Below are 134,466 nucleotides of genomic sequence, written 5' to 3'. Positions count from 1 at the left end.
TCGGGTTTGTCGAGGGTGCTCGCGTCGTGGGGGCACAAGTGATTGCAGTTCATCAGAGCATTCACCACTAAAATACTTGTAGAACAGGCAAAGGGATGCAACATTTCGTCGATGGGACAGAGGCTGAAGCTTAGATGCCAGTTCAGGGCCTATCAGATTTGCGACTCTCTTTTGAACCTTGTCAAGGAGCGAGAGACTAGTAGCAGATGCACCAGCCCAGATGTGGCAGCAATACTCCATACATGGGCGAATGGTGGCCTTATAGAGGTACAGGATACTTTCGGGTGTTAGTAGTTTTCTAGCACGGTAGAGAGAGCCTACCTTTCTTGCAGCGGCCCTGGCAATGCCTTCAATGTAATTGTTCCAACTTATGTTTCCTGTGAACGTTAGGCCAAGGAGTTTGAAAGATGGACTCTCAGATAAAGAGTCGTTGGCCATTGCTATGGGTGGTAGAGAGGGGTTCTTGTAATTATTGAATGAAACTAGTTTAGTCTTGGCAGCATTGAACGCGACCAACCACTTTTGTCCCCATTCCACTACAGATTGGAGGTCTTCCTCTAGTGTTTCTGCCATTTCTTTAGAAATGTGTTCATTCGTCTTCCTGTCGTGTCTGCCATAGAGTGTAGTGTCATCAGCATATATACCCATCTCAGAGGCAATGTTGTCGGGGAGGTCATTTATGAATATCAGGAACAATAGAGGTCCAAGGATAGAACCCTGGGGCACTCCCGCATTTATATCATATTGTTTAGATGTGCGACCGTCGAGGACTACCTGGATTTTTCTCTTATCTAAGAAGGATTTAATTATGTTAAGTATTCTACCAGTGATACCGTAAGATCTAATCTTCCTGAAGAGACCCTCATGCCATACCCTGTCAAAAGCCTTAGATATATCTAGAGCTACCGCTCTGCCTTCCCCCGCTTATTGTAGGGTTAATGATCTATCGATTTTTATATATTCTAAAGTTGCGATTTCAAAAATAGAAAAAAATATATCCATATGGCTTGGGTGCTTTAGCTTGAATCGAAATCGAAACCAAAACTTATGAAAAAATATATGCATATATTATATACAATGCTAGAGGGCCATCAGCTATAATCGAAACCGAAACCAAAACTTATGAAGAATTCTTGGTAAAATTATTTATAAAAAAAAATAAATGACTAGAGTGACATCAGCTTTAATCTAAAACCGAAACCAAAACTGATGAAGAATTCTTGGTAAAATTATTTATTACAAGAAATGGAAGTCCATAACAATTAAACGACAGTCACTCGGATGTAAGCGTGACACACAAAATAAATAACACATGTGCTATCCTGTTAATATACAGATCGTTGTTGTTGTTCTTCTTCTTCTTCTTCTCCTTTTTCTTCTTTTTCTTCTTCTTCTTATTATTATTACACCCTGTTTTATACAAATTTTTTCCTATATACTTTAATAACATAAAATGCATAATAAATTATGTCTTACTTCTGGGACTGAGTTATATTCAACAAGAAATACGTTTTAATTGCTTTAAGTAGCTGTAATTTGTAATTAAATGAACAAATACCCCTCTCTCTCTCTCTCTCTCTCTCTCTCTCTCTTTCTACCTCTCCCACACTCTCTCTCTTTTTTCTCTCTCTCACACACACACGCACACTCTCTCTTTTAGTTAAGCATGTCCCCCTCTCTTTATATGTCGATCCGTCTGCTAATATTTCTAAATGTCTCTGAGATAATTTATAGAAAGTGTGCCTCTTTTTTTTCTGTGTTGCCATGTAATTTAAATACTATTTGTGCACACCACAGATATGTATTCAAATTGGATAGCAAATCTCGGTAGATATCGCTTCTGACACCAGTTTAGACGAGACTCTATAGACAGCTAACCATGTCAGCATTCTGAAAATTCTGATTGTGTTTATTGACATCTCTAGTTCCTTTTTTGGTTCTTGTAAAAAATTTCAGATCGTCCATGTACATTAGGTAGTTTATTTTTATCTGTATTAGTGAACTTGTATTTGGCTTAGCACTTTCTTAGTATATTGTTAAGGGGCATCATGGCTATGATGAACAGCAGTGGTGACAGGGAATCTCCTTGGAAAATACCTCTTTGTATTTTAATCTTTGTTATGTAGTACCCATCAGCTGTCAGTTCAAGCTACTGGATATAGCATTCGTGTGTGGGATAGTTTCCAGAATCCCACCTTGACAGAATTCAAAATAGACTTCGTAGCCTTGTAGAGGATGCCCTTTTCTCTTTCCTGCAACTTCTTTCCCACAGAAGAAACGTCGCGAGCCTGTCTCTGCTCTATCGTTATTTTCATGGCAAATGCTCGTCTGAGCTCCAATCTATAGTTCCCCTTGCCAAACTTTCATTCGTGTGTGGGATTGTTTCCAGACATGATCAAAGTAAGTTGTATTTTACATAACCAATGCATTCCCTGGCAATTCATGCATCATCATCATCATCATCATCATCATCATCATCATCATCATCATCATCATGCAAGAATAACTTTAATCCTCTCATCATATAGTTAGCACATTATTGAATTATCAACCTATCAAAACGTAGATTCCATGAACAAAGCTTCTTTCTTAGAAGTGCACGCCTGTGGAATTCTCTTCCGTTTGCCTGTTTCCCACCTGACTGCAATTTGGATGTCTTCAAGTCCAACATAAAAAAATTCTTGATGAACCGCCCCCTTAAGTAAGACACTTTATCAAATCTCCAATACTAACGATTACTTCGATATTGTCTCATTGATTACTGTACACGCAATAAACCTTATCCCCGAGTGGCTTCCGGGCCTTGATAAGTGGTGACCTCCATGTAAAAAAAAAATCCATCTAATTAACATTAAACATCTCATTAATATAAATTCTCTGTCATCAGTAACGATCGTAAAACTACTCGATGGGTATTGAAATGGAACCTACGTTTCTTTTTTTTTTTTTTTTTTTTTTTTTTTTTTTCTTTCTTGTAAAGAGACTAAGCAGGTCTATTTATTCACTTCCGGAGGAAACAGCTTCACCCATTTCCTGTCCGGCTCTCGCCGGCATTGTTTGTTTCTTTTCTAAGTAACTCATCACAAACACATCTTTCTTGCGACCAACAATCTACGTAACACAATATGGCTTTTCGATTTTGTTTCGGCAAGCTTTTATATCAAAAACACAACTTCCATTCTTTGTTAAGTGGCGAATCTATAATCAATTGACAAGTTGATCAAGTATCGATTCCACTCGATGCAAAGTGGGTTTAATAGCAACTTTAAAGAAAGGCTGTGTGATGTTTTCTGGTTGCTTTAATTATTTATTTTTTACGAGTTCGTCTAGATCAGTGGTCCCCAAACTGGTGACTGTGACACCCTGGCAAGTTGGTTGATGGATGCTCAGCTGTTGAGGGATGTCCAATCAAAAACATTTTCTCTCCACCTTCTCCTTGACTTTCCTCTGCCTCTTTTACCTTCTAACATACCCTCAAAACATAACGTTGACAGGCCAGTGGTTAATCGTTTGACGTGGCCAAGAAGTTTAAGGGCTTTACTTTTAATTTTATCAAATTGATTGGGGAGGGAAGAAGTTTGACGGGGGGGGGGTATTTTTTGTTTTTTCCCGTAATGAAACGCATTACGTGACTGTAAAACACCCTAATGCGATTGGCTCGTTGTTTATTCCATGTGATATAATGAAGGTCATATAAAACTACTATGAAACTGAATTTTATAAATTAAATAAACTTTTACTTTCACAGTTATCAGCAACCCTTTGGATTTTAGAATGTTGATGTTTTTTTTTTTTTTTTTTTTTTTTTTGGAAAGCTGTCCAACCCAGCCGATTCTGTCTTTCAATGTCGCCTCGTGATCGCAGGAGAAAGCCAGTTTATGCCCTAAATAAATGAATTGGGTGACCCGTTTGGTAGGTTTACGGTGAATAGTCGTATACAGGTTAAAGTGTGATTTAGCTGTAGACATGTATTCTGTTTTCTTTAGTTCATATTTGGTAAAAAAGTTTTTTTTTTTTGTTGTTTTTTTTTAATTACATTTTCACCCCAAACAAGGCACGTTGCCACTTTGATGGGGGCTACTATCAGGGACATAAGCATCGGGGTACTATGTAGGGAGTTGAGCAGCAAGATGTTGGTTCACATTACACTTTAACTTCTCCATATCAGTACAGTTGGGGAAGCAGGGACCCGGAAGGGATTTCCAGAGTCTAGCAGTTCTGGGAAAGAAACTACTGGAGTAGAAGGCTCTCTTACATCTAGGGATCTCTTCTATGAAGGGGTGAGATTTAGCTGCTTGTCGGGTTTGTCCGGGGTATTTACGTCTAGGGGTACAAGTGCTTGCAGTTCGTCATAGCATTCACCGTTAAAGTACTTGTAGAAAAGGCAGAGGGATGCAACATTTCGTCGATGCGACAGAGGCTGAAGCTTAGATGACAGTTCAGGATCTATCAGAGCGACTCTCTTTTGAACCTTGTCTAGGAGCGACAGACTAGTAGCAGATGCACCAGTCCAAATATGGCAACAATACTCCTTACATGGGCGAACGGTGGCCTTATAGAGGTATAGGATACTTTCAGACGTTAGTAGCTTTCTAGTATGGTAGAGAGTTTTGCTCTCAGTTTCGATTCTAGCTGATGGCACGAAATGCTTTTTTTTACTTTTGAAATCACGATTCTATAATAATATATACGAAATCTGGACAAGTTAAAATATTATATTTAAGCGTATTTTACCGAACGCCCTGACTCTGCTAATATATATATATATACACACAACGGTGACCCAAAAAACGGGCCCAAAATCTAATTAGGTCCCGTTTCTTTGTGTTTTGTCCGAATAAAATGAAACTTTGGTCATAACTAGTTTATTATATTCAAAATGTCACATCAAAACACTAGGGTATTTGGCCTTTTTTTCTCCGTTCTACAGCATATGTTCTAGATGGCCTCCATTTAGCTCCGTGCATTTCTTGAGGCGCAGCACGAAGTTGTCCATGGCGTTCTGACAGATCGAATTAGTAATGGCTCTCATCTCCTCCCTGATGGCTTCCTTGAGTACCGTGATGGTTCTGGGTTTCTCTGCGTAGACTCTGTCCTTAAGATTGCCCCCCAAAAAAAAATCTGGGAGGGGTTAGATCCGTGCTATGAAGTGCCCACTCAAAATCAGTCTTGAGACTGATCACTCGGCCTCCAAAGTTCTCTTTCTGCCAATCTCGGGACAGGTTTGAGGTGTGAGAACTTGCTCCGTCCTGCTGGAACCAGAACTTACTCATGAGTGACGGGTAGATGGTCTGGAACTCACTCTTGAAGGTTTTGAGGACCTCCACATACCGCTCTTTGGTGACTGTCACTGCTGCGCCAGATTCTTCGATGAAGATTGGTCCGATGATGCCTCTGGTCGAGATTGCAGTCCATACCGTGCACGTAGGAGAATGCAGGGGCTTGGTGGCTACTTTATTGGGTCTGGAGGACCCCCAGAAGACATTTGTTTTGGAGTTCTCCTTTCCATCAAGATGGAAGTGGGCTTCATCTGAGGTCCAAAGGAGGTTAAGGAAACTTGGTCTCCGATCTTCTCAAGCATCTTGACTACCATAGCCCTCCTCTACTTATTGTCTAAGTCTGTAAGGCAGCGTCTGTATTCTGTATGGGTAAGCTCTGATATCGTTCACCAGCACTCTCCTGCAAGTCTCACAGGACATACGAAGGGACTGACTTCGCTTACGCACAGAGCGTTTTGGACTCTGCTGGAGAGACTCTCTCACTCTTTCGACCAGCTCGGCTGTTCGCTTCTTGGGACGTCCCGAGTGGCTTGGACGGTTCTCTCTGGCAGCGTTGAGGTCCTCCACGGTTCCATACTTCTCGAAGTGGTCCCCTCAGTTCTGAATTCTGCTTTTGGATGGAGCTTTTTCACATTCGAACTGACGCATGAAACTGTCCTGTGCTTTCTTAAACGAGCCTGTCTTATAGTAAAATTTAACACAGTGTATTCTTTGTCCCAGCTCCCACTGGGGTCTTGGTATACTCACGGTCGTTGATTCTACCATGTTCTGTAAAATAAGGGCAATCGGTGAATAAATAATGGGGATATCGCATAAAGTGTACACGGAGCCAGTTTTTTTTTGGGGGGGGGGGTCACCCTGTGTGTGTGTGTGTCTATATATATATATATATATATATATATATATATATATATATATATATATATACGTTCAGTTTTGACAGACTATGGATACCCACTGAGAAACAAATAAAGGTTATGTTCAAATTATAAATCTTCGTATATCTATTTTTCGAAAACCATACATATATTACAATAGAAAAATGCGAGCATGAAAAGTAATATGGTTAAGCTTAAACATGTAAAAAGTAAAGGACTAGTTGTTTAAACTGGAAAAAAGGACAAGATATTCTAGTAAAACATATAATAAATTTATAACTTAATATATTGCAGCATTAAGAATTTTTTTAAAAATTCAATTTATAAAATTATAATCAAATCTTAATGCTGCAATATTTTAAGTTATAAGAGGTGTTAGATAGCGGAGGAGGAAGGGTGCCCTAAAAGGTGGGCAGAGAGTCTCTCTCTCTCTCTCTCTCTCTCTCTATATATATATATATATATATATATATATATATATATATATATATATATATATATCTAACTAAGATCTGTCTGTCTGTCTGTCTCTCTCTCTCTCTCTCTCTATCTATCTATCTATCTGTCTGCCTTTCTGTCTGTCTGTCTATCTGTCTATCTATCTATCTATCTATCTATCTATCTTTTTCACACACGCACGCACGCACGCACGCGAAGTTTTGTTTCCTTGTTTTTAATAAACATTTTCAAACATACAATAAGTTTGTAGCAACGGAATAAAAGGAAGCCTGTCACAGAAATGGTGTTGATAAGGCTGATTTTTCAGAGACTGGCGCAGTTTGGATTTGAATGTTGGAGTAGTAAGTTTTGGCAGCAGAGTTGTGAGTTTTTGAGTTGTGAGTTTTGACAGCAGAGTGTCGGATTTGGAGTAGCAAAGTTTGGAAAGTGTAGAATAGTTAACTCTTAATAACTACAAATTGATAAAGAATATAAAAAAACGCCCTCATACATTAATATTAATGCAAATCACCCCAAGTCCACAATCAAACAAGTACCAATTACAATTAACACTAGAATCAATAATATCCCAGCTAACAAAGAAATATTCGATAATAAGTAAGATATATATGACTGATCGCTTGGATATTCTGAGAAACTGGAATACATTGAAAATATAATTAAAAAGAAATTTAGGAATAGAAGCCGTAAAATTATATGGTTGATTCCCCAGTTTTGCAGGCTGTTTAATATCAATATCGGTAGTTTTTCTTCCCCCTAAAGTTTTTAGATAAACATTTCAATGTAGAAACCCCGCTACACAATATTTTAACAGAAAATCAGTAAAAATAAGCTATTCCTGCACCAAAAACATGGACAGTATAAGAAATAGACGTAATCGGAAGATATTAGGTACACCAGCAAAAAATACTAGCGCAAAAATATGAAATGCAATTGTCAATTCATAAAGAATAAATGCCCACTGAAAGTTAACATCATATGGTTTAGCCCTCCGTTTTGCAGATTCTCTAATATCAATCTCGGTAGTTCTTTTTTTGTTTGTTTGTTTGTTTTAGAAAGGTAATAGACAAGATTTTATTACTTTATATTACAAACAGAGCCCTACATAAAAATCGAACATGTTGATTTAAATAAAATACATTTAATCCCAAACTTTGGCACTTATTAATAATAATTTTTTTTTCTTGTGATTTTCGAATCATTGTCGACACTACTGTGTCCTTCGAAACCGGTACGATTATTTAAGTAGAAACTTAATAGCGAACGGGATATTATAAAGGAAGAAGTACAAGTTTATAGGGGTTACAATAAAAAATAAACAGGCATTAGCGAGGAATTAGTTCGATAAAAAAAAGTTGTTAAGTGCTACAGAATATAGTCATCCATGGGAAAGTTTACACAGGATGTAAATACCTGTATTGGAAGATTTGTGGAGAGATGCAATTTGATAGATCGACGAACATCTGGGAACATGAACCACCACTGATAACATCAAACGGAAAATTCTATGACAAAAACAGACATAAAGAGATACATAAAAGACAAGGCCATCAAACCAGACATTGTAATATGAAAGAACTGCGCTCATTATCGATGTCGCAGTCTCAAATGATTTGGCCCTTAAGAAAGCTGAACGGGGAAAAGATAACAAAATATCAGGACCTAAAAAATGATCTAAAAACACGGTCTCTGAAAGAAATAAACATTATACCGGTTGTGATAGGAGCAACTGGCTTAATAAAAAAGAATGTTCAGAGATACTTAGAAGCAATCCCTGGAAGACCAAGCTGTAACGAGATACAAATAGCAGCCATAAAGGGAACAGCATCTATTCTTAAAAGAGCCCTTGGATATAAAGTAAATCATATCAGAATCAAGTGTTAGCTCCAGGAGGTAGCACCTTGATCTCTTAAAACCAACTGAATTAAAATAAATAAGAAAAAAGGGGTTACGGGTATTTTATAACAACAAAATGAAAAACAATTACTATTCTTTGAAATACCAAGTTCATTGTAAATCCATAAACGTATTAAAATACATTTTATAAATGGTTAAATATAAGGTTTTGAAAATACTCACAGTATCCCATGAAAGGATCAAGATGAGCGCTATCAGCATGATCTTGAGCCGAACAGGTTGGAATCTGGTAAAATAAATTGAATAAGTACGTAAGAACTTCCTAATATATATTTAATTTTTTGCTACAAAGGAGTCACTACTTATCAAGGTCCGGATACCACTTGAGGATGAGGGTTAATGAGTGTACAGTAGTCAATGGGACAATATCGTAGTAATTATTAGTAGTGGAAATTTGGTAAAGTGGATTACTTAAGGGGATCGCTCATCAAGAACTGGTTTATGTTGGACTTGAAGACAAGCATATTGTAAGCTGGAAAGCAGAGAAACGGAAGAGAGTTCTATAGGCGTGCAGTTCTAAGAAAGAAATTTTGTTCATGGAATCTACGTTTAGGTTTAAAATGGGGAAAATTATTAATAGCTGTTTAAGCTAGACGCGTATTTTTCGTGAAAGTTTGTTATCTCCATACATAATATTTTGATTGCAGAAATTCCCCTCTGAACCAAAGTACTGTAGTATGCAACAATAGATGCCGCATACAAATTTATTATGTCTAGACTATTAGTCACTATCTTATGTAAATTTAGAACGACATTATAGACATATTTAGCCGTTATAATTAAATCCTACATTTCATCCTAGGAGCAACACCATCGCAATCGCAGCATCTTTAGAGGAAGTAGTTCCTATTTTCCATCTAATATGAAGTCCTCCTACTGCCCCATCCAAGACCGAGAGGAAATATACACATTCTACAGATATTGTGCTTGCAACTTTCATAACTGGATCATAAACTCATAGACATGACATAATCTTTGCATTTCCCGATTCAAGAATAATAAATTCTTCCTTGTTAAATTCCGTCCATTCGCATTCGCTGAGAGCTGACAGTTTAATTATTCCGGAATCTACCTCTTAATACATAAACGAACGCTCTAGAACTTTTCAAATATGGCGGCACTCTCTACAAGAAGTAATCGTTTTTTATAAAATAAATCAAGTACAAACATAACAACCGCTCATAAACAGAAAATTAAATACTGTTAACCTTACACTTACTTATGCCCACATTAAAAACACGCCACTATCCCCCCCCAAAAAAGAAATAAACCCTGAAAAAATATGTACGAGTACCATTGTTTATTTTTAGGTTTTGGAGCGACATGCTAAACCTTACACTATGCTATTTTTTTTTAAATCTTTCTTATACTTTTTTTACATTTACTTTTAATGTCGGCGATTTAAATTACTTACATGTTACTGATCGTAGGTTTTCGACTATGAGAGAGAGATAGAGCGAGCGATCGGGAAAGATAAAGATAGAGAGAGAAACAGAATTGGGAAAAATATATACGGAAAGAGAGAGATAGAGAGGGAAGGAAATAAAAACTGGTGTAGATATTGTTCGCCGTGAAACGTTTTTTTTCTCCAGCATAAAAAGAAATGTAAAAAGCGAGCGAAGTAGAGAGAGAAACAGATGAGAGAGCTAGAGAGAAAGAGGGAGAAAGATAGAAAGAGATAGGGACATAAAAACTATTTTAGAACAAAAGATTTTATGAAACTGCGGGAACTTATGCACCGGCCTATATATATATATATATATATATATATATATATATATATATATATATATATATATATATATATATATATATATATATATATATATAAAATGGGTTAATAAATTCCAACGAAAGAAAGATATATATTTAAATAAGGGAGTAGTCACCAACAATGTGTATTTTTTAACATTATTTTATTATTCCGTGTCTTGGTTTTTCATTGAGAATTATGTTTGGATCATTGTACTAATGTTTTTAAGTCATTGAAATCGTTTACGCACGTTTCAGACGGTCTGATGCGTCCTCGTCAGAAATTATTTTCAAATGTGTAAAAATGGCGATTTTCGTAGTTAGTTTGAAGTTTTTCCAAGGGGTGGAGGCTTGTAAGTGTTTATTATGCATTGGTATGCTGAATTTTTATTGCTTTTTTATTTGGTTTGTCCAGGGAGATTTTGACCTCGCTGTAGTCAGTCACTATCTCTTTCTGCTAATGTGTTTTTCTTTTCCTTTAGGGTGGGGTAGGGTGTGTGTGTGTGTGTGTGTGTGTGTGTGTGTGTGTGTGTGTGTGTGTGTGTGTGTGTGTGTGTGCGTGTGTGTTTATGTGTGTGTGTGTGCGCGTGTGTATTTGAAAATAAAAGACACGGAATAATAAAATAATGTTAAAAAATACACATTGCTGGTGACTACTCCCTTATTTAAATATATATATATATAAAGAGAGAGAGAGAGAGAGAGAGAGAGAGAGAGAGAGAGAGAGAGAGAGAGAGAGCGTGACTTTGGCTTTTTTTCTCCGTTCTACAGCATATGTTCTAGATGACCCCCATTTAGCTTTTGTTTCTTTTGGTCACCCAGTATATATATATATATATATATATATATATATATATATATATATATATATATGTATGTATGTATATATATATATATATATATATATATATATATATATATATATATATATATATATATGTATATATATATATAATGCTAAATGTTGAGTTTGTCTTTTTGGAATTTAATTACCTAGTGAACAAATCTGATTTCGATAAATTTGATATAAATCGTCATAATTTCTTTATATATCTAAAAAAGTGAAATTGTCTCTGTGTCCCTACCAAATTACTCTGTCAATTTTCAGTCTACAGACTCGAGATTTGACATAAGGGGTATTGAGATTTGGGAAACTCGTTTTGATCAGTTTTCAGCCAGAAATTTGGCTGCCAAGGGGTCAAGTTCAACGATTTGTTTGAAAACTCTACCAAACTCCTTCTCCAAACACTTGAAATTTTAGATGATGGTTACTTGGACATGGATCAAACTTTTTAATTTGATTTGATCCCAAAACAATAAATGTTATAGAGTAAAAATGAGGTCAAAGTTTAAAAAAAATTGACCTCTCAGCCAATTTTTTATTTAAACATTTGAAATTTTACGTAAGGTGTATTCAGACATAGGGCAAGCTTGTTTATCGATTTTTGGGCGAAAATTTGGCTACCAAGGGGTCAAAGTTCAAAAGATTTAATCTTTGCGGTCTCTATTTTAATCAGCTTTTTAATCAGATTTTGGGCGAAATTTGGCTGCGAAGAGGCCAAAGTTGAATGAGTTGATCTTTGCAGACTCTACCAAACTCCTCCGGCAATTTTGGGTCTAAATACTGTAAATTTTAGATGTAGGTTACATGAACATGAGTCAAACGTTTTAATATATATATATATATATATATATATATATATATATATATATATATATATATATATATATATATATATATATATACTAGCATGAGAGCCCGGCGTTGCCCGGGTGTTTGGAGGTGTGCGTTAAGCAAAAAAAAAAAGTGGTAGTCGCAAGGCAGGCTCGAACTCATACCGCGAAGGAGGAAAAGAATGTGAAAAAACGTGACGGCTTTGCTGTTACGACCACTGCCAAACCGGAACTGACATATATTTAAATTAAGGCTAGACAATCGAAAAGGGGTATGTCTTTCGAAAATATCGGCGAAAAAACCGACCCGTCCGTGTAGAGAAGTGCCCTGTTGAGGGTGAAGAAAATGTTTTTAGCTAATTTTTCGGTATTTGTCGTCTGAAGGGTCGAGCTTCCAAACGATACTGATCTTGTGAAAATCCGTCGCCTCTGTCGAAAGTTTTAGGCACACATGCAAACATACATACATAGATTTATAGATTTGTAGCTCGAATTTTCGACCCAAACCGATTAAAAAGCTTGTCCTATCCCTGAATATCCTTTATGTAAAATTTCAAATGTTTAGACAAGAAATTTTCTGAGTAATTTAGTAGAGATCGCAGAGATCAATTTTTTTTTTTTTAAATCTGACCTCTATTATGACCCCTTAACATTTATTGTTTTGGGCTCAAATCAAGTTATACAGTTAGATCCATGTCCAAGAAACCTATATCTAAAATTTCAAGTGTTTCGACACAAAAATTGGTGGAGGATTTGGTAGAGTTCTCAAAGGTCAAATCCTTGAACTTTTAACGCTTAACAGCCAAATTTTTGGCCGAAAACTGATTACAAAGATTTTCCCTAATCTCAGTACCCTGTATATCAAATTTCGAGTCTATAGACTGAAAATTGACAGAGTTATTGTGTAGGGAAATGTACACAGACAGACACACAGACAGACACACAGACAGACAGACGGACGGACAGACATATATATATATATACGATGTATACATATATACATATACGGTGTATATATATATATATATATATATATATACACACACACACACACACATAAAGTTATGAACAGTACATAGGGCCCGGGCAAAGCTGGTATTAACTGTTAATATATATATATATATATATATATATATATATATATATATATATATATATATATATATATATAAAAGTGAACGTGTCTGTGTGTCTGTCTGTCTGTGTACATTTCCCTACGCAATAACTCTGTCAATTTTTAGTCTATAGACTCGAAATTTGAAATACCGGGTACTGAGATTTGGGAAAATCGATGTGACGGGTGTCAGCCAGAAATTTGGCTGTTAAGGGGTCAAATTTCAACGATTTGACCTTTAAGAACTCTACCAAACTCCTCCGACAATTTTGGGTCTAGACACTTGAAATTTTAGATATAGGTTCCTTGAACCTGGATCTAACTTAATAAAGTGATTTGAGCCCGAAACAATGCATTTGAAGGGGTCATAATAGGGGTCAAAGTTTTAAAAAATTAACCTTTTTTTTTTTGTTTTTTTGCTTTTTTTGCACAGCATACACCTCCAAACACCCGAGCCACGCCGGGCACCCCTGCTAGTATATATATATATATATATATATATATATATATATATATATATATATATATAAAAAATCTGTTTACATATTTGAAGAAAAGGTCCGACAGAAATATTATAAAGAAATTAAACGAAGCTATTGGATCAAAGGCTAATATTACTTTCCTCCAATCCTGTTTAATTAATCATGTCTCTCCGGGTTATATCTCCAGACGGGTTGTTAAGGTTAAAGCGAGAAATGCGGTGAATGTACAACGAGCTTTTCTAAAAGATGAAATTATACATTTATCTGCTTGTTTGGCTTCTAAAAGAAGCAACTATCATCGGCTGTGGAGTTTTGCTTGGTCGGTTTTGTCATTTTTTGACAGAATACGCCTCTCCAATTATGTTATTGCTGGTGATAATCTACGAAAAACCCGACTTACTTATAAATACGAAAAGTTTTTAAGCTTTCTTATTAACAGTAAGTTTGGTTCGCGTCAGACTAGAGAAACGAATGTTTTCAATTTTTCTAAATATTCTCCATCTGACACCGAGAGAGTTGTCCTTTCTCGTGGCCTTGATTTTGGCATACCTCCGTCTTTTATTAATAAAGAAGAGGTTTTTGCTGAATTTGAATTGCTATATTTACAGCTAAATAAACACGTGCCCTCTTCGTCTGAAAATGTAGCATTGTTAAAAGCACGTCTGGTTGACCTTGCTCACAGTTTCGTTGGTAGTTCGATTGATTCAAAATCTTTTGTGCTAAAGGTCAATCATTTTAAGGCCATTAAATCACTGAAGTCCAATAAGGAGATTTATATTACTAAACCGGACAAAGGGTCTGGAGTCGTCATCCTTGATAATAGCAATTATATCGAGAAGATGATGATGATACTGGGTGATGCCTCAAAATTTGAATATTTAGGTAACACCAAAATTAACGATAGGACACTCAAGACTGAAACAAAGTTAAAATCTCGCTTTCTACAATTTCGAAAAGCGGGTTGGTTGATAAAAGAAACTTATGATAAAATCCGACCTGTTGCCAAAAGTCCACAAACAAAGCGTTCCGGTGCGACCTATTCTTTCGATGGTAGGTTCCGCCCAACACGAATTAGCTAAATGGTTAGCTGATATTCTTACGCCTGTTCTGGGGATATACTCGGGACTTTGCATTTCCGACCCGTTTTGTTTTGCAGAATTTATTCGTAAATTTAAGGTTACGTTAAATACTGGATATTTATGTTCTTATGATATATCCAGTATGTTCACAAATGTGCCTCTCGATGAAACTATCGGGATTTGTGCCGATAGTCTTTACCACGGTTCCCTAGCTAAGCTCTCATTTCCTGAGCATATATTTTTAGAGCTCATGAACTTAACCACTAAATCTGTTGAATTTAGTTTTAATGGGAGCATGTATCGGCAAATTGATGGGGTAGCAATGGGAAGCCCCCTGGGTCCAATATTGGCTAATATATTTGTTGGATTTCAGGAGCAATTGTTGTTTGAACAGTGGCCAAAACCTATGTGCTATTTCCGTTATGTAGATGCCATTTTTGCTATTTGCTCATCCTCTACGGAAGCTGAAGGGTTGCTACGGCATTTAAATTCACTTCACACTTCTTTGAATTTCACCATTGAAAGTGAGGTTAATGATTCATTGCCGTTCTTAGACGTTCTGGTTGAAAGATCTGGCATGGGTTTTTTAACCAGCGTTTATAGAAAACCCACTTTTACTGGGCAATACCTCAGCTGGGATTCGTTCTCTCCTAGAATCAGAAAAATAAATCTGGTCAAAACTCTAGTGTATCGTGCTTTGAAAATATGTTCCACGATAAAATTAGATACGGAACTTCAAAGCCTAACCGAAATCTTATTGGCCAATGGTTATCCGCTATATATCATTCAAAAGTGTATAAAGGAGAACACTCTTGCATTTAAAGGTGGAACATTTTTGGGCCCTCAAAAATGTCCCGTATATGTGAAACTCCCATGGATTGGCACTAAAAGCCAAGAGTTTTCACATAGAATTAGTACATCCGTTTCTCGTTGCTATTTTGCAACGAAGGTTCGAGCAGTGTTTGGGACTAGAAGTGCTTTCCCTCCCTTTCGAAAAGATAGTATTCCCACCACAGAATATAATATGGTAGTATACAAATTTCATGGTCAGTGTGAGGCTGACTACGTGGGACATACTATTCAGCGATTGGAGGTGAGAATTTTCCAACATTCCCCCCCTTCGATACGTAGGCACAAACAATGGCCAACATCCCGGCGTTTACATACTCATAGTTCGGCCATTGGTGAACACTTATTAAAGTGTCAAGTCTGCACTGGAGGTTACACGGATGGAGCATTCTCCATTTTACACAGAGCCCGCTCGAGAATACATTTGAAAATTCTCGAAGCGGTCACGATTATTTTACGAAAACCAACTCTGTGCAAGCAAAAAGAACACACCCATAATCTAGAACTTATGGGTGTAGTTTGAGAATGCTTCTCCGTCTCTCCAAACTTCATTTATTAATTTCACTCCCTCATTCGTTAATTTTGGTCTTTAGACCTCGATATTATTTTTTTTTTTATCTCTTAAACCCGCCGATGTTACAGTTGAAAAGAATCGGCCGAAAGATATATTGGTTAATTTAATTCTTTTTATCCCCCTTTTTCATACGTTTTCCCCCCTTCATTCGGCTCAAATAATTTTGAACTACATACTGGTTTTGGAGATTAGATTTTCAAACTTTGTAGTATTTCTTATCGATTAAACGTCAAAAAAAAGTCCTCGATTTCAATAATGGCATTTCCTCAAGTGCTATTAAAATCCTTCATTTATATATATATATATATATATATATATATATATATATATATATATATATATATATATATATATATATATATGTATGTATGTGTGTTTGTGTGTGTGGATAGATAGATAGATAGATAGATAGATATAGATTTAAAATAGAAAGGAAGGAACAAAATGCTCGACTATTCGGCTATTTCGTGGGTTTTATTCAAGAGATTGTATGTTTGAATATAATTATGTTTTTTTTTTAGTTGTTTTCAAATGTGAAGTATTTTTTCGGCTTCCATTTAGTGCCGGATAATCAGGCTGGAAATATGAACCGTCTTTCAATCTTGTTTTTTTTAATAGTTCTTTTATTCATAGATTAGTTAGTAAACTATTTTTAATTTATTATTATATTATACTTCGGTTTCCAGATAATGTCGGGTCACCAGGAAAGAATACGTTATTCCTATTTACAATGCCTCCCCATGGAGACACCAGGGTCGTTTTTTAATATGGAGAAAAGGAACAAAAAATTAAAATTGTCTCAGTCGTGAAGGATTTCTCCTCCACTAACAGAGAACAAGAAATTGAAGTGTAGCATCAGAAGAACAGATGGTATTTATTTGCTCCCCCACCGAGCAAATTAGGCACAAGTCCGATTTTTAATGTGAGGAGTGAAGGGAGGGGGAAGGGGAAAAGGGGACCAGCTCCCGAGAGGTGGGAAATGGGAGCTGGTTAAAGGTCAGGCATGTGGGGTTGCCCCCAAATCTGGTCTTTGCTAGTCATAGCTAGTCATAGCTTGCAGTATCTGCCGGAACAGATGGTATTTATTTGCTCCCCCACCGAGCAAATTAGGCACAAGGCTGATTTTTAATGTGAGGAGTGAAGGGAGGGGGAAGGGAAAAAGGGGACCAGCTCCCGAGAGGTGGGAAATGGGAGCTGGTTAATGGTCAGGCATGTGGGGTTGCCCCCACATCTGGTCTTTGCTAGTCATAGCTTGCAGCATCTGCCGGAACAGATACTACACTTTGATCTTGGCCCGAAGGCCAAGAAAGGAGAAAATTAAAAACGATGTCGATTACCTCACAATTAAAAACAGCTTACAAGCTAATTTATGAATCAAGATGTGATGTCTTGCTTTTGGCATAAATCATTATAAAGTGATATAATAATAAAGCTTGAAACATATTTCTAATATATAAAGTAAAGTCAGACTCTTTATTGTTTCTGTGTCAACGATAACTTCATTCCTACAAAATAAATATTTCGTTCTAATTCGTCAGTTGTTTCGATGAAGTGTTACAGAATATTGTTGAGAAGAAAAAAATTAATTCGATGTTATTTCTTTCAGGAAATACTTTCTCTGTGTCGGAATTATTTTCGTACGATTTAATTTTTAACATCTCGATCGAACCATGTACACTAGTAATAGATTATATATGTGCAGTTTTAATATATAAAACCTTGGGAGAATTACTCCCTGGTTGTTAATTACATGCAATCAGTAGATTAAACGTGAAACAGGTGATTAAAAAAAAAACCAAAATAATATCTACTTACCAGGAAATTGATCACTGGCTAAATTGAAAAGCCTGTCGTCCATGGACAGATAAACGAATGTCTAGCTTCCGCGAGTCGATGACCACACCGTGGACACGACAATAATAGAAATGGTCGCCTTCTTATAAGAAATGGACAAAGCCGAGATCCGTCCGATAACGACGTCCTGCTATAACTGTGATAAGCCACGCCCTTGATCGAAGACCAATCGTACTGATTGGATTTGATTTCTATTATTAAGACGCACCTTTGTGTGCATGCGCTCAAACTAGAATCATCATCATCATCATCATCATCATCATCATCATCATCATCATCATCATCATCATCGGTTTAACATGCTGGCATGTGTCAGACGGCGTTTAAAAAATGATTTTTAAACTGACTTATCTCTGGTCAGGTCTTTAGTCTATCGTACTCATCATCATCATCATCATCATCATCATCATCATCATCATCATCATCATCATCGGTTTAACATGCTGGCATGTGTCAGACGGCGTTTAAAAATTGATTTTTAAACTGACTTATCTCTGGTCAGGTCTTTAGTCTATCGTACTCATCATCATCATGGTTGTCGTCTGGTCAGGTCTTTATTTCTCTCTCCCCTTCTCTCTTTCTCCCCCCTCTCTCTCTCTCTCTATCACTCGTTTTTATCACTTCCTCCCATGTTTTCTTGGCCTTCCTCTCCCCACTGGCTCTACAATAACGATGTTCAACGTCTATTAACCCAAGAACTTTCACCTATTCTTTCAACATGGCTATACTAACCAAGTTCTGCACAAACATCTCATCAGATTTTTAAGGCCATCTTTAAGATTCACATTACACATCCTCGTCACCATCAACATCATCATCGTAATCATCATCATTATCATCGTCATCATTGTGATCATCATCTTCGTCATCGTCGTCGTCATTTATTTATCTATTATTTATTTCTTTACTTCCCAACAATACTTAATATTCATCACAACCAGTGGCGGCTCGTGCCTGGAGCTGTGGAACTGCAACACCTCCAAGTCATTTCTACTCATTATTATCGATACACGTTAAAAAGAATACGTTTATTTTTTTCTTTCTATGTGATATATATATATATATATATATATATATATATATATATATATATAATCCTGAAACTTAATGTCGATAATTGTCCCCATACTCATATAAGCATAAAAGTAAAACTTTGCTTGGAGCTGCGAAATTCACAGTTACACATTCTTAGTGAAGTTTGCTTGTGCGCATGCCCGATCTAGACGGCAGATATGAGCCAATTTGGAACTGTAGTTTTCGCAGTTCCAAACGCTCGTGAACGCAGTGCTTGCGCGTTTTCGCTTATTTTTTTTTTTAAGAGGCTTATTTACAAATGTTTTCTTTTTATTATTATTAAAACGTGTAACGTGTTCTTGCAAATAAAATCTCCACCTTAAAAAACAATCCCACATTTTAAATGCGATTTTAAGCAGACAAAAACATACAATATGCCAAACTTTTGTTTTTAATTAAAAGTGTTCGGGCTTTTAGCCTTGAAGCTACCAACGCGACTAATGTTATTTTTTTTTTACCTATATGGCTTATTTTGTTTTTGTTTTTTGTTTTTTTAAGTAGTTTGAAATCTATTTATTTTGTAGTAGTTTAACTTTACAGAATAAAAAATATTTACATTTTTTTTCTATAGAAAAACGATCTAGACGGCCGATATGAGCCAATTTGGAACTGTAGTTTTCGCAGTTCCAAACGCTCGTAAAATGCGGTGTTTGCGCGTTTTCGCTTATTTTTTTTAAGAGGCTTGTTTACAAATGTTTTCTTTTTATTATTATTAAAAAGTGTAACGTGTTCTTGTAAATAAAATTTGCACCTTTAAAAAAATTTCCACACTATAAAATGCGATTTAAGCAGACAAAAATATACAATATGCCAAACTTTTCTTTTTATTAAAAGTGTTCGGGCTACCAATGCGACTAATGTTATTTTTGTTTTTTACCTATATGGCTTATTTTTTTTTTTGTGTTTTTGAGTAGTTTGAAATCTATTTATTTTGTAGTAGTTAAACTTTACAGAATAAAAATATTTACATTTTTTTTCTGTAGAAAAGCGAAGAAAATTTTATTTTTAAAATACATTTTAGTTAGAAATGTTTTTACCTTATATATATGTGTGTGTATATATAAATATATATCTACATATATATACACACATATATATGTACACACATATATATGTACACACATATATATACACACACATATATATATACACACATATGTATATACACACATATACACACATATATACACACACACATATATATACACATATATACACACATATACACATATATATATACACATATATACACGCATATATATACACACACGATATATATACACACATATATATACACATACATATATACACAAACATATATATATACACACACATATATATATATACACACACATATATATACACATTATATATATATATATACACACACACACATTATATATATACACACATTATATATATATATATATATATATATATATATATATATATATATATATATATATATATATATATATATATATATACACACATTAAGCTTTAGTATTTATTTACCTCCCACGAGGACAATGTAAGAAGTTTTACACTTTGAACAAAGTTTTTTAAATTAAAATGTGCAATAACAAGACGAGTATATAAACCCGTTTTTATAATAAGCAAATAGTAAATAGCAAAGTTTGTTTTTATTTTTATATAAAAAGCTGTAAAATGATTTGTAAATAAAATTATGTATCTTTAAATGTTTTTTTGTTTGCTCATAGTACAAACATGTGAACTTTTTTATTCTATATTTTATTTACAAAGTTTTGTTATAAACACACATTTTTAATTTTTAAATAAAACTGTTATCCAATAAAACCATTTTTAAATGGTAAACTCCTAACTTTACCATCGTTTGCAGGCAAGTAAATTTCAAAGACTTTGTTTTTATGAAAAAATAAATTATTAAAAAATTTTAAATAAAATGTATTTAAAAAATGTTTTTCGTTTGTTTGCCTGCAGAAAAAGCCCGTAAAATTTTATTTAATCTGTAAAGTTTAAAAGAAATATATTTGTATATATTTTTTGATTACTCTGTAAAGTGTACACAATTTAAAATGGTGTTTTATTAAAATGTTTTTGCGTATTACCCCTTTTTCGACGACTTATAATGGCAAAGTTAAAAATATTTGTATTAAAAAAAGCAATTTTAATGACAAGCTTATTTTGTTATACGCCTATTTTTTATTAACAACAAGCTTTTTATAAATAAAACCGTTGTTAAATAGTAAAACATTTTTCGTTAATAAAAAATCTGTGACCTAAAAGTTATAAAAGTATGATTCAACTCAGTTAGAACTTCCGGTTCAGTTGAATGGCAAAAGGATCACGTAAACATTGTATTCCTTCTACCCTAATTGATATTCTACTAATAGACTACCTAGTACTTACCTTTCCCAACACAATTGATATTCTACTAATAGACTACCTAGTACTTACCTTTCCCAACACAATTGATATTCTACTAATAGACTACCTAGTACTTACCTTTCCCAACACAATTGATATTGTACTAATAGACTACCTAGTACTTACCTTTCCCAACACAATTGATATTCTACTAATAGACTACCTAGTACTTACCTTTCCCAACACAATTGATATTCTACTAATAGACTACCTAGTACTTACCTTTCCCAACACAATTGATATTCTACTAATAGACTACCTAGTACTTACCTTTCCCAACACAATTGATATTCTACTAATAGACTACCTAGTACTTACCTTTCCCAACACAATTGATATTCTACTAATAGACTACCTAGTACTTACCTTTCCCAACACAATTGATATTCTACTAATAGACTACCTAGTACTTACCTTTCCCAACACAATTGATATTCTACTAATAGACTACCTAATACTTACCTTTCCCAACACAATTGATATTCTACTAATAAACTACCTAGTACTTACCTTTCCCAACACAATTGATATTCTACTAATAGACTACCTAATACTTACCTTTCCCAACACAATTGATATTCTACTAATAGACTACCTAATACTTACCTTTCCCAACACAATTGATATTCTACTAATAGACTACCTAATACTTACCTTTCCCAACACAATTGATATTCTACTAATAGACTACCTGGTACTTACCTTTCCCAACACAATTGATATTCTACTAATAGACTACCTAATACTTACCTTTCCCAACACAATTGATATTCTACTAATAGACTACCTGGTACTTACCTTTCCCAACACAATTGATATTCTACTAATAGACTACCTAATACTTACCTTTCCCAACACAATTGATATTCTACTAATAGACTACCTAGTACTTACCTTTCCCAACACAATTGATATTCTACTAATAGACTACCTAATACTTACCTTTCCCAACACAATTGATATTCTACTAATAGACTACCTAGTACTTACCTTTCCCAACACAATTGATATTCTACTAATAGACTACCTAATACTTACCTTTCCCAACACAATTGATATTCTACTAATAGACTACCTAATACTTACCTTTCCCAACACAATTGATATTCTACTAATAGACTACCTAATACTTACCTTTCCCAACACAATTGATATTCTACTAATAGACTACCTAGTACTTACCTTTCCCAACACAATTGATATTCTACTAATAGACTACCTAATACTTACCTTTCCCAACACAATTGATATTCTACTAATAGACTACCTAATACTTACCTTTCCCAACACAATTGATATTCTACTAATAGACTACCTGGTACTTACCTTTCCCAACACAATTGATATTCTACTAATAGACTACCTAATACTTACCTTTCCCAACACAATTGATATTCTACTAATAGACTACCTAGTACTTACCTTTCCCAACACAATTGATATTCTACTAATAGACTACCTAGTACTTACCTTTCCCAACACAATTGATATTGTACTAATAGACTACCTAGTACTTACCTTTCCCAACACAATTGATATTGTACTAATAGACTACCTAGTACTTACCTTTCCCAACACAATTGATATTCTACTAATAGACTACCTAGTACTTACCTTTCCCAACACAATTGATATTCTACTAATAGACTACCTAGTACTTACCTTTCCAAACACAATTGATATTCTACTAATAGACTACCTAATACTTACCTTTCCCAACACAATTGATATTCTACTAATAGACTACCTAGTACTTACCTTTCCCAACACAATTGATATTCTACTAATAGACTACCTAGTACTTACCTTTCCCAACACAATTGATATTCTACTAATAGACTACCTAGTACTTACCTTTCCCAACACAATAAATATTCTACTAATAGACTACCTAGTACTTACCTTTCCCAACACAATTGATATTCTACTAATAGACAACCTAGTACTTACCTTTCCCAACACAATTGATATTCTACTAATAGACTACCTAATACTTACCTTTCCCAACACAATTGATATTCTACTAATAGACTACCTAGTACTTACCTTTCCCAACACAATTGATATTCTACTAATAGACTACCTAGTACTTACCTTTCCCAACACAATAAATATTCTACTAATAGACTACCTAATACTTACCTTTCCCAACACAATTGATATTCTACTAATAGACTACCTAATACTTACCTTTCCCAACACAATTGATATTCTACTAATAGACTACCTAGTACTTACCTTTCCCAACACAATTGATATTCTACTAATAGACTACCTAGTACTTACCTTTCCCAACACAATTGATATTCTACTAATAGACTACCTAATACTTACCTTTCCCAACACAATTGATATTCTACTAATAGACTACCTAGTACTTACCTTTCCCAACACAATTGATATTCTACTAATAGACTACCTAATACTTACCTTTCCCAACACAATTGATATTCTACTAATAGACTACCTAGTACTTACCTTTCCCAACACAATTGATATTCTACTAATAGACTACCTAGTACTTACCTTTCCCAACACAATTGATATTCTACTAATAGACTACCTAGTACTTACCTTTCCCAACACAATTGATATTCTACTAATAGACTACCTAGTACTTACCTTTCCCAACACAATTGATATTCTACTAATAGACTACCTAGTACTTACCTTTCCCAACACAATTGATATTCTACTAATAGACAACCTAGTACTTACCTTTCCCAACACAATTGATATTCTACTAATAGACTACCTAATACTTACCTTTCCCAACACAATTGATATTCTACTAATAGACTTCCTAGTACTTACCTTTCCCAACACAATTGATATTCTACTAATAGACTACCTAGTACTTACCTTTCCCAACACAATAAATATTCTACTAATAGACTACCTAATACTTACCTTTCCCAACACAATTGATATTCTACTAATAGACTACCTAATACTTACCTTTCCCAACACAATTGATATTCTACTAATAGACTACCTAATACTTACCTTTCCCAACACAATTGATATTCTACTAATAGACTACCTAGTACTTACCTTTCCCAACACAATTGATATTCTACTAATAGACTACCTAGTACTTACCTTTCCCAACACAATTGATATTCTACTAATAGACTACCTAATACTTACCTTTCCCAACACAATTGATATTCTACTAATAGACTACATAATACTTACCTTTCCCAACACAATTGATATTCTACTAATAGACTACCTAGTACTTACCTTTCCCAACACAATTGATATTCTACTAATAGACTACCTAGTACTTACCTTTCCCAACACAATTGATATTCTACTAATAGACTACCTAGTACTTACCTTTCCCAACACAATTGATATTCTACTAATAGACAACCTAGTACTTACCTTTCCCAACACAATTGATATTGTACTAATAGACTACCTAGTACTTACCTTTCCCAACACAATTGATATTCTACTAATAGACTACCTAGTACTTACCTTTCCCAACACAATTGATATTCTACTAATAGACTACCTAGTACTTACCTTTCCCAACACAATTGATATTCTACTAATAGACTACCTAATACTTACCTTTCCCAACACAATTGATATTCTACTAATAGACTACCTAGTACTTACCTTTCCCAACACAATTGATATTCTACTAATAGACTACCTAATACTTACCTTTCCCAACACAATTGATATTCTACTAATAGACTACCTAGTACTTACCTTTCCCAACACAATAAATATTCTACTAATAGACTACCTAGTACTTACCTTTCCCAACACAATTGATATTCTACTAATAGACAACCTAGTACTTACCTTTCCCAACACAATTGATATTCTACTAATAGACTACCTAATACTTACCTTTCTCAACACAATTGATATTCTACTAATAGACTACCTAGTACTTACCTTTCCCAACACAATTGATATTGTACTAATAGACTACCTAGTACTTACCTTTCCCAACACAATTTATATTCTACTAATAGACTACCTAATACTTACCTTTCCCAACACAATTGATATTCTACTAATAGACTACCTAGTACTTACCTTTCCCAACACAATTGATATTCTACTAATAGACTACCTAGTACTTACCTTTCCCAACACAATTGATATTCTACTAATAGACTACCTAGTACTTACCTTTCCCAACACAATAAATATTCTACTAATAGACAACCTAGTACTTACCTTTCCCAACACAATTGATATTCTACTAATAGACTACCTAATACTTACCTTTCCCAACACAATTGATATTCTACTAATAGACAACCTAGTACTTACCTTTCCCAACACAATTGATATTGTACTAATAGACTACCTAGTACTTACCTTTCCCAACACAATTGATATTCTACTAATAGACTACCTAGTACTTACCTTTCCCAACACAATTGATATTCTACTAATAGACTACCTATTACTTACCTTTCCCAACACAATAAATATTCTACTAATAGACTACCTAATACTTACCTTTCCCAACACAATTGATATTCTACTAATAGACTACCTAGTACTTACCTTTCCCAACACAATTGATATTCTACTAATAGACTACCTAGTACTTACCTTTCCCAACACAATTGATATTCTACTAATAGACTACCTAGTACTTACCTTTCCCAACACAATTGATATTCTACTAATAGACTACCTAGTACTTACCTTTCCCAACACAATTGATATTCTACTAATAGACTACCTAGTACTTACCTTTCCCAACACAATTGATATTCTACTAATAGACAACCTAGTACATACCTTTCCCAACACAATTGATATTCTACTAATAGACTACCTAATACTTACCTTTCCCAACACAATTGATATTCTACTAATAGACTACCTAGTACTTACCTTTCCCAACACAATTGATATTCTTCTAATAGACTACCTAGTACTTACCTTTCCCAACACAATAAATATTCTACTAATAGACTACCTAATACTTACCTTTCCCAACACAATTGATATTCTACTAATAGACTACCTAATACTTACCTTTCCCAACACAATTGATATTCTACTAATAGACTACCTAATACTTACCTTTCCCAACACAATTGATATTCTACTAATAGACTACCTAGTACTTACCTTTCCCAACACAATTGATATTCTACTAATAGACTACCTAGTACTTACCTTTCCAAACACAATTGATATTCTACTAATAGACTACCTAATACTTACCTTTCCCAACACAATTGATATTCTACTAATAGACTACCTAATACTTACCTTTCCCAACACAATTGATATTCTACTAATAGACTACCTAGTACTTACCTTTCCCAACACAATTGATATTCTACTAATAGACTACCTAGTACTTACCTTTCCCAACACAATTGATATTCTACTAATAGACTACCTAGTACTTACCTTTCCCAACACAATTGATATTCTACTAATAGACAACCTAGTACTTACCTTTCCCAACACAATTGATATTGTACTAATAGACTACCTAGTACTTACCTTTCCCAACACAATTGATATTCTACTAATAGACTACCTAGTACTTACCTTTCCCAACACAATTGATATTCTACTAATAGACTACCTAGTACTTACCTTTCCCAACACAATTGATATTCTACTAATAGACTACCTAATACTTACCTTTCCCAACACAATTGATATTCTACTAATAGACTACCTAGTACTTACCTTTCCCAACACAATTGATATTCTACTAATAGACTACCTAGTACTTACCTTTCCCAACACAATTGATATTCTACTAATAGACTACCTAGTACTTACCTTTCCCAACACAATAAATATTCTACTAATAGACAACCTAGTACTTACCTTTCCCAACACAATTGATATTCTACTAATAGACAACCTAGTACTTACCTTTCCCAACACAATTGATATTCTACTAATAGACTACCTAATACTTACCTTTCCCAACACAATTGATATTCTACTAATAGACTACCTAGTACTTACCTTTCCCAACACAATTGATATTCTACTAATAGACTACCTAGTACTTACCTTTCCCAACACAATTGATATTCTACTAATAGACTACCTAATACTTACCTTTCCCAACACAATTGATATTCTACTAATAGACTACCTAATACTTACCTTTCCCAACACAATTGATATTCTACTAATAGACTACCTAGTACTTACCTTTCCCAACACAATTGATATTCTACTAATAGACTACCTAGTACTTACCTTTCCCAACACAATTGATATTCTACTAATAGACTACCTAATACTTACCTTTCCCAACACAATTGATATTCTACTAATAGACTACCTAGTACTTACCTTTCCCAACACAATTGATATTCTACTAATAGACTACCTAATACTTACCTTTCCCAACACAATTGATATTCTACTAATAGACTACCTAGTACTTACCTTTCCCAACACAATTGATATTCTACTAATAGACTACCTAGTACTTACCTTTCCCAACACAATTGATATTCTACTAATAGACTACCTAGTACTTACCTTTCCCAACACAATTGATATTCTACTAATAGACTACCTAGTACTTACCTTTCCCAACACAATTGATATTCTACTAATAGACTACCTAGTACTTACCTTTCCGAACACAATTGATATTCTACTAATAGACAACCTAGTACTTACCTTTCCCAACACAATTGATATTCTACTAATAGACTACCTAATACTTACCTTTCCCAACACAATTGATATTCTACTAATAGACTACCTAGTACTTACCTTTCCCAACACAATTGATATTCTACTAATAGACTACCTAGTACTTACCTTTCCCAACACAATAAATATTCTACTAATAGACTACCTAATACTTACCTTTCCCAACACAATTGATATTCTACTAATAGACTACCTACTACTTACCTTTCCCAACACAATTGATATTCTACTAATAGACTACCTAATACTTACCTTTCCCAACACAATTGATATTCTACTAATAGACTACCTAGTACTTACCTTTCCCAACACAATTGATATTCTACTAATAGACTACCTAGTACTTACCTTTCCCAACACAATTGATATTCTACTAATAGACTACCTAATACTTACCTTTCCCAACACAATTGATATTCTACTAATAGACTACCTAATACTTACCTTTCCCAACACAATTGATATTCTACTAATAGACTACCTAGTACTTACCTTTCCCAACACAATTGATATTCTACTAATAGACTACCTAGTACTTACCTTTCCCAACACAATTGATATTCTACTAATAGACTACCTAGTACTTACCTTTCCCAACACAATTGATATTCTACTAATAGACTACCTAATACTTACCTTTCCCAACACAATTGATATTCTACTAATAGACTACCTAGTACTTACCTTTCCCAACACAATTGATATTCTACTAATAGACTACCTAATACTTACCTTTCCCAACACAATTGATATTCTACTAATAGACTACCTAGTACTTACCTTTCCCAACACAATTGATATTCTACTAATAGACTACCTAATACTTACCTTTCCCAACACAATTGATATTCTACTAATAGATTACCTAGTACTTACCTTTCCCAACACAATTGATATTCTACTAATAGACTACCTAGTACTTACCTTTCCCAACACAATTGATATTCTACTAATAGACTACCTAGTACTTACCTTTCCCAACACAATAAATATTCTACTAATAGACTACCTAGTACTTACCTTTCCCAACACAATTGATATTCTACTAATAGACAACCTAGTACTTACCTTTCCCAACACAATTGATATTCTACTAATAGACTACCTAATACTTACCTTCCCAACACAATTGATATTCTACTAATAGACTACCTAGTACTTACCTTTCCCAACACAATTGATATTCTACTAATAGACTACCTAGTACTTACCTTTCCAAACACAATTGATATTCTACTAATAGACTACCTAATACTTACCTTTCCCAACACAATAAATATTCTACTAATAGACTACCTAATACTTACCTTTCCCAACACAATTGATATTCTACTAATAGACTACCTAATACTTACCTTTCCCAACACAATTGATATTCTACTAATAGACTACCTAGTACTTACCTTTCCCAACACAATTGATATTCTACTAATAGACTACCTAGTACTTACCTTTCCCAACACAATTGATATTCTACTAATAGACTACCTAATACTTACCTTTCCCAACACAATTGATATTCTACTAATAGACTACCTAGTACTTACCTTTCCCAACACAATTGATATTCTACTAATAGACTACCTAATACTTACCTTTCCCAACACAATTGATATTCTACTAATAGACTACCTAGTACTTACCTTTCCCAACACAATTGATATTCTACTAATAGACTACCTAGTACTTACCTTTCCCAACACAATTGATATTCTACTAATAGACTACCTAGTACTTACCTTTCCCAACACAATTGATATTCTACTAATAGACTACCTAGTACTTACCTTTCCCAACACAATTGATATTCTACTAATAGACTACCTAGTACTTACCTTTCCCAACACAATTGATATTCTACTAATAGACTACCTAGTACTTACCTTTCCCAACACAATTGATATTCTACTAATAGACTACCTAATACTTACCTTTCCCAACACAATTGATATTCTACTAATAGACTACCTAGTACTTACCTTTCCCAACACAATTGATATTCTACTAATAGACAACCTAGTACTTACCTTTCCCAACACAATTGATATTCTACTAATAGACTACCTAATACTTACCTTTCCCAACACAATTGATATTCTACTAATAGACTACCTAGTACTTACCTTTCCCAACACAATTGATATTCTACTAATAGACTACCTAGTACTTACCTTTCCCAACACAATAAATATTCTACTAATAGACTACCTAATACTTACCTTTCCCAACACAATTGATATTCTACTAATAGACTACCTAATACTTACCTTTCCCAACACAATTGATATTCTACTAATAGACTACCTAATACTTACCTTTCCCAACACAATTGATATTCTACTAATAGACTACCTAGTACTTACCTTTCCCAACACAATTGATATTCTACTAATAGACTACCTAATACTTACCTTTCCCAACACAATTGATATTCTACTAATAGACTACCTAGTACTTACCTTTCCCAACACAATTGATATTCTACTAATAGACTACCTAGTACTTACCTTTCCCAACACAATTGATATTCTACTAATAGACTACCTAGTACTTACCTTTCCCAACACAATTGATATTCTACTAATAGACTACCTAATACTTACCTTTCCCAACACAATTGATATTCTACTAATAGACTACCTAGTACTTACCTTTCCCAACACAATTGATATTCTACTAATAGACTACCTAATACTTACCTTTCCCAACACAATTGATATTCTACTAATAGACTACCTAATACTTACCTTTCCCAACACAATTGATATTCTACTAATAGACTACCTAGTACTTACCTTTCCCAACACAATTGATATTCTACTAATAGACTACCTAATACTTACCTTTCCCAACACAATTGATATTCTACTAATAGACTACCTAATACTTACCTTTCCCAACACAATTGATATTCTACTAATAGACTACCTAGTACTTACCTTTCCCAACACAATTGATATTCTACTAATAGACTACTTAGTACTTACCTTTCCCAACACAATTGATATTCTACTAATAGACTACCTAGTACTTACCTTTCCCAACACAATTGATATTCTACTAATAGACTACCTAATACTTACCTTTCCCAACACAATTGATATTCTACTAATAGACTACCTAGTACTTACCTTTCCCAACACAATTGATATTCTACTAATAGACTACTTAGTACTTACCTTTCCCAACACAATTGATATTCTACTAATAGACTACCTAGTACTTACCTTTCCCAACACAATTGATATTCTACTAATAGACTACCTAATACTTACCTTTCCCAACACAATTGATATTCTACTAATAGACTACCTAATACTTACCTTTCCCAACACAATTGATATTCTACTAATAGACTACCTAGTACTTACCTTTCCCAACACAATTGATATTCTACTAATAGACTACCTAGTACTTACCTTTCCCAGCACAATTGATATTCTACTAATAGACTACCTAATACTTACCTTTCCCAACACAATTGATATTCTACTAATAGACTACCTAATACTTACCTTTCCCGACACAATTGATATTCTACTAATAGCCTACCTAGTACTTACCTTTCCCAACACAATTGATATTCTACTAATAGACTACCTAGTACTTACCTTTCCCAACACAATTGATATTCTACTAATAGACTACCTAATACTTACCTTTCCCAACACAATTGATATTCTACTAATAGACTACCTAGTACTTACCTTTCCCAACACAATTGATATTCTACTAATAGACTACCTAGTACTTACCTTTCCCAGCACAATTGATATTCTACTAATAGACTACCTAATACTTACCTTTCCCAACACAATTGATATTCTACTAATAGACTACCTAATACTTACCTTTCCCAACACAATTGATATTCTACTAATAGACTACCTAGTACTTACCTTTCCCAACACAATTGATATTCTACTAATAGACTACCTAGTACTTACCTTTCCCAACACAATTGATATTCTACTAATAGACTACCTAATACTTACCTTTCCCAACACAATTGATATTCTACTAATAGACTACCTAATACTTACCTTTCCCAACACAATTGATATTCTACTAATAGACTACCTAATACTTACCTTTCCCAACACAATTGATATTCTACTAATAGACTACCTAATACTTACCTTTCCCAACACAATTGATATTCTACTAATAGACTACCTAATACTTACCTTTCCCAACACAATTGATATTCTACTAATAGACTACCTAATACTTACCTTTCCCAACACAATTGATATTCTACTAATAGACTACCTAATACTTACCTTTCCCAACACAATTGATATTCTACTAATAGACTACCTAATACTTACCTTTCCCAACACAATTGATATTCTACTAATAGACTACCTAATACTTACCTTTCCCAACACAATTGATATTCTACTAATAGACTACCTAATACTTACCTTTCCCAACACAATTGATATTCTACTAATAGACTACCTAATACTTACCTTTCCCAACACAATTGATATTCTACTAATAGACTACCTAATACTTACCTTTCCCAACACAATTGATATTCTACTAATAGACTACCTAATACTTACCTTTCCCAACACAATTGATATTCTACTAATAGACTACCTAGTACTTACCTTTCCCAACACAATTGATATTCTACTAATAGACTACCTAATACTTACCTTTCCCAACACAATTGATATTCTACTAATAGACTACCTAGTACTTACCTTTCCCAACACAATTGATATTCTACTAATAGACTACCTAATACTTACCTTTCCCAACACAATTGATATTCTACTAATAGACTACCTAATACTTACCTTTCCCAACACAATTGATATTCTACTAATAGACTACCTAATACTTACCTTTCCCAACACAATTGATATTCTACTAATAGACTACCTAGTACTTACCTTTCCCAACACAATTGATATTCTACTAATAGACTACCTAGTACTTACCTTTCCCAACACAATTGATATTCTACTAATAGACTACCTAATACTTACCTTTCCCAACACAATTGATATTCTACTAATAGACTACCTAATACTTACCTTTCCCAACACAATTGATATTCTACTAATAGACTACCTAATACTTACCTTTCCCAACACAATTGATATTCTACTAATAGACTACCTAATACTTACCTTTCCCAACACAATTGATATTCTACTAATAGACTACCTAATACTTACCTTTCCCAACACAATTGATATTCTACTAATAGACTACCTAATACTTACCTTTCCCAACACAATTGATATTCTACTAATAGACTACCTAGTACTTACCTTTCCCAACACAATTGATATTCTACTAATAGACTACCTAATACTTACCTTTCCCAACACAATTGATATTCTACTAATAGACTACCTAGTACTTACCTTTCCCAACACAATTGATATTCTACTAATAGACTACCTAATACTTACCTTTCCCAACACAATTGATATTCTACTAATAGACTACCTAATACTTACCTTTCCCAACACAATTGATATTCTACTAATAGACTACCTAATACTTACCTTTCCCAACACAATTGATATTCTACTAATAGACTACCTAATACTTACCTTTCCCAACACAATTGATATTCTACTAATAGACTACCTAATACTTACCTTTCCCAACACAATTGATATTCTACTAATAGACTACCTAATACTTACCTTTCCCAACACAATTGATATTCTACTAATAGACTACCTAGTACTTACCTTTCCCAACACAATTGATATTCTACTAATAGACTACCTAATACTTACCTTTCCCAACACAATTGATATTCTACTAATAGACTACCTAGTACTTACCTTTCCCAACACAATTGATATTCTACTAATAGACTACCTAATACTTACCTTTCCCAACACAATTGATATTCTACTAATAGACTACCTAATACTTACCTTTCCCAACACAATTGATATTCTACTAATAGACTACCTAATACTTACCTTTCCCAACACAATTGATATTCTACTAATAGACTACATTGTACTTACCTTTCCCAGCACAATTGATATTCTACTAATAGACTACCTAATACTTACCTTTCCCAACACAATTGATATTCTACTAATAGACTACCTAATACTTACCTTTCCCAACACAATTGATATTCTACTAATAGACTACCTAGTACTTACCTTTCCCAACACAATTGATATTCTACTAATAGACTACCTAATACTTACCTTTCCCAACACAATTGATATTCTACTAATAGACTACCTAATACTTACCTTTCCCAACACAATTGATATTCTACTAATAGACTACCTAATACTTACCTTTCCCAACACAATTGATATTCTACTAATAGACTACCTAATACTTACCTTTCCCAACACAATTGATATTCTACTAATAGACTACCTAATACTTACCTTTCCCAACACAATTGATATTCTACTAATAGACTACCTAGTACTTACCTTTCCCAACACAATTGATATTCTACTAATAGACTACCTAATACTTACCTTTCCCAACACAATTGATATTCTACTAATAGACTACCTAATACTTACCTTTCCCAACACAATTGATATTCTACTAATAGACTACCTAGTACTTACCTTTCCCAACACAATTGATATTCTACTAATAGACTACCTAATACTTACCTTTCCCAACACAATTGATATTCTACTAATAGACTACCTAATACTTACCTTTCCCAACACAATTGATATTCTACTAATAGACTACCTAATACTTACCTTTCCCAACACAATTGATATTCTACTAATAGACTACCTTGTACTTACCTTTCCCAACACAATTGATATTCTACTAATAGACTACCTAATACTTACCTTTCCCAACACAATTGATATTCTACTAATAGACTACATTGTACTTACCTTTCCCAGCACAATTGATATTCTACTAATAGACTACCTAATACTTACCTTTCCCAACACAATTGATATTCTACTAATAGACTACCTAATACTTACCTTTCCCAACACAATTGATATTCTACTAATAGACTACCTAGTACTTACCTTTCCCAACACAATTGATATTCTACTAATAGACTACCTAATACTTACCTTTCCCAACACAATTGATATTCTACTAATAGACTACCTAATACTTACCTTTCCCAACACAATTGATATTCTACTAATAGACTACCTAATACTTACCTTTCCCAACACAATTGATATTCTACTAATAGACTACCTAATACTTACCTTTCCCAACACAATTGATATTCTACTAATAGACTACCTAATACTTACCTTTCCCAACACAATTGATATTCTACTAATAGACTACCTAGTACTTACCTTTCCCAACACAATTGATATTCTACTAATAGACTACCTAATACTTACCTTTCCCAACACAATTGATATTCTACTAATAGACTACCTAATACTTACCTTTCCCAACACAATTGATATTCTACTAATAGACTACCTAGTACTTACCTTTCCCAACACAATTGATATTCTACTAATAGACTACCTAATACTTACCTTTCCCAACACAATTGATATTCTACTAATAGACTACCTAATACTTACCTTTCCCAACACAATTGATATTCTACTAATAGACTACCTAATACTTACCTTTCCCAACACAATTGATATTCTACTAATAGACTACCTTGTACTTACCTTTCCCAACACAATTGATATTCTACTAATAGACTACCTAATACTTACCTTTCCCAACACAATTGATATTCTACTAATAGACTACCTTGTACTTACCTTTCCCAGCACAATTGATATTCTACTAATAGACTACCTAATACTTACCTTTCCCAACACAATTGATATTCTACTAATAGACTACCTAATACTTACCTTTCCCAACACAATTGATATTCTACTAATAGACTACCTAGTACTTACCTTTCCCAACACAATTGATATTCTACTAATAGACTACCTAATACTTACCTTTCCCAACACAATTGATATTCTACTAATAGACTACCTAATACTTACCTTTCCCAACACAATTGATATTCTACTAATAGACTACCTAATACTTACCTTTCCCAACACAATTGATATTCTACTAATAGACTACCTTGTACTTACCTTTCCCAACACAATTGATATTCTACTAATAGACTACCTAATACTTACCTTTCCCAACACAATTGATATTCTACTAATAGACTACCTAATACTTACCTTTCCCAACACAATTGATATTCTACTAATAGACTACCTAGTACTTACCTTTCCCAACACAATTGATATTCTACTAATAGACTACTTTGTACTTACCTTTCCCAACACAATTGATATTCTACTAATAGACTACCTAATACTTACCTTTCCCAACACAATTGATATTCTACTAATAGACTACCTAATACTTACCTTTCCCAACACAATTGATATTCTACTAATAGACTACCTAATACTTACCTTTCCCAACACAATTGATATTCTACTAATAGACTACCTAATACTTACCTTTCCCAACACAATTGATATTCTACTAATAGACTACCTAGTACTTACCTTTCCCAACACAATTGATATTCTACTAATAGACTACCTAATACTTACCTTTCCCAACACAATTGATATTCTACTAATAGACTACCTAATACTTACCTTTCCCAACACAATTGATATTCTACTAATAGACTACCTAGTACTTACCTTTCCCAACACAATTGATATTCTACTAATAGACTACCTAATACTTACCTTTCCCAACACAATTGATATTCTACTAATAGACTACCTTGTACTTACCTTTCCCAACACAATTGATATTCTACTAATAGACTAACTAATACTTACCTTTCCCAACACAATTGATATTCTACTAATAGACTACCTAATACTTACCTTTCCCAACACAATTGATATTCTACTAATAGACAACCTAATACTTACCTTTCCCAACACAATTGATATTCTACTAATAGACTACCTAATACTTACCTTTCCCAACACAATTGATATTCTACTAATAGACTACCTAATACTTACCTTTCCCAACACAATTGATATTCTACTAATAGACTACCTAATACTTACCTTTCCCAACACAATTGATATTCTACTAATAGACTACCTAATACTTACCTTTCCCAACACAATTGATATTCTACTAATAGACTACCTAGTACTTACCTTTCCCAACACAATTGATATTCTACTAATAGACTACCTAATACTTACCTTTCCCAACACAATTGATATTCTACTAATAGACTACCTAGTACTTACCTTTCCCAACACAATTGATATTCTACTAATAGACTACCTAATACTTACCTTTCCCAACACAATTGATATTCTACTAATAGACTACCTTGTACTTACCTTTCCCAACACAATTGATATTCTACTAATAGACTACCTAATACTTACCTTTCCCAACACAATTGATATTCTACTAATAGACTACCTAATACTTACCTTTCCCAACACAATTGATATTCTACTAATAGACTACCTAATACTTACCTTTCCCAACACAATTGATATTCTACTAATAGACTACCTAGTACTTACCTTTCCCAACACAATTGATATTCTACTAATAGACTACCTAGTACTTACCTTTCCCAACACAATTGATATTCTACTAATAGACTACCTAATACTTACCTTTCCCAACACAATTGATATTCTACTAATAGACTACCTAGTACTTACCTTTCCCAACACAATTGATATTCTACTAATAGACTACCTAATACTTACCTTTCCCAACACAATTGATATTCTACTAATAGACTACCTAGTACTTACCTTTCCCAACACAATTGATATTCTACTAATAGACTACCTAATACTTACCTTTCCCAACACAATTGATATTCTACTAATAGACTACCTAATACTTACCTTTCCCAACACAATTGATATTCTACTAATAGACTACCTAATACTTACCTTTCCCAACACAATTGATATTCTACTAATAGACTACCTAGTACTTACCTTTCCCAACACAATTGATATTCTACTAATAGACTACCTAGTACTTACCTTTCCCAACACAATTGATATTCTACTAATAGACTACCTAGTACTTACCTTTCCCAACACAATTGATATTCTACTAATAGACTACCTAATACTTACCTTTCCCAACACAATTGATATTCTACTAATAGACTACCTAGTACTTACCTTTCCCAACACAATTGATATTCTACTAATAGACTACCTAATACTTACCTTTCCCAACACAATTGATATTCTACTAATAGACTACCTTGTACTTACCTTTCCCAACACAATTGATATTCTACTAATAGACTACCTAATACTTACCTTTCCCAACACAATTGATATTCTACTAATAGACTACCTAATACTTACCTTTCCCAACACAATTGATATTCTACTAATAGACTACCTAATACTTACCTTTCCCAACACAATTGATATTCTACTAATAGACTACCTAGTACTTACCTTTCCCAACACAATTGATATTCTACTAATAGACTACCTAATACTTACCTTTCCCAACACAATTGATATTCTACTAATAGACTACCTAATACTTACCTTTCCCAACACAATTGATATTCTACTAATAGATATCCTAGTACTTACCTTTCCCAACACAATTGATATTCTACTAATAGACTACCTAATACTTACCTTTCCCAACACAATTGATATTCTACTAATAGACTACCTAGTACTTACCTTTCCCAACACAATTGATATTCTACTAATAGACTACCTAATACTTACCTTTCCCAACACAATTGATATTCTACTAATAGACTACCTTGTACTTACCTTTCCCAACACAATTGATATTCTACTAATAGACTACCTAATACTTACCTTTCCCAACACAATTGATATTCTACTAATAGACTACCTAATACTTACCTTTCCCAACACAATTGATATTCTACTAATAGACTACCTAATACTTACCTTTCCCAACACAATTGATATTCTACTAATAGACTACCTAGTACTTACCTTTCCCAACACAATTGATATTCTACTAATAGACTTCCTAATACTTACCTTTCCCAACACAATTGATATTCTACTAATAGACTACCTAGTACTTACCTTTCCCAACACAATTGATATTCTACTAATAGACTACCTAGTACTTACCTTTCCCAACACAATTGATATTCTACTAATAGACTACCTAGTACTTACCTTTCCCAACACAATTGATATTCTACTAATAGACTACCTAGTACTTACCTTTCCCAACACAATTGATATTCTACTAACAGACTACCTAATACTTACCTTTCCCAACACAATTGATATTCTACTAATAGACTACCTAATACTTACCTTTCCCAACACAATTGATATTCTACTAATAGACTACCTAATACTTACCTTTCCCAACACAATTGATATTCTACTAATAGACTACCTAGTACTTACCTTTCCCAACACAATTGATATTCTACTAATAGACTACCTAATACTTACCTTTCCCAACACAATTGATATTCTACTAATAGACTACCTAATACTTACCTTTCCCAACACAATTGATATTCTACTAATAGACTACCTAGTACTTACCTTTCCCAACACAATTGATATTCTACTAATAGACTACCTAATACTTACCTTTCCCAACACAATTGATATTCTACTAATAGACTACCTAGTACTTACCTTTCCCAACACAATTGATATTCTACTAATAGACTACCTAATACTTACCTTTCCCAACACAATTGATATTCTACTAATAGACTACCTAATACTTACCTTTCCCAACACAATTGATATTCTACTAATAGACTACCTAGTACTTACCTTTCCCAACACAATTGATATTCTACTAATAGACTACCTAATACTTACCTTTCCCAACACAATTGATATTCTACTAATAGACTACCTAGTACTTACCTTTCCCAACACAATTGATATTCTACTAATAGACTACCTAGTACTTACCTTTCCCAACACAATTGATATTCTACTAATAGACTACCTAATACTTACCTTTCCCAACACAATTGATATTCTACTAATAGACTACCTAGTACTTACCTTTCCCAACACAATTGATATTCTACTAATAGACTACCTAATACTTACCTTTCCCAACACAATTGATATTCTACTAATAGACTACCTAGTACTTACCTTTCCCAACACAATTGATATTCTACTAATAGACTACCTAGTACTTACCTTTCCCAACACAATTGATATTCTACTAATAGACTACCTAATACTTACCTTTCCCAACACAATTGATATTCTACTAATAGACTACCTAATACTTACCTTTTCCAACACAATTGATATTCTACTAATAGACTACCTAGTACTTACCTTTCCCAACACAATTGATATTCTACTAATAGACTACCTAATACTTACCTTTCCCAACACAATTGATATTCTACTAATAGACTACCTAATACTTACCTTTCCCAACACAATTGATATTCTACTAATAGACTACCTAATACTTACCTTTCCCAACACAATTGATATTCTACTAATAGACTACCTAATACTTACCTTTCCCAACACAATTGATATTCTACTAATAGACTACCTAGTACTTACCTTTCCCAACACAATTGATATTCTACTAATAGACTACCTAGTACTTACCTTTCCCAACACAATTGATATTCTACTAATAGACTACCTAATACTTACCTTTCCCAACACAATTGATATTCTACTTATAGACTACCTAGTACTTACCTTTCCCAACACAATTGATATTCTACTAATAGACTACCTAGTACTTACCTTTCCCAACACAATTGATATTCTACTAATAGACTACCTAGTACTTACCTTTCCCAACACAATTGATATTCTACTAATAGACTACCTAATACTTACCTTTCCCAACACAATTGATATTCTACTAATAGACTACCTAATACTTACCTTTCCCAACACAATTGATATTCTACTAATAGACTACCTAGTACTTACCTTTCCCAACACAATTGATATTCTACTAATAGACTACCTAGTACTTACCTTTCCCAACACAATTGATATTCTACTAATAGACTACCTAGTACTTACCTTTCCCAACACAATTGATATTCTACTAATAGACTACCTAGTACTTACCTTTCCCAACACAATTGATATTCTACTAATAGACTACCTAATACTTACCTTTCCCAACACAATTGATATTCTACTAATAGACTACCTAGTACTTACCTTTCCCAACACAATTGATATTCTACTAATAGACTACCTAATACTTACCTTTCCCAACACAATTGATATTCTACTAATAGACTACCTAATACTTACCTTTCCCAACACAATTGATATTCTACTAATAGACTACCTAATACTTACCTTTCCCAACACAATTGATATTCTACTAATAGACTACCTAGTACTTACCTTTCCCAACACAATTGATATTCTACTAATAGACTACCTAGTACTTACCTTTCCCAACACAATTGATATTCTACTAATAGACTACCTAGTACTTACCTTTCCCAACACAATTGATATTCTACTAATAGACTACCTAATACTTACCTTTCCCAACACAATTGATATTCTACTAATAGACTACCTAATACTTACCTTTCCCAACACAATTGATATTCTACTAATAGACTACCTTATACTTACCTTTCCCAACACAATTGATATTCTACTAATAGACTACCTAATACTTACCTTTCCCAACACAATTGATATTCTACTAATAGACTACCTAGTACTTACCTTTCCCAACACAATTGATATTCTACTAATAGACTACCTAATACTTACCTTTCCCAACACAATTGATATTCTACTAATAGACTACCTAATACTTACCTTTCCCAACACAATTGATATTCTACTAATAGACTACCTAATACTTACCTTTCCCAACACAATTGATATTCTACTAATAGACTACCTAGTACTTACCTTTCCCAACACAATTGATATTCTACTAATAGACTACCTAGTACTTACCTTTCCCAACACAATTGATATTCTACTAATAGACTACCTAGTACTTACCTTTCCCAACACAATTGATATTCTACTAATAGACTACCTAGTACTTACCTTTCCCAACACAATTGATATTCTACTAATAGACTACCTAATACTTACCTTTCCCAACACAATTGATATTCTACTAATAGACTACCTAGTACTAACTATTCCCAACACAATTGATATTCTACTAATAGACTACCTAATACTTACCTTTCCCAACACAATTGATATTCTACTAATAGACTACCTAGTACTTACCTTTCCCAACACAATTGATATTCTACTAATAGACTACCTAGTACTTACCTTTCCCAACACAATTGATATTCTACTAATAGACTACCTAATACTTACCTTTCCCAACACAATTGATATTCTACTAATAGACTACCTAGTACTTACCTTTCCCAACACAATTGATATTCTACTAATAGACTACCTAATACTTACCTTTCCCAACACAATTGATATTCTACTAATAGACTACCTAATACTTACCTTTCCCAACACAATTGATATTCTACTAATAGACTACCTAGTACTTACCTTTCCCAACACAATTGATATTCTACTAATAGACTACCTAATACTTACCTTTCCCAACACAATTGATATTCTACTAATAGACTACCTAATACTTACCTTTCCCAACACAATTGATATTCTACTAATAGACTACCTAGTACTTACCTTTCCCAACACAATTGATATTCTACTAATAGACTACCTAGTACTTACCTTTCCCAACACAATTGATATTCTACTAATAGACTACCTAATACTTACCTTTCCCAACACAATTGATATTCTACTAATAGACTACCTAGTACTTACCTTTCCCAACACAATTGATATTCTACTAATAGACTACCTAATACTTACCTTTCCCAACACAATTGATATTCTACTAATAGACTACCTAATACTTACCTTTCCCAACACAATTGATATTCTACTAATAGACTACCTAGTACTTACCTTTCCCAACACAATTGATATTCTACTAATAGACTACCTAGTACTTACCTTTCCCAACACAATTGATATTCTACTAATAGACTACCTAATACTTACCTTTCCCAACACAATTGATATTCTACTAATAGACTACCTAGTACTTACCTTTCCCAACACAATTGATATTCTACTAATAGACTACCTAGTACTTACCTTTCCCAACACAATTGATATTCTACTAATAGACTACCTAATACTTACCTTTCCCAACACAATTGATATTCTACTAATAGACTACCTAGTACTTACCTTTCCCAACACAATTGATATTCTACTAATAGACTACCTAATACTTACCTTTCCCAACACAATTGATATTCTACTAATAGACTACCTAATACTTACCTTTCCCAACACAATTGATATTCTACTAATAGACTACCTAATACTTACCTTTCCCAACACAATTGATATTCTACTAATAGACTACCTAGTACTTACCTTTCCCAACACAATTGATATTCTACTAATAGACTACCTAGTACTTACCTTTCCCAACACAATTGATATTCTACTAATAGACTACCTAATACTTACCTTTCCCAACACAATTGATATTCTACTAATAGACTACCTAGTACTTACCTTTCCCAACACAATTGATATTCTACTAATAGACTACCTTGTACTTACCTTTCCCAACACAATTGATATTCTACTAATAGACTACCTAATACTTACCTTTCCCAACACAATTGATATTCTACTAATAGACTACCTAGTACTTACCTTTCCCAACACAATTGATATTCTACTAATAGACTACCTAATACTTACCTTTCCCAACACAATTGATATTCTACTAATAGACTACCTAGTACTTACCTTTCCCAACACAATTGATATTCTACTAATAGACTACCTAGTACTTACCTTTCCCAACACAATTGATATTCTACTAATAGACTACCTAATACTTACCTTTCCCAACACAATTGATATTCTACTTATAGACTACCTAATACTTACCTTTCCCAACACAATTGATATTCTACTAATAGACTACCTAGTACTTACCTTTCCCAACACAATTGATATTCTACTAATAGACTACCTAATACTTACCTTTCCCAACACAATTGATATTCTACTAATAGACTACCTAGTACTTACCTTTCCCAACACAATTGATATTCTACTAATAGACTACCTAATACTTACCTTTCCCAACACAATTGATATTCTACTAATAGACTACCTAGTACTTACCTTTCCCAACACAATTGATATTCTACTAATAGACTACCTAGTACTTACCTTTCCCAACACAATTGATATTCTACTAATAGACTACCTAATACTTACCTTTCCCAACACAATTGATATTCTACTAATAGACTACCTAATACTTACCTTTCCCAACACAATTGATATTCTACTAATAGACTACCTAGTACTTACCTTTCCCAACACAATTGATATTCTACTAATAGACTACCTAATACTTACCTTTCCCAACACAATTGATATTCTACTAATAGACTACCTAGTACTTACCTTTCCCAACACAATTGATATTCTACTAATAGACTACCTAGTACTTACCTTTCCCAACACAATTGATATTCTACTAATAGACTACCTAGTACTTACCTTTCCCAACACAATTGATATTCTACTAATAGACTACCTAGTACTTACCTTTCCCAACACAATTGATATTCTACTAATAGACTACCTAGTACTTACCTTTCCCAACACAATTGATATTCTACTAATAGACTACCTAATACTTACCTTTCCCAACACAATTGATATTCTACTAATAGACTACCTAGTACTTACCTTTCCCAACACAATTGATATTCTACTAATAGACTACCTAGTACTTACCTTTCCCAACACAATTGATATTCTACTAATAGACTACCTAATACTTACCTTTCCCAACACAATTGATATTCTACTAATAGACTACCTAGTACTTACCTTTCCCAACACAATTGATATTCTACTAATAGACTACCTAGTACTTACCTTTCCCAACACAATTGATATTCTACTAATAGACTACCTAATACTTACCTTTCCCAACACAATTGATATTCTACTAATAGACTACCTAGTACTTACCTTTCCCAACACAATTGATATTCTACTAATAGACTACCTAGTACTTACCTTTCCCAACACAATTGATATTCTACTAATAGACTACCTAATACTTACCTTTCCCAACACAATTGATATTCTACTAATAGACTACCTAATACTTACCTTTCCCAACACAATTGATATGCTACTAATAGACTACCTAGTACTTACCTTTCCCAACACAATTGATATTCTACTAATAGACTACCTAATACTTACCTTTCCCAACACAATTGATATTCTACTAATAGACTACCTAGTACTTACCTTTCCCAACACAATTGATATTCTACTAATAGACTACCTAATACTTACCTTTCCCAACACAATTGATATTCTACTAATAGACTACCTAGTACTTACCTTTCCCAACACAATTGATATTCTACTAATAGACTACCTAGTACTTACCTTTCCCAACACAATTGATATTCTACTAATAGACTACCTAATACTTACCTTTCCCAACACAATTGATATTCTACTAATAGACTACCTAATACTTACCTTTCCCAACACAATTGATATTCTACTAATAGACTACCTAGTACTTACCTTTCCCAACACAATTGATATTCTACTAATAGACTACCTAATACTTACCTTTCCCAACACAATTGATATTCTACTAATAGACTACCTAGTACTTACCTTTCCCAACACAATTGATATTCTACTAATAGACTACCTAGTACTTACCTTTCCCAACACAATTGATATTCTACTAATAGACTACCTAATACTTACCTTTCCCAACACAATTGATATTCTACTAATAGACTACCTAATACTTACCTTTCCCAACACAATTGATATTCTACTAATAGACTACCTAGTACTTACCTCTCCCAACACAATTGATATTCTACTAATAGACTACCTAATACTTACCTTTCCCAACACAATTGATATTCTACTAATAGACTACCTAATACTTACCTTTCCCAACACAATTGATATTCTACTAATAGACTACCTAGTACTTACCTTTCCCAACACAATTGATATTCTACTAATAGACTACCTAGTACTTACCTTTCCCAACACAATTGATATTCTACTAATAGACTACCTAATACTTACCTTTCCCAACACAATTGATATTCTACTAATAGACTACCTAATACTTACCTTTCCCAACACAATTGATATTCTACTAATAGACTACCTAGTACTTACCTTTCCCAACACAATTGATATTCTACTAATAGACTACCTAGTACTTACCTTTCCCAACACAATTGATATTCTACTAATAGACTACCTAGTACTTACCTTTCCCAACACAATTGATATTCTACTAATAGACTACCTAGTACTTACCTTTCCCAACACAATTGATATTCTACTAATAGACTACCTAATACTTACCTTTCCCAACACAATTGATATTCTACTAATAGACTACCTAATACTTACCTTTCCCAACACAATTGATATTCTACTAATAGACTACCTAGTACTTACCTTTCCCAACACAATTGATATTCTACTAATAGACTACCTAATACTTACCTTTCCCAACACAATTGATATTCTACTAATAGACTACCTAATACTTACCTCTCCCAACACAATTGATATTCTACTAATAGACTACCTAATACTTACCTTTCCCAACACAATTGATATTCTACTAATAGACTACCTAGTACTTACCTTTCCCAACACAATTGATATTCTACTAATAGACTACCTAATACTTACCTTTCCCAACACAATTGATATTCTACTAATAGACTACCTTATACTTACCTTTCCCAAAAAAATTGATATTCTACTAATAGACTACCTAGTACTTACCTTTCCCAACACAATTGATATTCTACTAATAGACTACCTTGTACTTACCTTTCCCAACACAATTGATATTCTACTAATAGACTACCTAGTACTTACCTTTCCCAGCACAATTGATATTCTACTAATAGACTACCTAGTACTTACCTTTCCCAACACAATTGATATTCTACTAATAGACTACCTAGTACTTACCTTTCCCAACACAATTGATATTCTACTAATAGACTACCTAATACTTACCTTTCCCAACACAATTGATATTCTACTAATAGACTACCTAGTACTTACCTTTCCCAACACAATTGATATTCTACTAATAGACTACCTTGTACTTACCTTTTTTTTTTTTTTTTTTTTTTTATTACATTTTCACCCCAAACAAGGCAAATTGCCACTTTGGTGTAGGGGGCTACTATCAGGGGCAACAACTACTGGGGTACTATGTAGGGATTTGGGCAGCAAGGTGTCGGTTCACGTTACACTTGAACTTCTGCACGTCAGTACTGTTGGGGAAGCAGAGACCTGGAATGGAATTCCAGAGTCTTGCGGTTCTGGGGAAGAAACTATTGGAGTAAAAAGATCTTTTACATCTAGGGACCTCTACAGTGTGGGGGTGGGATCTAGTAGCCTGTCGGGTTTGTCGAGGGTGCTCGCGTCGTGGGGGCACAAGTGATTGCAGTTCATCAGAGCATTCACCACTAAAATACTTGTAGAACAGGCAGAGGGATGCAACATTTCGTCGATGGGACAGAGGCTGAAGCTTAGATGCCAGTTCAGGGCCTATCAGATTTGCGACTCTCTTTTGAACCTTATCAAGGAGCGAGAGACTAGTAGCAGATGCACCAGCCCAGATGTGGCAGCAATACTCCATACATGGGCGAATGGTGGCCTTATAGAGGTACAGGATACTTTCGGGTGTTAGTAGTTTTCTAGCACGGTAGAGAGAGCCCACCTTTCTTGCAGCGGCCCTGGCAATGCCTTCAATGTAATTGTTCCCAACACAATTGATATTCTACTAATAGACTACCTAGTACTTACCTTTCCCAGCACAATTGATATTCTACTAATAGACTACCTAATACTTACCTTTCCCAACACAATTGATATTCTACTAATAGACTACCTAGTACTTACCTTTCCCAACACAATTGATATTCTACTAATAGACTACCTAGTACTTACCTTTCCCAACACAATTGATATTCTACTAATAGACTACCTAATACTTACCTTTCCCAACACAATTGATATTCTACTAATAGACTACCTAGTACTTACCTTTCCCAACACAATTGATATTCTACTAATAGACTACCTAGTACTTACCTTTCCCAACACAATTGATATTCTACTAATAGACTACCTAATACTTACCTTTCCCAACACAATTGATATTCTACTAATAGACTACCTAATACTTACCTTTCCCAACACAATTGATATTCTACTAATAGACTACCTAATACTTACCTTTCCCAACACAATTGATATTCTACTAATAGACTACCTAATACTTACCTTTCCCAACACAATTGATATTCTACTAATAGACTACCTAATACTTACCTTTCCCAACACAATTGATATTCTACTAATAGACTACCTAATACTTACCTTTCCCAACACAATTGATATTCTACTAATAGACTACCTAATACTTACCTTTCCCAACACAATTGATATTCTACTAATAGACTACCTAATACTTACCTTTCCCAACACAATTGATATTCTACTAATAGACTACCTAATACTTACCTTTCCCAACACAATTGATATTCTACTAATAGACTACCTAATACTTACCTTTCCCAACACAATTGATATTCTACTAATAGACTACCTAATACTTACCTTTCCCAACACAATTGATATTCTACTAATAGACTACCTAATACTTACCTTTCCCAACACAATTGATATTCTACTAATAGACTACCTAATACTTACCTTTCCCAACACAATTGATATTCTACTAATAGACTACCTAATACTTACCTTTCCCAACACAATTGATATTCTACTAATAGACTACCTAATACTTACCTTTCCCAACACAATTGATATTCTACTAATAGACTACCTAATACTTACCTTTCCCAACACAATTGATATTCTACTAATAGACTACCTAATACTTACCTTTCCCAACACAATTGATATTCTACTAATAGACTACCTAATACTTACCTTTCCCAACACAATTGATATTCTACTAATAGACTACCTAATACTTACCTTTCCCAACACAATTGATATTCTACTAATAGACTACCTAATACTTACCTTTCCCAACACAATTGATATTCTACTAATAGACTACCTAATACTTACCTTTCCCAACACAATTGATATTCTACTAATAGACTACCTAGTACTTACCTTTCCCAACACAATTGATATTCTACTAATAGACTACCTAATACTTACCTTTCCCAACACAATTGATATTCTACTAATAGACTACCTAATACTTACCTTTCCCAACACAATTGATATTCTACTAATAGACTACCTAATACTTACCTTTCCCAACACAATTGATATTCTACTAATAGACTACCTAATACTTACCTTTCCCAACACAATTGATATTCTACTAATAGACTACCTAATACTTACCTTTCCCAACACAATTGATATTCTACTAATAGACTACCTAGTACTTACCTTTCCCAACACAATTGATATTCTACTAATAGACTACCTAATACTTACCTTTCCCAACACAATTGATATTCTACTAATAGACTACCTAATACTTACCTTTCCCAACACAATTGATATTCTACTAATAGACTACCTAATACTTACCTTTCCCAACACAATTGATATTCTACTAATAGACTACCTAATACTTACCTTTCCCAACACAATTGATATTCTACTAATAGACTACCTAATACTTACCTTTCCCAACACAATTGATATTCTACTAATAGACTACCTAGTACTTACCTTTCCCAACACAATTGATATTCTACTAATAGACTACCTAATACTTACCTTTCCCAACACAATTGATATTCTACTAATAGACTACCTAATACTTACCTTTCCCAACACAATTGATATTCTACTAATAGACTACCTAGTACTTACCTTTCCCAACACAATTGATATTCTACTAATAGACTACCTAATACTTACCTTTCCCAACACAATTGATATTCTACTAATAGACTACCTAATACTTACCTTTCCCAACACAATTGATATTCTACTAATAGACTACCTAGTACTTACCTTTCCCAACACAATTGATATTCTACTAATAGACTACCTAATACTTACCTTTCCCAACACAATTGATATTCTACTAATAGACTACCTAATACTTACCTTTCCCAACACAATTGATATTCTACTAATAGACTACCTAGTACTTACCTTTCCCAACACAATTGATATTCTACTAATAGACTACCTAATACTTACCTTTCCCAACACAATTGATATTCTACTAATAGACTACCTAGTACTTACCTTTCCCAACACAATTGATATTCTACTAATAGACTACCTAATACTTACCTTTCCCAACACAATTGATATTCTACTAATAGACTACCTAATACTTACCTTTCCCAACACAATTTATATTCTACTAATAGACTACCTAATACTTACCTTTCCCAACACAATTGATATTCTACTAATAGACTACCTAGTACTTACCTTTCCCAACACAATTGATATTCTACTAATAGACTACCTAGTACTTACCTTTCCCAACACAATTGATATTCTACTAATAGACTACCTAATACTTACCTTTCCCAACACAATTGATATTCTACTAATAGACTACCTAATACTTACCTTTCCCAACACAATTGATATTCTACTAATAGACTACCTAATACTTACCTTTCCCAACACAATTGATATTCTACTAATAGACTACCTAATACTTACCTTTCCCAACACAATTGATATTCTACTAATAGACTACCTAATACTTACCTTTCCCAACACAATTGATATTCTACTAATAGACTACCTAGTACTTACCTTTCCCAACACAATTGATATTCTACTAATAGACTACCTAGTACTTACCTTTCCCAACACAATTGATATTCTACAAATAGACTACCTAGTACTTACCTTTCCCAACACAATTGATATTTTACTAATAGACTACCTAGTACTTACCTTTCCCAACACAATTGATATTCTACTAATAGACTACCTAATACTTACCTTTCCCAACACAATTGATATTCTACTAATAGACTACCTAATACTTACCTTTCCCAACACAATTGATATTCTACTAATAGACTACCTAGTACTTACCTTTCCCAACACAATTTATATTCTACTAATAGACTACCTAGTACTTACCTTTCCCAACACAATTGATATTCTACTAATAGACTACCTTGTACTTACCTTTCCCAACACAATTGATATTCTACTAATAGACTACCTAATACTTACCTTTCCCAACACAATTGATATTCTACTAATAGACTACCTAATACTTACCTTTCCCAACACAATTGATATTCTACTAATAGACTACCTAATACTTACCTTTCCCAACACAATTGATATTCTACTAATAGACTACCTAATACTTACCTTTCCCAACACAATTGATATTCTACTAATAGACTACCTAATACTTACCTTTCCCAACACAATTGATATTCTACTAATGGACTACCTAATACTTACCTTTCCCAACACAATTGATATTCTACTAATAGACTACCTAATACTTACCTTTCCCAACACAATTGATATTCTACTAATAGACTACCTAATACTTACCTTTCCCAACACAATTGATATTCTACTAATAGACTACCTAATACTTACCTTTCCCAACACAATTGATATTCTACTAATAGACTACCTAATACTTACCTTTCCCAACACAATTGATATTCTACTAATAGACTACCTAATACTTACCTTTCCCAACACAATTGATATTCTACTAATAGACTACCTAATACTTACCTTTCCCAACACAATTGATATTCTACTAATAGACTACCTAATACTTACCTTTCCCAACACAATTGATATTCTACTAATAGACTACCTAATACTTACCTTTCCCAACACAATTGATATTCTACTAATAGACTACCTAATACTTACCTTTCCCAACACAATTGATATTCTACTAATAGACTACCTAATACTTACCTTTCCCAACACAATTGATATTCTACTAATAGACTACCTAATACTTACCTTTCCCAACACAATTGATATTCTACTAATAGACTACCTAGTACTTACCTTTCCCAACACAATTGATATTCTACTAATAGACTACCTAGTACTTACCTTTCCCAACACAATTGATATTCTACTAATAGACTACCTAATACTTACCTTTCCCAACACAATTGATATTCTACTAATAGACTACCTAATACTTACCTTTCCCAACACAATTGATATTCTACTAATAGACTACCTAATACTTACCTTTCCCAACACAATTGATATTCTACTAATAGACTACCTAATACTTACCTTTCCCAACACAATTGATATTCTACTAATAGACTACCTAATACTTACCTTTCCCAACACAATTGATATTCTACTAATAGACTACCTAGTACTTACCTTTCCCAACACAATTGATATTCTACTAATAGACTACCTAATACTTACCTTTCCCAACACAATTGATATTCTACTAATAGACTACCTAATACTTACCTTTCCCAACACAATTGATATTCTACTAATAGACTACCTAGTAGTTACCTTTCCCAACACAATTGATATTCTACTAATAGACTACCTAATACTTACCTTTCCCAACACAATTGATATTCTACTAATAGACTACCTAATACTTACCTTTCCCAACACAATTGATATTCTACTAATAGACTACCTAGTACTTACCTTTCCCAACACAATTGATATTCTACTAATAGACTACCTAATACTTACCTTTCCCAACACAATTGATATTCTACTAATAGACTACCTAATACTTACCTTTCCCAACACAATTGATATTCTACTAATAGACTACCTAGTACTTACCTTTCCCAACACAATTGATATTCTACTAATAGACTACCTAATACTTACCTTTCCCAACACAATTGATATTCTACTAATAGACTACCTAGTACTTACCTTTCCCAACACAATTGATATTCTACTAATAGACTACCTAATACTTACCTTTCCCAACACAATTGATATTCTACTAATAGACTACCTAGTACTTACCTTTCCCAACACAATTGATATTCTACTAATAGACTACCTAGTACTTACCTTTCCCAACACAATTGATATTCTACTAATAGACTACCTAATACTTACCTTTCCCAACACAATTGATATTCTACTAATAGACTACCTAATACTTACCTTTCCCAACACAATTGATATTCTACTAATAGACTACCTAATACTTACCTTTCCCAACACAATTGATATTCTACTAATAGACTACCTAGTACTTACCTTTCCCAACACAATTGATATTCTACTAATAGACTACCTAGTACTTACCTTTCCCAACACAATTGATATTCTACTAATAGACTACCTAATACTTACCTTTCCCAACACAATTGATATTCTACTAATAGACTACCTAATACTTACCTTTCCCAACACAATTGATATTCTACTAATAGACTACCTAATACTTACCTTTCCCAACACAATTGATATTCTACTAATAGACTACCTAATACTTACCTTTCCCAACACAATTGATATTCTACTAATAGACTACCTTATACTTACCTTTCCCAACACAATTGATATTCTACTAATAGACTACCTAGTACTTACCTTTCCCAACACAATTGATATTCTACTAATAGACTACCTAGTACTTACCTTTCCCAACACAATTGATATTCTACTAATAGACTACCTAGTACTTACCTTTCCCAACACAATTGATATTCTACTAATAGACTACCTAGTACTTACCTTTCCCAACACAATTGATATTCTACTAATAGACTACCTAATACTTACCTTTCCCAACACAATTGATATTCTACTAATAGACTACCTAGTACTTACCTTTCCCAACACAATTGATATTCTACTAATAGACTACCTAGTACTTACCTTTCCCAACACAATTGATATTCTACTAATAGACTACCTTGTACTTACCTTTCCCAACACAATTGATATTCTACTAATAGACTACCTAATACTTACCTTTCCCAACACAATTGATATTCTACTAATAGACTACCTAGTACTTACCTTTCCCAACACAATTGATATTCTACTAATAGACTACCTAGTACTTACCTTTCCCAACACAATTGATATTCTACTAATAGACTACCTAGTACTTACCTTTCCCAACACAATTGATATTCTACTAATAGACTACCTAATACTTACCTTTCCCAACACAATTGATATTCTACTAATAGACTACCTAATACTTACCTTTCCCAACACAATTGATATTCTACTAATAGACTACCTAGTACTTACCTTTCCCAACACAATTGATATTCTACTAATAGACTACCTAATACTTACCTTTCCCAACACAATTGATATTCTACTAATAGACTACCTAATACTTACCTTTCCCAACACAATTGATATTCTACTAATAGACTACCTAGTACTTACCTTTCCCAACACAATTGATATTCTACTAATAGACTACCTTGTACTTACCTTTCCCAACACAATTGATATTCTACTAATAGACTACCTAATACTTACCTTTCCCAACACAATTGATATTCTACTAATAGACTACCTAATACTTACCTTTCCCAACACAATTGATATTCTACTAATAGACTACCTAATACTTACCTTTCCCAACACAATTGATATTCTACTAATAGACTACCTAATACTTACCTTTCCCAACACAATTGATATTCTACTAATAGACTACCTAATACTTACCTTTCCCAACACAATTGATATTCTACTAATAGACTACCTAATACTTACCTTTCCCAACACAATTGATATTCTACTAATAGACTACCTAATACTTACCTTTCCCAACACAATTGATATTCTACTAATAGACTACCTAATACTTACCTTTCCCAACACAATTGATATTCTACTAATAGACTACCTTGTACTTACCTTTCCCAACACAATTGATATTCTACTAATAGACTACCTAATACTTACCTTTCCCAACACAATTGATATTCTACTAATAGACTACCTAATACTTACCTTTCCCAACACAATTGATATTCTACTAATAGACTACCTAATACTTACCTTTCCCAACACAATTGATATTCTACTAATAGACTACCTAATACTTACCTTTCCCAACACAATTGATATTCTACTAATAGACTACCTAGTACTTACCTTTCCCAACACAATTGATATTCTACTAATAGACTACCTAGTACTTACCTTTCCCAACACAATTGATATTCTACTAATAGACTACCTAATACTTACCTTTCCCAACACAATTGATATTCTACTAATAGACTACCTAATACTTACCTTTCCCAACACAATTGATATTCTACTAATAGACTACCTAGTACTTACCTTTCCCAACACAATTGATATTCTACTAATAGACTACCTAATACTTACCTTTCCCAACACAATTGATATTCTACTAATAGACTACCTAATACTTACCTTTCCCAACACAATTGATATTCTACTAATAGACTACCTAGTACTTACCTTTCCCAACACAATTGATATTCTACTAATAGACTACCTAGTACTTACCTTTCCCAACACAATTGATATTCTACTAATAGACTACCTAATACTTACCTTTCCCAACACAATTGATATTCTACTAATAGACTACCTAATACTTACCTTTCCCAACACAATTGATATTCTACTAATAGACTACCTAATACTTACCTTTCCCAACACAATTGATATTCTACTAATAGACTACCTAATACTTACCTTTCCCAACACAATTGATATTCTACTAATAGACTACCTAATACTTACCTTTCCCAACACAATTGATATTCTACTAATAGACTACCTAATACTTACCTTTCCCAACACAATTGATATTCTACTAATAGACTACCTAATACTTACCTTTCCCAACACAATTGATATTCTACTAATAGACTACCTAATACTTACCTTTCCCAACACAATTGATATTCTACTAATAGACTACCTAATACTTACCTTTCCCAACACAATTGATATTCTACTAATAGACTACCTAGTACTTACCTTTCCCAACACAATTGATATTCTACTAATAGACTACCTAATACTTACCTTTCCCAACACAATTGATATTCTACTAATAGACTACCTAATACTTACCTTTCCCAACACAATTGATATTCTACTAATAGACTACCTAATACTTACCTTTCCCAACACAATTGATATTCTACTAATAGACTACCTAATACTTACCTTTCCCAACACAATTGATATTCTACTAATAGACTACCTAGTACTTACCTTTCCCAACACAATTGATATTCTACTAATAGACTACCTAGTACTTACCTTTCCCAACACAATTGATATTCTACTAATAGACTACCTAATACTTACCTTTCCCAACACAATTGATATTCTACTAATAGACTACCTAATACTTACCTTTCCCAACACAATTGATATTCTACTAATAGACTACCTAATACTTACCTTTCCCAACACAATTGATATTCTACTAATAGACTACCTAATACTTACCTTTCCCAACACAATTGATATTCTACTAATAGACTACCTAATACTTACCTTTCCCAACACAATTGATATTCTACTAATAGACTACCTAGTACTTACCTTTCCCAACACAATTGATATTCTACTAATAGACTACCTAATACTTACCTTTCCCAACACAATTGATATTCTACTAATAGACTACCTAATACTTACCTTTCCCAACACAATTGATATTCTACTAATAGACTACCTAGTACTTACCTTTCCCAACACAATTGATATTCTACTAATAGACTACCTAATACTTACCTTTCCCAACACAATTGATATTCTACTAATAGACTACCTAATACTTACCTTTCCCAACACAATTGATATTCTACTAATAGACTACCTAGTACTTACCTTTCCCAACACAATTGATATTCTACTAATAGACTACCTAATACTTACCTTTCCCAACACAATTGATATTCTACTAATAGACTACCTAATACTTACCTTTCCCAACACAATTGATATTCTACTAATAGACTACCTAGTACTTACCTTTCCCAACACAATTGATATTCTACTAATAGACTACCTAATACTTACCTTTCCCAACACAATTGATATTCTACTAATAGACTACCTAGTACTTACCTTTCCCAACACAATTGATATTCTACTAATAGACTACCTAATACTTACCTTTCCCAACACAATTGATATTCTACTAATAGACTACCTAGTACTTACCTTTCCCAACACAATTGATATTCTACTAATAGACTACCTAGTACTTACCTTTCCCAACACAATTGATATTCTACTAATAGACTACCTAATACTTACCTTTCCCAACACAATTGATATTCTACTAATAGACTACCTAATACTTACCTTTCCCAACACAATTGATATTCTACTAATAGACTACCTAATACTTACCTTTCCCAACACAATTGATATTCTACTAATAGACTACCTAGTACTTACCTTTCCCAACACAATTGATATTCTACTAATAGACTACCTAGTACTTACCTTTCCCAACACAATTGATATTCTACTAATAGACTACCTAATACTTACCTTTCCCAACACAATTGATATTCTACTAATAGACTACCTAATACTTACCTTTCCCAACACAATTGATATTCTACTAATAGACTACCTAATACTTACCTTTCCCAACACAATTGATATTCTACTAATAGACTACCTAATACTTACCTTTCCCAACACAATTGATATTCTACTAATAGACTACCTTATACTTACCTTTCCCAACACAATTGATATTCTACTAATAGACTACCTAGTACTTACCTTTCCCAACACAATTGATATTCTACTAATAGACTACCTAGTACTTACCTTTCCCAACACAATTGATATTCTACTAATAGACTACCTAGTACTTACCTTTCCCAACACAATTGATATTCTACTAATAGACTACCTAGTACTTACCTTTCCCAACACAATTGATATTCTACTAATAGACTACCTAATACTTACCTTTCCCAACACAATTGATATTCTACTAATAGACTACCTAGTACTTACCTTTCCCAACACAATTGATATTCTACTAATAGACTACCTAGTACTTACCTTTCCCAACACAATTGATATTCTACTAATAGACTACCTTGTACTTACCTTTCCCAACACAATTGATATTCTACTAATAGACTACCTAATACTTACCTTTCCCAACACAATTGATATTCTACTAATAGACTACCTAGTACTTACCTTTCCCAACACAATTGATATTCTACTAATAGACTACCTAGTACTTACCTTTCCCAACACAATTGATATTCTACTAATAGACTACCTAGTACTTACCTTTCCCAACACAATTGATATTCTACTAATAGACTACCTAATACTTACCTTTCCCAACACAATTGATATTCTACTAATAGACTACCTAGTACTTACCTTTCCCAACACAATTGATATTCTACTAATAGACTACCTAATACTTACCTTTCCCAACACAATTGATATTCTACTAATAGACTACCTAGTACTTACCTTTCCCAACACAATTGATATTCTACTAATAGACTACCTAATACTTACCTTTCCCAACACAATTGATATTCTACTAATAGACTACCTAGTACTTACCTTTCCCAACACAATTGATATTCTACTAATAGACTACCTTGTACTTACCTTTCCCAGCACAATTGATATTCTACTAATAGACTACCTAATACTTACCTTTCCCAACACAATTGATATTCTACTAATAGACTACCTAGTACTTACCTTTCCCAACACAATTGATATTCTACTAATAGACTACCTAGTACTTACCTTTCCCAACACAATTGATATTCTACTAATAGACTACCTTGTACTTACCTTTCCCAGCACAATTGATATTCTACTAATAGACTACCTAATACTTACCTTTCCCAACACAATTGATATTCTACTAATAGACTACCTAATACTTACCTTTCCCAACACAATTGATATTCTACTAATAGACTACCTAATACTTACCTTTCCCAACACAATTGATATTCTACTAATAGACTACCTAATACTTACCTTTCCCAACACAATTGATATTCTACTAATAGACTACCTAATACTTACCTTTCCCAACACAATTGATATTCTACTAATAGACTACCTAATACTTACCTTTCCCAACACAATTGATATTCTACTAATAGACTACCTAGTACTTACCTTTCCCAACACAATTTATATTCTACTAATAGACTACCTAGTACTTACCTTTCCCAGCACAATTGATATTCTACTAATAGACTACCTAATACTTACCTTTCCCAACACAATTGATATTCTACTAATAGACTACCTTGTACTTACCTTTCCCAACACAATTGATATTCTACTAATAGACTACCTAATACTTACCTTTCCCAACACAATTGATATTCTACTAATAGACTACCTAGTACTTACCTTTCCCAACACAATTGATATTCTACTAATAGACTACCTAATACTTACCTTTCCCAACACAATTGATATTCTACTAATAGACTAACTTGTACTTACCTTTCCCAACACAATTGATATTCTACTAATAGACTACCTAATACTTACCTTTCCCAACACAATTGATATTCTACTAATAGACTACCTAGTACTTACCTTTCCCAACACAATTGATATTCTACTAATAGACTACCTTGTACTTACCTTTCCCAGCACAATTGATATTCTACTAATAGACTACCTAATACTTACCTTTCCCAACACAATTGATATTCTACTAATAGACTACCTTGTACTTACCTTTCCCAACACAATTGATATTCTACTAATAGACTACCTAATACTTACCTTTCCCAACACAATTGATATTCTACTAATAGACTACCTAGTACTTACCTTTCCCAACACAATTGATATTCTACTAATAGACTACCTTGTACTTACCTTTCCCAACACAATTGATATTCTACTAATAGACTACCTAATACTTACCTTTCCCAACACAATTGATATTCTACTAATAGACTACCTAATACTTACCTTTCCCAACACAATTGATATTCTACTAATAGACTACCTAATACTTACCTTTCCCAACACAATTGATATTCTACTAATAGACTACCTAATACTTACCTTTCCCAACACAATTGATATTCTACTAATAGACTACCTAATACTTACCTTTCCCAACACAATTGATATTCTACTAATAGACTACCTAGTACTTACCTTTCCCAACACAATTGATATTCTACTAATAGACTACCTTGTACTTACCTTTCCCAGCACAATTGATATTCTACTAATAGACTACCTAATACTTACCTTTCCCAACACAATTGATATTCTACTAATAGACTACCTTGTACTTACCTTTCCCAACACAATTGATATTCTACTAATAGACTACCTAATACTTACCTTTCCCAACACAATTGATATTCTACTAATAGACTACCTAATACTTACCTTTCCCAACACAATTGATATTCTACTAATAGACTACCTAATACTTACCTTTCCCAACACAATTGATATTCTACTAATAGACTACCTAATACTTACCTTTCCCAACACAATTGATATTCTACTAATAGACTACCTAATACTTACCTTTCCCAACACAATTGATATTCTACTAATAGACTACCTAGTACTTACCTTTCCCAACACAATTGATATTCTACTAATAGACTACCTTGTACTTACCTTTCCCAGCACAATTGATATTCTACTAATAGACTACCTAATACTTACCTTTCCCAACACAATTGATATTCTACTAATAGACTACCTAGTACTTACCTTTCCCAACACAATTGATATTCTACTAATAGACTACCTAGTACTTACCTTTCCCAACACAATTGATATTCTACTAATAGACTACCTTGTACTTACCTTTCCCAGCACAATTGATATTCTACTAATAGACTACCTAATACTTACCTTTCCCAACACAATTGATATTCTACTAATAGACTACCTAATACTTACCTTTCCCAACACAATTGATATTCTACTAATAGACTACCTAATACTTACCTTTCCCAACACAATTGATATTCTACTAATAGACTACCTAATACTTACCTTTCCCAACACAATTGATATTCTACTAATAGACTACCTAATACTTACCTTTCCCAACACAATTGATATTCTACTAATAGACTACCTAATACTTACCTTTCCCAACACAATTGATATTCTACTAATAGACTACCTAGTACTTACCTTTCCCAACACAATTGATATTCTACTAATAGACTACCTTGTACTTACCTTTCCCAGCACAATTGATATTCTACTAATAGACTACCTAATACTTACCTTTCCCAACACAATTGATATTCTACTAATAGACTACCTTGTACTTACCTTTCCCAACACAATTGATATTCTACTAATAGACTACCTAATACTTACCTTTCCCAACACAATTGATATTCTACTAATAGACTACCTAGTACTTACCTTTCCCAACACAATTGATATTCTACTAATAGACTACCTAATACTTACCTTTCCCAACACAATTGATATTCTACTAATAGACTAACTTGTACTTACCTTTCCCAACACAATTGATATTCTACTAATAGACTACCTAATACTTACCTTTCCCAACACAATTGATATTCTACTAATAGACTACCTAGTACTTACCTTTCCCAACACAATTGATATTCTACTAATAGACTACCTTGTACTTACCTTTCCCAGCACAATTGATATTCTACTAATAGACTACCTAATACTTACCTTTCCCAACACAATTGATATTCTACTAATAGACTACCTTGTACTTACCTTTCCCAACACAATTGATATTCTACTAATAGACTACCTAATACTTACCTTTCCCAACACAATTGATATTCTACTAATAGACTACCTAGTACTTACCTTTCCCAACACAATTGATATTCTACTAATAGACTACCTTGTACTTACCTTTCCCAACACAATTGATATTCTACTAATAGACTACCTAATACTTACCTTTCCCAACACAATTGATATTCTACTAATAGACTACCTAATACTTACCTTTCCCAACACAATTGATATTCTACTAATAGACTACCTAATACTTACCTTTCCCAACACAATTGATATTCTACTAATAGACTACCTAATACTTACCTTTCCCAACACAATTGATATTCTACTAATAGACTACCTAATACTTACCTTTCCCAACACAATTGATATTCTACTAATAGACTACCTAGTACTTACCTTTCCCAACACAATTGATATTCTACTAATAGACTACCTTGTACTTACCTTTCCCAGCACAATTGATATTCTACTAATAGACTACCTAATACTTACCTTTCCCAACACAATTGATATTCTACTAATAGACTACCTTGTACTTACCTTTCCCAACACAATTGATATTCTACTAATAGACTACCTAATACTTACCTTTCCCAACACAATTGATATTCTACTAATAGACTACCTAATACTTACCTTTCCCAACACAATTGATATTCTACTAATAGACTACCTAATACTTACCTTTCCCAACACAATTGATATTCTACTAATAGACTACCTAATACTTACCTTTCCCAACACAATTGATATTCTACTAATAGACTACCTAGTACTTACCTTTCCCAACACAATTGATATAAAAAAAAAAATAACCATAGCCTCCTTGCAAGAAATAACTTCTGCGACAGTAAGTGAACTTCAACAGATTGAGTTTTCACAGCTGTCTCTCCATGATAAAGTTGAAATTAAGAAAAGAAGCTGTTCAACGCCTGATATTCAAATATCTCAGCCAGGCATTAGCGACAACAAAGTGTATATTCGTAGCTTTAATGGTACCGATGGAAAAGTTGGCTTTGCGGCTGTGAACTAAAAAAGGCATTGTTCTGTTTTCCTTGTTAATTGTTAGGGGGTGATGTAACGTGGGCAAAAGATAGTTTCAGAACTATTAGCGAAATGAAAGATAGAACTGAAAAGCATGAGAAGCACGTTGACACTGTAGTTTCCCTATCAATTTGTGGGACCATAAATATTAAAGAAAAACTTAGTAAGGCCTACAGACTTTCAATCAATCATCATAACATGAATGTTAAGAAAAACCGTGAAATTTTATCTAAAATGATAGATTGTATTTACTTTTGTGGGAACTTTGAAACTCCCTTACGAGGACATGATGAAAAAGTTGATTCAGTAAATCCAAGTGTATTTAGAGGATTTTTAAATTTTTCATCTTAATTAGATCCAGATTTAAAGAATCACTTAGAAACCAGTAATGTCTTCAAAGGTGTTTCCAAGACCATTCAGAATGACATACTTGACTGTCTTTTACAAATATACCGTGATGAAATAAGACAGAAATTAGCAAAGCTTCCTTTGTAGCTGTCATGGCTGATGATACAACACAATTGATATAAAAAAAAATTTAACCATGGCCTCCTTGCAAGAAATCAATCATCATACACAAATGATCATTGTTTTACGGTACGTCTTGGATGAAAAAATACTTGAACGCTTTTGGGGATTCTTTATTCCAGAAAACCAAACCGTTGATGGGATATCAAAACGTATTCTACAACAATTAGATATCATCGTACAAGGGAATCGCCAAAAACTGATAGCTCAGACATTTGATGATGCAAATGTCATGAAAGGCAAAAAAACTGGTGTTCAGGCGAAAATAAAAGCAGTTTATAGTAATGCGCATTTCACTCACTGTTATGCGCATCAACTTAATTTAATAATGAGGAATGCTGCAAGCATTACACGAAATGCTAGAATAACATTTTGGCTAGTAATTGTCTGTATTTTTGAGATGAGGTGTTTTCATTGATTGAGATTGTCGGACTGATTTCCTCATCTTGGTTGTTATTGTCACAACGACAGTTCGATACAAAACATCTGACGAAGGCCGGAGGGCAAAACAGCCGAAACGTTGTGACAATAACAACCAAGATGAGGAAGTCAGTCCGACAATCTCGATCAACATATTGGCTATTCCGACTTTCTTTTCTAGATCACCACATTCTCAAGAAGCATCTGGATGTAAGCATTCTACCTCCATTCGCCACAAGGTGGAACTTTATCATACGTAGAGTTCATGAAAATGTTCAAGCATTAAAAAAATGTCAGTGAAATTCAGTCAACATCATATGTAGATGAGACCGTTGCAGAAGCGACAGGAATTCTGAAATATTTGAACGATGAAAATTTCATATTTTGGTTTGAGCTATTTCATAAAATTATGTCTCATGTTTAAATTATTTCTCGGGAAATTAGCATATATAAAGTCAATGAATACATAACAAATTTCAAAACTGCTATTTTAGAAATAAGAAACACCAAATATTGTGAAAATCCTTCACAAACACTCAAGGGCGAAGCTAAAGAACTGTGTGACTATATATCTGTTGATATAACGGACGGATATTCTTCAACTAAACATTTAATACTTGCTAAATTGTTTTACAAGATAAGCTTTGCTAGTTTTAAGAAAAAAAACTACCTACAGAAGAGATATCCTTGACAACTGAAGCATATCCCATGATTGACAAAGAAAATTTTGAAACTGAGCTAGAAATATTTTATAGTAGGTCAGATATCCATGAATATTGCAAAGTAATTGATCTCCTGAAATTTATTTTGGAAAACAATTTAAACGATGTTCTTAGTGAAATCACAAAACTCATAAAAATTATCTTGACAATTCCGATGACTACATAAGAGATAGAACGTTGTTTTTCAACTCTGAAAAGAATAAAAACTTATCTAAGGAACACCATGGGTTGCGAAAGACTAAATGAACTTGCAGTGCTTTCAATTGATAAAAAAGTTCTTCAGTAGTCATTCAGAAGTTAAGGAGAAAATTATCAATTTTTTCTCACAAATTAAAACAAGAAAAATGGAGTTTACTTTCAAATGAATGTAATAAGTAAAATATTTACATCTATTTAGGATTCTTTTAAGTTATTGTATTTTTATACGTGTGCATACGTATAAATTATATTTTTTATGCTTGTTTTATTTTTACATAATATTAAAACAATAGGTATTTTCTTTAAAACAGCACCCCCACTGATCACAACTAATATCCTGGAGATTGATTTGACAGTCAGTCTGCGACACTGACTTCCGAACATAAATAAATAAAAAATAAATAACAGTTTGCAGGTTGTTACACAAAATAAATTCGCGACTTATTTATGTGAAATTTTAATGAAAATATCATGTTTTTATTTTGTTATTTGCATCTGTTTTTATAATGTGCTATCACACAAATAATCGGCGTATTTTTAGAAGAATATATAGATATATAAAAGAAGTACGAAATATATACATTGAGATTGATGACATAATTAAGTACGTATATATATAGAAACGTCATATATACTAGTAATTTTGGTTGTACACGTTTCTTTTTATCCCCCCCCCATGAAGAAGAGATACTATTCTCGAAGATTAGGGACATCAACACCTACCATCATTATGTCGATAAATAAACGTAATATAATTGAGAATTATTGAAAATTCCTTCTAATATTGTCATTATTCTTTTTATATGTTAACTCGTGTCCATGGTTTTTCCCATGAACCACATTGATATAGCCTTCAAACACAACTCTTTTTCACACTATGTACAATGCTTCAAGAAAACTACAACATTCTTCTCAGAAATTTATTTATTTTGATTTGAAGAAAGCGTTTTCTTTAACTCGAGAGTAAACTGGGCTAAAGAGCGACCCACTGCGAACGGCATCCAAAATTAAATTGATTATCTATTTCTCTTGTGATGGCGACAACCAGAGACAAAGAGAAAAAGAGAAAGAAAAAGTGTAAAAGTGGGAGAAAGAAAGTGAAAAAGGGGAAGTGAGAGAGAGAAAGAGAGAGAAAGAGAGAGCGAGAGAGAGAGAGAGAGAGAAATGCAGACATATTAAGAACTAGCAGATGTACGCGGCGTTGGCTAGTATTAAGCGTAATGTAAACATTTTCAAGGTTAAGGTGAAAGGTTAAGGTCATATTTCGTGTTGTTCTTCATAATCTCCTCTACCTAGGGATGGTGCACACCAAGTTGGAGGTCTCCACTATTCCTAGGCGGGGGAATTTATGGAAAGCTGCACCAAATATGACCTTAACCTTTGACCTTGATTCTTGCATCATCTCTAGAGATCATCACCACACCAGGTTTGGTCATGATCGGTACATGGGTGTGGACTGTAGGATAGTTATACGCACACAAAACACAAATACACGTTTTAAAATCTTTATTTCAATTTAAAGGAGCATTTGCATTTTAAAAATTCGAGACCTGTTCTTGACACACACACACACACATATATATATATATATATATATATATATATATATATATATATATATATATATATACACACTTGTGCCCGATATTATTCATACCCCCCCTTGAAAATTTAGTTTATTAGGTGTAACTTTGTAAGAATTTATTGTTTACGTCCATATTGATACATATTCTTAATAAACCTCTTCTGATCATTTTCGTCATTTTAAAATCTCGGGATACTTGTAATAAAAGAAATATACAGCTATTTATAAAATCTGCAATGTTCAAAAATAATCATACCCCCTTATTTTTTCAGTATAAATCGAGTTTCTGACTGTTTGTTTCCTGTTTGATTCTTATTTTGAATGCTTTTATACAATCTGTGATTAATTTCATTTCGTTTTTTGCATTTTTCAGAAATTAAAATGATATCAACTGAAAACAAATAAAAGAATAAAAATTATTAGAATGGGGAAGAAAAAGAGCTGAGTAATTATCTTAGGACTAAAATTGTGAATTCACATAAGGATGGTTTAGGTTACAAGTCAATTTCCAAGAAATTTGAGGTCCCTACAGCAACAGTACAGAGCATCATCAAAAAATTCCAGAGTCACCACACAACAAACAACTTGATTGGTAGAGGAAGGAAAAGGAAACTGTCTGCTAGAGCCACCAGGAATATTGTAAGAAGTGTAAATGCAAATCCAACCACCACTACTAAGGACATTTTAGAAAATCTGGAGTCTTTTGGCATAAAAATATGAAGGCAAACATTGCAAAGGACTCTGCATGAAAATGGTCTGAAAGGAAGAAGACCAAGAAGGACTCCGTTGCACACCGAAAAACACCTTGCAGCACGTCTAAAGTTTGCTAGGACCCATGTGAATTCTCTAGAGTCCGTTTTCTCAAGTATTTTGTGGACTGACGAAACAAAAATTGAATTGTTTGGCCATATGGATGCTTCTTACGTTTGGAGGAAGAAAGGAGAAGCTTACAACCCAAAGGACACCATACCCACGGTGAAACATGGTGGTGGTAGCCTAATGTTTTGGGGCTCCTTTTCGGCTAGTGGTCCAGGTAGTTTGGTCAAGATAGATTGAACCATGAAGAAGGAGCAATATTTGGAGATACTCCAGAAAAACATTAGACAGGATGCGGAGAAGCTCCATTTAGGACCAAACTGGGTCCTTCAACAGGATAATGATCCAAAACATACTGCAAAAATAGTCAAGAAATGGTTTGAGGATAATCAAATTAATGTTTTGGAATGGCCTAGCCAGAGTCCTGACCTGAACCCTATCGAAAACCTCTGGCACATAATGAAAACTGACGTTAAAAAGCGGAAACCTAGAAATTTGAGGGATTTGGAGAACTACTGCATTGAAGAATGGTCAAAAATCAGTGTTGATCCTTGTAAAAACCTTGTTGATAAATATCCAAAACGGTTACAGGCAGTTATTAAGAATAAAGGCATGCTATTGACTTTTAGTAAGAGAGGTATGAATAATTTTGAACTAGTGCCATTATTGTTTTTCTTTGTATAATGTTTCAAACTTGCATAATTTATTTATTTGTTGAGTTTAAATTAAATGCTTATGCTTGATTTATTGTTTGAAATCCCTTTAATATTGTCTACCTTCTGGTTTGAGCAATATTCTTATAGAAATCTCAAAGATCCGAGGGGTATGAATAATATCGGGCACAAGTGTATATATATATATATATATATATAAATGTAATTCTTGGTTCGTTCAACATCGATAAAACCCTATTTCTACATTACCAATTTAATTGAAATTTTCAGAAAATCTATCTGTAAAGTCAATGAATGTTTGCATATTATAAAAATAATTTAACATTGCGAATTATAAACATATTAATTAAAATATAAATATTTTTCGTACGTCGTTTCTGCGAGACTGCCCGGTTTTATTTCCGGTAACTTCCGTTTCAACTACTCTTGAATTGCAAGATAAGTAAAAAAAAAAAAAAAAAAAAAAAACCGCAAAGAGTGATCTGTGCTGAATTAATAACGTTATTATTTAAAAAGCCATTCTTAACATGGGGAAGGGAGGGTGTTTTGTACCTATTCTGTACTTTAACATTACAATTGAATAAAAAACATATAAAACTTTAATTAAACGTGGAAATACGATTTTAAAAAATAGCGCGGATCACTATCTGCATTAGCACAAAAAAATCCCATATTTCTTTTAAATTTAAATTCATTTATGTATTTTACCAATTTTTAAATTTAAAATATCTTAAGGCTTTTCACTCATGAAACATTACGTTTTAATTGTTTATTTTCTTTCACGGCATTGTTTATATAAAAAAGTTTGTTTTAACTTTTTCTAAACTGTTTCATTTTTACGACATGCCTCAGCGTATTATAAACACTCTACCCTCCCCATGTTAAAAACGGCTTTCAAATTAAACACGCCCTTCCACAAACCTCGAAAGCCGTTCTTAACATGGGGAGGTTGGGGTGTTCATTCCGAAAGCCATTTTAACATGGGGAGGTTAGGGTGTTTATAATATGCTGGGGCGAGTTGTAAAATTAACGAAGTTGCTATTTATTATTTATTGCAAAAATTGCTTGAAATTTATTTATTTGACAAAAAAATCTTGACAATTCAAAAGAATGTTTAAAATTATTTATTTGTACGAAAAAAAAAACTATTTTATAAAAGTCCAATGTTGCTTTTATTTCAAAATTGTTTTCTTAAAATTATATTTTTTTACGCAAACTTTTCAATCAATGTTTTTACAATTATATTTCGATTCCCAGTAAAAATAAAAATAAAAAACAACCCACTTCTCCGTTAAAAAAACAATCATTTAAATTAATTTGTTGTTGGCCTTTCAAGGTTGCTTTAATTAAAAAAAAATGTATAAAATTATTTATTTGTTCGAAAAAAAAAACACACACACACACAAACGAAAAATAAACAAAAAAAATCTAATAAATGTTTTTGTTTTGTTTTGGTTTTCAAATGGCGCTCGCCCAGTTTAAACTATTATGAACATGTCATTTCAATTTTCTGTTTTTAATAAAAAAAATGTTCCATGAAAAACTTTCCCGTTCTCATTAATTAAATTGAGACATTTCCAATTAAACAATTATGAATACATGTTCTTTTTCACTTTCTTTATTTACTTTTTTTCATAGTTCTTTCCGGAAGTTTTTTTTTTTTTTTTTTTTCGAACAAATAAATAATTTTAAACATTCTTTTGAATTGTCAAGATTCATTTTCCCCAGTAATATCGGTTTACCAAGTTTCTGGAAGTAATAAATGATAATTTTAGTTTAATTTAACGTTTCCAGAAGTAATAAATCTTAATAAATGTTAATTTTGGTAAATTTATTCTTTCCATTTTCGGAAGCAATCGTTCGGCCATATAATGATGTCTCCCTTAGATTTGGATTGCAAGTGCGTGAAAAAAATGGCGTCTCCAATTTCGGCAATAAAGGGTAGAAGCACCATTTTATTCATTGTTGATTTATTCAAACAGTCCTTTGGAAAATAAGTATTTAAAATAAAGTGGGGTTCTCCTTGGGTGTTGAGTTCAATGGCGACCAGCAGAATTATTTAATGGTCGCTCCCTTAACCCCCCCCCTCATAGTCAAGGCTAACGCATGCGCACGTAACACTTATCATTTATTTACTTACTTTGCCTTTCGCACTTTTACAAACATTTATTTATTTACGTTGGCTTAACTCTTTTCATGAATATTGGAAAAAAAGTTTTATTTGTTATGAATATTAAAAGAAAAAAAGTTACTTAACATTTATTAATAATTGCTCACTTTTACAAACATTTGTAATTCATGTATTTACTTACGTTGACTTAAATCTTTTCATGAATATTAAAAAAATATATAACTAAACCATGTATTGATAATTTCTCACTTTTACAGACATTTCTAATTTACATGTGTGGATAATTTTTTGGGTAAATATTTACATTTAGGTCCACCTCCACAAGAGGAGGTTGGGGGTGATTATAAAGTGGACTTAACTAAAAAAAAATACCAAGTTTTTTAAATGATTAAAATAATTTCTCACTTTTACAAACATGTTCACATGCGCACATAAGCAACTATTTTTATTAACTTTTTTTTATTTAAAAATTAGTAAATTTTAATGAATAGAATAATAAATCATTTATCATTATTATGTGTTTTTTGGTTTTGTGTTGAATGAAACTTTTTTTTCATTACAATAATAATGAACCAATTTAAATCTTCCGGCATGCGTTTAAGGGTTACGAAATTATCAATAAATAGTTTAGTTACAAAGCCAACGTCAGTAAATAAAAAATGTTACGTGCGCATACATTGGCCTTGACTAGGGGGGGATAAGGGATTGACCATTTAATAATTATGCTAGTCGCCATGGAACTCAACGCCCAAGGAGTACCTATAGTTGCACTTATGCACTTATGTTATCTTGCTATTTTTTAAAATAGTATTTTCACACTAAATTCAAATTTTACAATATCTTTTTCTTTTATTAATTTGTTAGGTGAAAGTACAGATTACCCGGTCGGTTTCTAATGTGTAGAAAATCTAGCTCTCCAAAAAAAGGGGTACTCTGAATAGTAATATAAAAATTGACATTCCATCAGTCTCGAAAGATTTCTTCTCTACTGAACGAGGAAAAAAAACGGTGAAGTGTAGTTCACCTTCTGTTTCTATCCCCCTCTCTCCCTCTTCCTCTCTTAATATCTCTCTCTATCCACCTCTCTCTTTCCCTCTCTCAATCTATCTTTCTCTAAAACATCCAATATGGGGGAAAATATTGCAGAAATGCCAACTTATTGTTTAGGATGAATGCACAATGGTACGCAAAAAATCACTTGAGCCTCTTGGTCGATCCTTGCAAGATTTGCGTGGCAATGTCATACCATTTGGGAATGCAGTAATATTGCTTGCAGGAGATTTCAGACAAATGTTACCTGTTATTCTTCAATCAACACCAGCAGATGAAATAAATGCTTGCCTCAAATACTCTATTTTTTTGTGCCATGTGAAGACATTACACTTAACTCAAAATATGCATGCCCAGTTGCAGACTGTTCGATCCGCACGTAAATTTTTGCATCACTTGTGGGAAATTGGGTACGGAAAAGTGCCAGCTGATCAGAGATAAGGGCAAAATTCTTTGACTTTTAACTTCTGTAATTTTATTACATCAAAAGAAGAGTTAGTTTACAAGGTTTTTGCAGATATTCAAATTATAAGAATTCCACTTGACTGAGTGAACGAGCTATTCTTGCAGGTCAATACAAAGACGTCCACGCTATTATTCAATGTAAAATTCCAAGTGAGCTAGTCAAATACAAATCCATCGACACTGTTGTGAAAGCAGATAAAGTGGTTAATTATCCAACAGCTATATTTGCCAGGGATGCCACCGCATGTATTGCAACTGAAATTTGGCGAACTAATTATCATGTTGTAAAATATAAACCAATTCAAGCTTTGCAATGGCACATGGCTTGCAGTAAAAAAAAATTAACAAACAACATCATAGAAACAACAATCATAACAGGACTTTTTACAGATGAATATATCTTCATTCCATGCATTCCTATGATTCCACCGGATACATCATTACACTTTAGGAAATTGCACTTTCCAATTTTATTGTCATTTGCAATAACCATCAACAAAGCAGAGGGAACAATCTTTACAATTGTGTGGCTCACAGTTACACACTGACTGTTTTTTCACATGGAGAATTTATGTTACGTATTCAAGAGTCACCAAACCAGAAAATCTCTACATCGGCTAAGAAAATGGAACAACAAAAACTGTGTAACCATACGAAATGGAAAATTATAACCTATAAGAAATATGCTTTTTCTCATTTTGTAACTTTTTCCATTGCGCCAATTTGAGCCACGGCAACGCGTGGCAGGGTACAGCTAGTATGTATATATATATATATATATATATATATATATATATATATATATATACATATATATATATATGTGTGTGTGTGTGTTTGTGTGTGTGTGTGTGTGTGTAAAGAGAGAAAGAAAGATAAAGAAGAGAGAGATAGAAAGAGAGAGAAAGGTAGAGAGAGAGAGAGAGAGATGCAGACATATTAAAGATAAATAAACATGCTGTGTCATTGTTTTAAAATCTTGGCGTCTTCCAAGTATAACTTTGTACAACTTTTTATATAACGGTGTCGTTATATTTTAACGGGACCAACACATTGTAAACTCCATCACAAGGAACATAAGAAAGGAAAAAAACTCGACACACTTTCTTTTCAACAAAAGCGTTTATACCTGGTATTTCCAGCAACGCACTTTTTCTTAATAATTAAACAGTTTATTTCTCCTTTTCCGGCCGCATGTGATTTTTCGTCTCGGCTCTGACGTCATCCACGCACCTCAAAAGCGTTTGAAAGCTCACTTCTCCGAACACTCGCATCTCGAACACATACTTTCCAGCTCTCTCATTTCTTGAACACTTCTCGAATACGTCTCGAATATATCTCGAATATATCCCGAATATGTTTTGAATACGTCTCGAATATGTCTCAAATATATATCGAATATATATCGAATAGGTATCGAATATGTATCGAATATATATTTAATATGTATCGAATAGGTATCGAATAGATATCGAATATGTATCGAATATATACCGAAGATGTATCAAATATGTATCAAATATGTCTTGAATATGTATCGAATACGTCCTTCTCTGAAACTGTGTGTCCTTTGTATCTCTGCTGTGACATCGATCATTTGCATATGGCTGCTGCTGCTGCTGCTGCTGTTGATGATGATGATGATGATGATGATGATGATGATGATGATGACGACGACAATGATGATGAAGATGATGACGACGACGACGACGATGATGATGATGACGACGACGACGACGACGACGATGACGACGACGGAGCATTAGCGGCTCTATTACACAAGTAAGTCTGACCTTTTGACATGTCTGGGATTTTACAAACATTTCAGCTAAGATCAAATTTGATTTACACGTTCTGAGGTCGCCATATTTATAATAGCACATGTTGAACTAAACTTCAATCTATTCATGTACAAGGAAAGTCAGGTATGAGGTCCCTAAACGTGGGGGGGGGGTCTGGGTCTCCCCGAAAGAGTGTTCTTTATCATTTTGGCACATTATTTTTTTTTTTATTATTATTTTTTTTTTTACTTCTGTTCACTCCAAACGTAAAGAGTGCGACTACTGTGAATTAGGGGCCAAATCTATAGAGACAGGGCATCCTAAGCGGGGAGTTGTGCATCAATATATCAATATATTTGTTCACATGACATTTAAATTTCCGTGTTGGTACAGTCAGGGAAGGAGAGAGCAAGATGGCAATCACAAAGGCAAACAGTTCGAACACAGAGTAGAAATCTTGTTCAGTTTTTGATTACCTCAAGAGTGAAGAGGAGCGAGTTTGTCATAGGCATTTATGTTTCGGGAGGGTAATACAAGTGCACTTAGTTTATCGGGGCACATTCCGTGGAAATACTTGTAAAACAAGCCCAGAGATACAACATTACGGTGATAGGACAAGAGATATGGCTTGGTGGTGACCTATTAGGTTGAAGATTCCCTGTTCAAGAGGAAGAGACAAGTGGTTGGCGCAGCAGCCTAGATGTGTCAAAAGTACTTCATGCATGGGGGAGTGGTGTGGAGATTTATTAATTTTGCCATTACAAGTAAGTACGTAATGATATTTTCACCCGAAATACGTTGGTTGCAAATGTCACCAATGTACACAAATACCTAACATTTCTTAACCCTTATGCTATGCTTCGTAAGCGGTGGAGTTAGGGTTAAAAAAAATAACATCAAAGAAGTGTTTTAGGAGGCAGGGGGGGGGAGACGCACTTTGTTTGAACAATGTTGGCCTTGGATTTAAATCGCTAAAATAAACCACGACTTTAACTGAACAATTACCTTTCTGTTGACGGCCTCGTCCTGACATGTGAAAATAACGAAAGAAGTAGAAATTTTTAAAAAAATAAAGAAATAAAAATTAAAACAAATAAAAAAATAAAAATTTAAAAGAAATAAGTGCCGAAAGAGATAAAAATAAAAAAATAAAAACGATCTAAAATAAATAAATTAATAAATAAACAAGCTTCCCCCTAAACGAAAAAAAAGCAAAAAAAAACAAAAAAAACAATGATTACTTTGCATTCATTGAGGAATTTGTCGGCCCTTGATCACACACACGCGGGTATTGGAAGACGGAGAAGACCTCGTAAGATTATGACAAACATGCTTCGCAAACAATGGCGTATTTGAGAAGACGATTCCACAACAAACACAAATAATAAAAATCCAGGGAAATAAATAGAAAAAGAGAAACGGTCCGTTAACAAACTAAGTTCACGTTCTTGGCGGAATTTCGGGGCTTAGGGAACTCCCGGGCCGAATTTTTCTTTCACCTGCACGCTTAAGAATAAAGTTTTTTTTGTAGCGATATATAGCCGGAATTGTGGCGTTTTTTCTTTAGACATTCGTGATTATGTTGGGTGGACGCCATCCTAGACGCTCATCAAATCGAAGTCAGTGGAAGGAAATGTGTCGATCATCGGCGGATTTCCTGGTGATTGTTTTCGGCATCTGTATTTCTGGTTTCATCCTGTCAGCATCTGGACAAAGCACATTAAACGTAGAATTAGACCGTAAGTAATTTTTTTTTTACTCCCCCATCTCCGTCTTCATATATATATATATATATATATATATATATATATATATATATATATATATATATATATATATATATATATATATATATATATATATTAAAACACTATATATACATATTTCAAGGTCGTACCAGTGGTTTCATTGTGCTGAATTGACCATAAGAAGTTGGAAAGAGTTAGCGCAAATTCATCAGCGACTTTGAAAAAGGGTTGATTCAGCGCAATAAAACCACTGGTACGACCTTGAAATATGTATATATAATGTAATAAATATTGTATCTTCAGCTCTCACTTCCACGATCGAGCACTTTATTGGATTTTTTCATCGCCTCTTTCCTGACACGCTATATATATATATATATATATATATATATATATATATATATATATATATATATATAATGTTAAAAGTCCACGTATGCTTCTAGGATAGTGATTTAAAGGTTATGAGGGTTTTTGAAGCATGAAAAACGATGTTACGGTATAATAAAAGACATTTGTAAGCTTATATACTTCATCCTCACACATAACAATTTTAAATTTAACAATCAAAATTATCTTCAAATAAAAGGAACCACCATGGGCACTAAAATGGCCCCATAGCTGTGCCAACATTTTTATGCATATGCTAGAAAGCAAACTCCTTGAAAACTTTCCCCTCGAACCGTCCCATTATTTCCGATACATTGATGATATCTTTTTCATATGGCCACATGAACTAATCAACCTAAAGAATTTCCACGAATACATCAATAATTCACATAACAATATAAAATTTACCATAGAACACTCATACAACTCCATCCCATTCTTAGACGTCACTATCATATCCCATAACAATAGACTATCTACGTCCCTCTATATTAAACCCACTGACAATCATACATTCATCAATTTCTATAGCAACCATCCATTACACCTAAAAAAATCTATCATTCACAGTTCATGCATACGAATAAAACGTATATGCTCGGACCCCCTAGACTACATACACCATATCACAAAGCTTACGCAAAAATTCATCAATAATCAATACCCCATTAAGTATATTAAACAAGCCATAAAAAACTAATAAAATTGACAGATCACGTCTCCTCTAGTACAAACAAAAAAAAAACATTAAAAAAGCGAATTCCCATGGTTTTCAACCATGGCCAACACAAGCATAAAATTACAACGCACCTAAAGAAAACTTACAACAACCTAAAAAAAAAGTAACCCTACTATTAAGTTTATATTTTACCTTCCACTAATTAATGCGATCAAACAACCACCCAATCTCTCAGCCATACTCACCCGCAAACACACACACGACACACAACAAAATGGTAATTATAGATCAATAAACCGCGAGGCCTTATATGCATACACCTAAATACCACACAACTATTCAGTATACCCGAAAGTAACACTCACATAAAACCGCCGAATCTAACATGTTCTAATGTCATATATATATATATATATATATATATATATATATATATATATATATATATATATATATATATATATATATATATATATATATATATATATATTGCTCCATATACAACAATGGAGGATATATTGGAGAAACTCTGACACCTTTTTGAATCCGCCTAAACAATCATAAAGCGACAATCAGACAAAAATCCCCCACCCCACTAGCAAACCACTTCAATTAACCTGGACACACTATAGATAATATTAGATGCCCCCTAATAGAGTCAAATTTCCCATTAACAAAAATACGAAAAAAAATACAATGGATCATCCGACTAAACATTCATAAGACAGGTCTTACCACAGACCTTGGCCAGCTTAAATTCTACAAATACTTCGAAAAATAATTAAGTAACACACTCACCTACACATACATATATACTTATACGTATGTATTGTTGTTCTTGTTCTATATTAATTTCAATATGTATATTACATCTTTTCGTTTAATAGCTAACACACGTATTATTTTCCTGTAATTTTTATTATTACATTATTTATCATCATCATCATCATCATTATTATTACTACTATTATTTCCGATATATATACCTAACCTTCTATCTGCACCATTTTCCTATATACACACAATTTTCTTATATATATATATATATATATATATATGTGTGTGTGTGTGTGTGTGTGTGTGTGTGTGTGTGTGTACGTGTGTGTGTGTGTGTGTGTGCATATATATATATGTGTGTGTATATATATATATGTGTATGTGTGTTTACATCGTTAACTTCATATCTCTACTCATTCACTCACTTTATTTTATATATGTCTTTAAATAGTAATTGATATTTGTGTTTGATAATATAAGTATGTGCACATGCGCATATGGATGTATATGTTTATATGGGGATATGTATGCATATATCTGTATATATATACATATATATATATATATATATATATTTCTATATTGTTTATATATGGATATGTATGTTATGCGGATATGTCGTAATGTATATATATGTATATGAATGTGTAAGTTCGTATATGTGTGTTTGTATATATATATATATATGTGTGTGTGTGTGTGTGTGTGTATGCATATATATATGTATGTATATGTATATATATGTGTGTACATGTGTGTATGTGGATATGTATATATGTACGTAATACCTACGAGGCTAGTTAACTGCTAGATTTGTTTCAACTATCATTTATATTTGCGTATGTATATGTATGTGTGCATATGTATGTATATGGTTGTATATGTGGGTATATGTTTGTTTATGTATGAATGTCTAAATATATATATGTGTGTGTGTGTGTGTATATGTATGTGTATATGTATGTATATTCGTGTGCATGTATGTATATGCTGGTATGAATACGCACACACAGTTTTAGGTGTAGACCTTAATATTAAGCATGTATAAATACTTATTAATATTCTTTTATTATTTATAATTTATATATATATATATATATATATATATATATCATAATTTATGTGCACATCTTTGTACTGCCTTACATGCTCTTTTTTTTTAATTTTTATATATGTATGTATATGTATATATGTGTATTTATGTGTATGTGTATTTATATATTTTATATGTATGTATATGTATACGTATATATATTCATATATATGCAATTGTATGCATATATTGTATGTGTGTACATGTGCGCATATGGGTATATATGCATGCATGTATGTATGCGTATGGATGTACATATGCATGCCTGGATCTGTACTTGCCTGTGTATTCATATGCATGTGTATGGGTATGTATGCGTGTATGAGTGTGCATGCGTGCATATCTGCTTATGTATATAATTATTTATATATAAGTTGTATGTATGGGGAATGCATATATTATATATATAATGTATGGTCGTTGCATGTGACTATGTATTGGTATGTATGCTTATATATGGGTGTTAATTGTGTATGCATATATATCTGTACCCTTATGCGCATACTTGTTTTTATGTAAAAGCTACTATTAACCTATGGTTTAAATATAAATATTATTATTTATACTATCATTATTATTATTATTATTATTATTATTATTATTATTATTATTATTATTATTATTATTATTATTATTGGCTCACATGGAGCTTTCACACACGTCAACAAACGATCTGATTGAAAACCTGTGGTATTCTCTGGAAGCTGAGTGACAACAAGTCTCCCCAGACGGCCAGACCTCTCCACCTCCTTCGATAGCATTTGCAAATGAATTTGCATCATCGCAACAGCCGCTTACTATTGATTTCTCGCTGGTAGTGGCCATTGGTTTATGCTGGAATTTGAGTGGCACTCAGCCTCCCCAAGGTCTCTTTGCACTTGTTCAGCCGAGGTCTGGTTGGCGCTCGCTCCTCGGTCTTTCAGTCCTTATTGACGCTTCTCGGCCCTTTGGTATCATTTTTTTTGGGGGGGGGGTGATGAAACAATGAGGGGAGTGCATGATGGGGGTGTAGAACTTGTAAATATGCAGTTTCGGTGTTATTCATTCCCTGTAACGCTTATTCGTTATATTGTCTTGTATTATTCTCCGCATTCAAGGGTTTTCCTTAATATTTCAGTCGTTTTCATTATCGTTAGTCGTTGTACTTTTGCAGTTATTCCTCTGATTCCAATTTCTGACATTCTGTTTTCGAAGTTTTTCGGGATTGTTCCTAGTGCTCCTACTATTATCGGTACTATTTGGACTTTCTTCATCATCCAAATCCCTTTTAACTCTCTGGCTAGCTCTGTGTATTTGCTTCGTCTCTCTTTTTCTTTCATACTCACCCTGTGATCAGCTGGGACTGCAAAGTCCACGATTAGACAGGATTTTTCTTTCTTGTTAATTATTACGACATCTGGTCTTCTTGCTTGGATGGGTCTGTCCGTCTGTATGTCCATGTCCCATAGGATTTTGTGGTTCTCGTTTTCGAGTGCTGTTGCAGGTTTATGCTTGCACCATTTGTCTGTACGCTCAAAATGCAGTCGTTTACACAATTCCCAGTGTACCACCCTCCCGACTTAGTCATGCCTGTTTTTGTATTCCTTTTGGGCAAGTTTGCTGCATTCGCTTACTATATGGTTTATCGTTTCGTTTCTTTGTCCACAGAGTCTGCATTTGCTGTTTTCTTGTGTTTTATCGATCCTTGCTTTAATATGATTGGTTCTTATCGAGTTATCTTGTGCTGCAGTTATTAGAGATTCAGTTTCTCGGTTTATATGTCCTTTTCGCATCCATGTCCAGGTGTTTTCGTTATTCTCATCTTTTGTCATTCTTATGAATCTTCCGTGGAGTTGTTTCTCTTCCCACTTCTCTTTTCTCGTTTTGTCGTTTGTCTCTCTGTTTTTTGTTTTGTTTTTTTCAGTGTCTCTCGCTGCCATAATTATTCTTTCAGTGTTTTGCATTATGTATTTTTCTAGTACTTTTGTCGTGTCCTTCACACAGTCTTCTATAGAGATCAGTTATTATTATTATTATTATTATTATTATTATTATTATTATTATTATTATTATTATTATTTTATAAATATTGTCATTATTATCAATACACACGGAGTGTCTTTCGAGCCAAGAGCACGTACATTTAAGTACTTGCCCTGATATTATCCTCGGTCTATGTATGAGAAATCCTTCGGGACTGAGACATTTTTCCTCAGGACCGTGCTTATTTTTTTTTTCATTTAATTACTTATATTATTATTATTATTATTATTATTATTATTATTATTATTATTATTATTATTATTTATTTATTTATTTATTTATTTATTTACTTATTCATTTATTTATTTTCGTCCTTATCATGCGTGCCATTTCTCTATAGAAAAACAAAAACAACCAAGGGGAGGACGGCATTTACTCCCCATTAAAAAGCCGACATTGTCTCTAACTCTGCCCTCTTCAGGAGTTTATTATTATTATTATTATTATTATTATTATTATTATTATTATTATTATTATTATTATTATTATTATTATTTAAAACTATCACCTTTGTTATTAATACTTTACTGTACTATTATTATCATAACTATTAATTACATTATTTTTAACGTTTAACAATTTCATTTCAATTCCAATATACATAGTGAAATAAATTGCGTCTCATTTTTTGCCGTTTGAATTAAACGCTATTACATTACAACATTTAAAAAAAATTTAAATAAAAAATAAATAAAAAATACAATCTTCTTCCACAAACGGCTAAAATAACCCACGTGAACTTTTTCGAACATGATAGCTAGGAATGAACGCTGTCCACACTACAAATTTCCAGTTTTTTCAACTGCTTTCTTTTTCTTTTTCATTTCGGTACGTTTTTGTGACCAAGAGCGGAGGCCCGCTTGAAATATAAAAAATAACAATAAAAATATTAAATACAAAAAATAACATCGTTTTTCATGCTTCAAAAAATCCTCATAATCTTTAAATCAATCAATGTATATATATATATATATATATATATATATATATATATATATATATATATATATATATACATATATATATATATATATAGTGAATAAATGACAAAAGACTATATTCCAAAGTTCATTATGTTGACCATCTTTTAATTTATTCCTTTAATTCAGTTGATATTTATAATTCTTGACAGAATCTGTTTCATAGCGCAAAATCAATCACTGAATTATCAGTAAATCTATTATGCCCAATAACTCATGAGAAGAAATAGCAACAATCAATTTATCAAAAGGAGATAAAGTGCGTTTTGACATGATTAAAAATCCGAAAATTTGAAGAGAAGCTGTAAATACCTTATAATATGTTTGCAGTATTGGGAATCCCAGATTAAATCCTTTTAGAAATAGAAAGATATAAGCATGTTTTAATTTCCCATCAGCGAGTTAGAAGGTTAGATTTGACAGCCATCAAACTCAAGTCACCCTTAAACAACCTAGATATAATGTACCGGAAATTGGGGGGGGGTGACACGGGATTGTGGTCGAAGCCTTCCGGTTGACAACCACAGGGGCGGAGAGTGGTTTTAGACATCAGATGAAGCGGACGGGAATTTGGGTCCTTCCTCGACAACCAGGGTCCGAAATGATAGGCTTGCCTTGAATAAAAGATTGAAGCTTCAAATCCCATCTTGTGTTCATGAATGAATCTATCTGCAGTACCACCCCCACAAGATGGCAGACCAGCAGCGACCAGAAGGCAAGCAGGTATGTTCACATTACATTGCACATCCACATCTCGGAGACTTTTAAGGCGAAAGAACTGTGTAGGATAAGAACAAACACACACACACACACACACACACACACACATATATATATATATATATATATATATATATAACAGTGAACTGTACATAAGAGCATATACACCCACACACGCATATGTAAGAACGGTGACAAACACACAGACTCTTAGTAGTAAAAAGTAACAAGAAATAGTAAAAATAAAACGAAGTAAAAGTTGGTTGGTTGGTTGTTTTTGTTTTACGGCATATCAACCCTTTTCGGGTTATTTAATGCTGAATCCAAAGATTTTGAAGAAAAGTTTGTTAATAGAATATATTTGTTGTTTTCAAGTCGGTTTCTATTTAACCCATAGTTGGAACCCTAACAGGTACTACCACTCTGGGTCAGAGTGGACCTGGGAGCAATGGTAATTAAAGGGTGGCTCCACACTCCCCAAAGCCCACAAGATAGGGCCTCACCACTGAATATAGTTTAAGGTCATATCCAGGACTCCCATTGAGGGACTTTTACCCTCTGCAGGGGGGCAGTCGGTGTATTCTAATGCCCCACCGACAGGGACACGAAGTAAAAGTAAACGATTAGTAAAGTAAACGATTTAATAATAATAGAGAATAATAAATTAACAAGCAAACTTCATCTTTAACATGTTTACATTACGCCATTTTGAATTTTAGAAATAAAATTACTAAACGCAACTATTCGTACTAACATGTTTTATTAATTTAGGAATATTCTGCCAAAATGTTCTATTTAATAATTATTAAGTTTATGAATTCTAATTAATGTACGCATACTTATTAAAATATCAATAAATTATAAACTATTATACATGTTTGCATATACGAAACGAAACTAAAAACAAAACAGTTTACCATTTACGGTTATATTAAATTATTTATTAATTGAAATTGAAACCATACATAATTAAGTTCACTTAACAGTTATAATCAAGTTTATTACTATTTTAATGATAATTCTTAGCATTAGTTAATTCTAAACCTATAATTACATTTGGTTGAGATTTATGAAAAGTTAAAATTAATTTCATTGAAAGTATGATAGAGTTACCGCCCTTTGAACAAATGTATATTAATTTACTTTTTTTATCATTCATTCTTTTAACATGCATAACCCATTTCCAATTATATCCCACTAATAAGTAATGTTTATACAGTTCTAATGTCTTTCACTTAATATTATTCAATGATTAATTCAGTGTATATTATAAATTAATTCACTAATACGTCCAATATAAAATGTTAGTATTAAAACTATTTTAAGCGAGTCATAAGTCATTGAGTTATAATTAATTTCTGCTTAATATCTAATTATGAATTAATTAGTTCTTACATTTACCTTAATTTTTATTTATTTGTTTTTTTTAATTATTTTCATTATTATTATTATTATTATTATTATTATTATTATTATTATTATTATTATTATTATTATTATTATTATAAGTTATTTTGAAAGTAATATTTTAAAGTTCACATTTCACATACTTTAATTAATTCAATATTTGTACAATCTAGTATTAATAAACATTTTTCTAGCTAGTTACTTAGTTAAGTATAATTTTAGTTTAACATTGAATAGATCCTAATTCCCTAATAATTAGGTTTCAGAGTTTCCAAATCTCATAATATGTTCTTTTCGTTTTAATTAGATAAATGTATATTTAAGTGAAATCTAATTCTATTTTTACTTTAAGTGAATTAAGAATTATAAATGTTATGTAGACATAATATTATAGATTATTTTTTACTTCCTACCCAATGCATTCCTTTTTTTTCACCTTACATTTAACTTATGATTCCGAAATGAATATATACACGTTTAGTTAATGAATATATATATATATATATATATATATATATATATATATATATATATATATATATGTGTGTGTATGTATATGTATATATATATATATTAAAAAGTATATAGTTTATTTTAATATATGTTCAATAGGTATACCTTATTATAAGTATAATATTGTTTTTACATCCATTCTAACAACACATTTGGCTCATATATTTGAGACCACGCATCACTCGAATAATAATCACTTGTTTCAGCATATACAGTTTACTTTTTAGATCAATATTTGGAATCTGATTACTATAAATACATTTGTAATATTATAATTGTTACACGTTTATCATTCCTATCCATAAACTAACTTACTTAGCAAACTAAAGTTTAACATTTCTAAACATTACGATCAGTCTAGAAGTTATAATATTACAATCAACTACTATTCCTTATTCTAATTTAATATTTAATTTTTCCTCCACATCTAATTATATAATATAGTTGTATGCTCTTTTTTATCACTCTACAATTGAATACTATATTATGTGAGATATATTATCATACTTACCTTCATGTTTCATTTTTAATATTATTTATTTATATATATATATATATATATATATATATATATATATATATATATATATTGCCATCCTATTTGTTATCATTATCGAAATTCATTTGGCCTATTTAATTAGTTTATAAAGTTTTTGTCATTTATTCTATATATTGCTCCTAATTACATTGAGCTTCTTAAATAAGGATTGGTATATATCATAAGGAAATAAAGTATATTTCCACAGAAATATATATATATATATATATATATACATACATACACACACACACACACACACACACATATATACATATATATATATATATATATATATATATATATATATATATATATATATATATATATATAGGGTGTCCGTAAAGTTACTACACAGGCTTGCGTGGCATGCTTGATTAAATAAACCTGTAAAAAAAAAAAATTAACTATTAATACAAATATAATACAATAAAACAATAAGACTGTATAGTAACTTTACGGACACCCTGTATATATATCTTCCTGAATTTTCCATATTACGTCGTTATGCATTTTCTCTTTAAAACGTTTTTTTCTTTTCTAGTACGCTCCTTGTTCTCCTTGAGTAAGGGATCAGGAGGAAGAAAGTAGTCTTTAAACCTGCTTAAGATTAATATTCGCAGAGTTTGTTTTCCTTAAAAACATCCGTTTCCCGTAACTCACACATTATATATATATATATATATATATATATATATATATATATATATATATATATATATATATATATACTAGCAAAAGTACCCGTTGTTGACTGGGTTCAAGAACACCCTAAAGAAAATGGACTTTAATTTATGAAAGTATGATAGGTTATGAAAAGGAAGGGGTGTAAAGAGAAAGCTTCGAATTCGGGGGTATCAAAACCAAAGCAAAATATGATGAAAGTAAAAATAAAAATAAAATAGATAAATCCCATAATTTATTATGCCATACCTGTTCACACTGAAACACTTATCACAATATTCTGTGGATCTGTGTTAAAAAACCTTGTTAAACTTTGTGACATATTTCTATTCTATGGAGGTCAGGCACGAACGAACACCCAATAATTTTATTATACCATATTTCTTCAAACTGAAACATAATTATCAAAGTATACTTAAGCAGATAGATATGAAAAGTCTTTATAAAAGTTTGTGCCTATTTCCATTCTATGGAGGCCAGGCGCGAAGGCCGACCCCACATTTTTATTATACCATCCCTATTTAAGTTAAAACATACTTATCAAAGTATTCTTATGTACATCTATATCAAAAACACTTGTAAACTTTTTTTTTTTAATTTTAAAATTTTTTATTTCCATACTTTGTGGACCAGATGCGAACGCAGACCCCACAATTTTAATGAAGCACTGTTCTGCCAGAACAAACATACCCATTCCTGTGTCTAGATACATCTTCTATCATTATATGTAATCAGTTTTTTAAAAAAGTCAACCACATAGGGGCCTATTCGTGACCACACACACACACACATTCAGCTTTATATATATACTAGCAGGGCTACCCGGCGTTGCTCGGGACCGTATAAACAATGAAAAAACAAAAGCAGATATTGAACATATGTTTTATTCTTAGGGGAGAGGAATCTTTCATCTCAAGTTTTAGCGTTACAAACAAACATTTGTCTTTTATATATATAGATAATGACAGGTTTTTTGGGGCCCCCCTCGAAGATAACTGATCAGTTGACCAACTTCAAGTGGTCCGTTTTACGTGAAATTTCGATATTTGTCATCCGGGTGATGGGGCTTCGATATGATACCAAATTTGTCAAGTTTGGTTCCGTCTTTCAAAAGTTTTAGCGTTACAAACAAACATACATACACACAGACGTTTGGCTTTTATATATATATATATATATATATATATATATATATATATATATATATATATATATATATGTATATGTATGACCGGAAGAAGATTTATCAAAATATGAGGAGACGTATCACACTGCTTGATACCGTTAATAACAGGATGAAAACATATTCAGATAAGTATTAACCTTGCATTTCTTTGATTAAGTCTGATGAGATGCCAACCTCGAAAATATTTGAGCAATATATAAAGTTTAAAATTATCTAGTGTATGTCGAAATAATTGTAACACTTGAAAAAAATACAAATATGATGTAATCTTTTTCCTTGTTGCCTTTGTTTTTGTTTTTTTGTTTTGTTTTTTTATATATACTACCCTGTGATTCTGGCCTGTGTCAGAATTTAAGAATTTAAGATTTTAGTGTTCGTATATAAATAATTTCAACTAGAGAAATGTACTTTCTGGGTGGAACTCAATCTAATTAAATTTTATAGTTCTTTGATAATAACATGCTCTAACAATTCACTAAAAGAACTGACGAACCATAATCGATTATTGATTTTATAGCAAGAAAGCTATCCATGACAAAAATCGAGAAAGAGACTGACATTGTTTTATTATATAGATATCCGAAAATGAATAATAAATATTAAAAATACAAAACACAATAATATAAGAATAATAGATATTACATAACCACATAAAATAATATATAAAAATCATAAATTTTCAACTTTCTTCTCATAAACTAAGTGCATTTTTATTATTTATTAATATTATATTGCTCGGAGTAATTGATTTTTACCCATAACAATTGATTTTATACTGTGTCTACATACAAGGTAAATCTTACTAAGAAAACTGAAACGACTAATATATATATATATATATATATATATATATATATATATATATATATATATATATATATATATATATGTATATATATATATATATATATATAGGGTGACCCCCCCCCCAAAAAAAAAAAAACAGAGGACATTCAATTGTTTTTCTGAGCATTTTACAGTCAACGGAGAAAAAAAGGCCAAAGACCCTAGTGTTTTGATGTGATGTTTTGAATATAATAAACTAGTTATGACCAAAATTTCATTTCATTCGGATAAAACACTAAGAAAAGGGGCCTAATTAGAGGTGGGGCCCGTGTTTTGGGTCACTCTGCATATATATATATATATATATATATATATATATATATAAAATGTAATTCTTGGTTCGTTCGTAATTAATAGTCTAAATAACTAAATAAACGATTGCTTCGACATTTTGGTATAATATGTTTACTGTATCCATGCGTGTTTCTATATATCTCTTTTTAATTATAACATTATACTTAATTTTTCTATAATAAATAGGTGGTTTTGTTTGTATCGATAGGCCATTTTTTTTTTTATTTATGGACAATTATTTATCACCGCTTTTGCGTCACGTGACCAGTGTTTGCAATTTAGCAGTTTTCCCGCTAGATCTGGAGATTTCGTTTGCAATCTAGCGGGGAATTCTAGAAAATCGGAGATATTTTGCACCCACACACCCGCAATTTTAGATTAAAAAATAAAGAAAAGCGCTTGAAAATACTTTAAAACATAAAATAAACTCATTCATGTAAGTAAAAAAAGTAGCATTTATTGCCTTTGGTAACAATTAGTTATTGATTATTTGTTTTGTTTTTTATCTTTTCTTAGGCTAACCATTCTTAAATCTCGCTATAAAATCGATTTTTCCAAGTACATTGTAGGGGAGAGGCATTCCAACCTCCGTAGTTTAGTTTAAAATACGATCTAAGCACCGCCCCCCTTAGTCAATAATTCTAAAAAGCAAGAAACAACAGCAAAAAAAAACTTATACCAAACACAGTAGAATTTAATTATCTACCAACCTAAATACTTTTAACATGCTAAAACAAAGTTTTTTGGGTTTTTTTATTTTTCTAATTTCCAAATATGTTGTTCAAAGTGGATTTTACACACCGAATAAAAAAAATAATAAATAAATAATAAACAACTGTCCGCTTATCGCTTAACGAGTAAGGAGGCTTAAATGACTAGGTGTATCAGAATTTTTGTATGAATTTTTGATACCCCTAACACGAAACTGCGAATAAAATATACAAAACTCGTAATTTCTCTTTTAAAAGTGGGTTGTTTATTTTCTTTATGGAGTATACTTCCAAAATAAACTATTAAAGTTGTATAAAAAGTAATAGAAATATTATTTTTTTTATTTTTTAAAAAACAGTAATGAAATTAATTGAATTTTATGAGCTCAGTATTTTCAATTTTTAAACTTTAAAAATCTATCAAAAATTTTCTATTCATTCAATTTTTACGATATTTTCAGGGTCAATGTGAAATTTTATGCTCTTTCCAATGAACTGAATATAATATTTCAGACAAACGTTTTTTTTTTAATTCAAGCCCCCCCCCATTTTCAAATGTCTATTAAAAAGTAAATAATTAATTTACTCACCAAAGTGTTATATATCACAAATTGAAGATAAAAGATCAATAAATAATATATTCAAATTTAAAACAAAAAAGTAGTGCTCTTTAGAAATTTACCTGTAAAGTCCGAAGTTTAAAACTTTTTTTTTAAACACATTGTTTGTTTTTTTTTTTTTTGTTTTTTTTAAATGAAACCTTGGTCCTTGCTCCTTTAATTGAAAAAAATTAGGGTTTGAATTATATTTTTCGAGTAGTTATAAGCTTGGAAAGACAGAGGGCCGAATTAATTCACTCCTCCCATTGTAAATGTCTATTAAAAAGTAAATAAGTAATTTACTCACCAAAGTGTTATGTATCAAAAATTGAAGATAAAAGATCAATAAATAATATATTCAAATTTAAAACAAAAAAGTATTGTTTGTTAGAAACTTACCTGTAAAGTCCGAAGTTTAAAACCTTTTTTTCTAAACCACGTTGTTTTTTTTGGGGGGTTTTTTTTTGTTTTTTTCTTTTCTTTTAAATGAAACCTTTGCCCTTCTTCCTTTAATTGAAAAAAATTTAGGGCTTGAATTACATTTTTCAAGGAGTTATAAGCTTGGAATACGGGGTGGAATTATTCAATATTTTTCACGAAATTTCTGACACACGTAACAAATGACTTATCTACCACTAACCCTAAGGTCGAGTTGCACTCCCAAATTTAGAGTTAGTGATAGTCATAGATTTTTTATACAATTTTCCAACAGCGAAGTCCCCAATGGTTAAACGACATGCAACCAGTTAATTGTTGGAAAGACAACTTTTAATAAAAGAAATGAAATAAAAATAACTTAAACACAGTTTCAGCACGTATAAAAGATACTTAAATTTTACTGCATTTGGTATCAGGTATTTTTGTTATTGTTTACAATTTCTTGAATATTAATTATTTTACACAAACGATTGTGTTGTTCCTACTTACTTGCCCCCCCCCAAGAGCCGTCATTCATGATTTTACTTATTTTTACTAATTTTTAGACGTTTATTTTATTTAATTGTCAGCATGAACCAACTTTTTAAGATACAGCATATGCTAACACTTCAGCGAAGTTTACTATATTTATTTTTTAGCAAACATTAACAACAGAAAGTTTTCCACTTTATTTATTTTTTGCATAATTAATGATGGAAGTATGTTTTCTGTTTTTCTTAACATCTGCTGAAAAAAAATAATTTGTACAGTCTCTTGAAAAAATTTTTTTCTCTACTTTCACTTAACAATTTACAATGTTCATATAAAGCATTCATCTGTTCTTTTTATAATAAAAATTCCGTTTTGAAAAAGAAACGTTTACTGCCAAATTTCTTTTAAAAAAAAACTTTTCCTGAAAACAAAAACAAAAAACTTTCACCTAACATTTTATGGTAAAAATTTTTTGGGGGGGAGGGGGAACAACAACTTTTATTGATAAAAACAATTGCAAAAAATAATAAAAGTAAATAAACGAACAACATGCAATTTTTCTTGAGGAATCTGTTCCATTTTAACAAACTGAGCCACAGCAACGCGTGGCCGGGTACAGCTAGTATATATATATATATATATATATATATATATATATATATATATATATATATATATATATTTCTGTAGAAATAAGTTTTCTTATAGTATATACCAATCCTTATTTAAGAAGCTCAATGTAATTACAGAGCTATATAGAGAATAACTGACAAAAACTATATTCCAAAATTTATAATGTTGACCATCTTATAATTTATTCCTTTAATATATATATATATATATATATATATATATATATATATATATATATATATATATATATATATATATAATCTGCCTGTCTGTCAATTATGCCTTCTCGCGGAAACTACTTTACTGATCTCGCTGGATTTTTTTATGGATCTTTGATATGATAAGGTGCAGCGAACTAAGTATTATGGTATCTGTTCGATGCACAGTTTGAGAATATTAGCGATTAATACAGATTAGCATTTAATGCAAAAATGGACTAAAAATTCAACCATCAATTTGGCATAAAGCACTCATTCCATGTCAACAGCTATAATCTGCCCCGTTTTTAACAGGCAAAAGTCTAGTACACACACACACACACACACATATATATATGTATATAAAACTTTATATATATATATATATATATAAGTGAAAGTGTTTGTCTGTCTGTGTGTGTATCTGTGTATCTGTGTGTCTGTGTGTGTACATTTCCCTACGCAATAACTCTGTCAATTTTAAGGCTACAGACTCGAAATTTGATATACAGGGTACTGAGATTTGGAAAAATCTTTGTGATCGGTTTTCGGCCAAAAATTTGGCGATTAGGGGGTCGAACTTCAACAATTTGACCTTTGAGAACTCTACCAAACTCCTCCAACAATTTTGGGTCTAAACACTTGAAATTTTAGATATGGACATGGATCTAACTTAATAACTTGATTTGAGCCCAAAAGAATAAATGTTAAGGGGTCATAATAAGGATCAAAGCTTAAAAAATTGACCTTTTTTTTTTTTTTTTTTTTTTTTTTTTTTTTGCTCAGCATACACCTCCAAACACTCTGGCAACGCCGGGCCAAAATGCTAGTATATATATATATATATATATATATATATATATATATATATATATATATATATATATATATATATATATATATATATAATGAAATAAGAATTACAATTAAGCTTACAACGATAATCTAAAATAGCAAACCTAAAATATATTATAAATATTAAAGACTTAATATTTTAATATATATGGCTTACTTGTTAGTTTCATTAAAAACTTTGCCAGCAAAATCCGATTCCGCATTTTGCTAATTCCTACCTCTGATGAGAAGGAAAGTATTTCTTTCGAAACTCCGCGGATTAAGGACAATCCACTTAATTTGTGTTTCCTTTTATAAAATTAAATGTTTTTAACTCTTCTAAAAGTGTTTTTAACATGTGTTATTAATTTTACAGACTACATGCGAGTGAAAAAAGGAAAAAATCCCAAAGTCCTTCCCATTCTGGGCCGAAACTATTAATTAATTATTCGCAATATATATATATATATATATATATATATATATATATATATATATATATATGTGTGTGTGTGTGTGTGTGTGTGTGTGTGTGTGTGTGTGCATTGATATTTCCTTTAATATTTTTATCTGTTCGAGTGATGATATATATATATATATATATATATATATATATATATATATATATATATATATATTGAAAAAAAGATCAATGTATTTATTTAATTATGATTGTTTTATTTTCTTTCAGAGTTTTGTGAGGCTTGCATTGTCGACACGGGCGCTGGATATTATCGACATCCGCTTCGTTGCGATGTATTTGTTCACTGCGCCCAGAGTGGTGATAATCGCACCGTCATGGCCACTTTAAAGGAGTGCCCGGTTGGTCTATATTGGTCGCAGAATGACCTCACTTGCAGACCCCATTATGAAGTCGACTGTCCCCAAGGTAAATACAAAAGCACACAGAAAACAAAGTGTCTATTCAATTCAACGTGTGTTTGTGTGTGCGCGCGCGTGTGTGCAAGATGGCGGCAAATGACTGATTCCACACGCATAGGTTTAATTAAATGGCTTTTACATAGGGTGGTGCCTATAAACACTGCAATAATTAAGTGTTGTTAGTTCAAATGTCTCCGTTTCTTTTCATCAACATTTTCTTCTTACTAAACTTTCCAACTATTTTCTAGGGGAATGTGTTTTTGTCTCTGATGAGTTGTTTAGTGGGTTTCCGCTATTAAGCGAAACACTTGTAAGACGTACTTCATGAAAAATATTAATAAAATGTTATGAGTGAGAATTAAATACATTCTTCTGAATTTGAAATATTGAATAACGATATATAGATATATATATATATATATATATATATATATATATATATATATATATATATATATATATACATGAAATAATAATAATTATATATATATGTGTGTGTGTGTATAAGGAATGAAAAAATACCAGCGGTGGTTGACGTTATGTTATGAGAAAAATAGAAAAAACCGAATGAAATTATTAAAAAATCAACGCTTCGTCCTTATTTCAGAGGACATCTTCAGGATAATTGATGTGTGTGTGTGTGTGTGTGTGTGTGTGTGTGTGTGTGTGTGTGTGTGTGTGTGTGTGTGTGTGTGTGTGTGTGTGTGTGTAACATGTTTCTTAAGGCTTTTTGACGATTACAATACTATTCTGTGGTTAAAATTCCATGACTGTTGGTAAAAAAAAGAACCTATATTTTCAAACCAATTAAATAAGCCCAAATTTTCCTGCATTTGTATATATAGTGTTCTGCAGGCCAGCTTTAGTTTTGTGCTCCGTTTTTGTCCCCTGTGGCCTTGCCAGCCCACTTTATATATATATATATACACACACACACACACATATATATATATATATATATATATATATAATCATTATTTCATGTATTCGCATGAAATTTTATGAGGAGATATATGTTTTCAGTAATTATTCAACATGTGAGTAGAGCTATGTAGTAAAATTATATACATATAAACTATATATATAAAAAAAAAACAAGAAATAAAATAAATAAATAAATAAATAAATAGAACTTAACAATAAAATAGATGGATAATGTAGTCGTCGCCAGAAAGAAAACAACAACCATAAACATCAAAGATAGGGAAGTTAACATCGATGAGGGTATAATATTCAGATCCAAGCGAAAACTTAAGCAAATAAGCTACCGCCAAGTTAAAATAATACCAATACCCCCGCTGCTACAGCTTGACCACATGAAATCGTACTTCCCCGCTCTTTCCTCAACCCCCATTCCTTCACCACACCTCACCCCAAAACACCTACTGTACACATTCACAAAGTATACACCCCATTTTCTTCCAAAGCATAAACCACACCCAAAAATCTTATAAAAAAACGAATTAATCTTGATTCTCTTTCCAACATCGCTCCTTGTGATGATTCAACTGGAATATGTATGCGCATTGGTAACCAATGATATTTTTATAATAAACTAACTAACTATATATACAGAGTATCCACAAAGCCTGGCTACATTATGTAGCCAGACTTTGTGGAAGAATCCTCTAGATTATGTAGCCAGACTTTGTGGGCACCCTATATATATATATATATATATATATATATATATATATATATATATATATATATATATATATATATTGAATTGACAAAAGACTATATTCCAAAGTTCATGATGTTACCACCTTATAATTTATTCCTTTAATTCACATCAGATTTACAATTTTTGACAGTGTCTGTTTCGTAGTGCAAAATCAATCACTTAATTATTATATCAATCAGTGAATCTATTATGCCCTTAACTCATCAGAAGAAATAGCAACAATCAATCCGTCAAAAGGAAATAAAGTGCGTTTTGACATGATTAAAATCCGAAAATTTGAAGAGAAGCTGTAGATAACTTATATGTTTTCATTACGCCATTTTGAATTTGCATAATGGAAACACATTGTAAGGTATTTACAGCTTCTCTTCAAATTTTCGGATTTTAATCATGTTAAAACTTATACTTCGAGATTATTTATGCTCAGATAAACATTATTTAAAATAGCTACGCGATTATGACAGCATGACAATGTTTCGGTCATCCAGTTATAAATAGCCAACGACCTCACCAGACAATCCAAAGTTCCTTCTTTTAAAAGTTTTAATTCTCAAATGGAAAAAAAAAATTACATTTGCAATTAAAAAAAAATTATGATATTTTTAAATTGTTTCTAATTCAGATCCTTGCAAACAGCCAGGCCGAATAGCCTACCGGGAAATTTTTTCTTGCGCTGCATATTATAAATGTTTGAACGGAAGTCGAGCAATGACAAGAAGCTGTTGCGACGATAAATTTCGGTTCGATGAGATCTCGCAAAAATGCGTGCCAGACGAGATTTGCCGTTCAAATTGCCATTCCAACTCGTCTCGCTTTTTCGATTCGGATTTCCAAGGTAAGAAACTCGTCAAAAGTCAAAACTTAAAATACCTCAGTTGGGATTACCTGTGTGACGGATTATATATATATATATATATATATATATATATATATATATATATATATATATATATATATATATATATATTGTGCATTAATTATAGAGTGGAGGATATATTAGAAAAGTGTGACCTGTTAAGTCACCCATTGATCTCGGGCTAGATTAGGAAAATAAGGAAGGTAAGTTTGCAAATCCAGTTTTTTTACACCCTCACCCCATATATATATATATATATATATACTAGCAAAAGTACCCGTCGTTGACTGGGTTCAAAAACAGCCTACAGAAAATGGACTGTGATTGATGAAAGTATGATAGGTTATGAAAAGGAGGGGGTTATAAAGAGATAGGTTTTAATACTCAAAAATTTTACCCTAAGCAAAATATGATGAAAGTAAAGATAATTTTCGCGAAAATATATATTTTTTATATCAACTTTGTTTCCATTCGTAGCTAAGAGTGGCCAACAAAATGATGTTTCCTTACAAAGAGAAAATATTATATATGTAATAATATAAATATACAAGAAATAAATGTTACCATAGTCAATAAAAGTTACTTTTATGGTAGAAAAGTTTATTAGTTTGTATTTTTAAGTAGTTTATAAAAAAAAATTATTTTTTAATTCACTAACCGGTTTTAAAAAAATCAAAATGGCAGCGACTTTGAAATGGAGAGCCCCGTTTTCAATCTGAAGGAGGGGCACCTGAGCATTCTGTGTTAACAATTTAAGAGAATTCCGTCAACGTAAGGAATATTTATAAACATATTTTAATGTTTTCCGTTATTTTGTGCTTGAGGAATATTCGATTATGGCATGTGTAGTTTATATAAAAATTCATTTAAGTAGTTATCGCCTCAAATTTCGTTTTAATTTCGGTTCACTGAAATTATTTCAAGTAAAGAGCATTAAAAACTATTTCGAAACAAAAAAGACATTAACTGAACTTTTATTGACTATGATCACATTTATTTCTTGTATATTTATATTTTCAGGTAGTCGTTTGTTGACTTTTTTGCTAAACACTCTTACCAAATAATATCGACGGAATATCGAAAAATAAAGAAACAAAAACAGTTTTGAAAAATAATGAAGCTTTACTTACTTTAGTAAAATAATCCGAAACAGCAAAATGGGATATTAAAAAAGTAAACACGTAATTACTTTAGTTTTTTAAAGCAAAGAATCGATATAAATATGAATAAGAAGAAAAGGCGTCCTTGTCAAGCAGAACAGCTTCGTTTCAGTTTTACAGTATTGAATGGTGTAATATTGCGCCGTCGGATTCAGGGTTGTACTATTGTAATGTAAAGAACACGCAGAAAGGGTTGTAATCAACTGAATTCCTTCTAGTACACTAACAAAAAAAAGCTTAAACAGATATATAAATAAACAAAAATAAAAAGGTTATGTAAATGTTTTTAAAAAGACACGTAATCACGTGAGCAGAATTTTTTCCTTCTTTTGACACAATAACAAGTAACGTTCTTATTTTTATTATTTATCTATTTATCTATTTTTGAAGAGTGCTTAGTGCAAGTGGAGAAGGAAAAGACAGAGGTATGCAAAATTTGTGTCAAGAATTGTCTAAAGTTCCGACTTGGGGGGGGGCTTTCACTTTAATAATAACATGAATTTATGAGGTGAATTTATTCGACACAATATGATTAAACTAAAAAAAATAAATAAAAGCTAACGTGAATTAAGATTAAAGTTAAGGTGTTATTGTTGACCCTCACACCTTTTAAAAAACCTTGTTAAACTTTGTGACATATTTACATTCTATGGAGGTCAGACGCGAAAGAACGCCCAATAATTTTATTATACCATATTTCTTCAAACTGAAACATAATTATCAAAGTATACTTACGCAAATAGATATGAAAAGCCTTTATTAAAGTTTGTGCCATATTTCCATGGAGTACAGGCGCGAACGCAGACCCCACAATTTTATTATGCCATCCCTATTTAAGTTGAAACATACTTATCAAAGTATTCTTATGTACTTCTATATCAAAAACCCTTGTAAATGTTTTTTTTTTTCATTTTTTATTTCCATACTTTGGGGGTCAGGCGTGAACGCAGACCCCACAATTTTTATGAACCACCGTTCTGCTAGATCAAACATACCCATTCCTGATCCTCGATACATCTTCTATCATTATATGTAATCAACTTTTTTTTAAATAGTCAACCATATAGGAGCCTATTCGTGACCAGACACACACAGACACACACACATGTTCAACTTATATATATATATATATATATATATATATATATATATATATATATAAGCGAAAATGTGTGTATGTATGTTTGTATGTATGTATGTGTGTTTGTATGTCCGCTAAAAACTTTCGACAGACACAACAAAAATTCACAAACTTGGTATCATATTGAAGCTCCATCCTTCGCTCGAAAAATTGGCCAAAAACGCAAATTTTTGCACCGCGAAATCGACAATTTTCGATAGGGGGGGTCAACAAAAACGGTCTTCTCTTGACGACGACCGGTTCTACGCATACGCCAGATAACGTCATGACCTGATTTACTTTAAATAGTTGAAGAACTGACTAAATTTCATGTACGTCGTGTTAGGTCAGTTGTTTAGTGCGTTGGTTCATTATCTAAGCGTTTTGGTTTCGAATCGTGGTGTGAGATGTCTTTTTTTTTTCGATTTTTTAAATTTAAATATTGAACCAGTGTTATTTAAGCCATTTTTCACGTAACGTTCGTTTTTCTGGGGGGGGGGTCACTTCGCTTATTCTTAGCGACACCCAAAAACACCCGGGTACCCACAGATTTTTTTAAATTTTAATATCGAAACAGGCTTATTTAAGCCATTTTTCACGTGTTTTTTTTTGTTTTTTTTTTTTTTTTGGTCTTAACGTTCGTTTTTCTGTTTTCTTTTTTGTTTTTGCGATTTTTACATTTAACACCGTTCGTTTGCCTTATCTTCATAGTTGAACGGAATCATATACATAGGTGGCTTGTTTTACGGGTCACCTCGTAATATCACAATCTTTTTACTTTTTCGAATTTCAAAAATGATTACTGATAATGGAGTCGTTTTCATTTTCTTTATTTAAGTTCCTCTCTGCACAATGAGGGCTGTCGAGAATGATGACAGCTTCTACCTCCAGGAAGTCCATGGATATTTCTACCGGATGCCTTGTCCAAGTGGCACGGTCTTTTCAACCAAGGCATGTTCCTGTATCCGTGGGAAACGCAAAAAGACGGGTAGGTCATTTTTGTTTACTACTGGAATTTATAAAATACATAAGATTTTCTTCCCCCCTTTCCAATAAAAAAAGAGTCCAAATGGGGAGTACATGCTATCTTTTGCTCTAGTTCTGCATGTTTCTTGGATAAATTTTCTTCTCTTGAAAAGTAGGTCCTTTTATTCATACAATATGCATTTTTTAAATATATTTATTACAAAATCTCCATTAATAATAGAAGTAATAGCATAGTTTTGGTTTCAGACAGACACATACAAAATCTCCATTAGTACAGGGTGGAACCATAGAATTGTCGCCCTATGAAAGATGACATGATTCCATTTCCGTTTGATGAAAACCGGATTTCATTTTATTGTTGCAAGCCATCTACTAGTTGGACAGTTGTGTACAAATCCCAAGAGCAATAGGAGCCTTCTATCATGTCTGAAAGTTCAACGATTGAGATTGGAGATTCTGTACAACTCATGCTCTATACCGATCCAAGTTATGACAACAGGACCATTGCCAGCACCCTCAAAATACATCCCGGGATTGTCACGGATATGCCCTTTTTTTTAATATATTTTTTAACCTTGTATTTTGTTCTTATTTGCACCATACATATAATGCAGAGGTGTAACAGATATACAGGAACTGAAACAAATTTAAGCATGTAATGGTGAAACGAACTGTAACATTAGAGTCGGGTTACGGCTACAAACAAAGAAGAGAAATAAATAAAATTTTCTTTTGTAACAATTTTTTTTATAACACCTTACCCTTCCGTCTCGACATCACTTAAAAAGTCTCTTGCTGCCACATGTCCATCTAGCCTGGTTGACGTTTCTTTTTCCTCCGACCACATGCCGGCCACAGCCGGCCCATTCTCATTCTCGACTTTATACGTCCATTTTCTTCAATGCGCATTTTGCTTCTTTCAACCACATGGTGCATTTTTTCTCCTTTTTTCTTTTTTCTTCTCATGCACTTTATAATTTGCATATGTGTCTTTTTTTACTACTGCTGCTGCTAATCTCGTCGCAAGCCAGCCATCCTTTGTTGTTGCTGATATTTTCCCACACGCTCATATGCACTGTTTACAGAACTATGCAGATTCACCTTTTATTAATACAATATATACGTGTACTTTTTAAAAAATAATTTTAACATTGCATTGCGTTCTTATGCACATTTGAACTAAAAATTTGAAATATGACAGTGGAATAAGATATGTGGATTCACCTTTTTATCAATTCAATGTTTTTGTATTATACTTTTAACATTGCATTTATTTGCATTGGTGTGGTCTGATGGAAGTTCCGTTATCATATGATATTTCGGGAAAAATAGTCTTCCTCAATTCCTTTAGTTTAAACGTGCATATGGGGCTGTTCGAAACGGGAGCAATTTTACAGTGATTGAAATGGACCTAGAATTAATTATTTATTTTGTTTTAAAATCTATTGCCATTCTTTAAGCCTAATAATATAAAGTAACACACTATACACACTAAGGTTCCAGCATCTTTACCAAACAACATACAATGTTAAAATATGTAAAAAAAAAAAAAAAAGTTTAATACGTATATATTGTTTTTCTTATTCACATCATAAAATTTTAATGAGTTTTAAAAGTATTTTAAACAACAAATCAAATGAGCGAATAAGGAATGGAAAAGCAAAATAACTAAAAACGGTGACAAGAGGTTAATGTATTTTGTTTGAAAAATTATTTAGTGTGTATATCTTCTTCTTCTTCTTCTTCTTCTTCTTCTTCTTCTTCTTCTTCCTGTTTTATCTTATTATAAATTTTCCTAATGTCTGTCTGTCTGTGTGTGTGCGTGTGTGTGTGTGTGCGTGTGTGTGTGCGTGCGTGCATGTGTGTGTGTGTGTGTGCGTGTGTAACGCGGTTTATCTCAGCCTACAGGCAATCCACCCAGGCAAGTAAGGTACCGAAATGAAGCCTATGACCCTGCGGATATTTTAGTGATATTTATATCTATGTTTGTGTATGGAAATGCAAAAAAAAAAAAAAAAAAAAAAAAAAACATGCAAAAAAAATAACGATTTACTAAACAACGTTTTATTTACTGGATATTTTTCCGGTACAAGGACTCAAGTTTGCCCAGCTGGGCAAACTTGGGTTCTTGTTAAAGGGAATTTACAGAAGGCAATACAATACAGAGGTGTAACGGAAAAACAAAAACAAAAGCAAATTATAAATAAGTTATGTAAATTTACCTTTTATTAATACAATATTTTTATATTTTACTTTTAACATTGCATTTACTTATCGTATGATATTTTGGGAAAATATGCCATCCTCAGATATGTTTTTTTATTTCTTCAGATTTAAGTAGACATTATCTTTCTTCCTTTTTCTTCCTTTTTTTTTCAGTTATGAAAGAAGTGTGCGAGCCTTTCATCTACCTCCCTTTCGACACTGACTGGAATGACCACTCAACCCACCCGAAAGGTGTCGGCGCCAAATCATTAGAAATCATATCAGTAGAAGGTGCGGTTGGCGGCTCTGCAGCATACTTTGACGGCACATCTTCTGCGACAGTTTGGGCACTAAACAATATGCACTTTGGTTCGAACTTTACAATTTCATTCCGTTTTCGGTCGGCTACAAGAGACAGCGGTCAGTTTGCCCTGGTTGACAACAGCGATTGCGAGAAAAGCGCCACTTTTGGGGTGGCCTTGGACCAAACGAAAAGAGCATCGTTTTTGTATGGAGGGTTTATTCTTGAAGACAATTCTGTCAGCAGACTCAACACAACTTTAGTAAGTAAAAAACAAAAACACTTACCAACAATTTTTTTAAGCTGCAAGCATAAATCTTCTCAAGCGTTTTGATACATCATCTTGTTATATAAAAGCACTGATGCATTAGCAGTGTCAGAAATTTCGTGAAAACTATTGAATAATTCCACCCGCTATCTTTCGAAGCTTATAACTCCTCGAAAAATGTAATTCAAGCCCTAATTTTTTTTTCAGTTAAAGGAGCAATGACCAAGGTTTCATTTAAAAAAAAAAAACAAAAAAAAAACGTGTTTTTTTTTTAAAAAACGTGTTTTTTTTTTAAAACGGTTTTAAACTTCGGACTTTACAGGTAAATTTCTAAAAAACACTACTTTTTTTGTTTTAAATTTGATTATATTATTTATTGATCCTTTATCTCCAATTTGTGATATATAACACTTTGGTACATAAATTATTTACTTTTTAATAGACATTTGAAAATGGGGGGGGGGCGTGAATTTTAAAAAAAATCGTTTGTCTAAAATATTATATTCGGTTTATTGAAAAGAGACTAAAATTTCACATTGACTCTGAAAATATCGTAAAAATAGAATCAATAGAAAAATTTTGATAGATTTTTTAAGTTTAAAAATTGAAAAATACTGAACTCGTAACATTCAATTAATTTCATTACTATTTTTTTTTAAATATTTCTATTACTTTTTATACAATTTTAATAGTTTATTTTGGAAGTATAATCCATAAAGAAAATAAACAACCCATTTTTAAAAGAGAAATTACGAGTTTTTTATATTTTATTTGCAGTTTCGTGTTAGGGGTGTCAAAAATTCCTACAACAATTCTGATACACCTACTGATGCATTAAATAATATATATATATATATATATATATATATATATATATATATATATATATATATATATATATATATATATATATATATATTAGGAGGTATATTTGGTAAATAAAAAACAAGGGAAAATTGCTCACTACGTTAATAAAGCTAAATGTGTTTTTATTATTTCAACTTTTTACTTAAATCATTGCAAGTTGTTTCAATATTAAGGACAATAAATTATCCTGCCGATCTCATCAGACGATCCAAGCCAAAATAAATTAGAAGGAAAAGATTCTTTTAAATTACGTATGGGTATCAAAACACCAAGATAGAGAGAGGAGAAGGAGGAGTGAGAGAAAAGAAAAAGAAAAGGGATGGAGGGAGAAATAAAGATTATATTTATAATTAGAATGGAAATCAAAAATTAAGAATAGAAGGAAAGAAATTAAATTAATTAAAATGAAGAGAGGAGATTGTTTGGTAAAAGGGATAAATATATATATATATATATATATATATATATATATATATATATATATATATATATATATATATATATATATATAAGATTAATAGCATATAATAAAACTCAAATGATCTTGTAACGGGTGTTGTAACCCAACATCCAGTTTACCACTTCCGGTTGCGCATGCGTACATAAACATAAACCCATAACAGCGTAAACAAATAAACACAAATCGCTGGACCGGTTTCGTTCGAACAAACGGACGTCCTTAGAAAAGCGAATATTATAAATTTATTGAATAAAAAATTCAAGACATGGGAAGCAAACGGAAAACGTGATTACAAATAATATGTATAATCATTGTCGGAATTTATCTTGCTTCCAAATAAATTCGACGCTAAAGTAACTAGGCTGAAAAAAAAAGCATGAAACAAGAGGGGGGGGGTAAGGAATAAAATATAAATGTCTTGTTTTAAAACGAAGAAGAAACTTTATTTACAATAAGTTGCAAATTTTTCCCTTTGCGGGCATTAAACTTAAAACGCCAAAATAACGAAGACAAAACACGCTCGCAATATTACAGTAACAAAACAAAAAATGCTGGTTCTTCTATATAAAACAATGTTTTAACGGAAGGGTCGTTTGTTAACCCGACTACCACAGAATATATTAAAAGTAAAAGTACTTCCGAAATAAAGCCTTGAATAAAGAAACGTACTCACAAAAATAATGTTCAAAGTTCTTTTAGAATTTTCCTTTCCTGCGTGAAAACCGTAGACACACAGGTATTACAGGAGCAAGACCTCGTCGCTTGTCCGGATAGGAAATTCCATAATACCTTGTCACGTAAAAGGTATTTTCTTTAAATTTCACTCCTTGTAAAATAATAATAAAATAAATACGTGCAAGACCGCAGCCACGTAGTTAATCTCCAGAAGCCTGTCTCATCACAGCCGGGTTTACTTCTTTCAAGGAGGGCTCTTCAAAATTCATCTTCAGCGCCGGGCAAAGAACGCGGTCTCTCTCCTCGACAGCAGAATTTCAAAAGAGGGCGAAATACGCGCTGAGCTCATGACGTCATCACAGAGCTAGCATTTCTCTTTTCTCCAAATTGAAGGGAGTTTCGTACAAAAAAGGGACACGGAACCCAAATCCAATAAAACAATATATAAATATAAATCATGAACCAGCATAAAAAATATAAGTATATACACAGGGGGGAGTATACAATTGTTGGTGTAAAAACAGAAAAAATTCCAACATTCTCCCCCAACAGGAAATGGCAGTCAACCTACAGTTGGATGACACCTGTAAAATTTACAATACAAAAAGTTTTTCTTTATATATACATACATATACTACACAATGCATGGTCAGGAGCTCTCCAGGAAACACATTCGAACAAAAAAGCAGAAAAATTCAAATAGGCTTATTCTACAAAAATTCACATGAAAACATTCATGCTTAAGGTTAGAACAGAGAATATTCTGCCAGGTAATCAACCATTAGCATATAAGAGTAAAGGCTTGAGAAGTTCACTTACCATCCACCCTCCTCATCCTTATATTATCTCTGGCGTACACCAAAATATCTCAGCTCCCTCGTAACCACGAGAGCCCAGTGAGATCAACACCGGTGCTACAAGAGGGACGAATCCAATCAACCCTACGCTTGGACGAGTTCTTCAACTCGGTGAAATAAAATAAAACTGCAACCCAAATTTTGCACAAATTATTCAAGGCAATTGCAGTTTTAAACGCTTTCATAGCTATATACATATAGCTAAACAAACAAAGTTGAGTATAGGTGTCAGAAACACATAGGTAGCTTGAGATGTAATATTTACGGAAGACTCCTATCAAGGAGAGATCCAATCTTGTGTTCAGCACTGAAACAAACATCTCAGCATTAGGAAAATCATTTCTAACTAAGTATAGGATGGTTCTGAGCGCCTCAGAAACACCCCTGGACAAATCAAGCTTGACTTCGATAGCTCTTGCAATACTGCAGTAAGCCACGTCAAGCCAGATCTCCACAAAATATTCAAAAACAAAAACACCTGCATGTGACTCCCAAGCAGGAACCGTCCTACTTAAAGGAGCAACTTCACAGAATGAAGGTTCTGCAAGTGATTTCTGCACAACATATCCTACACTCCCGTAGGAACTCGGAGAAGCTGAACTACACACCATGTAGTCAGCAAATTCAACAGGATCCCTCATGGGATTCTTTATCGAGTTACACTCAACCTGAATCTGGACGCCCCAGTCCAACTTGAGTTCACGTAACTCTTCAAAAACCATTCTCCTCTTGGTTTTTACACCTTCACAGGTGGATATAGTGCTTTCTGCCCTATACCCTTGATGGAGAATTTCTCTCCCAGTGATAACAGCACTTAAAGAAGTGCACAAAGCTTGCACTTCCACACAGGATAGACTCCTGTCCTTCAACCACTGACCATTGTCAGAACCACATGACCGGAGTAATATCCCACCGTCATGATTAAGTTCCTCGGTATTCTGACAAGGTTGTGGAAGATAACCACTTATGCGAGTTTTCGAACTCACATGGTTAGAGGGCAAAACAATTCCAACATCCCATGGAAATCCCTCCATAAATTTCATAATATTCATGCCCACACTTAACAAGTCGTGGACACGAGTGGTATCATTCATGATACCTGGGAATCTCACTCCCAATACCTTCTTTAAAATACTACAGGCAAACTGCCCGCCAGAAAAATCGAACTTCAGCGCCTGACTACGCAGATCCTCTGAAGTGGCACTTGCAACACTGCTCTCAGACTGTGATGCAACATCTTCCAAGCCAAACTTGCCAGAACTCAGCGAACAGTTTTCAGAGTCTGGACATTCGGGCTTTGTAGTCGGAAACTCGCCAAGCATCTCCCTAGGGGTTTCAAATATCTCAGGGTTGCACAAGGAATCACACTCTACACCATCTGCCAACCTCGAAAGAATGAATCGAACCTGGGACGAGAACACTACAACATTAACAGCATCCGCTTCTACTAGCGAACAGTCCACGTCCTCACGTAAGGAACGATCACCCAACAACTCTGTAATATCATCTACCGATGACAACCATTCATCGACATCGGCCTTCATCGTCATAAAATAAGGCTGGGGTAATTCCCTCTGCAACCGCAACAAATCCAAGACGGTGATAACTTTCCCCAAATAAAACTTTCGCTTCCTTACAAGGAATCCGGAAGAACGAGTGACCAACATCGTGCAGCGTTTTTTTTTTTTTTCTCAAAAATATGGAATAAATCCAAACAAATACAAAAAATAGGCGTTCGAGAATTATACACAAAAAAATGCACACACAAAGGTTACAAAGATATTTGCATAAAATTCCTTCCTCATAGCACAAACAAAACAAGACCAATACAGCATATTTAGCCGTGAAAATATCAAGGGATACAATCCCCAGTTACAAATTAAAAGAGTCACTATGACTTAAATTAAAATTAAGTGAATTTAAAATTCAAACTTCTATATGGAAGTTAATTCACTGGAAATGAATAATAGCGTTAACACGCTTACAGCAATATCCTCACTGAATACGACCTAGGATATACAACTACGTCGGGGGAGGGTACATGTCACTATGTCACATGTGTATCTTCAAAGGAATTCAAATAACCAAATGCAAATACGGGCTAAGAAAGAAAAAGGGGGCTTGTCTTTTCACAAACTCTTAGAATAACAGTCTGCAAAGCAAATGGGTATAAATTCGCTATAGAAAATAATAAATATCTTCAACGTATAAAATATTTCTAATACTGTTGTCCGGTTAATTCACAACCCGGAAACATTTAACACATGTGAGAGAACGCACGAGTTCATTAAATCAAATAGTGGGGTATATACTTATTCCTTTTTTTCTAATATATTGAGGAAAAATGCCTACATATAACTAACACCGGTTTGGGACACAGCGTCTCTATTTACTAGGCTCCCCACGAAGGTATAATTAGATAAAAGTCGTTTCTTAAAGTGGGGATTATCCAGCTTCCGAAAAATATCGAACACGCTGAATTAGGACGAAAAATAAAATTACCTCAGTCTAGTAGGATTTCTTATTCGCTGACTAGGGACAGAAAGTGCTATAGTTTCTCCCACCCTAACTCACAATACCCGTGGAAATTCAACTAAAGCGGGTAGGATATAAATTATATTCCGAAGGAGGTTTACGAAATTTACAACTTCAATTCTAAGGAATAGAGAAAAAGAAAGTGTATACTTATCGCTTACTCTTTTTATTAAGAAAAATATTATGAAAAGTGCGTAAAATATTACTCAGATATAAATAAAGACACTAGACGCACATAAAAATGCTAAATTCGGGAATTTTCATTAAGCGAAAGACGAATGTTGGAAACACTAAATTACATTACACGCTTTCTAAAATCCGGACATAGCAATCCTCATTTTAAGGAGAGCGTTAACAGACGCACTAAATTACAAGTGGGGAGGGAAGGCATCAATAAGCCGTGTTATGGACGAGGGAGTGACAGAAACGCGTCTCGAAATAGAAGGGGCATAGGCGTCGTATCATACAATGCGTATAGTAACTTAGTTCGCTAAATTATTTGAGATAACTGACCACTTAGTTTGAAAAGTATTCTGAAATAAAGGAATACGAGTTTGTAAAATGCCTTCAAATAACGGAAGCAATTTACAGTGGTCGAACGAATCTAAGTGACGCTGATAGCGTCAAGTAGCGAAGTTAACAGAAATGTCAATCCTAACTCGAAAGAAAGTGAATTAAAGTGTATCTCTATTAGAAAAGGGTACACGATAACGGACAAAAAAATGGCTAAATGTATTTAATATAAAGTTTGCAAAATGCATTTACCGAAAGAGACTAGCGTATCTCGATGAAAAAGGAAATACACTTAATTTTCAAAGGTTCCAAGAAAGGGAATAATAAATTTGCCTAATGCATTTAATATGGGACAAAATTGGCCCAATGCTTTCAAATAAAAGAAATTTCCCAACTACTCTTAAGAAAAATTTGCAAATTGTCGGGAAACAATTTGCAAAGTGCCCACAAATAAAGGCAGAAATTTTCTAAACTACCTTTAAATAAACGAAAAAAAATTTGCAAAATGTCGGAATTTATTTTGCTTCCAGATAAATTCGACGCTAAAGTAACTAGGCTGAAAAAAAAAGCATGAAACAAAAGGGGGGGGGGTAAGGAATAAAATATAAATGTCTTGCTTTAAAACGAAGAAGAAACTTTATTTACAATAAGTTGCAAATTTTTCCCTTTGCGGGCATTAAACTTAAAACGCCAATGTAACATATAATGAAAAGGTAACATGTAAAGAAAAAACAACGACACTGCTGGTTCTTATAAAGAAGTTGTGCGTATCCATTACGAATAAACAAGAATATACAAAATAGTACTATCTCCCATACACACTCGCATATGAAGTTAATTTCAGGAGCGTACTCACAATTGAAAGCCTGTCAGGCAAGTGGCCTTTTTCCCTTTTTTTTTGTTTAAAGTTCTTTGAGAATTTTCCTTTCCTGCGTGAAAACCGTAGACACACAGGTATTACAGGAGCAAGACCTCGTCGCTTGTCCGGATAGGAAATTCCATAATACCTTGTCACGTAAAAGGTATTTTCTTTAAATTTCACTCCTTGTAAAATAATAATAAAATAAATACGTGCAAGACCGCAGCCACGTAGTTAATCTCCAGAAGCCTGTCTCGTCACAGCCGGGTTTACTTCTTTCAAGGAGGGCTCTTCAAAATTCATCTTCAGCGCCGGGCAAAGAACGCGGTCTCTCTCCTCGACAGCAGAATTTCAAAAGAGGGCGAAATACGCGCTGAGCTCATGACGTCATCACAGAGCTAGCATTTCTCTTTTCTCCAAATTGAAGGGAGTTTCGTACAAAAAAGGGACACGGAACCCAAATCCAATAAAACAATATATAAATATAAATCATGAACCAGCATAAAAAATATAAGTATATACACAGGGGGGAGTATACAATTGTTGGTGTAAAAACAGAAAAGATTCCAACATCATCGACCTGGTTCATATATGCGATATATATTATACTAAATAATCAACGTGACAATAAAACGTATCGTTTTACTGTGTATGTTTTCAGTGTCCCAATTCTTTTTCGCGTTTAAATTATCCAAATAAACAAATGTTAATACATTCTGATTTTTTTTTTATCGTTCATTTCCGTATAACGTTTAAGTTATTTTAACGCAATTTTCTTACAAATGAATCTAGTTTAACCTGTTGACAACCATAAGAGCATTTTACAACGGCGATTTACCCGCCGCCTTCCTCTTTTTTTTTTATTTATTCTCCATATTTTAATGCACCTTTCTTAAAAACATTCATACATTTTCTTCTACATTACCAAAATCCCGAAAATATGTTTTTTTTATTTGCGTTACAAATAAATAATCAACGTGACAATAAAACGTATTGTTTTACTGTGTAAATTTTCAGTGTCCCAATTGTTTTTTTTGTTTGTTTTTTTCGCGTTTAAATTAAAAGATATATCAAAATTTGAATTTAACTTTAAGTATTATGGTATCTGCCCAGTGCACATTTACCTATAAGTATGGCAAACCACTTATAATTCAATAGCTGTAATTTTTTTTTCAAAAATAAACAATTATAAATAGAACGATGCATAGAAATCTATCTATATTCTTTTTTCATTTTAATATACTTTCATAGAAATATTTCTGTTATGCCACAAAAAACTATTTTCTTTACGTCTCAAGGGTTACGCTCATACATGAATTCCATAACTAATATAACATACTGACCCAATGGGTCACGGGTAGTCTAGTATACAATATTATCGTAAAAGTAAAAAAGAAAGGGAAACATGACGAGGTTAGAAAGAGAGACAGAAGGCGATAAATGGGCGAAGAAAAGTATGTCTAAAACGTGTCAAGAGAAGGCAACAGTAATTTGCGTGTCAACAAAGTCATAATTTGGTCATAGTTTCTGTAGTCTCCGGCTATGGTGGCGGTGATAGGGGCAGATAAAGCAAAGATACGCCCAGTTCAAAACGTAAATACATGCGTCCAATAAAAATTAATATAAGGTCTTTTTATATAAATGAAAGGGAAAATAATTATAGATTTATGATCATAAAAGTAAAGGTTGTCAAAGACGGGAAGCTGTAATATATTCATTGGTTAGTTATGGAATTTTAGTTAAGTTAAGGGAGGGGGAATGGATGCAAAGATTCGGAGTTTTTCTTATTTATTTTCGGAACAATAAAGGTTTTAATTAACATAGGTGGAGTAATTTTATTTAAGGAAACATGGGTAAGGTAAATATATATGAGAAATATTATTATTATTATTATTATTATTATTATTATTATTATTATTACTAATGGAATAAAAGATAAATAACTATCATTATTATTATTATTATGATTATTATTATTTTAATATTATTAATGGAGTAATAGATAAATAATTATTATTTTATAATTATTACTGATGGAATAAAAGATAAATAACTATTATTTTATGATTATTACTTATGGGATAACAGATAAATAACTATTATTATTATTATTATTATTTATTATTATTTATTATTATTATTATTATTATTATTATTATTATTATTATTTATGGGATAAAGTTAAGGTAATCTGCTTGAGTGAGATGGTGTTTAATGAAAGTGCTTCAGTATGGTGCGAAGTTGTTAAGGAGGTGGGATTTGTAATGCTTGCAAACACTTCACAATTCATTTCTAATATGTAATAATGTGGCTCTATCTTTAAAATTAGTAATAAATTTTATAGTGGGTGTAAAATTTTATAGTGGGTGTAAAATTAATTTGGATTAGGCTTAAGTAGTGGATAGTTAGTGAGGTTTTGTTCGGGTGTTTGAGATTAGTAAAGGAGCATTTGTGAACTCTAAAACGATCCTGTAAACGAGGTCCCAGCCCGATATAATATTTTTCATCATTTACATTTTCTATTGGTGCAATAGTGGCCTTGTAAACAACTTTAGATTGCAAGCATTGTTGTCCAAGTGGGCATTCTGCCTTATTTATGCATTTGCAGTTTTCAGTGCTACTAATATTATTGTAATTATTGTCGTTATTGTTTAATATTCTATTATAGTATTTTTCTTTCTAAATTGTCACTGCAACTGTAGCTGTGTTTTATAGTATTTTTATTAAATATTTTATGTAATACTTTGCTGTGGCTCAATTTGGTGTAATAGAAAAGTCTAATAAAAAGAAAAAATGCATGTTTCTTATATTCTTAGTACAGCAATCGACTCCCACACAAAAAAGAAAAAAATGCGGAAATGTAAGAAGTGGTACTCTTGCAGTACGTAATGGTTAGATATTTTAGCGTTTTTATTTAATGTAAAATGTTTAATCATCTCGAAGAACAAAGTGTTTCTGTATTTGGAGAAGACAAATGGTCGCGGACTCTGTTGAACATGTTAAGTTTGGACAAATAATTTAAAAACTATCTAAAACTGTCCGAGTTTTTAGTTTGAACTGACTTTCGCGAACGTAATCAACGGTGTCCGCCAGCAGTTGTATGTTTGAAAGATACAACTAAAGACTGTTTTTGGAGCCGACTAAACGGTACATTTAATAGAAAGGGTTTGACGGAAAAGTATGTAGCAAATGTAATTTCATTAATGAAGAAGAAGTATTCATAAATGTTAATGTAAACACGTACATAATTGTGAAGCAAAGAAGAAGCAATCATAATTTTGTTTATCTGGTTCATTATTTTGTTTTATTTTTCGATTTGATTGCAAGTAAGTAAACGATCTAAATATGTAAATCAAATAGTAAATGTTCATAGTTAGAATCGTCGGTTAGAGTCGTCCAAACCGGAAGTAAGAACCGAGTAGTCGCGCAGTTAATGGTAGTGCTTTTGTTTTTGATTTTACAGTGTAATGCAAGTAAGTTCACGATCTCGTTGCGTTGTAATAGTTTTTTTTTTGTTTGGTTTTTTTTTTATTTTCAAGGGTAATGCAAGTAATTTCAAGATATAGTTGCGTTGTAATAGTAATTTGTAAAAAAGTAAATGTTAGTTAAAAAAAATGTGTAGTTGGAAGCAGTAATAAATGAAGCTGATAGTTAAATTTCTCGGTTGGAGTCGTCAAAACCGGAAGTATAAACTGTGTAGTCCCGGAAGTAAAATCCGAGTAGTCACGCAGTTTGCGTTGTACGATTAAGAAAAAAAAAACCAGATAGGCAAAAAGATAATGTTAATCGGACCGTAATTCTTTTTTTATGGGAGAGAAGCGTAAACGATAGAGGAAGAAAAAAGGAAAAAATGGCTTTAATGACCCTTTACGATTCCAAACCGGTGTTTAATCCTACTGTTCCTTGTGGAGGCTTTCTCAGCGGTGTTAAGTGGTAGCAGGAGTAGTAGGAATCTAATAGGGAGAAAAGATTTTACAACTTCCATTGATTCGAACCGGTTTTGGCAGTGAACTCTCACCGGGAGAAATATAGGAATGTACGGTTATCGAGGAAGTGTAAGGGTAATAGGCCTATAGAACACCTCAGATCCTGTGCTGCAGTTTGTGCACATTACATTTGCATGTAATGTCTTGATTTTTAATCCTATTAAAGTCACACGTGAAAAAATGAGTTCATTTTATTTATATAGATAGAAGAAGAAGAAGAAGAAGAAGAAGAAGAAGAAGAAGAAGAAGAAGATAGAAAGATAGATAGATAGATAGAAGATAGGAGAAGAAGAAGAAGAAGAAGAAGAAGAAAAAGAAGAAGAGAGAAGAAAGATAAAAGAAGAATATAGATAGAATAGAATATAATAGATAGATAGAATAGATAGATAGATAGATAGATAGATAGATAGATAGATAGATAGATAGATAGAAGAATAGATAGAAATAGATAGAAGATATTGTTTAGGGGAAGTAAGTGTTAACTAAATTATAGAATTTTTTCCCCAGTTTATCCTTGATTATAATATTAAAGGGTGGATTCTTTAATTAATTAATGTCGTACTGCAGGTATACTTATCATTGAAAGGTTATAAAACAAATGTCATTTGATATTCGTAACCGGACTAGCTACTACTATGATACAAGGGGCGTCCAAAAAGTAATGCACCTGACCCACTTCTCATAGCAGTAGAGCAACGACACTTGTCACAGTTATTAGTTTTTCTCTATATAGGAACCACCCAGAGTTACGCATTTCTCTCCATCATTTAATGCAGCGCCGAAGATCTTTTTATAGAATGCCCCATGCTTGTCCTTCAACAATGACGTAACTTCAGAAATCAAGGCTGCTTCACCTTAGAGACGTTTTCCTTTCAAAACAGCTTCATGGCTGGGAGGAGGTGAAAGTCACAGGGTGTAATGTCAGGTGAGTAGGGAGGATGAGAGGAATTTTCTTAACCGCATGCTTGTGCTTCTGATCTGGTAATATGCACATTGGAGATACAGGCTGAAGCAATGGAAACTGCAACAGAAGCAAAACAATGAAAAATCAATGGCATGCGGATGTTGCGATAATGCAAAGACATTTGCAAAAGTCATGTAAAGGGGTGGAGAGTACAGGAAATCTGGTGAGATTTGTTGTCACTCAGACTTCGAGGGAACATCACCTGTTATAGTCAGTGAGTTATCACTAGGGCTATGACAACAGCATATTCTTTTCATTGTTTTAACTCTCGAGTATATATCCAACACAGTTAGATACAATTAATCAACCAAGAACCACACCACTCTGCATAAAAACATATAAGATATCGATGGATATATACCTGAGAATCAAAACAAAGAAAAGAATATGCTGTTTTCATAGCGCTAGTAATCACTGATGATGTCCTGTGTGAGTACTCCTAGTGAGTACAAATAATACTAATAATACATGCTTTTTTTTAAACTGCAGAAACACAACCAATGGCACGATGTAAAGTTGATAAAATCCGGAAGTCGTGTGGAATTGTGGGTAGATGGTCACGTGACAACGAAATTAGGACACGGTAAGTTTTTTATTCACATTTGCATGCTGTTGTGTAAAGTAAAATTTTAAGAGGTATCCAATAGTTGTATTAATTTTGTATTAAAAGGATTTCACGACGATATCGTGCAATCTGCATTCTTTTTATATCATGAAGAATCTCATGCAAGGGAGATCACTGGGCCTTGAAATAAGTCTGTCATTCTTGGTATATTATTTCCCTTTGATTTTTTTTCCGCCATTCTCCGATTTCAATCTATACAGTAGCGTCCCAAACTAAGGGATAGAATTTTAAAACCTAATATTTGTTAGAAATAACAACTGTGAAAAGCTGAAATTTTCACAACTGGTAGTCGTTATCATCTATAATCTATATATATATATATATATATATATATATAAAGTGACCGTGTGTGTGTGTGTGTGTGTGTGTGTGTGTGTACATTTTCCAACGCAATAACTCTGTCAATTTTCAGTCTACAGACGCGAAATTTGAGATACAGAGTACTGAGATTTGGGAAAATCTTTTTAATCCGTTTTCGGACAGAAATTTGGGTGGTAAGTGGTCAAAGTTCAACGATTTTACTTTTGAGAACTCTACCAAACTCCTCCGACAATTTTGGGTCTAAACACCTGAAATTCTAGATATAGGTTCCTTGGACATGGATCTAACTTAATAACTTAATTTGAGCCCAAACCAATAAATGTTAAGGGGTCATAATAGGGGTCAAAGCTAAAAAAAAAATTGACCAGTGCGATCTCTACCAAATTACTCAGACAATTTCTGGTCTAAACTTTTGAAAATTTACATAAAGGGTATTCAGAGATAGGGCAAGCTTTTTAATCAGTTTGGGTCGAAAAAATTTTAGTTACCAATATATAAATGTATGTATTTGTGTATGTTTGCATGTCTGCCTAAAACTTTCGACAGAGGCGACGGATTTTCACAAGATCAGTATCGTTTTGAAGTTCGCCAACGTTTTTGAAAGTCATCTTCTCCTTTCGATTGTCTAGCCTTAATTTAAACATAAGTCACTTCCGGTTTGGCAGTGGTCGTAACAGCAAAGACGTCAGCTTTTTCCCCTGTTCTTTTCCTCCTTCGCAGTACGGGTGCGAGCCTGCCTTCCTACTACCACTTTTTTTTTTTTTTTGCTCAACATACACTTCCAAGCACCCGGGCAACGCCGGGCTGAAATGCTAGTAACATACTAAAATTTAAATCATTTGCAAAGGATAGAAAAAGAATTTTAACAATTATTTATTTATTTCTCTGTGTGTGTGTGTGTGTGTGTGTGTGTGTGTGTGTGTGTGTGTGTGTGTGTGTACATTTCCCTCCCTACCAAATAACCCTGTCAATTTTCGGTCTACAGACTCAAGATTTGACATAAGGGGTATTGAGATTTGGGAAAATCTTTGTAATCGATTTTTGGCTAGAAATTTGGCTGTCAAGGGGTCCAAGTTCAAGGGTTTGACTATTGAGAACTCTATCAAACTCCTCCGCCAAAGATTTTTCCTTTATGGTCTCTAGCAAACTATTAAGCCATTTTTCGGTCTAAACATTTGAAATTTTACATAAAGGGTATTCAGACATGCAACAAGCTTTTTACTCAGTTTTTGGGCAAAAATTTGGCTGGCAAGAGGTCAAAGTTTACAGAGTTGATCGTTGGAGACTACCAAACTCCTCCGCCAATTTTGGGTCTAACACTTGAAATTTTAGATGTAGGTTACTTGGAAATGGGTCAAACTTTTGAATTCGATTTGAGCTCAAAACAATAAATGTTAAGGGGTCACAATTGGGCTCAAAGTTTAAAAAAAATTGACGTCTGCAGTCTCTACCAACTTTTTTCTATGGTAATTAAGGAAGCCTATTATATAGAAACGCATTACTGTACGTATGCACACTTTTAAATATATACATATGCACATAAAGTTAAGAACAGTACATAGGGCCCGGGAAAAGCTGGGCAGAACTGCTAGTCCATATATATAAAAGGGAAAATGTATGTATGTGTGTGTGTGTGTATGTTTGTGTGTCTGCTAAAAACTTTCGACAGACACGACAAAAATTCACAAACTCGGTATCATATTGAAGCCCCATTCTTTGCTCAAAAAATATCGAAAAATTGGCCAAAAACTTTCATTTTTTTCACCCGGAAATCGACAATTTTCGACAGGGGGGGGTCAACAAAAACGGTCTTCTCGTGACGACGAGCGGTTCTACGCCTGCGCCAGATGACGTCTGACCTGATTTACTTTAAGTAGTTGAAAAACTGAACAAATTTCATGTGCGTTGCATTAGGTCAGTCGATTAGCGTATTGGTTCATTATCTAAACGTTTTGGGTTCAAATTGTTGTGTGAGATGTCTTTTTTTTTTCGATTTTTTAAATTTAATTATTGAACCAGTGTTATTTAAGCCATTTTTCACGTAACGTTCGTTTTTCTGTTTTGTTTTTTTTTACTTCGCTTATCCACCCTCGACCACACACCCAAAAACACCCGGGTACCCACCGATTTTTTAAATTTTAATATCGAAACACAAGCTTATTTAAGCCATTTTTCACATGTTCGTTTTTTCTGTTTTCATCGTTCGTTTGCCTTACGTTAGTTTTTTTGTGTTTTTTAGATGTTTTGATCCCCCCCCCCACTTAATTAAAACGTTGTTTTCTTTTTTTACTTCGCTTATAACAAACAAACCTACGTCGTCGTCGTCGTCGTCGTCGTCGTCATTGTCGTCGTCGTCGTCATCATCGTCGTCGTCGTCACGCTCGATGATTTCCGGGCATGCACCTGTCAATTTAGTTCTTACTTAAATTCAAACATCTTTCAGTAACTCATTCTAGCTGGCCGATTTTATTTTCAAACTTCGCCTCAGGGCTTCGGGTTCGATCCTACCCCCCCCCCCTCCGGGTTTCTTTTTTATTCAACACCACACCCACCTACAAACACCCGGGCAACGCCAGGTACCCCCGCTAGTATATCTATAAAAGTGAAATTGTCTGTCTCTGCATCTGCCTGTGCCTGTGCCTGTGCCTGTGCCTGTGTGTGTGTGTGTGTGTGTGTGTGTGTGCCTGTGCCTGTGTACATTTCCCTATCAAACTACTCTGTCAATTTTCAGTCTACACACTCGAGATTTGACATAAGGGGTATTAAGATTTGGAAAAATCTTTTTAAATCGGTTTTCGGCCAGAAATTTGTCTGTCAAGGGGTCAAGGTTCATCGATTTGATTTTTAAGAACTCTACCAAACTTCATCAATCAAGGGGCCCATAGTGCAGTGGATAGAGATGTGGAATATCTACGATTCCAGGTGAGCATTTTCTAGAGATAGCGGTTTCGATCCCACCCAAAGCCGGTCAGAGGATTAATTGACCAAACCGTGGTGAGATGACAACAGCTATTGAAGGAAGCAATTGCTGTGGATGTAGTTGGAGGATTCGACATTCTTATCCTGTCACGGTTAACCTGACGAAGGCCAGAAGAATAATTGGCTGAAACGTCGTGAAAACAACAAGATGAGGATAATAGTCCCAAATAATTAAATTAAAAAATTATGAAAAATTACTCATCTCCAAACTAATTCAATAAAAAAGAAATTAACATCATTTTTTTTTTATTTATTATATTTTTTTACTTTTTATTTTTTTTTTTTTAAATTTTTATTTTTTTTTATTTATTTTTTTTATTTTAATTTCTTTCTGTTTTCTTTTTTTATTTTTATTATTTTAATTTCTTTCTGTTTTCTTTTTTTAAAACAGCGGACATCAAAAGACTGGATTGTTCCATGACGATTGGGAAAGGCACCAATCTGGATCCATTCGTTGGATTTATTGATGACGTAAGCAATTCTTTCTGATCTGTGTTTATTATCATTTGCAGGGTGGAAATAGAGTGACGGATTTCTTTCAAAATTCATTTCAGACCGGGGGGGGGGAAGTCTGACTTGCTATTTCCTTTGTACTTTTTCTCTAAACATTTGAAATGATTTCCTCCGGTATGTTTTTACCTTTTTTTTTTTTATTTTACTTTTGTTAGTTTGAAGAGATCAAGGGGCTCCTTCCTGAGGCTAACACTTGATTCTGTTACAGTTTAAATTCATATCCGAGGGCTCTTTTAAGAATAGACACTGTTCCCTTTATGGCTGCTCTCTGTATTTCCTTACAGCTTGATTTTCCAGGGATTGCTTCTAAGTATTTTTTAAGGTTCTTTTTTATTAGGCCAGTTGCTCCTGTCACAACTGGTATGATGTTTATTTCTTTCAGAGACCATGTTGTTTTTAGATCATTTTTTAGGTCCTGATATTTTGTTATCTTTTCTCGTTCTGCTCTCGTGTGGCAGGAGAGAAGTACATTTATTTATGAATATATTTATCATGGTGCCTTCAATAAGTTTCCAGATATTTTTTGTACAGGCATTTAAAATTGCTGAACACACTTGACAATTCAGTATGCTATTGTTATACATCTTATGATGTGACTGACTAATGTTCATGTTTTCAGGTTCAAATGAACAGCTACAGCAGGAACTGGAATACAACTTACTAACGCTTGATTGTCCCAACTGGTGAATTTTCAAAAATGCAATCTGGACGTACTGATACTCTAGAAGAACAATATGCAATAAAATTCTGTTTTAAACTTGGAAAAAATTCAATAGAAACGTATGGAATGCTTCAGTCTGCTTTTGGACCATCTTGCATAAATCGAGCATTAGTTTTTGAGTGCATAAGGGACTCAAGGAAAGCAGGGAGTCTGTGAGAGATCATGAGAGGTTTGGGAGGACTAAGGAAGTCAGAATCCAAGAGTTGGTTGACCAAATAAAGAATTTCATGGATAAGGATCGTCGTGTGTCTATAGAAACAATAAGTTCACAGATTGATGTCAGTGTGGGAACTATACACATAATTATTCGCGAGGAAATGAAGACATAGAAAATTTGGGCAAGGAAGGTGCTCAGAAGATCAGGAAGAAAGACGTTCTCACGGGTATCAAAAATGCAATCTGGATGTGCCGATACTCTAGAAGAACTGTTGACCAGACCTTGCTCCCTGTGACTTTTGGTTATTCCCTAAGCTCAAGGAAAATATTAGAGGCTGTCATTATGAGATAATTGAGGAGATGAAAGAGGCTGTGACAAGGGTTATTGACACGGTCACACAGGACTTCCATGAGGTCTTCTAGATGCTGTTGGAATGGTATGGCTAGTGCATTGCAGCCGGAGGAGATTACTTCGAAGGGGACTAGAGTTTCATGTGTGTACCATCAATAAAAGTGCCATACGAAAAATGTCTGGAAACTTATTGAAGGCACCTCGTATATACAAATAAGTATACATTATACAACATAATTACAGTGATACACCAGTTTGCATTAAATCACCAAAGTTAAGTAACGTGGAGCTTGGCCAGTACCAGATGGGTGACTATTTAGGAATAGGATAGAGTATTGCTGCCACATATGGAAAGGAGCTGCCAAAAACAGCCTACCCTGCCTTGACAAAGTACAAAATAGACTTTGTAACTTAGTGGGGGTTTCCCTTTTCTCTTCCCTGCAACCTCTCTCCCACAGAAGAGACGTTGCAAGCCTGTCTTTGTTTTATCGTTACTTCCATGGCAAGTGCTCGTCTGAGCTCCAATCTCTGGTCCCCCCCCTCGCCAATCTTTCACGAAAAACACTCGTCTAGCTGAAACCACTGTCAAAAATTTTCCCCACTCTTTATCTGTGCCAAAATCAGAACGTAGATTCTATGAACAAAGCTTCTTTCTTAGAAGTGCACGCCTGTGGAACTCTCTTCCGTTTGCCTGTTTCCCATCTGACTACAACTTGGATGTCTTCAAGTCCAACATAAACAAATTCCTGGTGAACCGCCCCCTTAAGTAAGACACTTTATCAAATCTCCAATACTAACGATTACTACGATACTATTCCATTGATTACTGTACACGCAATAACCCTTATCCCCGAGTTGCTTCTGGGCCTTGATAAGTGGTGACTACCATGTAAAAAAAAAAAAAAAAAAAATAGATACTTTATGTATTTAGATAGGCGGATGAACGCCCCTAACTTGGATAGTTCTAGGTCAATATTGGGCATAATGTAGTATCTGTTAGTATCCCTCAGAGATGGAGGAAGGTAGCTGGAATTCTTCAGCTGTGGTGAAGGAATGCATCTAGGAGAGAGGGAGCGCTGTTAAAAAAAAAACAGATAGAGGGAGCCCGTTAACCCTCCACGTCAATATTCAAGATGCTGGAAAGCATTCTAATCGTATGGTTTCTTCCCTTCGAACTGATAGACTTCGGAATTCCCTCCCCATTTCCTGTTTCCCTGATTGTATTTAATCTGCAGAAGTTTAAATATAATGTGAATAGAAATATCGCTACTCAACTCCCCACAGTTCTCTGTTATACACAATCTCAATTAGTAGCCCCTTATATCCAATTGGCAATATGCCTTGCTTGAGGTGAAAAAAGAGTTTAAAAAAATTTTTTTTTTTTTTTTTGTAAATAAAAAAACGATAGAAGGAGCTCGTTAACCCTGTACGGCAATCTTTTATTGATAGTGTCACACACAAAAAAAAAACCCCCAAAAACACCCGCTTCCAATTTGTAATGAATCAGCATGAGGAAGTAGTAGCAAATCAAACAGTGCCGATTCAGGAGAGGTGGGGTTGGGGATTGCACAACCCTTGCCTCACAATTATACACGTAGCTGCCTCTACAGAGGGGTAGAGGTATCCTTTGCCTTTCGAGACTGGACGGAAGCAGGGAATTGACAGACATGAGCATTCTAATGACAGTTTTCTGAGCCTTGCTACTTCCTCATGCTGATTCATTACAAATTGGAAGCGGGTGTTTTTTTTTTTTTCGTGTGTGTGTGTGACACTATCAATAAAAGATTGCCGTACAGGGCTAACGAGCTCCTTCTACCGTTTTTTATTTACAAAAAAAAAAAATCCTCTCCAAATCAGTAAGAGGTGAAAGTAAACTTTAATGGAATATTTGAATATCTATGTATCTCATATAGAGATCAAGTGGTAGTCCGCAAGAAGGGTCTCCTTGATCTTTGAGAACTTTCACTGAAGTGGCTTCCTTCACTCGTGACAGACTATTGATACCCACTGTAAGAGTGCCTGCGCATGAAACTTTTGTAGCAAGAGTTGCGCAATATCCAACCACACCTCTCCTGAGTCGACATTGTTGAGTACCAGTGGCAAGTGGAGGTTCAGGACGACTGAAAACAATGCCGAGATAAGCGGAAAGCACATACAGCGCCTTGAATTCTCAAATGGTCACCCATCTAGTACTAGCCAGGATCAATGTTGCTTAACTTCGGTGATTTGACGAGAACCGGTGTGTCAACGCGATTATGCCGTACACTGAAGTAAAATGAAACAAAATATCTGACCGTAAATAGCGAAACATAATAAATACACCTTGGTTTTTATTATAGAGTGGAGGATTACTCAAGCGTGTCTCAATCGGTCTCATTAAAAGTTGTTAAGGGACATGCTTCATTTGGTCTCCTTTTAACTTGCGAATTCAATATGTTTTCCTGCCAATTAACTTAGATTAAATATTGTGTGTTTTCATTGTATTTAACCTAATTAAAACATGATTATGGTTTATGCTGTATATATGGTGCCTTTATCGATTTGGGCTTCTACACACATATTTCTTTCTCATCTAATCCTTGGTGACTGTCTTTGATTATTGGTGTGAAAAGCGGGGACGAGCTGTGGGAAAACTGAAATTAATTTATCTTTCTAGCCAAGTAATACACACACAAAAAAAAAAAAAAAACTCCATTTGTAACAAAGATTGATATTGAGTATTAGTGATACCATAAAAAACATGATGATGATGATGATGATGACGATGAATGATGATTAATTCATTTATTGAAGACAATTACCCTCATCTTTCTTAGATATTGTTTCAGGACGTATCGGCCAACTATTCCTCTGGCCTTTGTCAGAAGGTAACCTGCAACAGGATAGAAACTCCGAATATCCTGCATTCTCAGCAATTACTGCCATCCATAGTTGTTGTCGTCTTACCACGTTCTGGCCAAGTAAGCCTCTGGCCAGTTTTGGGTAGGATTGAAACTGCTATCTTCGGACAATTCTCACCTGGAGCCATAAAGATTCAATGTCTCTGTCCACAGTGCCTTCGGGGCCCGTGGCGCAGTTGATAGAGATGTTAAATCGTTACAGTTTTGGAAAGAGCACAAACATGCAAAGCTGAAAATGGGCAACATTTAAAAGACATTATGTTTTATAAATAAAAATTGTTTGAATTTTGCATTTTTTTTTTTTAAAGTTCCCAATGTCTTAGTCAGATTTTGTTAAAATTTCTGAAAGCTATCATTAAAAATAAAGAATCTATTTTAGTTCAGAATCCTTCAGTGACTTTTTGGACACCGTGTATTAGTGCTAACGAAAAATTAGGGAAGATAGATCAGTAGATTTTTAATAAAAACTAAAATTAATTTACTTGTCAGAGTCCAAAAGCTACAAAAGTCAAGCTTGTGTGTCGCCCTTATTAAAAACTAGCTGGTAGCCCGGCATTGCTCAGTCATACAATACGCTTAAATATGATATTTCAATTTCTGCAGATTGCGTAGATATTATTACAGAATCAATCCTTTATTGATTGTTAAATATTACAAGGAATAATTTGCCTGGAGGATTAATTCGCAAACAAAAAAAGAAATTATAATGATAATGTCGGTCATCAAATTCTGTCTGTGTTTGTTTACAATATCACGTCAGCTGATATTTGGGTTTGACGACAAATGCCCTGGAAAAGTTACTTCTGATTAATGTTTAGTTTTAAAATATGCAAACGAAGAAATGATTTGCAGCGATTTTAAATGGTAGCTCTTCTTTTATCGTAAATTGAACTCATCAACAAAAAAAATAAAAATAAAATGGTGAAGTACACCCGAGCTTGAATCTTTTTTTTTTTTTAAAGAAGAAATGATTTGCTGAGATTTTATTATCTCCCTTTTGGCAGAGTAACGTAAAATATTCTCCTGTAAAAATTATTCTTTTTTTATCCATAAGAGAGAAATACTATTTTTAATAAGATCGAATTGTTTCAATATTTTTCAATACTTATATCGAATGAAGTTCTGCAGACAACATATCCAAGAACACTGCCAGACATATAAATTAACTTTGTGTGAAATTTGCAAAAGATATGAGGGAGGAACACACACACACACACACTCACACACACGCGCACACACACACACACACACACTCACATACACGCACACTCACTCACACACACACTCACACACACACACCCTCACTCACACACTCACACACACACACTCACATGCACACACACACAGACTTACACACACACTCACTTGCACACAGTCACATACACACTCACTCACACACACACACTCACATACACACATGCGCACACACATACACTTACACACACTCTCACACACACACTTACACACTCGCACACACACTTACTCACACACTCGCATGCACACACACACTCACACACACACACTCACACACACACACGCACACACTCACACACTCACACACACTCACACACACACTCACACACACACTCAGTCACAGACACACACACACTCACACACTCACTCACACACTCACACACACATGCACACACTCACGCACACATGCACACACTCACTCACATGCTCACACACACACATGCTCACACACACACTCATGCACACACACACTCACATGCACACGCTCACACACACACTCATACGCTCACACACACACTCACACACGCACTCACACTCACACACACACTCACTCGCACACACACTCACATGCACACACACATACACACACACTCACATAAACACACTCACACACAGACACACACACACAGTGACTTTTATATAATAGTAAAGATAGAGATACTACTACAAATGACAATATAACAAAAAAAAATTGATTTGATGCAAGGTAAAATGTTGAGTGTATAAAAATTCCACATTAATTTAAGCAAGATGATGGAATTTTCCACTGGTGGTGAAGTTAAAGTTAAGTTGACGTGTACAGGAAGTTACATCATGGGAGGAAGTAATTTTCCAAGACAGCGGACATCAAAAGACTAAATTGTTCCATGAAAAATTGAAAGAGGAACCAATCTTAATCCAGTAGTCGGTTTACTTTATAATGTAAGCAACTCTTTCCAAACTGTTTAATATCATCTACAGCGTGGAAATAAGATGAAGGATTTTTTTCCGAATTCATTTTAAGGTTTGTCTGACTTGCTATTTTCTTTCAACTTTTCCTCTAAATACTTGAAATACTTTTGTCCTACACGTTTTTACTCAAGTGGCAAGTGAGTAGCACATTTATTTATAGATATATTTATATGACCCAACCACATGTGGTGGTCGAAATTTACATCATCAGTAATGGTTAAAATAGAGCAGAGTTAGAGCTTTTATTATGTAAGCAATCCTGGGTGATTCCCGATTGCCTTGCTGATTCCATTTGTCTGGTTGGTGACTCAAACCTAAATAAGGAAAAATGACTTCAGCTAAACGGATTTGGAGATTGATAATAATATTTAATAATAATATTGCTTTGTTAAGGAACCCATCAAATTGAGTATAGTAGTATTCACGATTGATTTGTATATGTGAATAAATACGCATCATATATTATAATTACATTGACACACACGTTTTCATTAGATCATCGACGTTAAGTGACGTTGAACCTTGTCAGGACCAGATGGGTGACAATAATATGACAAAAAACAATTCCATTTGATGCAAGATTAAATGTTAAGTGTAAAAATAAGTTTAAAAGATGGAAGGTTCCACATATGGTTAGTTTAAGCAAGGTGATGGGATATTCCATTAGAAGTAAAGTTAGAAGTTAAGCTGACGTGTATTGGAAGTTACGTAATGGGAAGAAGTATATGGTTGACGAGTTAGACATAAAATGAAGTTTATTTGTACTAGATATTGTTGGATTGCAAAACGGATTGTATTAAGTTTCTGTAGTGCCTTCAGGTAATCTTTTATAATGTTAATGACCCATTGAGTTAATGTTGTTAAATCATACATTTTATCACTTTTTCCTCTTTTTTTATTATTTACGTTTTTGTTTTGCTCTCCTATTGTACTACTACTACTACTACTACTACTACTACTACTACTACTACTATTCCCATCCTCCTACCACTTTTCGTCTCATCCATGCTTCACCATGAGATATGCATTACTGTAACAGCTTTTCACCTTTTCTTCTTTATTTATGTTATTTACTTTTTATGTCATTCTCTTATGCTACCACTACTAATACTACTACGACTACTACTACTCTACTACATCTATTCCTCTTTTCCTCCCACTCCTTCGTCTCATTTTCACTTTATTGCCAAACGTGCGCTGCTCCTGCAAATCAAAATTTCTTCTCCTTCTTTCCGTCATTTAGTTATTTATATCATCTGCTTGCACTCCCATCTCTCATGTATATTTAACGTTCTTTGTTTTTGTTTTTGTTTTTTATTTTTTCAGCTGAGATTTTACAAGTGCACACCATTTAAACACTTGCATGGAAAAATGGCTTGAACAGCGATATCATATCCGAAGTTGCAAAAAAATATTTTTCTTATAATAATGATAAGAAGAAGAAGAAGAAGAAGAAGAAGAAGAAAAACAACGACAACGACAACAACAACAACAATAATAATAATAATAATAATAATAATAATAATAATAATAATAATAATAATAATAACTTTTGACATTCAAACGAAGTTAACCAATGAAAGAATAAATAAAATTTATTAACAATTATTTTTGTATCGTATTTTTTTTTTCTTTTTTTTTATTGGGAAGTCATCACTTATCAAGGCCTGAAGGCCACTCGAGGATAAGTGTTAATGAATGTAAGGTGGTAATGTAGCAATCATTAATGGTGTAAATTGGATATAATTTGATTATTTATGAGGACGGCTTAACAAGAACTTGTTTACATTGGATTTGAAGGCTACCATGTTGTGTTCAACCGGGAAGCAGGCCAGCAGAACAGTGTTCCACAGACGGGCTGCTCTGGGAAAGAAGCTTTGTTCATGGAATCTGTGATTATATTTAGGCACAGATAGAGAGTGGGGGAAATCGTACATAGTGGTTGTAGCTACTTATTATTAACTTAAGGAATTTGTCATGTGAACCATGCACGCATGCACATTCATGAAACAGTTGCCAAACAGATAAAAATCTGATGACTGCCATGTATCAATTTTTCAATTTTGACCCCTAAGCTTCCTTTTTTTTCCGGAATGAAAACTGATTAAACAGTTTTATACATATCTGAATACCCTATATACGAAATTTTAAGTCTGTAGATCAAAAATTTGTTGAGTATATAGGTTGAGAAGTGTCTTCACACACACACAAATTCTCACTTTTATAGGTATACTAGCAGGCTGCCCGGCGTTGCCCGGTAGTAAAATATGCATAAATATTATACTTTAATTACCACATATGCATGGGAGTATTATGTTTTTTTCTAAACGGTTCACTTCTTGTAAGTAAAAAAAAAAAAAAATACTCGAGCTGAGATCGAAACCAAAACCTAAAGACAGTGAATCAAGTACGATAACCATTAGACCAGCTTGACACGATCTTTACAAAATGTTTTCCAACCTACATATCCTTAACATAAAGAAGCTGTCATACGCATCTGTGGAACAGTTAACAAACAGATAAAAATTTGATCAACCCCCCCCCACCCACCCCATGTACCAATTTTTCAATTTTGACCCCTTAGCTGCTGCCCTGATTCCCAGATGAAAATGGATTAAAATGTTTTCTACATGTCTGAATACCCTATATACAAAATTTCAAGTCTATAGATCAAAAATATGCTGAAGTTGAGAAGTGTCTTCACACACACACATTCTTACATTTATATATATATATATATATATATATATATATATATATATATATATATATATATATATATAGCCAGTAGAGTTTAGTTTCCTAGAAGTACATCCAATGAAACAACATGTGTCTACCAAAGAGTGCTTAATGAGTGAACAGAGCAGGTATATTAAATTTATTAATACAAACATTAATGGCTACATATGTGCATACATGTTTTTGTAATCACCCGCGTTGGGGGATTACGTCTTCAGGCCAAGAATTACCGTCGAAAATTCGGGTTTTTGACGGTAATTCTTGGCCTGAAGACGTAATCCCCCAACGCGGGTGATCACAGAAACATGTATGCACATATGTAGCCATTAATGTTTTTATAAATAAATTTAATATATATATATATATATATATAAAATATAAATTACAATTGAAAGGAACTTTGTCTGTCTATCTATGAAGTCGTTCCCTATGGACACGAAAACGGCTGGGTCGATTTTTATGAATTTTTATACAAAGGTACTTTATGTGCCTGGCAGTGTTCTTAGATAGGATTTTTTTATAAGTGCCGATAATCGAAAAAATCCGATGAAACAAGGAACAGGCGATTTTGACTAAAGTTAACATCTTATACAGCCTAACATCACAAGTGCATTTGAGAAGTTTTATTACTACATAAGCAGAAAGTCCCGGCATATAAAATCAACATTAGGTTCTTTGATATGACAGGAGCACATTCAAAATGAATGTTTCTGTTTAGAGCACAATTGAAGCATGATACTTGACTTTTGCATTTTAAACTTTAACGCAAGCCATTATATATAAAAATGATTTTATAAAATTAACAGTAGGTTCTCTACAGTGCAATGTAGACTACAATGTATTGTGAACTTAGTCACTGTGAGAAACATGTGAAGCTTCCTCTTAATGCATCGTGATGGGTTTCCAACTAGAGCAGGCAATCTATAAATTGGATAAAAAAAAATGGGCGATTTCATCGATTTCGATGACAATAAAAATATGGGAGTGTGAAACATTCGTTGATCATTATTCAATCCCGGGCAACATCGGGTCATCATGCTAGTACATTATTTTATGATATGTTATGTATTTTTTTTTTTCAGTATTCACATAAACAGTCTTCAATACGTAAGTAGAGTTTAATTATAGTATGAAAATGTACTTTTTTTTTACACAGGCATCACCACATTATCAAGGCCAAGAGGCCACTCAAGGATAACGGTTAAAGAGTGTACAGTAGAAATCGGACAATATAGTAATCATTAGTAATGAAAATTCGGTAAATTTGATAACTTATATGGAACGGCTCATCAAGAACTTATTTACGTTAGACTTGAAGACAACCATATTGCAGTCAGCCGGAAAGCAAGAAAACGGAAGACAATTCCACTGGCGTGCAGTTTATCTACTTATGGCAAGTAAGATACACGTACCAATTAGCCTGATGATCACCTTCAGGAATGAACCAGAAACGTTTCTTTGTGAACTACTTGCTATTAATACCTTTTCCTATTAGTATGAGAGAGAGAGAGAGAGAGAGAGAGAGAGAGAGAGAGAGAGAGAGAAAACAAACAAAAAAAGAAGTGGGGGGAGGGGCAAATGAGATGAATATTAAAAGGCAAATACCGAAACCACACTTTTGAATTATTGGATATATTTCTCTAATTAAAAACGAGTTGCTATCTTGGCTGGACAGAGGATTTATAACAATATGTCTTTGGAAAATATACGGTTTTGGGTGAGCGGGAGTTTCAAGGAGTCAATAGCCGGTGTACTGATCTGGTACGTATTGAACAATTATTGATAATCGATTTTCTGTGGCTTTGTTCAGAGAAAGAAAATATGAATTGTTTGTCATAGCAAAAATCAATAGACGTTTTTTTTGCCCAAAATAATGAAAATAAAAGTCAATCACACGCGCGCGCGCGTACACACACACGCACGCACGCACACACACACGCACGTACACACACACACGTGTGTGTGTGTGTGTGTGTGTGTGTGTGTGTGTGTGTGTGTGTGCAGTCAGCACCAACCTTATTCAGGGTTTAACCAGCTTCCTCCATAGGAGGAAGTTTCATGGGAGTATGAAATTCACGAGCGGTCCACAGTTGCATGTATATCCCCGTAAGGGGAGATGACGACGTTAGGTTTTTGCAACTTTTTGCAGGGAGGTGTCGACATCCTCCTACATAAAGCACCTGGACTTCCCATATGGGTCACCCATTTTAGTAATGACCAGGCTCAACATTGCTTAACTTCGGTGATCTGACAGGAACCGGTGTGTCAACGTGATTATGCAATATTTTTTAATTTTATTACCATTTTATCTGTTCAGTTACACATGTTTCCGCTGCCGAATCGTATCCACAATCCAGTAACTTCATCAGACTTGAACAGAAGTTGTTATTATTATTTGAAAAGACGATATTAGAAGAAGACGATTAAAAAAAGGGGGGGAGGGGATACGATTGATGCGATTCGGTAGCGGAAACATGTGTAATTAAACAGATACAACGGTAATAAAATAAAAAATATATATTTGCTCTGCAATAGTATTGAGCACGTGCTTCAAGTTTTCACTATATATATATATATATATATATATATATATATATATATATATTAAATAAATATATATGTGTATGTGTGCATACATATTTATATATAGCTTTAAATATATCACTTGTTTTTTATCTTCCTTCCTCAACACCAATAACATTCCATTATTTGGATTGTGATAGCTTTCTAATACTTATCTTTGTATATAACTCACACAATGCTTCAAGCAAACTGCATTTCATTAATATATATATATATATATATATATATATATATATGTATGTATATATATTTAAATATATAAATATATAAAAAAAATTTCTCTTCTCTAACTAAACTTTACTTGACACTCAAAATTCTAATAATTCTACTCTCCTGAAAACTAACAATCTGCTCTACTCCCCAAGCTGCCACTAACACTCATACATTACACCAGACTTGGATGGGGGCCCTTAGCTTTCAGCCCTTAACCTTTGCATGCTGACAAATTGGAAGTCATGATCACTAAACATCTATACATTTCTACCCCTAAGACATGCATTAGTTTATTCTTATCCAGGTAGATACTTACTAAAGTCTGTACTTTGATTTACAGCTGATTGTATTACATATCAATAGCTGTCCCTTCCTTAGCTTTGCAATGCTAAATACAAAACTGAACCGATACTCTATAATGCAAAATACACTTCCTGATTTTTTTTTTTTTAACGAAAGCTGAAGATATCTTCATTAGAAATGGAAACATACTTAATACATACAATCTCCATATATTCGCATCTACTGGAAATCTGCCTATATATCTATTTACTGTACTATGTATACGGTTTACAACATAACATAACATAGCATATAATTTACTCCCAATTATACCTGTACTGTAATGTACCTTATATAAAAAAATAACGTTACTTGTGTCTATTGAATATACAACCTAACCCTCCTGCCATCTAAAATATCCAGAGCTTATACAATTTCTTTCTAGTAATTCGTAATATCATGCCATTCTGTAATGCCTTATCCTATTCCTAAGCTAATATAAAAATAAGAAAAGGAAGAATTTTTTTATTTATTTTTTTTTAAATTTTATTTATTTATTTTATATAAAACCAAAGGAAAAACATTTGAAATAGCAATGTCCCGTAATCACTTTGAGGAGTATAATTTTTCAGTAGATATATAACCTATATAAACTAACCCAGTAACATTAACTACCAATGCGGGGTCGCAGAAATACTTGGATTAGGACCCAGGCGCAGGGAAAACCCTCTTGGTTCTGATGGACCCGTAGATCTTTCCAGGTCATCCATCTAGGAGAAGGAAAACTCTGAAGCTAAACCTAAGGGGAGGAAGGCCTCTCCAGTCTTGGATTACAACCTTCCTAGAGCTGGTGACTCAAACAAATTACCAGTCTGCAAACCTAAACTGCTTAAGGAGTAGATAGACACTGTCTATCGCCCGGCTTCCATACTCCTTCTTTATCTATTAGCCAGGCGTAGAGGTTGAATCACAGGGAGTTGACAGAAACACTCAGTGGTCGATCTTGTTTCCTGACTAGGGCAATGAACGCCATTTTTCCCACTCCCGACACATCCCATCCCTTAAACTGGGCACTTGGGGTTGCTTGAATGCCATAATGTCAATGCAAGTAGATTGAGTTGACTATCGTCTAATGGGTTGAGGGTACCGGATAGACAGTTCCTGGCTGCTGTTCCCGACTGGTAGGATAGGAGCCCTAACTCTTTGGTAGTGCTTAGAGCGGCTGCTCCATCAACAGTTGTATAATGTCAGATTGTTTGTAGTGCCATGTCGTGCATGGAAGGGACCCTGCACTCATCCCCAGTGGGCTATCCCAAGGCCACAATCCTAGTAGATGGAAGGACAACTGTTGTGTTGCATGTCTGGTATTCTGCATAACCACTTGTTCAGCACCCCTTACCTAAACTGAAACTCTTAAAAAAATATAATGACAGTACAATAAAAAATTACGCTAAAACCAGGCCTAAACTCAAACAAAACCAACCTGCCTTCTTCATTGAGGCTTGCATTTACGAACATCCATGGGCTTAGAACTAATTTAAATGATGTTGAAGCATTTCTCCTAACAAACACCCTCGGATATCTTAGCACTAAGTGAGACTAACCTACACTCCTCCATCCCCTCTAACTACTTTAACATGCCTGGATATCTCCCACTCTGCCGTAAGGACTCTAACAGACATTGCACGGGCTTGGAGTCTATATTCGAAACACCCTCCCCTTGACTTGAGAAACTAAACTAGAATCAGATGATCAAGCCTTTATGTGCTTTAGACTTAACATGCAACATAACATTAACTACTTTTATTTTCTCTACCGCTCTCCCTCGACCTAATAAACAAAGTCTCTGACAGCATAGAATAGCACTTTCCCTCGACACTAGTGCACAGGTGCATGTATTTGGTGACTTCAATGTCTACCACAGCAACTGGCTTGGATTTTCTACTCACACAGATGCAGCTGGTATCACAATACATAACTTCTGTATATCTCATTCCCTATCACAGATGGTTATGTTTCCAACCCGTTTCCTAGACCAGCAAGAACAACACGCATCACTTCTAGATCTGTTTCTGACCACAGTTCCCGATGACTGTGTAACTAATGCCCACAGCCCACTTGGGAACGCTGATCATGCAGTGGTAATGGTTGAAATAGCCCTAAACTTTAAAGCCAGAACCGAAGAGCCATTGCTCAAAACAACGAGATATTATAAACGGGCTGACTGGGAAGCCATCAGGGATCTTATCAGGGATGCCCCATGGCAAAATATCTTTTCACTTTCTGCTGAACATTGCGCAAATAAGGTCACTGAATGGTTCAAAACGGCAATTAAAGCACATGTTCCCACTCTCCCCAATGGTTTGCTTCTACCTGTGCAGCTGCAATAGCGCAAAGGCAGCATGCGTACCACAAATTTAACCAACATAAGTCCAGTTCAAACAGGCAGAAGTATATAGAAGCCAGAAGTAACTGTAAGAAAGAAATAGCGACAGCTAAGAGAGAATTTACTGAAACCACCAAAAAACGTATTGAAGCACAGAAATTAGGAACCCGCAACTTATGGAAAATCTACAACAGTGTAGTAAATAATGGGCAATCAACAATTCCCCCACTATCCAACAATCACGAGGTTGTTTGCTCTGCAACTGAGAGCGCTAACATGCTTGCCAGTCAGTTTGCCTCTAACTCCACATTGGACCCTGCCAACCACTCCCTCCCTGATTTTCCTTTGTGGACAGACGCCACACTAGACGATCTGAAAATCACCCCATCTCAGGTGCATGCTGTCATAAGAAATCTTGACACTGCAAAAGCATGTGGACCTGATCTCATCCCGGCTGTGCTATTAAAAAAGTGCTCCGCCAAAGTAGCTCCAATTCTCTCCAAACTTTACAACAAATGCCTTAATGAATCTTGCTTTCCTGCCTGCTGGAAAACTGTTTCTGTAGTACCAGTTTTCAAGAATTCTAGCGAAAGAACTGACCCAGTAAATTATCGCCCCATTAGCCTCCTCCCACTTTGGTCAAAATATTTGAGACCATAATTAACCAAGTTCTAGTCCATCCCCTTACAGATGCTAAACTTCTGACTGACCAACAATATGGATTTAGGCAAGCCCGTTCCACAGCAGACATCCTAACTGTAATCTCAGAACGTATATACATTCACTGGACAAAGCGGGGGAGCGTAGAGTGGTAGCTCTAGATATATCTAAGGCTTTTGGCATGGTATGGCATGAAGGTCTTCTCAGGATAATCAGATCATATGGTATCACTGGAAGAATACATAACATAATTAAACATTAACATAATTAAATCCTTTTTAGATAAGAGAAAAATCCAGGTTGTCCTCAATGGTCGTACATCTAAAAAATATAATATAAATGCGGGAGTGCCTCAGGGGTCTATCCTTGGACCTCTGTTATTCGTAATATTCATAAATGACCTCCCTGACAAAATTGTCTGTGAGATAGTTATATAGGGTGACCCAAAAAAAAAACGGACCCAAACTTCAGCAGTGAATAAACACGTATTTTGCTTTTCAGCACATATATTGAAAATGTTATTTGAATGGTGAATAATAGTTATAGGAAAAGGAATGGACTGCCCAGGTTGTATGAAATTCTTTTTCCTATAACTACTATTCACCATTCAAATAACATTTTCAATATATATGCTGAAAAGCAAAAATACGTGTTTATTCACAGCTGAACATTTTGGTAACCGCATTTCATTTCCTCTGATGATATGAGCCAGTATTGAAAATCCATGGATTAAGGAAATTAACATAACTCCCCTTCTATATATTCCTTGTGTCAAACAATAAATTCTTAACTCGAATATACGTGTTTATATTTTGATTTTCAGACTTTAACTTTAGCCACTAAACTTATATATTGCTCTATTTTTAAATGTTGAGCTTTACCTTTTTGGCTAGGATCATCCTGAAAGTATTACCTCAATGTAATATCTATCAGGATTTTTCAGGATATTTCATTTGATCTTTAATCTGTGACTTATCTCACTTATATATATATATATATATATATATATATATATATATATATATATATATATATATATATATATATATATATATATGAGTGAAAAATATATTTTTATTTTTTTTAATAAAACGAACAAAGTTAAATTATTAAAACAATAAAAGTTTAATAGAACAATATACTGTTTTTGTTTTTTTTTATGAAGGCTGTTTAAAAAAAAACATCTGAAGAAATTAGAATGTTTATACCTTCAAGTATCAGGATAAAATTTGATGTATATTTAGAATTACACTTATTTTTAAAAAAATACAGAAAAATCTTTGTGATGTACATACTCGTCACAGAACGAAGACGTCATATTCTAAAAATCATGTGGGTTTGGCTAGTTTAGGAGAAGTAATTGTTTTACCTTCCTAATAAATTATAGGAAAGAAGAAGGCACAAAAGACACACAAACTTCTTTTTAAACAATAACAATGAAGAGTATTTTATTTGTAGCAGGAACTGGCAGGCCAGGCTGCTAAAAGGGAAGAAGGAAAAGAAAGTTCTTTTAAGGTCGTCGTCAGTCAGTCAGTACCGTGTCATCCCCAGATGGATAGCAGTTGCCTCAAATCGAGACTGTCAATGCTTTAGCGAGATGTCCGGTGGACAGGGGACGAGGGAAGATAGGTGTTGCTAGGCTGGAGGTTCGATTCTGACTGATTGATGTTCCCTCAAAACTTTTTAGGGAGCAGATGAATTAATGCGCTCTGTTAGCTGATATACAGAACCAGCGAAGTGACAAAAATAATTATTTCAAAAACGTAAAAACAACACATTAATAATCTTGGTAGTAACTATATGAACAAACAAACATTTAATGTAATAACGAACAAAAACACATTTTTTTTTTACTATAAGCATATTTTATTCAGTTTTGTATAAAATAAATGAATGTTTATGCATATAAGTGGTCAGTATGTGCTATCATATTTGAAAACTATGAACATTTCATTCATGGATTTTAGCCAATTACAAAAAATTTGCTCGACCAAATTTCTATTTTTTTTTATTCTTTTAAAGAAATACATGAATTTTTTATTTAATATATTTTAATTTTTCTTTATCGAGTGATTTTTTTAAATATTTAAAAAAAGAAAACATTGAATGAAATAGAAAAAATTGTCGTCAGCATCCAATATATATATTGGACAATTTAAGCATAACATAAACTTTCACTTAACAAAATAAATAAAAAATCAACATAGTCTAAAAAAAAGAAAGGGTTTTACACTTTACAGGTAAATTTCCAAAAAACACTTCTTTTTTTTGTTTTAAATTAGAATATTTTATTTATTGATCTTTTATCTTCAATTTGTGATATATAAAACTTTGGTGAGTAAATTAATTATTTAAATTTTAATAGACATTTCAAAATGGGGGGGGGGGGTAAATTTAAAAAAAAAAAACGTTTGTCTAAAATATTATATTTGGTTTATTGGAAAGAGCATAAAATTTCACATTGACCCTGAAAATATCGTGAAAATTTAACTAATAGAAAAATCTTGATAGATTTTTAAAGTT

At 33.2% G+C, this 134,466-nt stretch overlaps 1 protein-coding gene across 1 annotated transcript; it reads left to right on the top strand.

Annotated features, from left to right (window-relative positions):
* The first annotated feature begins 14,776 nt into the window (after positions 1-14,776).
* LOC145267157 (uncharacterized) lies at positions 14,777-124,607 on the top strand. Its single transcript, XM_080123204.1, has 8 exons — positions 14,777-15,158; positions 91,818-92,015; positions 94,318-94,530; positions 97,670-97,819; positions 100,198-100,586; positions 112,798-112,891; positions 116,625-116,704; positions 124,407-124,607. The coding sequence occupies exons 1-8, from the start codon at positions 14,777-14,779 to the stop codon at positions 124,458-124,460; spliced, it is 1,560 nt and encodes a 519-aa protein (XP_079979330.1). The 3' UTR covers positions 124,461-124,607.
* The last annotated feature ends 9,859 nt before the right edge of the window (positions 124,608-134,466 follow it).

This window comes from Euprymna scolopes, chromosome 42, assembly GCF_053919585.1.
Source record: "Euprymna scolopes isolate OS-2025 chromosome 42, ASM5391958v1, whole genome shotgun sequence".
Lineage (NCBI taxonomy): Eukaryota > Metazoa > Mollusca > Cephalopoda > Sepiida > Sepiolidae > Euprymna > Euprymna scolopes.
Note: the sequence above shows the minus strand (reverse complement) of the source record. Positions and strands in the feature narration are given on the sequence as shown.

Bases quoted from the DNA above. Each gene is read 5' to 3' on its own strand.
- LOC145267157 (XM_080123204.1), top strand. From the start codon at position 14,777: ATGTTCACAAATGTGCCTCTCGATGAAACTATCGGGATTTGTGCCGAT. The intron at 94,531-97,669 runs GTAAGAAACTCG...TCTTTATTTAAG, and splicing joins TTTCGATTCGGATTTCCAAG to TTCCTCTCTGCACAATGAGG. The intron at 112,892-116,624 runs GTAAGTTTTTTA...TTTTTAAAACAG, and splicing joins GACAACGAAATTAGGACACG to CGGACATCAAAAGACTGGAT.